Source organism: Atractosteus spatula, chromosome 5 (assembly GCF_055471065.1).
Source record: "Atractosteus spatula isolate fAtrSpa1 chromosome 5, fAtrSpa1.hap1, whole genome shotgun sequence".
In the NCBI taxonomy this organism is placed as follows: Eukaryota; Metazoa; Chordata; class Actinopteri; order Semionotiformes; family Lepisosteidae; genus Atractosteus; species Atractosteus spatula.
This window is the reverse complement of record NC_142710.1, coordinates 43,562,519-43,684,414: the sequence shown is the minus strand read 5'-3', so window position 1 is coordinate 43,684,414 and position 121,896 is coordinate 43,562,519. Positions and strand designations below refer to the sequence as shown.

Sequence of the window (121,896 nt, the reverse complement as noted above, 5' to 3'; positions counted from 1 at the left end):
TCCACAGTCCCTCACATCTTACATATACCGTAGCTCTGAACACGATCGTCACACATCCCTCCCCCCTTCAGTATGATCCAGTGAAACCTACTAACATCCCTTTCCTGCCCTTGTAAGAAGAGGAAAGAAGGAGAAGGAGGAGAGGAGCTTGATAAGAATTCCAGAGACCTGCCAAAAGCAACTAACAATTTTCCCGCAGTTCTCCAGGGCCAAGGAGAGAGAGAGAGGAGACCTCCAGAGATTCAGTGCTGTGGAAAGTACAACTACAATTGTTCCAGGGCCTATGACCTTTGCAGAGGAGGCTGACTGGGGCGGGAGGTTCATTTCCGACCATTGTTGAAGCTGTGAAACCTTATGGAGGAGGGGAGGGGTTTGAAGGAATGGGAGGAGGTACCCGGGATGGGGTGGGGGGAATTAAAGCACTTAAAGCAATGCCTGAAAAAAACAAACAGCATTCCTACGCAGAGACTAGTTTTGGCAGCTGGCTGAGCAGAGACGACATGGTTGGGAGGATACTCTTGCTCGTTCTGGGACCCCTTTTGGTGCACTCTGACCTCAGGGCTCGGGACCCTGGGATTGAAGATGAGCCCGATGAGGTCATGGGGAAGGGCACCTGGGATAACTTCCCCTCCACCAGGTTCGGACTGCACCATCACACCAGGACACATGGACACCACGCGAATACAGCTGGTCCCAGGGACCCCACAGCAGTGAGGGTGGACACAGCTCCTCCTACTGGAGAAACAGGGGGCACACACCATCCTGCTCGCATAGGGTGAGTTCTGAATTCCTGGGAGACACACGGCTAACACAAAGTCACAATATCACTGTGCGTTTAGATCATGAACGGCAGGGAAGCAAAAGAATTATTAGTACACTCCAAAAGAGAGGTTGGCTTACATGTTGAATAGCAAAAGAAAAAAAATAATCTTTTTGTAAATCTGTGTTTGTTACATACTGTTACATACATACATTACAGTGTATGCAGACACTTGTAATCTTTACTCCAAACTGAATCACTTTTAAATACATTTCAAAAACTTTAATTTGCACATGAGAAAGGTTTAATAAAATGTATTAAACTGAATTTACTGTTTAATAATTTTTCCAGTTTCACTGGAGCCAATAATATTGAGTATAGAGTGTATATATACAGTATAAAGTACAGATCACAAATGCGATACTGATACTGGTCACGATACTGATTTGATGTGTTTTAAATGCCTTTCTGAAAACAATATAGAATCATATATTTAGGGATACATTATAAAAGCTCTTTTGGCAGTTTTTTCAAAATCATCAAGTTCTAACAAGAAGATGGCCCCAAGAATACAGTACATTGTTTTTAAATATTTTAAATCCTTACTGTATCAGTTACATTTTTCTGAAGCTGAGGTGGTTGTCATGTACAGAACTAACCTTCTGGAAATCTGTGATCAGTGGGAATTCAGGGTTTTGAAAACTGTGATTAGCCTGAACATTTGCAATTATACATGTGTTCAGACTGCTGCTTGCGTCTCTGTGCACACAGGCCCTGGGAACCAGGGAATTTCCTTTCAGTGCTTCTGGTACTGTACACACAACATTCTCTATTCAGTTAAATAGGCATATGTTTCACTTTATGCAACAGTAATCAATTGTAAATTATTATAATCACCAGAACACTTCCTGTGTTCTTTCTGCTGTTGTCTTCAGTGATCACTTAAGGAGTGGTTATTTAAGGTTTGCAGTCTCTGTTAATGCATATAAATAAGTCTAATCTGCATGGCATCAAATCCATTTTTGTTGTAATACATCCTGGAGTGGCCTGAGTAAAACTACTACAATTATTTCTTTATCAGCAGTTGTACTTACAGTTTTTCCCGTGAAGTAAAGAGCTCAACATTCTTTTTGACTTGCCATTAATTTAATAGCTTACAGCCCTGCAACAGTCAAGAGTGCCTCAAGATGTGTGAAGCATTGTGTTTGGCCACTCTGTGTTAGACTGCTGGGCTGCAGTGTGTTTCAGTTTGAACTGATTGCCTCATGTACGTTCCCGTTTAGAGTGCCAGGCTGAAGTATGTTCAGGTTTAGAATATCAGCAGTGTCCGACAGGCCACAGGTATTGTGGTGTTACAGCTGGTGCAGTCACACTTGTGGGAAAACTGCTCCTACTGTGAAACTCAATTCAGTGACTCCTGTTCACTTTGAATGGGTCCCTCCAGTTAACTGGTCAAGAGCAGGCTGTAGGCAGCAAGGCTGTACTTCTATGTAAGGCACAAACTAGACTGACGTCAAGAGTCCAGTGTTCTCAGAATTATTTGCTTAGAAGACACTCTTACAAAAGGTAGCTTTGATAGCGTTAACGGATTAGTGGAGGATCTGATAAAAGCAGAATAACTACAGATAAAAGTCCGGGGTATTTGCATGTGAAAAAATTGAATGTGAATATAATTTGCGTGTGAATGTATGTCTTAGTGTCAGTATCAAATTTAGCACATTAAATAATTTAAATTTAACAGCAGGGTTGCTCAGAGTAACTGTCTCTTGTACTACGCACAACGTTCGCAAAACTAGTCATGGTCTTTTAACTTTTACCATATTTATCATTTCCGTACTGTACGGAAATACTGTAACTTACCGTACTGTAACTATATATAAAGCAGTTTAAATTTGCACAATTTTCACTACTATAACATTTTCAGATTGCATTTTTATTGACTTTGTAACATTTTTCAGATTGGTAAGACATTCGTTTCGTGATACATAAGACAGTATACAGTATGTGTACTATACAAATGGATAGTAAAGCTTCACACACTTAATTGAGTTTTGGGTTTTTGACAAAGCTAGTCATAACTCATATATAATGCAAGACACAGTTAATATCTTGCTGTGCACAAATACAGTATAGAACTACCGAAGTAAAGTGCTACACCAGGGCTTGGCCACGGAGATGCACGAAGGGCCGCTAGGGAAATCCGAGAGTGCTGCAGACTCAAGCCGACGAAGGGAGATTGTGAAGAGATAAGTCATGGAGAAGAGAGGGTGGTCCGGATACCCAGGACTGCCGCTGCACTGGTGCGGAAGGAGAAAACCGGGCTGGCGGGATCAGGACACAAGGAAATACTAGTGGGCTGGATCAGGAGATGGATAGCTGGAGCACAAATTTACAGGAATCCTTGGTGCGAGAAAACTACTTGAATAAGAAAGTACCAGGGCAATGGCGAGCAAGAGGTTAAATACCTGGCTGATCGCTGATCAGTTAGTTGCAAGCGGCAGAGAGACCCTGCCAAACCGGGCTCGGGTTGTGCCGGGCGGCTCGTAGTGCGAATGCTGTTGTCCCCCTGAAAACCGTCGCTTGCAATGGTCACAGACCGATGCGCTTAAAAATTGGCGCAACCCGAAAAATATTGATGAAATATTTATTTCATACACATTTGACTTTGACCAAACTCTTTTTTCGTTATATCAGGGTCCATTAACACGAGTGTTTACTGTACAATAGAATTCCATAGAATTACAAAAAAACATTTAAAAACAACCCCCAGCAGTATATCCAGGCAGTGTGGATACAACGTGGAGTGTATTTCCTGTGTCCAGTGGACAATTGCACAAACTGAATTACATCACCAGAGTTAGAATTAAAATCGATTAATGCATGTTGGTGTCATTAGCGTTGCTGATGAAGCCCAGAGCTTGCAGGTCACAAGCGTTTTGTTAGCTGAGGAGTGTTGAGGAGCCACCTGGAGGCAGGCAGAGACTGTTTTCATTGTTGCAGTAATTAATAATAATAATAATAATAATTCCTTACACTTACTGTATATAGTTCTTTATTGGACACTCCACTCAAAACGCTTTACAGGTAATGGGGACCCCCCTCCACCACCACCAATGTGCAGTCCCACCTGGATGATGCGACAGCAGCCAAAGTGCACCAGTACACTCACCACACATCAGCTATCAGTGGGGAGGAGAACAGAGTGATAACTCAATTCATAGATGGGGTTTATTTGGAGGCCATGATTGGTAAAGGCCAGAGGGAAATTTAACCAGTACACCAGGGTAATACTCTTTTCAATAAATGCCCTGGGATTTTAAATGACCACAGAGTGTGAGTATGGAGAGGGGGCAGCTACATGGAATGCTTGCATATAAAACTGAGAACTGGTGACGTTTCTTTACATATAGAGTAGTGGATGTATGGAACAAGCTGCTCAGCTATGTTGTTGAAGCTGACATGTTGGTTTCAAGAAACAACTGGATGACGGCCTGGAATCAATTAACTATTAAAATCTATTGTTTTATAAAACAGGATCTGTGGGCCACTTGATTTCCCTCTCATTTGTGATGTTTCTTATGTTCTGATGAAAGAAAGCAGACATACTGTAACAGGGGGAGTTTCACATCAGTTGCATGCAGCCATGGGGAGCTAGTGGACACTGACAGGCAGTGTGACACCCGACTCCTCTCTGACTAGTCATCAGAGACAGCAGCCAGCAGCAGTGCAATGATGTCATCTCCAGGAAGTCTGCTGCAGCCAGGGGCTGCTTTCAATTCTGAGAGCCCCTGAGTGAAACAGCAGCCCAGGGTACTGGGGACACTGCAGCCCTCCTGTCTCTCTGGAACAAGTGTGGGAAAGTATCCCAGGATACAGAATCTATCAGGGACTTCCTTCCTCATCCAAGTCAATCAAAACAAAGCTGGAGGTTGATCAGAAGAATGCATTGTATTTTGTGATCTCTGCTTCTCCCTCCTCTCTTGCAGGAAATACAGAAGCTGTTCACTGCCATTTGGACCCTAAGCTAACTGCTGGAAACTGTGGTTCAGATTCGTGAAACAACAATATACAGTATGTTAACATAACTCATTATGTTAATTTAACATACAGTATATGATAACAAATAGTATTTTATCTTGTGTCTTAGAGCAAAACCCTGTTCTGGCAGTCGTGCACACAGCTGGCAAACCAGGAGTCAAACTGCAGTACAATGAGAACTTATGTTCAGTCCTGTAGGGTCTTGCTGCTCTGCCCCAGTTTTATTCCTAAAGGAGGCCCAGCTTCTAAAACATGCCTTTGCTGCAACATGTGTTCGGACTCGGGTTTGAAGTGCCATCTCAGGCAATCCCCCAAGCATTAGAGCCCCCAGCCCCAGCCAAGATCATAACGGCTTACAAGCAGAGGAGTGCCTTGAATTGGGGCATCCAAAGACACCAAACATCCCCTTTACCCCAGACAGACAGCCTTCATCTACTATTGATAAAGTAATGACTGGACATTATCATTATTTGCCTAAGCAGTCAGTAGGACTGTGGTTCTCCTGAACACCTGATATATAAAGCTATAGCACAAAAGAACTCCTGCACAGCTGTCTTTTCTGTTGTGTATTAGTAATAGCATGTTAGAATGATCAACTTAAGTGGGTTACCATATGGTTAGCTAGAGGGGTATTTCTCTCCAGGAGTAGCAGTGTGAACCTTTACAGAAGTCCTGTCAGATGTCCTCACTTTATCTCTGCGTCTCTCCCCTCGGCCTCTGGTGACACACCCCAGAGTGCCTCTGAAAGTGTCAGTGCTGTCTATGGCCCCCATACGTCAACTCTCCCCTGGATGAGCGATGAGCGATACAGGAGCTCCCCTGAAGCGTGCTAACTCTCCCTCCCTCTGCTGTCTTAACAAGGTTTTCAATTAGGATCTTTCTTCCTTCATCTCTCATGCCTAAAACCAAAGCTAAAAGGCTTGCCTGCCTGAACGCTCTTTTCATTTTGTGTCTCCATGGCAACACTCAAGAGGAAAATGACCTTTTGCTTATTCCACTGATTTTGTTTTTCCTTTGAACTAGAAGACATGACAGTCAGTCTTGTTTAGCTTGGCTTTTGTGTGAAGATGCAAGGTCAGCTGGCCAAGGTCTCTGGAACAATGGGAACATCCATCTGTGAGCTTGTGTGATCTGACGTAATGTTCTGGAGCATGAGGAGGAAGTGTCAGCCCCACGCTGGCGAGAGCCTGCCTTGTACCCCTGGAAATCAGCAGTAATGGTCTTCACCAGTGGTGCATTCTTGTTTGAGCAAGAAACTTGAAACAATTAAACCGGCCAGTATAATGACATTACTGTGGCATCTTGTGGAAGGTAATGCTGGCTGCCTTAGCAGTCGTGGTGACCTCTCTGCTCATGTTCATATCCAGCTGAAAAGTTAGAGGCATGTGAGGCAAGCACCAAGAACTTCAGCACAGGATCTTTTTCACAGCTCATTATGCTGTACATTGACAGCAGGTTTTATTAGCTGGTTTTCTTTTAGTTTCTTTTTGATGAAATCTCAGGTGTAATGAGTTCATGCAGCAGTATTCCCTCTTTAGTGCCTGGGAGACAATGGTTCCACTGTCTGTCCCCAGATGTGGCAGAGTTCATGTTACAGAGTCAGTGTTGCACAGCTTCTTTAGGGGCCCTTACTTAATAAAGCTTTTATAGAGTGTTGCTCTGCCTCTGCACAAAAGACAGTTCCAGAAATGTTGCATAAGAAGTTCATTTTAAAGACCAATGTTATTACCATATGCCACACTGAAAAGGATACAACTTTATCTCATACATTAAACATCTGCTACTCATCTTCAAATCACTGACACAATTTGTTTTGATTAATGGAGCATTTGGATGGAGGCTTCGATGTGCAAGAATACTGTGTCCCAGACTGAGGCTGTGCGGAGATATGGAAAATCAAAGGCCCACTAAAGAGAGAAGATCTCCTGGATTTGCAGGAGGGCTCTAAGAGTGAAGCAGAATCCATAAAGCCCTCCCTCTCCAGTTGGGAAACAGAGCCAGTGCTCAGCACAGTCTCATGCTCTTAGCAAACAAGTAGAAATCCCTGGCAGCACCCGCTTCCCAACACACACCCCAGGCACTAGACCTCCCTGATCCGTACCTTGCTGGCTGGAGCAGAGTCACATCACTGGCCAACAGTGACAGGGATTTTCCAAGCAGCCACAGATCAGGAGACCAATGTTCCCACTGTTGTGATCGACCTTAGCCCACTGATCTACGGATAAAGGGAAAAATACACTTTTGAGTTAGTCCCTTTCCCAGGGAATCAACAATCCGCTGCTTAACAATAGCAACTTTGGCATTAGCAGCTTAAATGCCAATGTCCTCCCTTTCCCAAGTCAGGTGGAATAGCTCCTGGAGATGGTGCTGCAATATTCTTTTGAGGTTTCTAAAATGTCCCCTCGACATCTAATTTATTCAGTTGCTTGTGTCCGACCATATTTATTTCCTTTGTTGCACGTTGAATTGTTCCAGCTCTGACTCATTCATGCTGGGAATATTCCACTTAAACTCAGAGACCATGCTTTCTCAGTCTGTGTTCTTTGGGCTTCTGTTTTAGAATTAATTACGAAATCTTTACTTGAGTTACTGCTTTTAAACTCTTTTCTTATGGAATTACCATTTATTTTCAGATTTGCCTCTCTGGCATTTACTCCTTTTCCACTTGGGAGAGAACAAGACATGTGAGCATATTTGTCCAACACAACACCTGCAGAGCCAGGTCTCACTTGCGTTTGTGTCCTGTGGGCTCCTCACACAACTCGAACTCCGTGACGCTTGGATCTTACAGATCAACCTTTGTCCAAGTGAGCACTTATATAAAGTCACCCTTAGCTTTGTAAGAGGTCATTCGTGGAGAATAACAAGCAAATGAGATATGGTAGTCCCAGAGACAGTTGGAGATGTCCCCAGTGAAGGAATGTTATCACTGAAAAGGGTTTTGAAAAAAAATCTAAGTTTGTTTATCACATGGCTTAGAAACATTTTAGTTCTCAGCATTTTTGTTTATGTACTGATGTTTAAATGCTGCAGTCTGGGATCAGGGTTATTAATCCACTTGGCTTTGTCACTGTACCACTTGTGCACACATGATCATGATCATCTCAGACGGGCTACTGGAGGACACTGTGAGTCCTTCAGAACCTCCAGGATCATTAGTGTCGATTGGAGGACTGATGCAGATCCTACTGACAAAGCTGATAACTCTCCTGCACTTGGAGAGCCGTCATGTTCTATGGATTCTGGTTTAACCAAATGTACTTGCCAAACCTTGCCAGGCTGAGCTAATGGCAGAGATGAGACTCAAACCTGTGATGTCTGGAATACAGGGCTCAAAAATGCCTTGAACAAGGACTTTTACTGGTTTAGCTACTTGAGGAGGATTCAGCATCCCAGCAATCATGTGACTGTGACAGCCTTGTAATCAGGAGTAGCGTTAAACTGTTTTAATTGCATAAGCCAATAACAGAAATGTCACAGAAATCAAGAAATCCACTCTTGCATACAATTCATGATTCATCTGGGATCAAAACACCCTCTCCCTCTTTTCTTGATTAATCTTAAAGATGAGTGACTACAGGAATGATGTAGGGCGCATGCTGATTCCACTCGCTCGTGCTGTTGCAGGTGCGAGTACCTTCAGCTCAGCTCACAGCTGCAGGGCGGTGGAGTGTGGGAATTGGCTTTCAGCAGCTGTTAAAAGAACAGGGCAACAATGGTGCCTTTGGAACAAAGCAAATAACCCCTCTGAAACAGAAAGGCCTGGCAGGGAGAGCCGCATTGTGCATGGTGCCCTGGGAGCACTGTGAGAAGTGGGGGCAGGGAGAGCAGGTTTACTGGTACTGTTGGTTGTCTGGGAGGGGGGTCAACACTGCTGATTTCTCCAGTTTGAATGGTGAAATACCACAAGGACACAAGTGGGAACTACATTGAGAACTAAGACCAGGGGGCACTTACTGTAACAAGTCTGTAACAAGCTCCGTACCCAAGCTGTTGAAAACAACACCATGGCTTCTTTCAAGAAACAGCTGTATGTAATCCTGACAGTTGCCAGCAAACAAAAGAGTGTGCTGAGTGGAGCTATCCTGTCATTGATAACCTTTCTTGTGTTCATATGGTGTAGAGGGTGTTTGCTAGCTGCTGTATGAGAGTTTCTGTCAGTTGTTGGGAGGGAAAGCAAGTATTGTGTAATCCCTAGGATTCTTATTTGTGAAAATTAAAAAAAATATTGATCATCCTGTGCTTCTGCACTGCAATGGTGCAGGGAGATTGGTGGACTTGACACACTGTGCAACAGTTTTACATCCAGAGATCATTTTGCCCAATGTGCTAATGACATCCCTCTCCCATTGAGTTGAATGCAATATTGTAGAGCATGGCTTCCCACTGATCATCACAGCACACTGTCTTCAGCCCTGGTGTCCCACGTGGAGCAGACAAGCACACAGGGGAAGGGCTGTGGGGAGCGAGCTGAAGGAGATGCTTTTTATTGGCAGTGAAAATGCTCACATTCAGCCAGTGTTATTCACCAGCACTGGGGTACAAGTATCATTTGGTAAATCACTTGCCAATGAAACTTTTCCAGGTGTACTTAGCTCTTCATCCTACTGAGTGGCACTAAAGAAATTCTAGCAAATTAATTAGGATGCTGATTAGTCATAATTAATCAGTACACATACTTTTGTCTGCTGCTATTGATTACATTTTTTCCGAGTGTAATAATAAATGTTTCCACACTGTGGACTGAGCCTGTGTTGTGCCCTCAGGAACTGGTGTACCTTCGTGACCTGGCGCATGGTGACAGTGGCAGTGTCCTGCGGCACAGAGAAGTACACCATCAAAGCACAGAGTCCCTGTCCCATCAGCTCCCCTGGCTGCCAGCTGGTCATGTAAGTGTTTCTTTACACACACTGGTCATGTCTGACTCCACAGCAGCAGTCTCCCAATTCAAAGACAGGAAACAGTTTAATTGTCCTACTGTTCCTCTTGCAGGACAGTCTACATAACGCCCTGTATGATGCGTAGGGCCAGGACACAACTGTGTTGTTCTAATCCTTACTGTGAGTGGTATTGTGTTTCATTTTCATCTGTTTCCACGTCAAAGCTCTTCACTGTGCTCACTGTACATCACTTTCCTCACCACTATTATCCACCTTCTGACTGCCCTCCTCATCACTGCCCTCCTCCTCCTCACTGTCCTCTTCATTACTACACTCTTCGTCCTCCCTTCCTCCTCCTCACTGCCCCCTCTAGGGAGAGACAGGTCTGTGCAGCAGTGTTGACAGACAGGAACTGTGCGGTTCAGTGCCAGTTCAGCTGGATCGATGATGATACTGTCTGTGTGCTGCCAGGTACAAGCTGTCCACGAGGCCCTTGTACAAAGAGGAGCAGAAGGCTGTGTCTTTTCTGGAGTGGCGGTGCTGTCCAGGACATGGTGGGCATGAGTGTGAGGACACAGGTACAGCTCCGTCTCTCTCAGCAGCTTACCGTACAGCAGGGGACTGTCATCAAACATTAACATAGCACTTTATTTTGCAATGATCCAGCACTCGGACACCAGTGGTCTCCATCACTACCTGTAGTTCTTGTACGACTTATGCAACAAAATATTTTGTTCAGTTAAGTAATGGAAAACCAGGACATTATGTCTCACTTTAGGACATGCAAAAGCTGAAATTCCTGTTCTATAAAACTGTTCAGTGGCATTTGCATTGGTGTAAACTATTGTCAACCAGGGAGAGTCAGGTTCTACAATAAGTGATTTGTTGTTAATAATAATTCATTAATAATTGCTTACATTTATATAGCACTTTTCTGGACACTCCACTCAAAGCACTTTACAGCTAATGGGGACAGGTAATAGCCCAGAGTTTGCAGGTCACAAGTTTTTTGTTAGCTGAGGAGTGGTGAGGAGCTACTTGGGATTTTCAATGACCACAGAGACTCAGGACCTTGGTTTTATGTCTCATCCAAAGGACAGCAACTTTTTACAGTATAGTGTCCCTGTCCACTATACTGGGGCATTAGGACCCACACAGACTACAGGGTGAATGCCACCAGCTGGCCCCACTAACACCTTTTCCAGCAGCAACTGGCAGCCCACTGAAGCTAAGCAGATGGTAAAAACTAAGGTTGCTGCTGGAAGAGGTGTTAGTGGGGCCAGCAGGGCGTGCTCGCCCTGCAGTCTGTGTGAACAGGGACACTATACTGTAAAAAGGTGCTGTCCTTTACATGAGACGTAAAATCGAGGTCCTGACTTTCTGCAGTAATTAAAAACCTCAGGGCCTTGCTCTAAAAGAGTACGGGTGTTAGCCCAGTGTCCTGGCCACATTTTACCACAGGCTTTTACCAGTCATGGCTTCCTAATATCCCAAACCATGACCTGGCTTCATCCCTCTGTTCTCCTCCCCACTGATAGCTGGTGTGTGGTGAGTGTACTGGCGCACTATGGCTGCTGTTGCATCATCCAGGTGGGGCTACATATTGGTGGTGGTGGAGGGGATCCCCATTACTTGTAAAAGTGCTTTGAGTGGAGTGTCCAGAAAAGTGCTATTTAAGTGTAAGAAATTATTATTATTAATAATATTGTCAACACTGTCAACGTGGGCCTGCTCGCTCAGGAGCTTGGAGTCTATGGGCAGTCACTGATCACGACAAAATGGAAATTGGAGTAAATGTGACGACACAATGAGGGTATTTCCCTGCCAGACGTTTGTCTATAAATAACAGATTTCTATACTGTGTGGAAGACTTGCAGTCTGCAATGTTTTCTGTGACCATAAATAACTAGAGTTAGAGGTATATTGGGGGCTCTGTTCGACTCCATTGCTCTCTCTCTATTGCAGTTCCAGATGTCACTCATGCCTCACATCCCAGAGATCAGACGACAGGAAGCAAACTGCCGGACATTGATGATGCTCAAATCCCAGGTACTTCTGCTTGTTGAACTTTTTGTTTATCTCTGCAGGGCAGGGGTCAGCCAGCCCCCAGCCCTCCTTCCCACAAACGGAGGAAGTGCAGAGCCTGGGGGAAGGGCTTTGAGAAGACTGGCTGATTGTGCGAAGGCCCTATATATAGGGCAAAGGAAAGGGTGTGCAGCCTGTTCCCAGGGCTGCTATGGAGGCACAATGGGGCTGAAAGGAAGTGTCTGCCTGATGTACACATGCAGCCGCAACAGAAACTGACACGTGAGAGCTTCAGACACAACAGAAAGAACTGGGTGTTCCTCTATGTTGTAAAAAAACTTTAAAATAAAAGTGAAAGATTCTCAGGCAACGCAAAAATACATTCCCTGCATCTTGCTCCTCTTCCCATAGTGCTGCACTGTTATACTGAGCCACTGAACACAGTGCGCCAAACTACTGAACACACCAGTGTAGCACAAACACTGCTACTGAACACATCACAGCCCAGGGTTTGTGGCTACATTTCCCTTGTACCCTCATGTTTATCTACAGGTGTTCAGGAAGCGCCACAGATGACTGGGGATCCAAACTCTGAACAGAACGATGTTCAGCTTCCTATCACACAGCTGCAAGATGCGCACCGACCACAAAGAGAAAACAGCACTGCCATAGACTCCTCACACCACAACAAAACCGGTATGCCATCTGACAAATACATGTGCATCTGAAATCACATGCAGCAAAAATCTATTAATTTGAAGTTTTTAATCATTGTTTAATAACAAAAATTGTTATTATATGAACAGGTAAAGGTTTGTTCCATGCTGAAAGGTAAAGAAAATAAAGTTTTTGCAGTGGAGCCTTCTTCATGTGTGAGGGAGAAACGGAAAGTAGCATAGGAAAAGACATAGGAGAACAAAAGAAAACGAAATTTGCTTTCCACACTTTTCCTCCTTTTCTCCATGAGCTTAGTCAGTCATTCTCACCTGTTGTATGTCCATGATTCTGGACCCATGCTCATGTCCTTGCTGCTCCCCTTCTTACCTGCTCTGCCTTTTGTTCTCCTATGACTTAATTGCTACTTTCCCTCGCTCCCTCACACCAGAAAAAGGCTCCACGTCCGAAACTTTGTTTTCTTTCAGCATGGAATAAACCTTTACCTGTTCCTTTGCAGCCTACACATGCTGATGCAGCTACATACTTGAAGCGGTATATATTCTGTATAGCTCATTCTAGTGGTGTAGTATAAAAGAACAAATTAAACTTTCATGTAAGAGGTAAGTGTCATAGCAAACTGGATCCTGGCAACAAGCCCGGGGTAGAAGGAGCAAGTGCACCCTGGCCGGAGTGAATGGCAGGGCACCCATATGTTCACACTCATAGACAATTCTAAGAGGTGGGAGGAAACCGGAGCACCTGGAGGAATCCCAAGTGAACATGGAGCCCCAGCTCAGAATCAAACCAGTACCCTGAATTACAGAGCAGTTACAGCACTATCAGCTGTCTACTGTACATCCTGTAAGAATGATGTAAGCAAACATCACAACCCCAGATGTGCTGCTCCTGAGGAGCCTGCATCAGTGTGTCACAGGGTAAGATGTGCTTCACATCTCAGGAAATCCTTCCTTTCTCTCCTGGAAGAGCAGTTGGAAATATTATGACACAATCACCACAGTTCTGACACAGCAGCCCCTTTTGCAGCCTACATCAGGCTGCAGACGAACCAGCAGCTGCTGCTTAAAAAAGTCATTCTTCAGACATATTGCTGTATAAAAACTAAGCACTGCTGAAAATCCATTTTCCATTTCACTGTAGTCAAGATTAAATTGATCTAGCCTACAGCACTCCATCATCCTCGCTGTCTCGCAGAGCCATTCCTCTGGCTTTTTCTGAACTGGAAGTGCAAGACTCCGCCCAGATGTGAGACTGGTGCAGGTAACCCTCATGTGCACTACCATGTGGCCACACTCATGAGCTCATGTAGCCTGTCTGTGGAGCCGTGGCTGAAAACTGTCAGTCAACATCCCTGCACCACTGCTGTGTCCCTGGAGTGTCGGCCATAGCCACCATAAAAATGCAGCTGATTACACAAGCTTTCATCAAAGGCTAATGGTGTCTTGCACCACAGAGAAAACATGCCCACCAGGGGGCGAGAGAGCTGCTGTCCGAGATGGCGGCTTCTGCTGCAGTGGAGAGAAAGCAGAGAGCAAACGTCCCACAGCCAAGGGATCAAGTTACAGTCGGATTGCTTTCCTCTCTCCCCGAGCAGGGCAAGGAAAACCCAATGCTCCCTTATGGGAAGGAGCCAGGTCTCACAAGAGCAGCAACAACCCCCGGATGCAGTGGCATATCCAGCTATGAAATATGAATTGAACATGCATTGTGCCTCTGCTTAAAGGAGACAATGAAAAGAGGATGATGGAGGAAACCATATTCCCAATTAGATACGCAAACAGTTTTAGGATTAAAAGCTTTTTTGTGCTGAGTAACAGAGTATTGCCACATCTACCTGAGCACATACAGTATATTATCAGCAGTAAGTAAGATGGCCTACCCCCAGCTGCTCCAGCCAGCCCAGGAGTGTCAACAGATACTCAAAAGGTACTGTCCTTCTGTTCAACTAGAGACTCAACCCTGAAAACTGTTTCTGTTTGTGACTGAAACACGTTCGCTCTAAGCCTGTGGAGTGTAGCTCTCCCTTCCAGTGCCTACGGGTGTTCCTCCAGTATCTCCATCCCTCCCAGACTGGCCCGGGATGCTGCCCCTGCCCCAGCTGACGGCCCTGTTGATGGCACAGCTGCAGCCCATTCTGGACGGCTTCAACTCCAGCCTGCAGCGCCTCTCCCAGGACATGGCAGAGATGCGGCAGGAGAGAGGGGGGGCAGGCAGCTTCGAATCCAAGCTGGAGGAGAGCTTCAACCAGATCGACCAGCTGAGAGAGCAGCTGAGATCCAGCCAGGACATCCTGGAGCGGCAGCTGCACTCCCAGCAGGCCTTGCTGCACTACAACCTTACCACTATGAAGATGGACACTGACGGCAAGATCAAACGCAGCCAGAAGACATTGCAGGTGAGGGCAGATAAAACCCCCATACTTCCAGAATGAATTATTATCCATTGCTGACAAAGCATGCAATCTATTTTCTAGACGTAAAACAGACAAATTGAGATGTTAATGGAGAGGGGATAAAATGATTGTTATTGACAACAAACAAGATGAAGTGTGTAGAATTACAGTTCTGTCAACCAAAAACCTGTATACAGTATCTGTACATTCAAAACTGACATGGTTAATCCTACTGAAACAGAAATACAAAAGTGTAACCAAACTCTGCAAAACTATATCACCATATGTAAAGATGCTCATGAGGAGTCCTGTAATCCATAACACATGCAAAACAGATTACTAATGCAACACACTTTGAGGAGAAGAATCTAGGCTTGTCATTTAACAATCTTTAATTCACATTGATGAGAATTTCAGAAAAACCTGATAACTCAAGGTAAAGTGCACAAGTAGCCCAATGTGACGTTTCACATTTTACAATATCAAGCCTAACAGAGGCAAGTGTCCTGTACTCCTCACCATTAACATTGTTCATTTCTCTCTACACATCCAGACAGAAGATTTTTTTTTGTACTGCAAAACACATCGGGGCTGTTTGATTAAATTAACACAAAATGGCTATAGTTTCTCCACAAAGAAGAAAAACTGAAAACGCAAGAACGATTTAAAGTGTCTAAGACTTCTGAAGAGCTCCTTGAAAGACGTTGCATTTAGGTTGCTTCCTCTCCAATACTGATTTCAATTCAGGCCTTAAAGAGCACCTGATCAAAAAGCTGGTCTTGAGTTTTTTCAGATTTTTTTAATGAAAGTTACATTGTTAAAGATCTGAAATAAACATGTTTTAGTGAACTCATTTAGAACCTCAACGTTCAAATACATAACCATCTACTGTATATGGTTACAAGCTGCATCATGGCTTTCTTAGACCACTCACACTGTCGCTCTCAGGTAGGACAAAGACTGATCACACCTGCTTTCTTTGTGTTTCCTGAAAGGTCAACTTGCAGGCCCTCAACGCCTCCATTGCAGAGGTGAAGCGAGGGCAGGAGCCTGAGGGAAAGGAAGTGGAGCCTGATGTTTGGGAAGCCATCAGAGAGCTGAACCAGACAGTAGTCGAGAACACAGAGAAGGTCAGCAATCTCCAGGAGGACCAAGAGCTCTCTGAAGTCAACATGAAGGACCTCCAGAGGGGCTTCCGGAGTCTGAAAGACCAATTTGAAGAAACCATCAAAGACCTGAGGGTCATGTTCATGGAAACTGGCCTCATCGTGGCTGAAGCGAAGCAGGATGTGCTCAATCGCGTGAATGAGCTGGCCCAGAACTGCACTGAGTACGACAACCAGTTGGAAAGCCTGGAGAGCGACATCGACTACCTTTTTGTCCAGATTTACAAGAACACATCCCAGGGCTGTGACTGTGCCAGGCTGCAAACAGAGATCTCCACACTGGAACACAATTTAAAGCACATCACAAATCTGGCCAAGGAGAAAAATGTAGCTCTGGAAGAAGATGGGGAAATGCAGGAGGTCTGGAGGGCTAAGTGGAGCAGTTTGGTAGAGGACCTTCAACAGGGCCTGCAGCAAGTTCAACACTCTGTGGCCTTTGAGCAAGACAGAAGCAGGTCTCTGCTCCTTAACATCACCCAACTGCATGTGACCTTCCGGAAGATCCACCAGGAGCTCACCAGCCTGCAGGAGACAGACAATCAAAGGGTGAGTGAGATCAAACGCCTCTCCAGCTCCTTTGGGTCACTCTTGAAGGATGCAGTTAGACATACAGACGTTCTGAAGTTCCTCCTGGGGATGGAGGTCTTGGAGTTCATTAAAAAACCACCACAGGACACTGACAAGTACTCCTTTCCCGCTCTCCATGAAAAGCTGCGTGAAATGCAAGAGGAGATTCAGAGCCAGAACTTGAGTTTGTTAACTCTTAAGAAGATGTTAGAGAGCAAAGAGCAGGGAGACCCAGGTGCAGACACTGGAGCTGAACTGGCAGATCAGACAACCAGAGGCCTAGCAAGAAGGAGTGGGGACCACAGGCCAGCAGATCTCCCAGAGTCCCCTATGGGAGACCGGCCTGATGATTCTGGTAGTGACCCCTGGGCCCTGGAGAAGCTGGTACAAGTCCTGGGTGGCCGGGTCAGCACATTGGAGAAGCAGAAGTGCCTCTCTTGCTGCGACTGCACTGAAAATACTGCCCCCACTGGCAAGGTGGGAGAACTGCAGGAGGCTGTGGATTCACTTCGTGGGCACCTGAAGGATCATGTCCAGGTCTTCCACAGCATCTTTGGGAATACTGAGGGACTTGCTGCCTCCAACTCCACCCTGGACCTGGACAGGCTATGGGGGTTGGTGAAGAGGAAGGAGAAAAAGAGAAAGAGGGGGCGCCACCAGGAGAGAGAAGAAGAGGATCCACACAGGGGCCACAGAGGAGGCAGAGCCCCCTTGATCCGCAGCAAGAAGGATGCTGCCCTGGAACCCCCAGGTAACCTGCAGTTAGCCTAAAAACACTTTCAAATGTTTTTCTCATACAGCAACAGTCGCAAATCCCCAGTAGTAGTATAGAGGGCAATACATATTAAGTTAATATTAATGGCATAAAAGTGTATAAATTAGATTAATTTATGTTGATGTTGTCATTAGGGTTTACATTGAAATCTCACATCACTGTCTTTTTAAACACGGAATAGCCATATGTTGCACTGAAATTACCCTGATGCTTTAAAAGCCGACGCAAAACATTAGGCTTCCATGGTCATGAAACTTTCCTTTTGAACCCATTTTTAAGACAAAATCGCCCTCTGGTGGACAAGTTGATATCAACCAGGTTTATATTTCTTTTACTGCCAAAATACAAATCCTTTCAAGAGCATTTACATCACGATTTAATCTTTCTCTTCTCATTTTCACTTCAGATGCTCTCTTAACCTTCAAGTCAATTCTGAGATGAACATCTCTGAAATGTATCATTTAAAATTAACTGAGGCTACATAATCAGAAAAACAATTTACAAAAAAATGTGATGTTCCACGTTAGCCTTATTTTTAAATGGAAATATATGGGCATTCAAGCTAACGCATGAATGCAAGTGAATTAAGAACTAGCTGATTTTGCATAAAAGGGGTGCAGGTCATAGAAGCCACAAAGAGGTGTCCTCATCAGGGTTACACTAAAGCCATGATGAGACAGCACAAATCAGAGCAAACAGTATGCTAAACGCCAGCGGGAAACTTGATCAGGAAATGAAAGAACGTCAGGCTGCCAGTACCCAGTAAAGGAGTGTGCTCCCTCAAGAATAGTCCCCACACTGCCGGACTGATCCGGGGCAGTAGCAAAGAGGTCTGATTACCTAGAAATAAACTATACATTCAAAAACCTACCTTGTAAAGTGGCAGATGTGCCACAAGAAGGGCAGATCAATGTAGCACTGTACTCAACAGAGCAGCATTTCCACACCCCAGGGAAGCAACACTGCTAACCTGCACTTAGTCCTCAGCATCACACTGCTGGGATACGGGATTGTAGCCCCATGGTTCGGCGACATCCCCAGGCTCCCTGGTACCAGCAGGAGAGCAGCCTGTGCCGCATATGAGTGGGTTAAGATCGGTGCTGGCGGGTTTGTTCTAACTGTGCTCCTCTCCTCAGGGATCCTGCGGCCAGTGCCCGAGTCGCCTGTGATGTTCCTTGCTGGAACCCAGGATGGCACCAACCAGGCAGGCGCGGTGCTGTTCGAGAGGGTGGTGCTGAACCGTGGGCAGGCCTACTCCCCCAGGACAGGGGTGTTCCGGGCGTCCGCTGACGGGGTGTACCTCTTTGTGGTGACCATGGACTTCGGAGTGGGTGCTTCATTGGGTCACCTGAAGAAGGGGGATGTGGTTGTGGCCACCTTGCACCAGAACCAGAAGAGACCAGCTGGGCCCATGACCCGAGTGTGCCTTCTGGAGCTGGCCCTGGGAGAGCAGGTCAACTTTGAGCTCGTTCAGGGGTCTGTGGAGAACAACCACCAGGTGGACAACACGTTTGGGGGATTTCTTCTTTTTAGAACAACTTGACATGCTCGGCTAGTCAGGACTTGCACAGGACAGAAGCATCTGCAGAACACACTTTAATTCTGTGTTTAAACCAATCCAAGGATGCCCACCTAGCTCCAGAGTAACATTGTACAACAATAAGGGTATCTGCCAGAATGCATCCATTGCTGTGAACTGTATGGGGAGCAACTGTTATGCTAGAACTCTTCCATGAAGCTTTGTCAGTTCAACAAGGTATGAATTGGGAACTGTATCAGCATGTCTTGGCTACAAAGGAGCAAGCAGAGGTTAATTCCAGGCTGAAAAATAGGGAGAAGAAACATCTTTTAGTAGTGGAGCCATCTTCAGGTGCGTGAAGGCTTGAAGGTGTGAAGACCTGAAGATGACTCACCGAATATGTTGGTTCTTCCTGCTTTTCAGCCTGGAATGAATCTTTCCTTGTTCTTAAATTAAAAATCTGTTTAAACATTCTAAACATTTATCTTAAACTCAATCTCATTTATCAGATTTTATTTTGAAGGAGCAGAGATACTACTACAATGTTAAAATAGAAGCTTCCAGAGGTAGTCTTGGTTTGTCTTTTTTGTGTGAAATGCTCCCATAAGGCATTCACTCTTAATGTCCATCATCCACATCCTAACTGCTTTATCTAATTCAGGGTCACAGGGAAGCTGGAGCTTATCCCAGGAAGTTATGGGCACAAGGTGGGGTACAATGTAATTCAAAATCAATGTGATTTTTCTTTGTCACCATACAACCTACCAGAAATATTTATCACAAAACTGAAGAAACTACTATAAAGAATAGACAAAATCCTTTCCTTTATGCCAGACAATGCATTCTATCTACATTGTCCCATAAAAATATTCAAAACTTTGCTGTTCTGGCAGAGATTCCTGTACAAACTCTGCATTATGCCAAAATCCTTATCCATTTAACATATTGGGAGTTGCTTTTAGTCCAGTAAGTACACTGGGCTCCTGCAAAACAATCTATTTTCTTGTGCTTGAATAATTAATTGACTCCAAACTTTCAAATGTCTATTGTTAGGTAACTAGTATAAATGGAGAGATTTGTATGTGGTATAAAATGGCGAAAACATAATTGAATACACTCAGTCCCGCAGGCAGGGCTCATACTGTTTCGCATGCACTACCACTCCTTGGCAGAAGAGGGAGCTGTATACTTAACACTTACAGTTGCACAAGGTAAAGGCTTGCTTTGTCTAAACAAACAAATAAATAGAGATCTATAGCATTTTACATGTTGTGTGCTAATTCATATTTCCTTGGTAGGGAGGATTCCTGTTGCACAAGGACTCAGTTATTTCAGTGTGAAGAGTACAGTAAACAAGGCAGAATCTATTTCTGCACATCTGGGAATATTGCATCCTCCATCTATTGCTTCAGCTACCAGCTAAAGTTAAGAAGGCTTATCATTGAATGGATGAATACAAGCCTGCAGTTTGTTTTAATTTTCCAACTCCATCACTGAACAGTTGGAAAAGGAAATTATGGCTGCGAAATGACAATAGTAAAATGTTCATGAAGCTGAAATCTAGAATTTCTAAAATTGCTTACAATTGCACTGTGGATATTTGAGGTGTTACTCAAAAGGTGGTACTTGCAGCTTTACCCATATTTTTCCCCCATTTTAACTTGTCAATTGAACACAAAAATATATTTAACCTAAAAGCAAGTAGACTGAAATAAACAAAAACAAGACAATAGTGTTGTGTACTAAAATAAGGTTATTTACTTAAAAATTAATACATTGGACATAGTCTGTGTACAGAACATAGTTCTTCCAAAGTTTTCCTTGGTAAACTTGATAAGGCACCTTTTAAAACCAGATGCTTTACAAAATACACATAAGAGTTACATTTTAGAGGTTAATCTATATGGTTTTCTTGCATAATATAGGCAGACAGAAAATGGTTACTGCTCAGATGTACCGTACCCATCTTTCTATAACTATGTACAGATTTGCTAAATTAACTAAATACCTTTTTAGAGATATATTTACTTAACCAATTGACAAGGGTTTTGACAAACTGGATCTATAGCTTCCACAGAATTATAAGTCATTGGGACAGACAACAAAGGCTAGAGTGCATGTTTTTGGTTGTGATGGGTGAACACAAGCCTCAACCCACATTAGACCCGACATACAACACAGGGACTAAGTGGAATTACATCTAAAAGCTCAGTCTGACATCTCCACATTTTAAGGCATGATGCAAGCTTGAGGGTTTACATTTTCAGCCCATTTCTGAATTCCTTATTCAACTAGGACCATTATCCAAGAATGTTTTTTGATTTGTTAATCAGATCAGCCCCTAAAAAGCTCTGCCACACAAAACACTAATAAATGACACACAAACAAAAATTTCTGTGCAGACTCTTGGGCCTCTGTGTAGGTTGGAGAAATCAACCTGTACCCAAACTGTTTCTGGGAAAACAGTTTGTTCTGCAAATTTTGACTTGAGCGTATTTGTTGGTTTAGAACAGGGGTTTTCAACCTGTTGGGCATGCCTCCGCGGGGAGGAAGGTGCGGGCGCGAGATTAGAGACATTTAGGTGCAAACACGCAAGTAAAATTAAAAAGAATGAAACAACTGCAGTGAATATGTTGTTCTAGTGGTTAATAGCAATTAATTATCCATTCACTAGAGGGGAGTGTTGCATCTTATACCGTCTATTCTCATTGGCAAAGGCTACAGCACAATTGAGACTTCGCATTATACCACGATTACAAACTTCAAAATGGTCCAGTGGCTTAAAGTTAACAACAGCGGTGAACGTGAAACTGTTAAGGCGAATTAATAAAAGGCGCTGAAATGCATGTATACATAATGTCAATTATACTGTGTGAGTGAGTGTGACGAGATGTTTTGGGCTGGGGGGGCGCAAGTTTAAACTTAGACAAACGGTGGGGGGGTATGTCAAAAAGGTTGAAAACCCCTGGTTTAGAGTACATGGATGCAGAGGTTTGACAAAAACTTCACTCATTCATATGTCTTTTCTATTTCTGTTGTTAAACTGTACCAACCTCCTCTTTTCTTCACCAACAGCAAAGCACCCAGACCACTTTATTTCTAGCAGAAGCACCAGTTATAACAGACTGATAAAACAGTATAGTGCTCAGTAGGTCTTTTTCAGAACCAGTGTAGCTCCACTTTCAAAGACAAAAACAAAGAAAAAAATTACCTATCATAAAATATAGGTCTGCTGTTAGGGAGTGAGAGTTTAGTTGGTATTTTCTATTATGTTGGTTGAAATCGAACAACTTTGCTAGACATATCACCCTAGCAACACATCTGGCTGGTACAGGTGTGCAGGTGATTTCTCCACTTGACCCATCAATTACAATAGGCTAAGCACACATTGGCACAGGTTAACATCATAAGCATTGTTTCCAACATAGGTAGCATTAAAAAGCCTACACAGTCAGCTCAGGTCTGCACAAAGCATAATGTTAACTCTAGGTCAGAAAGGCTTTTCCGTTTCTGACCTGCACTGTATAGCTCTTCCCAAAGACCATTTCATCCTCTTTGGCTCCTTCACACACAACTACAGGGCTACTGTGAGAGAACATTGGTTGCAGAATAAAACAACCAATTTGTGCAATATTCCTTTCTTCTGCTAATACATTAACAATTGTGTATATTGGCAATTTTCTAATGCAGTGCTGTGGTGAACCCCACTTAATTCTTAAAATTCTCAACATGGAAATAGGCAATATGTTCAACTCAAATGTGTATGCTGTCTTTTTGACTCCTGTTGTTGTGCTTATTTTATGGTCTTGTAATTCAGATGTTTCAGGCTTGGGTGCCTTGGGATAGTGCCTAATCAGCACTAACTTACACTGAGCCGAGGATGGAGGGGGAAAAAACTGGTCAACTGTTCCAGGGCACAGAGCAGAAAGGGTGCCCCAGTATAGGCCAAAAACATAGAAATCAAAAAAGATTACTTGGCAACTGCGGTCAGTTAAAACATTACAAATGTAAGTAGTGCACTGATATCTCCAAAAACATTCTACAATGTATGCATCTTTAATGATGGACACCAGAAAAAGAAAAACCATGCAGAGGGACCCAAGCAACCATGCTGTAGTCTGGCTCCACCTCTATCAACAGGCTTTATCTAATGCAAGGGAAGAAGAATAGGCTTAACCTTCTTCACTCTTTATCAACTGTACTGAAGGACTTGAAAAATGTCTTTTGAGATGCCAATGAATGCCCTCTGTATCAGCAACAGTTTGGCATACCCTGGAAGGCAATAAGCTTATGGCAAAGCTTGTCAGCACAATGTACATCATTAAATCTTCATTATCAGTTATTATAATTCACACATTTTAAAAAACAAAACCTTACAGCATGTACTGTAACATAAAAGCAGATATGTTCTGACAAGGTATTAGAAATGAGTACTAATGTTCCACAGGTGGTGACAGCAGTACTGCTACAGGGAAGTATTCAGTGCTTTTACTGCCCTATTAACACTAGGCTGTTTAACTCCTACTCAAATATCACAATCAAATCTTCAGATCAATGTCCCAAATTGAAGAAGTGAACTTTAAAATATGCTGTTGGCACCGGTGGTGCTTGACAATTCACGGCTTCTCAATTTATAATGATGTACTGATGCAACATACTTCCACTGCACTGCAGGAAACTGGTACCACCTAATCTGGAAGCACTATTACAGAGGAACCCTGAAGCTGAAAAGCTGGTATAAATAATGATATTCAAAAACAGGTAATATGAATATTTGGTTTTGGTTTATAAACCATTTTAGTAACTAATTCCACTGGAAAACCAGTGCACACAAATTCTGTTTTACCCTCAATCTTGCAGGAATGTAGAGTAGATTTCTATACATGTTCTTTCATGGCAAAAAATAACTTGTTATTATAGTATTTACAGAAAATTTAATTTGTTTTAAATCTAATGAATAAATAAGGATAAGACTGCACTATATACTACTGGGACTAAAGTTTTATTCATGTTGACCAGTAATGCTACCTTCATATTGCACAAATATCACATGTACTTTTATGCCTCGTCATAATAAACAGACCCTCACACATCCCTAATTACATACATAATCCTATTGTGACTCACAGCATCAAATAATCCAAACTTAAATACTGTTCAATATATGGCTATTTGTTAAAAATAAATTTGACCCTCGGGAGAAAAATGTCTGTGGAAAAACCTAAGCCACTGCACTTTATCACACCCTGCAGTTATACATGACCTTTGTATAAATAACATCATGTGAACCTGGATGACTATCGGACGATTGTGAATACGTTGAAGCTATTCAACTAAAAGCAAGTGGAATAGTTAAAAAAATGGTGAAACCAAACCATGAAAACAAAAGGGAGAGTCCTGAGGAGTAAGCACAGAAGCGTCCATTCACCTTAACTTAGCAGGTCTAAACTGTTTCAGCACTACATTTAAATAAAATTTGTACATTGCAAAAAATGCGAGTTTTGGCTTTAATCCCTCTCCCCTACAATGTACATTGCTGTGCAAGTCTTAAAGAGTTGCAATAGAGTATGTTATGAATATCAACCGCTTATTAAACATTAATCAAAAATGTATACTAATCTGACAAATGACTTTTCATCATAGCCTGGGTGAGAAGAAACCAAGTTTGTGGTTTAGCAATCTTCACATTGCTGAGTATCTTCAAAGACTTCAGCACAGCGATGTATGCCTGCCCAAAACTACATCGGTACAACAAACAGGCATCAAATACTGTGAAAGGTAAAGACAAGTTTTAAAAATCCATTTGCCAGGTTAACATTAAAGTACAATTTAGAGGCTTTCTGCATGGACAGTTCTGATAACAAAGTGACAAAGATTTCAGGTAAATCACAGCATCATTTAAACAAAAGGCATTATTTCAAAACCAAAGCTGCTTTACCCTTTTCCATAGAAAAAGGCTGCTTTTCACCCAAAAAATAATAATTTCTCCAGCGATGGTCTGGGTTGCCAAAACTCACTGAAAAACAGCTGGACATCCTCAAGTATGTAGCATATAGTTAATCTTTATATAGGCACAGCATCCATAGTTTCATGGTTTATTTACATTTTAAATACAAACCAATTCCTGTAGCCTTCTTATATAATTACTTTGTATTTACTTAAAACATGTCAGAAATATATTTTTAAATGGCAGGAAAAAAAACTGTCCTGGCACAAACAAATTAGCTTGAGCGTAAACAGGTGAAAATATAAAACTGGCGGGGCAGCTCTCTGTAACTTGCGGCTTCCATCAAGCGGGCCTCATGGCGTTTCACTTTCTTCATGCCCATAACCTGCAGATTATGCACTGCCTTTGAAATAACACAGGGCTTTCACAGAAAGCACAATTCCCGGCAGTTCCTACCTATCCCCAGAGTGTCCGTAGTTGGAGAGCGAGAGGAGCCCATGAGGATTTCGACGTACCCTTTCAGCACTGGACTCTGTTACAGCCTGGGCCGACTCTGTTACAGCCTCATGGCTCTGGCAGGAGCTGCCTATCTGCAAGCAGTCTTTTTGTCCGAGTATTTCAGCAGCCTGTTCTGAGAAGGCAGTGGAATTGAAAACGATTGGTTTGGTGGGGTCGTCGATTTCTCTCCTGCCCCTCGCCTTTGCATGCCTTTAAGCCAGTCTCCCCTCTCCTTTTCTGAGGCAGGGCAATAATTCGTAACCGGAACAAGAAAGCTTATCGAGTCTTCTCTCTAATTAGCTTGCTTGGAAGAGGAGTCCTCATATTTTGATGTCCTGAGATTCCACCATTTTGGCAAGAGTCTTCTTAACTCGCAGCGCAGTGAGGCGGGAGGGGGGGTTGTGGGCCCAGCACTCGGACATCAGCTTCAACATTGCTCTCAAGCACTGAGGAGAGAATCAGTTTACAGCCAATCAGTCTTGATCCAGCTCAGGCTGATTCAATTTCACAAATTACAGTCACACTGAGATGACCTAATGTGCTCTGCTGTAGATAAAGGAAATGTTATTAAAATTATCTTTAAAAAATGAGGAATAAACAGTGTTCTTCCTCCCAGTTCTGTTGTTCACAGACTGAAATGCAGACAACTAGTATTTTTAACTATATGTGACCTGCTCTCCCCAAAATATAATGTTTAAGATTATGGTCCAGTTTCTTTATATGGCAATTGTCCCTGCCAATATCTGATTAACAGAGGATACTGTAATAAAGCAATGATTAAGAAAAACAAGCAACAATACCACCTGTAAAAATGAACAGATGAAACTGTAACATCTCTAATTCAAAACAGGCTGAAGTCAAGCTAAGCAAGGCAGAGAATGTACCTCGTCGCTGTTCCACCGGTTGGACACTACAGGCCGCAGGCACTTGACACACACCACCTCCCTCATGTCCTCGTAGGACGGATCAGCTGACACCATGTCATAGTAAGGCAGCTGGTACTCCTCCACAATACCTGCACAACAAAAAAATAGTTTGGCCTCAAGCAACGAGCAGTGAGGAAATGGACAGAAACTACTCCCAGTCAGAGCAGCAGTGCCTGGTGCCTGCACACTTACCTCCCGTGACACACCGCCGTGCCATTTCCCAGATGATCAGCCCGTAGCTGTAGATGTCTGCCATAATGTAGGACTGGAAGTGGTTCTTATTCAGGGTCTCATCCAGGACCTCTGGAGCCATGTATCGTTTTGTTCCAACCCGGGTGTTTAGAGGGATGTCCACCTCATTTGTGTCACTGCAGCAAGGAAAAGGAGGCCATCATACAGCACAAGCTATTTTTCTGCTGGTGTTTTCTGTTAATTCCTTAACCACACAGAAAACACTAGCATTTTTAAATGAGACTATTATTCTATTTAAAAAACACCACCACATTTCTGTAGACTGAATAAATACTCCAGACAAGGCTTTACAGACGCTAACACTGATCTTCAACCCTGGTGCTAGAGAGCCCCTGTCCAATTAGTTTTATACCACAGGTTACCCTTTTTGTTTAAATATCAGCAACACCTTTGAGCTACTGATGAATGCAGCAAGTAATTTGTTCAATTTGACAAAACAAAGCTCTGGGTTCCAACATACCTATTGAACTTAACAGCCAGACCCAGGTCAGCGATGCAGCAGGTGCCGTTCTTCTTCATGAGGATGTTCTTACTCTTGAGGTCTCTGTGAGCAATGGCAGGCTTGCCCTGTGTGCCACAGATCTCTGTGTGCAGGTGGCACAAACCACAGGCAGCAGAGTAGGCCAGCTTCAGGAGAGACTTGGTGTCCAGCGTGGTATATTTTAGGTAGTCATACAGAGAACCATTCTCATGGTAATCCGTAATCAGGAAAAGTTGGGTAAACGCCCCAGAGCCCTTAATGTCAGCAGCTATAAAACCTGAAGTAAAGGAAGATGAACAGACACTAAACACTAGGGAAAAATTGTGCTAACAGGATTTGATCCTGATCAAGAGTGTTCTGAATTAACATAGCACATAAGCTGAGCTCAGACTCGGCTCAAATTCTGATCTTTTTCTCAGGAAGGATAACAGGCCAATTTTGCAGTCTCAGAAGAAGCTACATTTTTAAGTCTTAGATTAATGGACAAGGGATCAGTTCCACTTTTATCACCTGCACCTTGCCCGAGTCAAATATTGCCATCTGCTGGTTTGAGTACAAAGCATTATTCTATTCACAATGGCTGGTGAAGAACTAAAAAATGTTTAGTGAGAACAGCTGATTCATTACAGCTGGTCTGAGTGAAAGAAAAAAATGCTAGCAACAAACTTTAAGGCTCAATACAACATTGTAAAGAAATAAAAATGTTATTTGCATAAGTGTTCATTCCTTCCACAGCTATTACTTTCAAGTCTGATTTTTTTTGTCCAGCTCATGTATCCAATAATATTTACCACTGTGAAGAAGCATCAAAGGGAAATAAATTAACCAACCTAAAATGTTTTCATGCCTCATGAGGACAGTCTGGTAGATCTCAGTCTCTCTGAACCAGCTGGCCTCCTCTCTGGAGAAGAACACCTTGACCGCTACCTTCTCCCCACGCCAGCGGCCCAGCCACACCTCCCCGTAGCGCCCCTTCCCGATCTGACGCGACATCTGGATCTGCTTGGCAATTGTGCGTTGCACCTACAAGGGGTCCAACATGTCTCAGCCACTGGCTTCCATACATATTAAAATTCACAATTCCATTCTCTTTTGAATTTATTTTTCCATTTTAAAAAACATTAAAAAAATTAAGCACTATCACACTATCATTAAACATGGTTGACCAAACTTGACAAATACATTAATCTTACCAATAGTGGCAGTCCTGAACCACTGCCAGAGCTCTGAGATTGGTCAATCAAATCCTTGAGAGACTCTCCCACAGGAATAAAGGCTTCATCTTGCTCCAGGTCTCTGTTGTAGCGCTGCCTCTCTGTCTGCCACTTGTACCTGATAGCCAAACACAAGCCAATAGCAAAAAATGACATTTCTGTCCTAAGTTGTTTGACAGAAGGGACAGCTTTTTTACTGATTAAGTTCAAGTTCACTAGCCTCACAACAGGCAATTTCTCACATTTCATTAGAAATGCATGTTGTATGACTGAAGCACTTATTTAAAAGTAAAGGACAAATGAAAGAATAAACAAGTCAAATCACTGTCAAAATACAAATAGTAAATCTCATTTCAAGTTTGTTTTTAAAAATGAACATGAAGAATTATCATGTTGTGTTTCTTAAATTAAACTTCAAGAGTGAACTTCAAGGAATCTTACCTGTAGTAGCAGATGATGGTAATTGCAATAAGAGCACAGCAGCACACCGTCACCGAAATTAAAAAGGCAAGCCAGTGTGTGCTGCCAAAGAAGGGGCCTGTGTAATAAGAAAATGGTCAGGGCTTTCTTATTCAAACAGGTTCATGTTACCTGTGCAATACCTTTGGTACTAATACAAAGTAACATTTTACATTAGGACTTTTTATGAGTGTGTTTTGGAAATAGCTATGACAAAACATGGTCTGAAGAAACACTGCTCTTCACCTTTATCAATGACAGGAGGCAAAGTTGGCTGCAGGTCTCGATTGCAGAAGTCAGTCCGGCAGCACTCAATAGTGCGTCTTGACTGAGCTCTTGGGGAATCCTGGAAAGGAAAAGAAAAGCCCTACTTTAAATTCCTGCATTACTCAAATTTTCATCAAGGCCATCTAGTTATTACAATGTGAAACACCTGTTCCAGGATAAAAGAAGCATTCTCCTTAAAAGTAACTAATAAGATTTTTATAGTTTTTAGCTTTGAAATGCCATATCAGACCTTTATATGTTTAATCTTCTACAGGTACGTTACCTTGCACTGGAAGTCTGAGCCTTCATACTTCATACAGCCAGAGGTCAGGATAGCCTCCCCGTGCTCATCCTCCTCTATGATGGCAAAACACTGGCCATTTGTCCTGCAATGCAAAAACCAACACTCACAACAAAGAAGCCCAAAAAATGATTTATTAGTTAACACCTGCTAATAAAACCTCCCAGAAAGGCAGTCAGCTGTGAGTAGAGCAGTGCCTGAGGCCCACGGTCCTGTATGGGTTGAGGACTCACTCGCAGGTGTTGTTCTTGGCATCCTCAGGACAGTGGCCTGAACAGTAGCAACTAAGGAAACGTGCTGCATCTTCAGGAGACACCGTTGACCCGTCCACTGCCTTCTTGGGATTGGAGCCAGGCTTGGCTCCTGTACCATGGAGCACATGGTCAGGATTGTGACCGCCTAGAGAGGAACAAGAACGGTGCTGAAATTAATGTTGAAACAAACCGCTCATTGAGAGATAAGTCTGGCACATACAGAGTATCAGAGCCTGAATGTAAACTCCCTTTGCCAGTGAAAAGCCCCAAGCAGAGCAAAAGAAAAAAAACTTACAACTATTCCTGGTGTCATAACAGGAAGAGCAGGTGGATCTTACTAGGAATTGGAAGATTGGTCATCTAAGAATGGTCTAGAAACACTGAAGCCATCTACAAGAAGGGTCAGAGCCGACTTTACTTCTTGAGGAGGCTCAGGTCCTTCAATGTATGTAGTAAGATGTTGTAAGATGTAGTAAAGTTGTGGCGAGCGCCATTTTCTACGCGGTGGTATGCTGGGGCTCTGAGATTAGAGCAGGGGATGCTAACAGGCTGAACAAACTCATCAGAAGAGCAAGCTCTGTCATTGGGTCTGACCTGGACCCCCTGGAGGCAGTGGCTGAGAGGAGAATGGTGTCCAAAGAGGACATAGAGCCCATCATGAACAACATCTCCCATCCTCTCTATGACATGCTTGTGAGAATGAAGAGCACATTGAGCAATAGGCTGATCCAACCACGGTGCGACAGGGAGCGCTACAGAAGGTTATTCTTGCCTTCTGGCATAAGACTGTACAACGCATCCACCTTGCATCTGGGCAGAGGCAACATTGACCTGCTTTTGGACTAAACAGTAAATTCTCTCCTACATCTGGCCTTTTCCCATTTACAACTGTTTTTGTGCAATATATGCCAGGGACTTGTGCAATATATGTATAATGTGCAATACAACTTTTTGTGTACTGTTCTGGTTTGTTCTTTGTATATTCTGGACAGCGAGTAACTCTTCTTAGTGCACTTCTCACAGACTGTATTGATTGTATTGTATGTATTGTATTATTGTATCATTTCGTTACACTGTGCTGTGTTGACTGTGTTAAGCTGCTGTTGCACTGCAATTTCCCTCACGGGATCAATAAAGCATCTATCTACAGCTATTAAGCTACTATAAGTTATGAAGTTTTTCTCAAAAATGAAAGAGTCAGTGTGAAAGTTTGAGGGGCAGCGATGTGTAATTTGCCCTCAGCATCCAACAAGGAATGATTCCTTAAGGAGCTCTTCCACTGATTGTGAGATCCCACATTTTAAACGAACAAACACTCAAGATTCTCAAGTTACTACCAAACATTCTTAAAGATCAAAGGACTGGTTCATTAAATTTGTGTTTTCTCCTGAAGAGATATCACAACGATTGTGGCAGTTAAGTGGGAAATATCAGAAAATTTAAGTTAACTGAGGACAGTTCAGTTACAGGCGATAACACTCCGTAGTTACAAGTAATAAAACATCATTTAAAGATGTCTACATAGTGCTACTTGATGACGTGAAATCAGAAGGCAATCAGTTTAGTGATAGCGATATTTTGACAGGCCAAAGATGGCAGCTCTGATTCCTTTGGAGTGTTGGAAGCCATTTTGATTTGAGCAGGCTGGGAGCACTGTGCCATAAAACAGCATTCCAGGCTGTAACAATAGCTTAAAAAGTACTGCTGGAGTTGGTAAAAAAAACTTGACAGTGAACATCATGCTGCTACAGGTTGGGAGCACAGACACCTGTCAAATGGCACTTCAAACAGGACTAACAGAATTAAAGCAAGCCAATAAATACTCCAAATTTGCCAGGGCTCTCAGAAACCAACTCCTTAAAAATGTACCACTGCATCTCAGGCCTTTGGGCTTCAAGAAATTACAGGTCAGTTCAACCCTGTAACTGAAACAAAGCCAATTCTGCCATAAATACATGACTCCTCAACAGTTTTTGAGGCTTCTTCAAAGCAGTTGTTCCTGAAGAGCTGGAAAGGTGGTAAATTGCCGAAGTTAAACCTCCAATATAAAAAGTGACTGAGGGTCACTAAATCTCTCTTTTCCTAGCGTTAATCCCACATCAGCGGGGTCCGCTTGTCGGCACACCAGTCTCCATTTGGTGGCTTGAACCAAATCTTTGAGCTGACGTTGCCATTAACTGCGACCGAGAAATACTCCAACCGGCGCATCGCTCCGCCTGCCGTCGGAGTGACTGAGGTCACTACATAAAGAACCAAATTGGAATAAAAAATTGCAGGACAGCCTCCCAAGATTGGGGCTAGACCTTAGTAATGTAGCTCACCCAACCAAATATTGAATGGAAAGGAATCTGAGATAAATGATGGCAAAGGTGTGGTGTCAGCTTCTTGGTTAAAATAACAGTAGGCACATTCTTTTGTTAAATTCAAGAAGAACCAATAGAACAATAAAATACAATTCTGCACAGAATAGCAGTCAGTAGTTCACATGCTATCTTTCTTTAATGGAGCACAAAACATGTGGCATTGGTTTAAAGTGAGTGTTCTAAAAGTGCAAATGCATTCAACAGAAGGATAAGTCAATACAAACAATAAGAAAACCTTTGCAGTTCATAGATGAGTGAAATGCACTGTAACTGTTGGTCTTGCGCATGTCTACATCAAACAAATGATTGCTTCTTTCTCCACGTACCAGACTAGCTAGGTGATAACTGGTCATCTACTGTAAGAATGGAAAAATAACAGCAAACCTTTCATGCAAAACTATTCTGTTTCAAAATATCCTGGTGAGGTCTTGAACGTTACTTAGCTTTTGGTTTCATACAACACACTCATTCCAAACAGTCTAGAATCATAGTTGCTCTCAACTGGTAGACTGACCCTTCAACACTATTTGCTATTTAGTTATTCTGTCTGGTAGGGTTTTTATCCAATAATCTTCGCTGCAACAGGCAGCTCAGTAATTTTATTATTCTGATCAAGACAACAATTAAGGTGCCAGCTGTATTAAAACACTGCAGCAAAGTGGAGTGGAAGATTTGTATGTTAAGTAGCCCTGTCACAGTCATCAAAGTTTTCTGTAAGTCACACCACACATGAGAGAAAGATATTGGGTTCAGTTATTCAGTACTGGATTTAGTACATTTTCTTACTGTTTTGTTTACAGCTGATATAAACTTAAGGACTAGCTGCACCTCATTCCTCAAAAATACTGTTCATCAGGGCCCTATATCAGCCTTAAAGATGATCACACAGATAAGAGCCTCCTGGAAGATCAGTGTTGTGCATGCAGAAAAATTGTTTGATTGCCTCCTTGTCCTTTGTTCATTCACTTTTATCGGTAGTGTCAATCAGAAAAAAAATCAGCTAGTGCATCCCTGCAATTCCATATGTGCAGAGAAAAGTACTATTGAACAACTTTATACCTTGTGTGACATTTAAATGCGTTAGAAAAACTGCAGCTAGTGATCAATTTTCATTTGGTTTTGTTTTGCCTTCTTATCACCTCAGACTTCAGAATGCACAAAAGTACAATTTCAGGTTTCCAGGGCTGCTTACACAAATACATGAAAAACTAGATACTATATTTTATTACAGTGCTTTGCGGCAAGGGTGGACTGATAATGTGAGAGCCTTGCTAGGGTTAGTCAGCACTTCTAAAATCTTTACTGTATATATAGGCTGGGAGGAGTTTAATTAAACTCATACTAAAAGCTGGATCATCTTGCTTTACTGTCAACAGTCCACACATCAGTCTCGACATTACAAAGTATGTGCCACCTTTAAAAATTCCTCTGAAGTCACCAATTGCTGTTATTATTTTTCTTCTAAATTACAGGCCTACCAGGAGCATTGAAAAAAAACACTCCAGTCCTAAACCAATGTAACCTGATCGCTCCGTCTCTCCCTCCCTCTCCTTCTGAGGGCAGCTATGCAGACAGGCCTGGAGCACAGCAGGCAGAGCACAATGTACCATGTGTTGTGCACGGCTGCAAGCACTTCCTCTGTTACACTGCGAGCCTTCCTTCGAGTTGAGACATGTCTGTTAAAGGCTAATCACAACCAAACCTACACTTTTAAAGTCTAGGCTACAAGACAATGCTTCACTTTTTTTTCAGGGACTACATTCCTGCCCCCAATCCTATTCCAAGCTAAGGCTTGTTTTTTGTATTTATGTCATCTAAAGGGGTCTTGAAACCACCTTTGTACAAATAATTAGAAAAATAACTATAAGGAAGAAGTATAAGAAGGACTGTGCGGCACAGCAATCTAATACATTATACTTTCCAGCTTCAGAAAATGTAAAACCTGGCACGGCTCTCAGGAGGAAGGGCCCAGTGACCGCCAGCACTGTCGGACAGTTCTATTACAGAACTAAAACCAGCCTCCGAATGTCCCATTTCCATCCACCATAGCCTACACTGAAAAGACAGCCACTTCTGATTCTGCTTTTGCATTCAGCTTGTACCTTGTCTAGACACCTAAACATGACCTGATTCTGGACTCTTTTCCCAAACCAATGAGTGCAGGTTGGATGGAAATGCATAACTGCTTTCATTAATGACATAAGAGGATGTTAACATTTAATCCATATTGTGGGAAAAGACGGGAGAAAAGGCACTCAACAGTATCTTTTTTTAACCAAATGCCATTAGTGATGATCTATCTGTAACAATTTTTATAAATTAGAAAGTCCACACAATATGTTCTGAGACAACCACACAATCCAAAGCATTCCTTAATGTACTGAAGAATTCCTCTCTTCCACTAGGGTGTTACAGCAAACCCTGCAGAGAAATGCCACAAGGCACAAATGAAAGACACTAAAGCTGAAATGCACAGAGCACAACAGGAAGAGTGGAAACAGGGAGAAGGGTCACTGGTCATCTTAAAGAGTCCATTCCTTCATAATGGGCAAAGAGTTGCCCATTACATCACCCTCATTTGTGCAGTTTCATCTTGAACACTGCAACAGGAACAAATGCACAACATGCCATTTGGACCAAGTGAACATAAAATCTAAGAGCGCAGGCCTTCTAGCTAATGGGGGGTGGCTGTTCACCATTTGGTCCTGAGATCAATTTCGACAGGGGACACGCCTGATTTTGCATGTTCTTCTCAAATTCACAAGAGTTTTTGCCAGGTTGGGTTTCCTACCACCTCTTAACAGACATGCTGGCCAGGTTAATCAGGGTCACTAAACTGTCTATCTTACAAAACGTACCTGGCAATGGACTGGCATCCAACCTAGAGTGTGAATTCTACAAATTGCCTTATCCTTCTTAACTAGGCTATGGGTTTCCACAACCCTTTCCAGGATTAATTGGCTTTCTGTTAACTGATGGGCATATATCTTAATAGCAGATTTATTACCTACATTTCAAGGCTTTCAATTGAAGTAGCAATATTTAACAGACAAAGTTCACAAAAGAGAGGTCATTGTGCTCATCTATCCCTTTTGGTTTATAGCAACTAATTAATGGATTTCATCCATTTGTAACTTGAAAGATGGCAGTACAGCTCCATGGTACCAACTTTAACAATATCACTGGGTAGTTTGTTTCCGACTCCAACAATCCTTTGTGTAAAATAGTGCCTACTGTTCTGTGTTAAATGCACCTCCAGTTTTCACTTGGTTGTCTTGACTACCCTAAATCAGGTCCCTTTGTGATCTCTATACAGGACATCTGTTTTGAAGGCTTTTAAATTCAAGCCCAAGGCCCTGTCCAGCAGATTGCAGTGTTCTACAACTATTACTCTATTACTGATTTGATATGTGGTCACACTGTTATTTCAATTTTGCCTTGTTAAAGCAAAAGGCACAAATGAATGCTAAAATGTGCAAAGGCACTAATCTTTTTGTATTAACAGAGTCTAAGATATTAATAGTTGCTGTTTAAAACTTTCATTTACTATATTTGTTATAGTACATTGTTTTGGTAACTTTTATGACCAAAATATTTAGATGATTTTCATGGTATCAAGCACAACAAATGTAATCCTTGTACTTTGTCAACAGTAGCAGCTTACTGGGATAAACTGTCTACAGTCAACCCAGGCTGCATGGAAGAACAGGTGGTCATGATGGCACGGGTGCCAATACCACACTGGGAGGAAGCAGGAGGAGATGCACTGCTCCCCATGGAAGAAGGTACTTCCGAGTATGGACTGTGGGCAGGAGCTAACAACACTCCTGTTGATCAGGTAGGTATTGGAAGCACCTTTGTTTTTACAATCCTGATCCTCAGCTATAGCTCCATCCACCAACTTAGCTCTCTCACTTACGCCACTGGCTTGAACCCAATTGATCGCATTCAAGAGAAAGTACACATAACACAAAATCATCAATTAAGAAATGAAATAGGCTTCCATTAAGAGCATTATAAGCTCCATCAAGGTCTTAACAGAACTGCTAGAGGGCACGATAGCAGACTAAGTGGTAGTAGGATGAGGACAGAAACTCTCAGCAGTGAAGTATTTGAAGTAAAGGGTGGGGAACTGAAACATGGGTCTGTCAGAGGATGTAATCAAAACGGCTATCTGCAACAGAAAGGCCTGTGGAAAATCTGTCCTGTGCCCAATGGTAACACCCTGAAAAACAAACAAGGGGACGACAGTCTCTTATCCAGCAGGATATCAAGTGAACCTCTGATGATGTGAACAGTATGCTTTGAACTCCATTATTCCCACCACAAAAAAACAGATAAAAGATTAGAGATGTTAAATTAACCTCTTTGGATATGGCCCATGCCTAATCCCAACTGTGGAAAAACAACTTAATTCCAATCCACTTGTGAAACTCTCATAGCAATTAACATCCATCCACTTTGCAGATTCAATATGTCAATTCTTTAAATTCAAGAATGTACAGTACAAATACATTCTAACCATACTCCACCAGTCTAAAGGTAAGGAAAAAGCACTTCAGGCATTCTTGAGATCTTGGACAAAACATTTTTTTTCCTTAATTTAGATTTTCTGGTTTAAGTAGGGCTGGGCGATAATTCGATAACGATAATTATCGTGATATAATTTTCCTCGATATAATTTTAACAAAAGTTCGATAAATGTTCGATATATATGTTTATGCTTTGCGCATGATATGCGTGTGTGTTGCAGCTAACGTGGTGGTGTTTACCCACACGGTGGTGGCTGACAGGACTGTAGTTAGAGTGGAGACACTGAAGCAAATGTAGTGCTGCCAACGACCAGCTCGAAGGACAATGACATCGTCGACAGAAAAGGTCATTCAACTTCGGTAATTTGGAGATATTTTGGCTTTTTATGATCAGACATAAAACAGAGCAGCGTGCACTGCAAACTGTGCCGCAGATCCGTGCCAGCAAAGACAGACAACACCATGAACCTATTTCACCATTTAAAACAACATCGCCTGTTAGAACACGCAGAAAGTAAAAAATTACAGTCACAAACTAGTGTTGTTAGTGGAAGGGGACCATCTATAAGCACCAGGCCAGTATTCAGTGCGACTACACAGCAGCAAACCATAGTAGCATCATTTTCGAGCACCATGCCTTACAACAAAAAAACGAAAAGACATGAAGACATCACAAATGCAGTTGCATATTGCATTGCAAAAGACATGCTTCCCATTAGCACTGTAGAAAATGAGGGATTCAAGAAGCTTATCAGAGTCCTTGACCCCAGATACGAGCTACCTCGTCATTTTGCACTGACTGCACTTCCTCGGCTGTATGCAGAGTGTAGGGAGATGGTAGAGCGGCATCTGCAAACGGTGCCATTCTTCGCCACTACTTCTGATATGATCCTTTAAAGCACTTTAAACTTTGCAGTCTGTCTGAGCCATCTTCTATGTGTGTTTTATCACACTGCAGTATTTAATTTTTCTATTAAGATATTTAGTTTGTAAATTTTACTCATGCATATTTTGACATAAAAAAAGACTTGAATACTCTCTACCTCAGATTTGTTTAATGTTTCTGCTGTTTGGCAAGTGTTTGTTGTGTTCTTAAAATAAAGAGTTGTTTAATTTACCAATTAACTGTCTGGTTTCTTCAACTTTCACTCAGGAGAAAAAATCTGCCTTTAAACTTGAAATAATGATTTGACATTTATCGTGATAATTATCGATATCGACTGATATGAACATTTTTATCGTGATAATGTTTTTGGCTATATCGCCCAGCCCTAGGTTTAAGCAGAATTTTATTACATGTTTTGACAGACTAGGGTCTTGGATATCAGACTTTATAAAGGAACAACCTCCTGTTTGAAAAATGCTTTTTAAATCCCTTTTTTGCAGTTGACCACTGAATTTTTGTCAACTCAGACACCGTAAAAAACATAGTATTTTAAAAGTTTCTTCTAAAGAGAATGAAGGCCTTAAATGTAACAATGTAAATGTGATCAAATGTCATAATATTTATAAAGGTTTATTTAAGAAAAAAAACAGCAAGAAATCATCCTGTGCCAATTTTTGCCAAAAGAAAAATAATGCAGACATACTTGAAATATGAAAAAAACATACTTCAGTTGTGAAAATGCAAGTTTTACATCAAAATAAAGTTATATTGCAGTGGTAAATGGCATTTTCTTGAAAATATTGAAAAAAGACCTCTGACGGAAGTGATTGTTTGATGAAGTTGAGAACAGATTTCAAAAAATGATTTATTTACTTCGTAGAACATTAAAAACTGTCCATTTGCTTAAACTAAATTTACCTAAATTAACAAAATTTCCAACTAAAACAAACCATTTAAGTTTCAGAATACATCTGAATTTTATTCATTACCAGGTAGTATGAGGGCTATCTTTTATTTACTGGGTCATAGGTGACTGACATGTTGCCCCCAAAATTTCCAGCAAAACAGAAACCATCACAAACAGAACTTGGTTTAACAAGAACTAGATTTTAATTTCAGAATATATCTGAATTTTCTTTATTGTCAGGTGATATGTTGTTTATTTTTTAATTACTGGGAAGTAGGCGACTGACGTGCCCCCTTAACATCTGGAGAAATTTTGTAAATTTCTCGTTCTGCTTATACGAGTGGGAGCTGCATTTCCTGTCATTTTTACCAAGATGTCACCAACTGGACAGATATACACGTCTTCTTTGCCATGTCTTGGTTGAAAATGGGCACTTGGACCATTGGGGTGTAAAAATTCTACTCCCACATCATGATGTTCAGAATCCACAGCAAGGACTTTGCACAGCCACCAATGGTCATCATACACCACTGCTATCCAGTCCCCACATCCAAGGTTATCAGCAGTTATTTCTGTTGATGTGCATTCAGGACCGGACCTATGTTCTTCTTCCATTTCTTGTGTTAATTGTGACAAAGGGCTCATGGTGGTTTCCACTGTGAATGTCCCTATGCATCTAAGTGGTGTGCCTCAGAGCTCAAAGAAAATATGCTTGGGCTAAAGCACTCACATGGCCTTGGCTCACTGCAAAAGCATGAAAGCTGCCTGTAACTCAGATCCACCAGGTTTTTCACATGAAAAGGGTCTGTCTTGTAGATGTCAAGGATTTCAGACCTGGTGAGAGTAGCCTGTCAAATGTCTCTATCTCTTTTCCTTCAGTGAGACACAGTTTGACATTATGCAAGCTTGCAGACACTTCTTTGTGGAAAATTCTTGCATCTGTGATATCATGGCCTCGGTATCTTCTGTCCTCTTCACTGTTACACCAATCCTATCTGCTGCCCCCTTACCATGTGAAGTTGGAAAAAAGTTCCATGATGCTCTTTTGAATCCCAGTTTGAAAGACACGTCGGACAGGAGATAAAAGTTCTTCTTGTTTTTATATTGTTTGCTAGGACCATCAGACCATCGGACCAAAAGTGCAAAAGTATCAACTAACGGATACTTCTCGCGGATCTCTTTCAGCACTGGTTCCATGTAGGCCCAAACTGCTTTTATTCATCCACAACAATAAATAAATGTTGTAAAAAAAGGTAAACAATTTTAGCTAAGATTCTTAGCTGATTTTAATAGCATATTACAATTAGTTGATAAAATTGTGCATAATCAACTCTGTCAGCCTTGATGTCAACACCGTTAAGGCGAAATATCTGAAGGAATTCACATTGTACGGAGTTCACAAAATTAATTTGTTTTTCTCAAAAGTAATCTACAGAGTAGCCATTTTGTTTTAGCCTATTTCTGAAAAGGTCTCTTCAAACTAATGAAATACAAACATTTTTAATACATGACATACTTAGTTTTTTTATCTAAAAGACAATGGAGTTGACATCTTATGTTTGTGACATTGCCATTTGAATTTTTTTTATTAAATTTATCAAAAAATAAAACCTACCAGACCATGAGGAGAAGTGTAACACAAAATAAGGGGCAGTGCATGCGTTCGCTTGTAGCAGCTCGATACATGCTCGACCTGTAGGAGTTAAGCATGAAGAGGTTCTAAAATTTCTAAAGTTCTAAAGTTTTGAAATGCATGAGTAACATTAAGATAATACTGAAGGATAGACACAAGTGTGCATTTGACAGATAACTACTCATATCGCCTCTAACTGCTCTGCAGTATTTTTAAGTGAACGTTTGAGCTAAAATACATCCAAAGTATGTATTTGACAGTTTTATCAGCAGACCATTCTTGCAATTAATGGTATGATGAATTGGTTAGCAGTGTAATGGGACTATACCAATTCACTATTAAGTCCAAATTAGGTGTCTATTTTGGCATCGAAAATAGAATACTAATGTTGTTTCATACAAGTTTAAAAGCATCGGAGTTGCTTTGAAGGATCCAACAAGATCTTCAGAACTTAATATTTTAAGTTCACAGTTTTTATTCTCATGGCACCTCACTCGATATTACGCTTGGGGCGATGTATTTACTCCAACCTCTGAAACCCATACGGGCGTGCACGTTCTTCTGGTACAGTATGTTATGTTAAAGTCCGCTGAATATTTAAAGGAAAGGTAAACCCTGCATGGTATTTTAAATACAATATTTCGGACGGATTTTGAATATTACGTTTTGCGTTGTGTTCATTGTGTTTTGCAATAAAATATTAACTTCAGAGTAACTCGCAAAACTACTGAACAATCTAAAAACAGGCTTATGAAATACTTAGAACTGTTACAAGCAACAAGTGAAAATGAGGTCTTGCAGGTTTTCTTTAGCTAAAGAAAAAGTCCTCATATGAAAGACCTTTGCAAATTGTTGTCATTTGAACGGGAATTTGCCGACTCTCTAGACAGTGCCGAGATTATCGCCGTATTCAATTCCAAGCCCCGACGCCGGCGTCTGGTCTAGAAGGCCAAAACATCATAACAGAGGTAGGCACTGATTGTTTCTTGTGTTTGTGTGTCCGCCGTGGCACAGTAGTGTTCAGCAGCCTAGGTAATTGTTGCTTAACCTGTGTGTGAGAGAGAGACAGTATATATATATATCAAGTTCCGCTAATTCTGCTGTTTGATTATACCGCTTGAGGATTGGATTGTAAATTGGAGGGGTGCCCCTATGCTGGCAGGATGGTCAGTTAGAGCCTGGGCCACCCACTTTTGCACTGGCCCACCCAAAAATCAATTCCTGGCTATGCCCCTGGTGTCGACACTGAAGTTGGGACACCATTTTTGAGAAACAGCATTTACAGAAAAAAAAACATTTCTATCAAATATGGCTAAATATAAACATTTCCATGTCCCTTCTATCAGTCTGTGCAGGTTTTTCATTTTCAAGAGATTTTTAAAATTTTTTACCATTTTGCAATTGTGAACCCTGGTCTAGGACAGGGCCATTTTAGGTTCTCCTTGATTATGAAATAAAACATAATACACCATAAAGTAGGATAAAGGAACATAGATGCATACAAAGGCATCTAAGTATTAATTTAAAACAGTTTATAACATTTATTAATACATTTTGTTGCCATTTTAGTAGACTATTGGTAGGACATGTTTTGCCCAAATTCTCAAGAATGCCTGACTTTATATAAATCCAGTATGCACCACTACACTTTTATTAAAAGAATAGCACAGAATAGAAGAAAAAATGAAACAAATGTATGCTTATTAGCACCTTTCAACATTATGCTTTTACATTTTTCTCACCACACCTCTCCAATACTAAGATGAACTGATGAAGAGGTTCTGGAACCAATATTTTAACTCAGTTTTTTAGGATAAACTCAGTTCCCACTCAGGAACTTGTGATGAAAATTCACTGTTACACTCGATGATGATTTTTACACTATCAACATTATAATTCTCAGGGACCCCCTTTTAAAAACTGAAAATACAAAATCACTTCCACAATTACAGAGAATGCTAAGGAAACAGTAATTTAAGTACTGGCACTGTAACAACTTTACACTTAACTGCACTTAATACCTAAACCTATCTTCAGTGTAATCTATCAATATACAAAGTATAGTAGTGGGTAATTTTATAAATGTTCAGCACAAGCTCAGGCTTTAAAATTAAGATTTTTGATATGGAACCCATGAATTTCACCTACAGTAACAACAGACAAACTGGAGAGTCTATTATGTCCACCCTCATACTTCACGTCCCTGTATAGTTTTAAGACCTTAAACTCTTTCTTCACAGGAATATGAGGAAGAGGAAAATACATTAGGCTCATCTATGACGTTGCTCTGGCAGACTGAACCATTAGCACTCAGGACAAGAATCAAAAACCCTGGAAATGATAGATGTAAAACAGCTCTGGGAATCCATGGCCAGGAAAGATATTATTCCTCTGCAGGCTGGCTCAAGGTCTTTGGAGACCACGAAAAGGCCTATACAGAAAAGGTTATAGAGGCATCTTGATTTGACAGATCCAGCAGCCTAACTTTCAATAACTGCCGAAAGGTTAACTAGCCCTTTTTGTAAAAGGTGTTCTTCTAATTTTGGATTAGAAGATAACAGATTATCTTTATGGATTTTCAGATGACAGAAGCACCACTATCTTTAAATGAAAGCATCAAACATTCCATCTTGAACAAAAACAATGCCTAAATAATAAATGAGACTGTCAACATTAAATTCAGGTTATAAAGCTACTCAGCCGAGCTGTATGCTGTTTTTTTGTGTGGCTACTTGTTTCCCCAAGGGAGTAGTTATCCTGGATGGGAGATTAATGCAGCACAGCGCCATCACAGCGTGGAAAGTCTAACGCAATGTGGACTGGAATGAGATCAAACACTGAAGCAGAAATATAAACCAAGGGCTTATGCCGATCTCTATTTCGATCTCTGATTTTCTCCTCCCTCTCCGTGAGGAAAAAAAGCTGCTGAGTGTTCTGAATATTCCAACAGGCATTTTTTTTTAGTACAAGAACAATAAAATCAATTTTAATAAACGGACATCAAAGACCTTCGTTTCAGGGTTGAGAAACCATCTCTTTTTCCATTCCTGAAAATTCAGTAAAAATTGTGATAGGATATAATCTTCTCTCTTTTCTTGGCTCCTTGACTTTTCCAGACCCTTTTCTAGAACTGGAATAAACATCAGCTCATTCATTCAGCAACACCGCACAGTCAATAGATGTCATTTTTGACAATCCTGAGACATGTTAAGATACAACAGCTTGCTATGGAGAACCAAAAGAAAGAAAAGAAAAATGTTGGGATAAAGGTAAGGTTGTAAGGTTGGGATAAAGCTACAATCAGATCTTAATGCTTAAGGCAAAATGACACCCAAGGCATTGAATGTAAAAACATAAGTGGGATAGATGCACATACATAAGCCATTAGCAGAAGTAGGAAGAAGGGAACCATGCATTTGAAATGAAGCTTCTAGGTATATTTTTAGATAATTTACAAGACGTAAGCAGGAAGTGTTCAAGCAACAGGATAGTGGGTGCGCATTTATGCATGTGGCTGAGAGCAAAAAGAATACCAACGATTAGCCAGAAGTCAAGTATGGGGTTTGATACTGTGTGTAGTTTTAAACAGCTAAATAAGGAATCTGTTCTAATACTTTAACTAGAAACAAACTTTGTTTATGAAAATAATGCAACATCCCTCAACTCTCCTCAATCGTGGTCTTTATTTTCAGTACTGATCATCTTCAATGACCAAGTTACTCCATGTAAATACTGCAAAAAGATACTGTAGGAAGATAAAAGTTTTTTTTTTTGGCTTGGAAAGCAGTGAGACTAGTAGTAGGCTGGGAATAGCTCTTGTCAAAGAGGCCATACACACATGTGTGCTTAATTCTGTATCCCGTCACTACGGAGTCTGAGGTCTGGCAGAACACTCGGTAATGAGCCTTTCCAACCCCGTTTCTCAATCTACCATCGGCAGCACACTGCACACTTAAAGGGCCAGCGTATCCTTTCTAAGCCCCTGATGCTGACAGTACCATCAGAGGCCTTGAACCAGTGTTCAGTCAAGGAGGGAGTATTAATACCCAATATGAACCCAAATGGTTGGAGACAGCAGGCAGTGGCATGACACCAAGTGCTAATTCACACCTTGAGAAACCCCTGCACAAACTGTACCAGCTGGCTCAGTTTTTTGTCTAGGAAAAGAAAAGCCTGGCAGGGATGAATAAGCAAAGTAGGGGATTCCATTGACCCATGAGCTACAATTTTTATTTTGCATTATTCCTCCACAAAGCCTGTTGTAAAGATGGAAGTCAGAAACATACTCGCCCAACATATGTGAAATCCTAAAAATTACAGGAAACTGATTGCCTTCAGTCAGTTGTCATATCTGAATGATCATAAAAGATTAATAGGAATAATCAGACAACTTATCAGCAAACTGTTGTTAAGGCTCAGAAGTTCTTGTACAAATTACATCAGTTCACTTTCAAGCTGGTCTCTACTTTTCTTAAAAGTACTGCAAGACTGATAGATTAAGAGACTACACAGCAGATAATTCAATTTAGAACACTAATGAAATTATTCCTCCCATCCGAGAGCTTGTATCAGGTTTGGTGATCACCATGATTGCAGCAAAACAACTGTAGATTTAAATTAATGTTTATCATAATTAATATTTATCATAACATTTTTCTCCTTGAGCTATTGTAGAAGGCTCATGATTGAATTTGCAAATCAAAAAGCCTCCCATTCAAAGACATCTGCACAGCAGGGTTGAAAATCTCTTAAGTTTGTGTAGTTTAGGACTGCAAGTGAATAACACGGATTTTAAAAATGTTCTTTCAATTCTATATCCTAAGAAAAGTAAAAACAACATTGACTCTAAACTACAAACTACTAAAGAAAATGTCCGTACTTGAGGGAAAACGAGGGGAATAGTAAAAAGAGAATTATCATCTTTTTTCCTAGCCTGTTCACAAGAGTGAATTTTTAACTGGGTCCGAGGTATCTCAGGTGCCAAACACTGTTGGAAAGCAGCAGGCAGTTATAAAACTACAGTGCGGCAGGCCTTTAAATATTTCTGTCCCACCCAGCTGCCTTCCAGAGCAGGATTCACACATCTGTCGGGCTATATATGCAATTACCAGCAAGTAAGATTTCCCATTGAGTTAAAATTTCCGGAGAACAATGAATGTTTGGAGTATTTTGTTCAGCAAGAACTCTCCAACAACATTATACAGGAAACAGTTAATGTGTCAAGGAATGCGGCGCACCGACAATCATCTCAACAGCTTCCTGTTGCTGGGTTTCCCGCAAGCACACTGGACACAGTAGTTTATGGCTGCAAGCAAAAGGCTGCTTTTAAATAGTTACAGCACGAGTCTTTACTGGGGCTTTGAGCTGTAAATGCAAAGAATCAGACCTTGTGAATTAAATCCGTCCAGCCTTAGATCTTGAGATTAAATACAGTTTAAAAAGTACATCCCTTAATTACTAAAAATAAAAAATTAAAGGAGTGGGACACCAGATATTTAACACTTAGAACATGCTCTGTTTTAACACCTGGACCAAAGAGAAATGCTGTTTGTGGTAATCACATGACAAATTGGTGTAGCTGTTCCATTTGTTAAACAACCTTTTACTTGCCCTTGTCTTCTTCTATGTTAAAATACATTTGCATAACAAGTTTCTATGTGATTTCCATGTGCAAGGGATGCAGTCTACATTCTCTTTCACATCCATATACATGTTCATTTTAAACAAAGTGCTTTGTAAAGATTTCATCATCTTTAAAAAAAAAAGGTCTTCACACAAAGATATGATATTTTTTTAAATGTAAACAGAACTTGGGGGCTCATACCTGTAACAATGACAAAAAGCTCAGTGGATGTCCTGTATTTCTGAAAGTGTTCTTATCAGTAATGTTTCATAATAAGAAACTGTTTTCCATTATGCTTCATCACCTGTAATCAATATTTGTGTTAAAGAGCACACTAAGCAGATAAGCTCTAGTCTTACCTTGCTGTACTTGGTTAAAACTGCACTCACCTCTCACAGCTTGACATTTACAAACTTTACAGACAGGGGAATGGCGTACTTCATTTAATGGCTGTGGGTTTGTAAACGGGCACTACAGTTCCTGCTAACATGAAACAGGCAAGAACTGGCCGTGATTCTACTTGTTAGAACTTTACAGTGTGACTTTCTTCAGCTATTCATGTCCGGATATGAAGGTTGAGTTCAAAGAGTATTCCTAGATCAAATGATACAACACTGCCAAGCACAGCATTAAAGAACGAAAACAAAGTACTTGCGACTCGGAAGTCCTCTTGACAATATACAAAATATTTTGCAGCTATCAATAGACATTAAGAAAAATGTTTTACAGAAAATCAGCATGAACTAAAACTGCTAAAACGGAACACTTTCCCAGTGTTACAAAAACATGCATGCAGCATGAAGCTGGATTCTGTGTGAAGTTTTACAAAGACAAAGCTACATACAGTACATCAGCTATGCAAATAAATGTCCCTTTAAGCTTAAGTGGCTCAAAGTTCATCCTCTTCCTTGTTTCTGTTGCATAAATCAACAGACGGATCTCCCCTTGATGGGATGCCGTTACATTATTTGAAATCCATCCTGAATAACACCATGACATACATACAGCTGAATGGACTGGACTAATCAGGGCAGTGTCGTGGTGGAGATCAAGGACACAGAAATGGACACATGGCTGAAACTACTATTCAACCCTGATCCCAAAATAATAAAGTTGTGGACGCGATGACATCTTAAAGGACTAGTTTAAGCTCCTGCTTTTGTATGAGTGTTTTTGCTAGCCTTATCAGTAACACACTAACAATTAAACCTGTGAACCAAAATGTATGGCAAGAGCTTGGTCAACAGCAGACAATCAGTACCAACAGACTTTTAAAACAAATGAAAAAATCAATGTTCTGCACACGATGTGAAATTGCCAACTGTATGTTTCACATTTTCGCACATGGTAACAAACCCTGCAACCACAAAGATGACACAGGGGGCACTGTGCCACTAAGAGCTGGGAGCCCCAGCTGACTAATCCTCCTCTACCCTCTGTGGCACTAAGTCAACTGTGTACTTGTGATACATGGTGAATTCTGGTCACACTCAAGTTACTGACACGACCCAGGCATCTACACTCCCAAATGAAAGAAGTCCTGCTGCTTGATAATACTCCTATCATCCACATTCTGAAGACAAAAGCTTGACTGCAGGGAACCGCAATGCTATTTTTACATGCTATTTCAGCATTATAAAGAACAGGCATTGATGAGTGTGTTTAAAATCAAATTGAAAGTAAAATGTACGCGGTAACATTTAAAACCTCCAGTTTACACCACAAAAGAGAATTTCCAGTTATGTGTAGCGCCATATTGCTGTCATTGTCTGCGATTCAGAACAAGACAACAAAACTTCTGGTGACATGAAGCGGCCCTATTACATTGTAAACAGGCATGCTCATGAATAAATCTATTTTAATCTGACAGAAATATTGCTCTTAGTAATAAAACCATATTTAATGAACATCTTAGTTCTTAAACATAATTATGATTAAAAGGATAGCATAAAAGCATTCAACATACTGACTTCAAGACAGTTTTGCAGACACTACTTGTTAACTCTGCATGCAAATGACGTTCGAACATTTACAGGGTAAAATGCCTGCTGCACAACCTGTACTTACTTGCTCATATATTGTGCCGAATCTCGTCGGCAAACTTGTACACTGTGGTGGTAAAGTGCCTTCTAATGATTTATAAATCACTCAGATATGTTGAAAGCACTGTACAATGCTGGGGTGCCGCAGTTTTATTAACTTTATTGCAAGAAAGGTGACAGTGGTCCTCCTCTTAAAGGGAATGAGAGGGTTTGTGCCATCTAACGGAGAACTGCGATCATCAGTCTTGTCGGCAAAGGCACTGAGCAGGAGAGGAGACCTTCCAAACTGAACATTTTTGGTGATGCCATGTAGTACCATAGAGATCTATAACAGGACCTCTGCTCTACCTAATTTATATTGATGATCTAGATTCTGAAATAGTTAGCATATTAGTCATAGAATAGAACAAAATATTAGGACGATTAACAAAAACTGAAGACGTAGCAAATGAAATTAGCTAAAATTCAGGACTGGCCAAATGCCTGGTAGATAACATTTATATCTTCTGGAAAACGTGGGGAAGTACAAATAATAGCAAACAATGTTAGGATATATAGTTAAAATCATATAATTTAAATCAAGAAATGTTAATCTAGTACTAGTAAATAGTACCAAGAAATGTAAGTTAAACCAGTCTAGTAAAATACAGATTTAGAAAAGTGTATACAATTTTGGTCTCTACATTAAAAAAAACTGCTGGTGTAGAATGGATTTGGAGGCTTAGAGGTGGCATCTCTGATGTTTACATATGTTGTATTTCTTGCTTCATCTGATTAATCTCTGAAGTGCACTCTAACATTTTGTTATGAAGTGGCTGGAATGAGAAGATGTACCTCCACTGAGCTGTAAGGACTTCAAGCAGAGTTTAATGTTCACTCCTGAAAAAACAGATTGCTTTCCCTGAGTGAAGAGGGGAGCTGCCCTAGAGGAGAATACCAAGTACCTTGGGGTCTTGTAAATAAAAGTAAGTGGGAGTATGAAGTTGACTGCTGGTGCTGGCAGTGCTGCAAAAGCACTATGTCAAGCAGTGGTCAGGAAGCAGGAGCTGAGTCCGTGAATGAAGCTCTCAGATCACAAATCTGTCCCCATTCGGACCTGTAGTCGAACTGTGGCCATTACCAAAAGGATAAAATCAAGTACAAAGCATTTTCCACTATCGTTTGTGAACCAAATACATGTTTTTTTTTCCCCTTATACTGAAATGTCAAATCTAAAGCCCTAGGATATATATTCTGCTTTCCTATTAGTGATGGCACAGGGAGAACTCAGCTGCCACTGGTCTTCAAAGGAACAAGTAAAGGTTTATTCCATGCTGAAAAGAGAAGAAAGTAAACAACGTTTCTGCTGTATACACCCAAAGAAGGCTCCACAGCTGAAACTTTGTTTTCTTTCTTCTCTTTTCAGCATGGAATAAACCTTTACTTGTTCCTTTGCAACCTAGGCGTGCTGACGCAGCTACTGTACCTACTTGAACTAATGCCACTGGTCTTGATAGTTCTTGTGCTGTCGAATACGGTACACCGAAAAACTAATCCACAGCACAGCTCTGCACAGTGATTTAAGGGTTTATTACAGAGCGGTTCCCTCTCCAATCCAAAAGAAGTCACAGGGCATATATGAATCAAATCCCTGCACTGAATCGGGGGACAGTGCCAAGTGACAGGGACAGGAAATTTAAGTCTGAAGGTGGTACTGGAAACTAAGTCCCCCTTTTGATTTGATAGTCAGAGCAGTTTTTCTTAGCAGACTGCCTACCATCAATTGGAGGCTGAGTGGAAAACTGTAATGGTCCAACTGTCACAAGACAGCACATGCACATAAAAATGCATGATTTTCCATAGCTCTTTCATGAAAGCAGAATGGTTATAGATCCTTCTGTAATTCCATCCATCTGAACAGACTTTCTGGGGAGAGGTCCTGCTCATGTCTATTTCATTCTGTTGTGACTCTTTCAATACATTTTCTAAAATTAAAGTTTGAATGAGAAAAGTGATCAAAAAGCCATAATTAGGTATATTTACAGTAAGGTGATTATAAAATTCCATGCACAGTGTCTCCTATTGCTACACTGTCCTTTAGCTTACAGTCATCAGAAAATAAAAAGTGTTCTGAGCTGAAAACAATAACAAAATTATGTGGCTACGTAAGAGGCCACAGAAGAATTTAAAGTTTTCAGTACTCAGCCTATGTTTTTGTTTTACAGAGGGAAGCAATAATATAGCAGTTAAAGACTGTTCAGCAATGATCAACTGATTAAAAAGCGCTTAATTCCCAAACATGTCATTATGTACAGAAGAATCAACCAAATATGGAAGGAAAGTACAATGTATACATGCATTTGCACAACAAACTCTAGTTAAAAGGCTCTGATAATATCCGCATGAAACACTAGTACACAGGTAAAACCAACTGTTTTCTTCATGGCATAATGCACAAACTTGAAAGAATTTCCAAGTTTAAGATCTTGCCCTTAATACTTGCTAACTTGGCACTGGTGATTCTTTTCCTCACAATTCTGCATAAACCCTTTAAGAAATGGTATTGGCTCCTTTAAAAGTAAACTGAATCCCAACAACTATACAAAATAAAAAACTGCATTTTAAATCTGCCATCACAAATATAAGAAAGTTTTTTTTATGTCAGGATATATATGTATTCATGTTTACAGTGATTTCACTCAAACCAAAGCCCATATGGGTTTAGAAAAGTTGAATGGTGACTAAACACTCCAGCCACCAGCTTTTATTTCAGCCCACTGAAAAATCTTAACTTGGAACAATAACATTCCTAACCATCAAACAAAACCTCAGAAAACAAGCATGATACTTTTATGATATTTTCAGTCAAGTTATTTGTGAAAATTCATCAACTAGAAAGATGCAATAGTCAGTAACTTGTACCAAGGTTTAAAGAACTTTGATCTGCAGTCTCCAGAGTTTCTACAGGATACCTTAAGCATTATTTTTAAATAACATCTGAAAATTCTGAAAAGGTTGCATCGATTTTATCCCCTTTGTTGAAATAATATCAAATAGCAAGGGCCACATTTTAGAAACCAATTAAATTGCATCAAAGCCAATTGGTACCACAGACAGCAACAGAGCAAAAGAGCCAGAAGTTGCATATAAGCCAGGCACACAAACTGAAACCTTCTTAAGACGGAAGGCCTAGGCTTGCTCTGGACAGGCCTACCTTCTGCCCTGAGGGCCAGGAAGAGACAGGCTCCCAACACCGTGATGTATCCTGGCAGCCTCGACATCGCGCTTGTGTCTATCTGGAGTCCAGGACCCTGTTGCTGCGAGGTTTTTGTAGGCAGTCTCCTCCTGATTCAGGGTGTGTGAGAGATGGAGGAAAAGGGATGGGGTGGGGGAAGGGGTGGGGGCAGATTTTAAAGTTTCCTTCTCACTGGTTATGTCTGTTGAGAGCACTGGAAGAAAAAATAAAAAATGAATACTTAGTGAGCTCCTCTGAAAATAAGCATAACCAAGTAAAATGGCACTTGCTACACAACAGTTAATCAAAATTGCACACCCTACAATTTTAACACATTGAGATGTACTCTATTGAGAGGTTTTTGCAGGTGCCACCTTGTGCCCGCTGTGGGTTTCTGATGAGGTCATTAGGTTACTGTACACTGAAGCCTGGGATGCTAAGGACAGCATGTCAAAGTTGTTTCACTGAATTCAGAATTTCTGGAGCATACGAGATTAGAAGGCACAAACAGCTAGATTTCAAGATACACTAACTGGATGGCCTCATTAAATCAGGAACAACATATAAAATTAAATGGATTAAAATAAACTAAGACTAAGGCACATGTTCAAAACATTCAGTTTAAAATATGCAAATTTAGTTAATTTCTTTCATAACATGAACATGACCAATCAGGCTCTCGAACATATACTCTCTTAAACATTTCGAAAGATTACACTTATTTTAAGATCTGTTTAGCAAGGACAATGTCATTTTAAGCATTTGTTTATGGAAGATCATATTGTACAACCCCTAAAGCTGGAAGTACTTTGTAAACTTGTATTGTCACTAAGGAGACTGTTTAGGACAGGTAAACTGTTATAGTCTCTATACTTCTGAACAAGATTAAACATTACTGCTTCAGCTATATGAAATGCAAACTTGTATCTTAATTGCCCTAACTACCTATCAAGATAAAGATTAAAGATGATTTTTTAGTTAAATAACAGAAAGGATATCATTCAAAATATTCTTAATTTAGTGAATGCTGTTTTAGGGGAGTTCTCAGTGTAATTCATTGTTCAAGGGTGCAACAGCAGCAGGATTGAGCCCACAACCTTCCAGTTACAAGAGAGAGCCTTAACCATTTCTCCACATTGCTTCACAAGAAACAGAAGTAATAAAATTAATTTTATGAATTAGGAAATTACACACCTTATTTAGGCTACATCTGTATATGCACAAGCTTACTATTAGCCCCTAAATGTCACTTAGGAATAAATGATTCCAGATATCAGGACCTACAAAACTTCTACAGTAGAGGTTGCATGGGTATAAAAAATGAGAACTGTATGTGACTTAGAACATTGTTCTTGATACTGATATTCTCACTTCAGAAAAACATAGCAGTCATGGATACAATAACTCACTGCGAAGTCTGCAGAAACCTACTTTTGCGCCACAATACTTTAAAAGGGGGTTTCGGAAAACAAGACCTACAAAACAAAAAGACTTTTTAATAGAAAGCTTAATTTCAATAATACTTAGAGAAAGGCCATACCTCTATTGTCTTCCAGTGAGAAGATAATAGCAGGCTGCTGCACTTCATTACAGCAAAGGGCAGAAGAAGGTTTATCTGAAGACGTAATCTTTGTGATGAATTAACTCATAATGAACGCAAGCATGTCAGTGGGCTGTTTTGCTCTGCCTTGCCTCGCCTCCCACCCCAGTGAGCTGAATTTCAGACCAAGCTTTTGAAATAATTTAATTGCAATCTTTTTGACAATGTAATTGGACAATTATGCCTAAATAATAATAAAGAATAATCTTGACTTTAAATCATCCAACAGGGTAAAGACAAAGCACTTCTGTTGACTGTGAAAGGCTGTTTGCTTTCCTTGCGTTTTCAGTTTTTGTGATGCCCATCTTTGGCCTCATGTTTTTCGCGGTCTCAACCCCCTGACCCCTGTCAGCCTGGCGCTATTCTTGAATGGCTAAACATGCCCGAATTATGTGCTCAAGGATGTTCCGCAATTACCAGTGTTGGCCTCTTCCAGCGTTAATAACTCGATGTGTCTGTTCGCTTGTAGCCCTGTGTGTTTCACTGCAATTAGTGCTCCGAGTGGCATTTTGAAGGGGGACAAATTAGTAGAGAAGCAGGCCGGTGTCTGTCGTTTTTGATTAGCAGAAGGGGGACAAAGAGCCCCGACCTGTGCCCTACTTTTCACACATCCGTGACTTTTGGGTAATGAGAGAACAAAGGAAATATCCTCAAGGCAAAGGGACAAGACAACTAAACAAGCACCCCTTCTTCAGGAGGGGGGTCTGTGGCCATGAATTGCTGTGCTGGAGGGGGTGCTGGCACCAGAGCTGACTGGTGTTTGGATGGGTCCAGATCCTGATGCCCTAGCTCAGTAGTTCTCAAACTTTTTGGACCAAGTACCACCCCTGATCAAACCAAAGCATCCAAGTACCACCTACAAGTCATCTTCTCATAGGAACCCCAGAAAATCTCAATGACCAACATGAGCGCACGTGGGTGCACTCACTCACATACACATATAATATTATAATAAACTTTATTTGATATAGAAAGGTGGCTTCTCAAAGCGCTTTAAAGAATTACAAAAGGAACAATAACAATTAAAAATAAACAATAAAAGCACCATTTCAGTGAGAGGGGTTAGCCTGTCTAGTCGAGCAAAGCAGATGTGAATTCATTGATCGAGCCTTGATACAATTTACAACAGTCTAACAGATTTTAAATCCTCAGGCATATTCTTGATGGCCAAGGCCTCGAGGTGGATGCTGCAGTGCGTCCACTTCATTTCTGGAGCAACCTCTCTGATTCGTGCAACTACCCAGCAGTGTCGGCTTGTCATCGCTCTAGCACTGTCTGTACAAACTCTGATGCATTTTATCCAGTCGATGCCACTCTCTTCGATAAATTCATTCAGAAGCTGAAATATGTGCTCTCCTGTAGTTCCTGTCGGTAGCGGCTAACAGAACAGAAAGTCCCCATGGGACGTATCCATCCTCATGGGACAACTCGTATCGAACGTAAACGTGTAAATTGGCCAATCAACGACATTTATAGACTCATCTCATTGCAGTGAAAAGCATCTGCTCATCTTAACACACTCTATCAGCGTACTTTTGACATCATCCACCATATCAATAATTCTATGAGTAACTGTCTTTCGGAGGGGGCAGCAGGTCGAGCTGTTCAGCAGCTTTTTCTCCACACATAATACGTGTCAGCTCTTTTGCCAACGGTAAACAAAGTTCTTCACAAGTAGTGTGGGGCTTACCTGCTTTAGCAATCCGCAAGCTTGCATTTTTCCCTGTTTCCATTTCAGGAGTTTGTCTCAGAAGTTAAAAAGTTTTTATTTCATGTGCATGGGAGTGAAATAGAGACACTCGGTGTATTTTTCTCAAATTAACCTAGAACAGTTCTTAAATATTTTTCTGTTATCTATTAAACTTTCCTGTGCTTACAAGATTGCTAGCGTTTGTAGCACGCATTTCTATGCTTTCCGGTGCTTACAACATTGGCATTGTTCCAAAATCACGCACATTCTCCTACCTCCCTATTTGCTGGAGATATTTTTTAAATACAACTGGTCACTTACGTTTGTAGCACTGCACTATACAATGGTATAGAATTACATTGTAGCTCTTGTGTGCACACAAGTATTAGCACGCACTATATCGTAGTACGTAGGCTGCATATTCGACAAATTAATTTTATTAAAATAGAAAATATGAAAACCCGTCCCAATTTTTCAGTGCACACAACAAAGTTCCGGGGTCATATGGCGTACCACCTGGCAGCACTCCAGTTGTGGTACAACCACAGTTTGAGAACCACTGCCCTAGATGGATGCCTAGCTCCTGCCGAGGAAAAAAGCAACACGTACTCTTGGACTGTCATGTACTTTACCTTTACACAGCAGACATGCACCGGAAAATCAGGCTTTTGTCTACCGACTCCTTACAAAATACCTTTTGACACAAAGACTGTCGTGCACATCACCACAAAAACAAAGCTACACTGGAGAAAATCAAACAGCATCTCTACAAAAAGAAAACAGCTTGAACATTAAAGAGCATTTCATACTTGGTATTGTATCTAAGCTTGTAAAAAATGGAAAAAAGAATACTGTGTTTAATTGTGACGTAATAAGGAAATGCCGTAATCCCTTCTACTGGACCTTCGCATATATAACTTCTGTGTTGCTCTGCAGCCAAGAGACTATAAAAAGGCTTGCAAATGATAAACTTGCCGGGTCACAAAAGCCAAAACTGGTTTAGATTCAGTCCAAATCTGACAACAATGGCAATCATGAAGAGCTCCCCTGGCCGAGATTTTCACTTCACTGTCTGCCCCTAGGCCAGGAAGCACTGAGGAGAAAGAATCCCAGATTCGCTGGCCAGGAGGCCCATAAAGACACTGACACTTCCATCTGTAAACAAGGACTTTCCCACACTACTGTAAAGCTAAGTAATGAAAACTGAGGGGGGCTGAGGTCACTTACTGCTACGGTGTGATGGGTTACATACTTAGAAAAGCACTGAAATCTGAAGGATAAAGCAGTCGTCAGATGAAAAAAAAAAAGAAATTAGCAGTGAAACAGAAGTGCCAGTAAATCCTTGCTTTCACATATTTAAGTTAAAATTGAGATGCAGCCACAGTTTACTCCATCATGAAATATATTTTTTTCCAATTAGCAATGTTATCCACATTTTTAAAACACCAACAGAAAAACAATTACATTTCCTTCCATTCCATTACATTTTTGACAGAGGCTATTCCTAGCCTTTCAGATTTGAAGTTTCAAATCCGAAACTGTTAAAAGACATTTCACATGAACTTCTGGCTTGCTAATGCTCATTTCAGTCATCATAACAGAACATCTAACGCACAAATAAGAACAAGTCTTGAAGTTTCAAACCAGACCACATGGCACTCAAAAGTGCAGTACTTTCTTCAAGTTAGCCAGCTCTCAGCAACAGCCAGGACACCCTCTCATATCTGAAATGTATCAAGGCCATAGCAACCTGAGCTCTGGCCCAGGGATGCCTGGGTGGCCAGCTGACCACAAAGCGGAAAAAATGAGGCTTAACATATCCTGCTCTGAGCAGCTCCAGCTCTAACACCTAACACTCTGCTGCTATAGGGGAATACATACCATCAGTTAAAAAAGAATAATCACATTAAAATCAAATGCCACAAAACTGCTCTCCCTTAAATATCTGGATACATACTCTTTTACATTAAGTAATTTAGAAAGAACAATAAGGAATGGGCAAACCCCAACAAAAAATGTACTCACAATAAGAAAACTTACTTCTTGAGTGAGAAAATACTAATATTTTGGCATACAATATTAGTCTTCTAGGAATAAGAGACTCAAGTCGTGACTGAACACTGCACAACAAAGGACCAACTAACTCAACTATTAGATAAATCAGACATCAGTAACTATCTGATCCTTCTTCTGGTTATAGCATACTATTCCAAATCAGTAAATTAGCCTTGTCCAGAACTGTTGCTCTACAGGGAGTGGAGTCTTTTCCATTATTAAATGTTATTTATAACATGTTATGTTATTATTAAATGTATTTATACACTAAAACTTCCTGATAATCAAAGTAGTTTTATTTTATCTTTTCATTGTAAAAAAACATTTATCATATGAAGTATAAGGGAATATTTTTAAAATATTCCATTGTTTATCCTCTATACAGAAGGAAACATTGACAATAGTGAAAAAAACTGAAACTGTTCAACAGTTATGAGCAAGTCCATGGGCCTTTTAAACTCAGCAGCACATCTCCAGCAGCACATCCCTCCCATTCCTCTGGCAGTCCTGGCCAGGCTCCCTTGCTTGTAAAGTGCAGCAGTGTGGTATGTCTCTCTCTCTTGGCCTCAATCCCTTGCCCCTCCTGGGGCCCCTCCTTGCAGGCAGCCCCCTCTCACTCGGCGCACTGCCTGACATGCCTTTCAAGGATTGGTAGACTGCAGAGCAGACTTTCTGGCTCCACTGCCATTGTTTGCTTGGCTGCTTTTCGCCTTGTCCCAGGCTAGATTAGCATAAGAATACTGAGCAGCACTGCACCCCTCCTCCTCACCATCACCATCCTCCTCCTCCTCCTCCCTGCAGCCCCCCAACCCTCCACCTCTCCCTCTCTGCAGCCACCCCCTCCAGCTTCCTCCTCTCCCTCTCTGCAGCTGCCCCCTCCTCCAGCCTCCTCCTCTCCCTCCCCGTAGCCGCCCTCTCCTCCAGCTTCCTCCTCTCCCTTCCCGCAGCCGCCCCCTCCTCCAGCTTCCTCCTCTCCCTCCCCGCAGCCGCCCTCTCCTCCAGCTTCCTCCTCTCCCTCCCTGTAGCCTCCTCCCTGCAGCCCCATCCTCCTCCTCTCCCCCTCCCCGTCCTCCTACTCTCCCCCTCCCTCCCCGCAGCCCCCTCCCCCTCCTCCTCTCCCTCCCTCCCCGCAGCCCCATCCTCCTACTCTCCCCGCAGTGCCCTCCCCCTCCTCCTCTCCCTCCCTTCCTGCAGCCCCCTCCTCCTCCTCTCCCCGCAGCCCCCTCCTCCTCCTTCTCCTCTCCTCCTCCCTCCCCACAGCCCCATCCTCCTACTCTCCCCGCAGCCCCCTCCCCCTCTCCCTCCCCACAGCCCCATCCTCCTACTCTCCCCGCAGCCCCCTCCTCCTCCTCTCCTCCCCGCAGCCCCCTCCTCCTCCTCCTCTCCCTCCCCACAGCCCCCTCCTCCTCTCCCTCCCTCCCCACAGCCCCCTCCTCCCCCTCCTCCTCCTCTCCCTCCCCACATCCCCCTCCTCCTCCTCTCCCCGCAGCCCCCTCCTCCTCCTCTCCCTCCCCGCAGCCGCCCCCTCCTCCAGCTTCCTCCTCTCCCTCCCCGCAGCCACCCCCTCCTCCAGCTTCCTCCTCTCCCTCCCCGTAGCCACCCCCTCCCCCTCCTCCTCCTCCCTCCCTCCCCCCAGCCCCCTCCTCCTCCCTCCCCCCAGTCCCCTCCTCCTCTCCCCTCCTCCTCCTCCTCCCTCCCCCCAGTCCCCTCCTCCTCCCTCCCCGCAACCCCCTCCTCCTCCTCTCCCCCTCCTCCTCTCCCTCCCCACAGCCCCCTCCTCCTCTCCCTCCCCGCAGCCCCCTCCTCCTCTCCCTCCCTACATCTCTCTGCTCTCCTTCACTGTACTCCCCCCATGCTCTGCTGCCTGCAGAACTCATGATAAAGAGGAAAAAGAAACCCTGGTACATTTAACTATCTCACAAATTAACCTACACCCAAAAAAAGCCTTGAAGACCAAGCTGTTACTCCAACAAAAAGCTTCTACCAGATCTGATGGAATTTTAAAAATGTATCTCCAGTTACAGTATCTTATGAAACAAATCCTAAGATTTTAATGGGTGGATAGGTATTACAATAGCAGTTATTTTTATAAAGCACTAAATGCCTATACCAGTTACATCAGCAATAAGAAATGTAGCACGTCAATATCTGCAAAACTTTACAGCTGCCAACATATACAGATTACAATTTCACACCATCATTATTTTGTTGGCAGTTTTTGGACTAATACTATAAAATGCTCAAAACGTCTGATGCATGTCAAGTGCATCAGATAGAGGGAGAGCAGCACATACAAAGTACACATGATCCTATGCACACAATTAACACTTTGAGATGCAAGACTACTGTCTTATAGCCAAGTGCACCTTTTTTTGAAATCTGTAAATCATCATTACAGACAACATTAAGGTGGATGACAACACAGCAATGACATTATTAAGTTAAGAGAAATATGGTTTGGATTATGACTGAATTCTTGGATTTAAAAGCAAAAGAAAATGTTTGATTTAGCATATGTCAATTCTGCAGTTCTGGAGGAGCTAATATATCTTGGCCTTTAACCAAGTGCATGCACAGACAAGGCCACCCAAGATTTATGGAAATTGTTTTTAGAGACTGCCAATTACCACTGTTAACTAATGGGGTCTTTTATAAATGGTAATCCCAGATAACAGATCATCTTTTCAATAGTCATTATTCAGTAACAATAATAGTCAATGTAAACATTTCTGCTTTGCATAAACGTTTTCCTAAGTGATACTTGAGACTGGCCTCCTTGAAGGTTGCTTAAGGTGGAATTCAGTATGACCTGCACCCATAACCATGATTTGCTTACAACTCTCATAAGTAATACAACAGTTTTTCAAGGAAACCGACAAAAAGAAAACAAGAAGATCCACCATTTAAAAACAACCAGCTGACTGGAATGCAATGAAGCAGTTCAAAGAGGCCTTCTTTCTCACAATGCTTCTAACCAAAATGTTCAGGGCTTTCAAGAAAATCAAAGGCTATAAAAGCAGCGATCCAATGGTTTAATGAAAAATATACAGAGGAAAAAAAGCACTTTAAAAAGAACAGGATCCAGTTAAAGGGAACTGCAGTACCAATATCTCTGACCGATTAATGAAATCTCAGGAAGAAAATAATTTCATTGACATTTCAGAAAAAAAATACCAATTTCAAATTAAGCACAAAATTGTGAACTTTGTGTAAGCACTATAAGTCAGCATGTTATTGCAAACAAACATTCGAGTACCCACAAATTTCGACACGATGCGGCCCCTTCCTGCTAACTAGTTACTGTAATGATTAATGTAGTGTGATGATCCACATGCATAATTAACAAGCAGGTAGTATTTGTCGGCAAAGCCATCTCGAAATTGAAGGCAATATTTCTATTGAATTAAAACAATGTCATAGGGCTGCACACATCACAGGAAGTTGTGTTGAATCTTTCTGAATCACAGAACATGGAGCTGCAAATACCTAGAAATGTAGTCTATTTTGTGATGTAAATTGGAGGTTTTACAAGTTACTGTGTACATTTTACTTTTATAGCAGTACAGTTACTTTTATAGTGCTGCAGTTCCCCTTTAAAGAAAAATAATGCAATGAACTGCAACCACAGCGATACTAGAAAGGCAAAAAAGGAATATTAGAAAGGTAGAGGGGAAAAAGTACTGCAATGGAAGGTGAAATATTAGTATAATAGCAAAAAATAGTAAAGGGTGCAATGTGTCAGATAGAAATGGTAAACATTTAAATGAAAGGCAAATATCAGATGTATTAAATACATATTTCAGTCAGGTATTTAACAAGAAAGAAATCAACAGGATTTGATCATTCTTAAACTTCCATATTAAGTAGCATTCAGATATAATAGGTATAATTAAACAAATCTCTAGGGATGGTATTCTACCAAACATACTTAAGAAAACATGATTGATAGACAATTAACATTAACATTGACTTATGCCCACAGACATGAGAATTCCTAAATTCATTATGGTGGCAAAATTAAGCCAAGTAATTTGAGAACAGCCATACCACTATAATTTAAAGGTTCTGAAAATAACTAGAACTAGAGGATCACATGTAAAGCAAACAATTCTAAGGCATAGAGGACAGCCAGCTAGGCTTTACATAAGAACACAAAAGGTTACATTTGACCCATCTACCAATGTCTTTTTCTGCTTAAAGGGGAACTGCAGTCCTGATTTCTCAGATTGATAAATAAATCTTGGTAACAACAAATTAATTGAGGGTATCGAAACATTTTCTGAATTCAGAATTCAGCACAAAGTCATGAACCTTGTGAAAGTACTGTACGGTCACCATTATCACAAACCGCTGGTCTCGCCATGGGCTAGTGCAAGAGTTCCCAAGAACTGCGACATGATGTAGCCCCTTCTTGCTCACTAGTCACTGTAATGACTAATTACTAATGTAATGAAACGTACAAACAAATAAGCACAGGTGCATTTCTGCACCAGACATTTCACGGCAGAAACGTTCCAATGGGATCTGCATGCAGAGTTAACACGTAGTATGTTTCAGCAAAACCGTCTCAAAGTAGTGAGCAATATTTCTATTGGACTAGAAGAGATATAGTCACAAGCCTGCTTGTTGACAATATAATAATGCCTTTTTTCATGTTACTGGAATTTTTGTTCCAGTTGATTTTAGTTATTGGTTGAGCCTGGAATCGCAGAATATGGTGCTGTGCATACCTGGAAATTGTGCCTATTTTGTGACATAAAATTTATACCTCCAATGAAAGTACATTTTATTTTCATTGTGGTTTGAAATGCACTTAATGCCGATTCCTTCTAACCCCAAAATATAAAACAGGTGTTCCTTCCTGCAGCTCCCATTTAACTGCAAACAGGTCTCGCATAACTAAATACACAGCAGCACTGGATACACACAGTGCATGTGACATGGTAGATTACCATTTTCAGAAGGCTCTTCATACTCGTAAAATGATCTTCAGATTGCAGACAGACATTCAAGGAAACATGTTTAAGAATTAGTAAGTGGATAGAAAAGAATACAGATAAGGGATGAATTTTCAAATTGGGCAGAGGTAATTATTCAAATATACCACAGTTAAAGTTAAATTTCATGTCTAAATTTCACAAACATCTGGCAGATGATATTATATGATGATATAACAAAAAAACTATAAGCCTAACTATATTGGGAGACCCTGAGCTTAAGGAAGCATCTTACGAGAAAGACGAGAGGCATTCATGTTGACATTTTTATCTTGTATACAATGTTGTAAAACAAAAAGGTAAAAAAGTGTGGAGCGCAATGCAGTAATAATGGTGTATGATTTTGGTCAGCACAAAACTGATATTGCAGCTGGTAAAAATGAGCAAGAAGAATGTACTATCTTCTGTTATATATTTAAGTCCATACACAACCTGACTCTGAACCCCTTTTTATGTGGTAATACCTGTCCTGGATAAGGCAGTGAATAGCTCAAGAGTGTGATGTTAAAAAGTTTAGAAGAAAATATAACACCAACCCCCACCAAATGAAAGGCAGTTCCACACGCAAAGCTTTTCATGAAAAACTGTTTGTGTGCTTTACCTGTAATCTCTCACCAACATCAAGTCTCACTTTCTTTTCTGGCTGGTAGCACCTTACACCCTACAGCAGATCATCACATCTTGATTTCCACTAATCTTTATATTTCTTGAGTAGGGATGCCATTTTACAACCTTCCATCTAATGTAATTGCCCAAAGTATTGCTTTGAATTATCTAATCTGGCTCCAGGGGCATATTCCTACCCAGATTTCTTCTCCAAATTAAAGCAAAATAAGTGGCAGACTGGGGAGATGATAATTATTGACGCTTGATATAACCTGTAATTACTCTATTCATTGCAAATAATTAGCTGATATTAAGGGTTTGATTGGAACAAATTTCTGGACCGTAACAGATTGCAATCAAATAAGACCAACCACAGGAAAAACTAACAGACTGGATGTCACACTGCATTTAAACAGCATCTATAAAAAAGAACCATTTTGCCAAGCTCCACAAATGAATTAGCAAGATGCACACTACAGTATTCGTTACCTTTAGAAAAGTAGCCATTGATATATATATATTTTTTATTTGCATGCATATATATTGAAATGTTGTTTTTCTTTACACGTGATGAAGTTCATTTTTTATTTTACATTAAATCTATTTCAATTACAGTAATGAAGTGTTTTCTGAGCATCTAATCTTGAATTAGATAACTTCTTTGCATGTTACTTTTGTTTTATACTTTAGCAGTATGGAAAATAGTTTAAATTTGTTATTTTTAAAACATGCTTTTATACATTAAAAAATGGACCTGCTATGATAGGAAAAACTTCTGCAGTATATGAAGAAAAAGAATAATACTGTTCACAAGTCCAAAAACATGACTTTAGAATGCATGTAAAACTCTGAAAGCACTCTTAACATCTTGCTTGTTTCTACCCCGAAGAACCAAAAGTTTACTTTATGAAATCTGGTACTGACAAGCAGCACAAGAGGAACGAAATGTATTTACACATCAGGGTTTAAACCTGAGGGAGACTGGAGACAATTTTTTTTATCTTTGCTAGCTCCAGAAGAATCCGTCAGGCACACTCAATGCAGAAAACATCAAACACACTGAGAATCCTAGTACAACAACTCAAGAAACACATAGTTGAGTCATCTGGACAAATAAAACAAACACAATGAATACAATGAGAAGACATTAAATTTGATTTTTGAAAGTGAAAAGTCATCAGAAAACTATTTCTCAGCTGTTCAAAATCTATTGTTACTGATCTAGATGACAAGGAAATGCCAGTGGGCACTAAACATTCTTCATAATCATTGTGCCCTGTGTCACTGCCTAAAAAGAACATTTTGTTGCAAAGAAATGAGGAATCAATTCTTTTCTGGGCTATCTGAATGTACTTCACAGTTAAAGGTAAATCAGCAATGACTGTGTTTACTACTAAATTTTACAGGTGAGTTTCAATGGAGTGGTCTTGAATGACACATTGAAGTTTCCAACTGAACTGATCACTTGATTTAATCTGTGAATGGTGCAGGGTCTTAATCACAAGGTAAGTGAAGTGCCCAGTCATTTAAATATACTGAAACAAAACTGAATCTTTCACTTAGTCCCTATGTTGAGTTTTACATGTTGTCTTTATACTGTAGCTACTTAACTGTTTTTAGATATTGAATTACAGGAATACAATTTCATAAAATGTATCCACATATTAAAAGAAAATCAGTTTATCAGAAGTGTACACATACCAAGTTTTTAACTTACTATTTGAATGTAATGAAGCATTTAGAAAGCATAAATGCTAAAAATTCACAAATGCCACCTAAAAGACAAGTGGAAAAAGTATAAATAAAATCACAACACTTGTGTTTTTATTAATATTTGTCCCAAAATCACAGGACATTTCTACTGATATGCTTGAAAACCTGCATGTGTTATTTTATGGTCAGTGAGATGGGATAGTTTATACCAATGCACAACATACTCTTTGTAAAAAGCATGGAAATGTGATTTTTCACTACATCCTTACTGATAAGGAACAAAAGGGTTTAGCAGATAAAGTTGCTAAAAGGCCATAAGCAACACCCAAAAGTTTTGTTTGATTTTAAAGTAATCTTGGGAAAACCTTAAATGGAACGTGACTCACATCTATCCTCCCAGTCTGTTTTTCCAACTTATCACAAACCCTGTTTTTGTTTCCTTGCAAACCGAGCTAGCTGGTGCCAGCTGCAGCCCAGCGCTGGCTGTCTCCCGTGAGCCCTGGCAGGCGTGATGCAAACATTTATTTTCCATTACCTGCTAGCACATTCCAGGGGGCCAGCTTGATAAACAGCTAAGGCTGTTATCTCCCAGCTCACAAGAGGCTTGGCCTCTCTCTCCTGAGACTGAACTTTTTACAATCACTGATCTTCAAAGGCCCAGTTTCCACCCCCGACAAGCAAAGGCAGGCACTCAACACCAGGCTGGGTCAGGAATCAAAGGTTTTTCTGGCCAGGCTGCAGTCTCCACTCTTTTCCGACCACAAGACAATACTCAGCACAAACACATCTAAAAAACCAAAGTAACTGTCATAATATCCTGCATTCATTCGTAGAATTACATCTGTTCCTTTCTTGCTCCTTCTTTACAACAGCATTCATCAATACAGCTTTTAGACTAATCTCATACCGGATTGAGCTACCAAACACACTGCATGATAAATCTGCAAAGTGAAGTTTAACCTGGTCAAAATACAGAAATCAGGAATAAGGTTCTTACAATAGTATTATATGTTACTCAACCATCCACAAAATAAGAGTGAACACAACCTACATGAATAACGCAACAAATAATTTCATTCAAAGCTACAATTCAAATGACCAGATCACCAGCAAACTTACTGTGTCATTGCACTAGATGGAGCCCACAGAATAAAATCCAAATGTTCTATTAGCAAGCAAAACTCTTCTTCAATAAACCAGAATGTGGAACAAATTCATTACAACAAATCCAGGAATAACAGCTCCGATCTTCACAAGTATTTTTTTGACCAGTAACAAGTAAGCACCACTGACAAGACAGGCTGGCACCAAAGGACGCTTCATTTCTGGAAGTGGTCCAAAGTTGTGAGGGGGTATGGACTTTCTATCAGTATTTATACACACAGCAATCTGGGACTATAACAGCCTTTTTAAAGCAAACCTGACAAATCCTTCATTTCATCCCCTTTCCTGACTTACAATGAAGTCAAAAACCATGTTAGCTTGGGACCCACACAGGTAAGGCAGTGTCTGAAGCTCCAGAACAGGGAGCCATAGCTTGAGCTTCCTGTTACACCTTATGCACCAGTCTACCAGGGGCCAAGGCCTCACAAGGTTCTTCTAAAGTAATTGAATCAGCTCCAGACTGGAGAGAAGCTTGGCTGGGGTTCACAGCTTCAGGACTGCCGAGAGAAAAGGAATGCTACTCATCCGAGGAAACCGGCCCAACGTGCAATTATTCACTGCGTTGTTGCGTCACACAGAACAATTAAAAATATCTCAAAGGCAATAATTAAGAAATTTTTAACTGCATGTTACAATGACATGCCATTATGAACCAAATGATCTAAACAGAAGATAAGCTAATAATGTCTTTTTGGAACAGAAAACTCCAAAGTCATTGTGGTGTACATACATAATTACACATTTTTCTCATTGCTTTGCTTTTCTGACATTAAGCCATTCCAGTACTTCAGTTAAGCCTAAGGTACGCTTCCTGGAAAAACACACGGTGAAGAAACAGACAGGTGTCACTATGACCTAATTCTCCTGCATACATTCACTCAGCAGGTCAGTTGCTGCCAGTGTTCTGCATTTTTCTATATTTCCATTTGTCTAGGTAAAGGCTTCTAAATAACTCCAAGGCAATGTATTTTTTTATAGCTTTTGAGTTTTAATTTGAAATTGGGTGTAATGATTTCATTTCTCTCTATATTTTTTTCCCCACTTTATTTCAGAGCAATTTATCGTGGGAACAATGCTGTGAAGCACATCAGCTTTGTCTGAAGTGAAGGCAGCTTGAAACAAGTATATAAGGCACAGTAGCAGCAGACCGATTTGAGCACAGAACCACTTGTGAGAAGGAAAAATGCTTTCAGCTACGTCACTGTGACTGAAACATTATTCAGTGAGTAATGTGGGGATCACCACCCCAGAAGATCAGAGCTAACGAGAATTCAACTTGAAGTGATGGGTGCCTTGAATCGAGTGTTCGAGCATGTCAAGTTGCAGTAGGGAGGCATGCTGCAGGAGACAAGTGCCATAGCCTGTGGAGACTTGGGTGCGGTAGTGGGAAAAGGGTTTAAAAGAAACAAACCTTCAAGGTGCACATATATCCCGGAGGTAACATTCAAGAAGACAATGATGTCAAAGCCTTACCCTCGCACAGCAGTCTGAGCATTACTCCAGAGCTCAGACTTCAAGGCTTACAGTGCTTAATGCCCAATCTAATGGTACAGCCTGCACCAGGGGGCATTCACAGTATTTTCATCTGCAACCAAGGCAGCTCTGGCCATTTATGCTAAATTTTAAACTATTACTAATGGAATTCCAATATCAATATAATTTTTTTTAATTTTAACAATCTAAACGTACATTTTAGAGGATGAAGCATTAAGGAAATTGCAGATAGATAAAGCAGATACAGTTAAATATTTATAATAATAATAATTGCTTACGCTTATTTAGCACTTTTCTGGACACTCTACTCAAAGCGCTTTACAGACAATGGGGACTCCCTTCCAACACCACCAATGTGCAGCCCCATCTGCTTACTCATTCAAACTACAATGGTAAGTAGAGCATTTTAAGACATACCTTGGGTGAGTTCAGGTCCCGAGATAAAAGCACCAGTTTTTGTCAAAAAACAGTGAAGCCTTTATTCACAAGTAAAAACAAAGTCTTTTCTAATGTGTTAATTAAAGTACAGGAATGTGTTTAGTCTAAGTTGAGAGCACAAGAAGTTTTAAAAAAATCCACAGTAAGATTTCACTCAGATTTTCCAAAGAATCTGAGGCACACTAAGATTTTGCCGAGTTCGGTTTGACCCAGTTTCACCCTCCCACCAAAGAGAAGAACCACGGTCAAGGGGCACTCTTATTATCGACAAATCTGCTCTAGGCCACACCAGTAAACAGAATAGTATTAATCAAAAAAAGATCACAAAACATGTGCTACTGGATTTTTAATTTATGAAGTGGGAGAGAAGGACAATGCACAACAACCTATCCCATAATATGGAGTTTTGTCAAAAGGCATATAAGGCTTAGGTTGACAAGATATTCTGATGATGCTACCCTCATATGCAGCTGTAGTGAGCAAAAGTAATGACTCTTTGACTGGCATACTGGAAAATTTCAGGACTGCCCACAGGCTAAGTTGTTTAACGTCTGGCACATCAACTCATTTCGTTCAGCATAACATCCTCTACAAACATATGGCTGTAATTTACTAAAATAGTCTCCCCTGCTCCCTTTGAAGGTTCTGCAAGTAAATATCTGCTAACTCTTGTCTGTGCTTCTTGAAAAAAATTAAGAAAACTTCCAAATTCTGAATGGGCAATACAAGAATACTGGTCTTATTGTTCTTCAAGACCTTAGAGAACAACTGTAACACTGAAGAACAATCATCATTTAAGGTCATGTATTTGATTTAAAACCTTTTTGTCCTTTTTTGGCATCTAAAAAATATATCAGAGCACCTAAAGGTTATTAATCAGCCTGAGCCAAAAGCTGAGAGCAGTCAAAAGATCTGAAGGAGAGCAATTAAGAGGGGAAACCTGCAGATTACACAAGTCTGTCTGTGGCACTGCTTGGGTTAAGGGTTAATCTTTGCTACAGGCAAAGCCAATCAGGGCCTGGTAATCATGCATCCCAAGAAAACTGTGGACCACAGACGCACAATGTCCTTCGGTCATGGCCCAGTACCATCACTCATCTAGGACTGTCATTTACATTAAGCTCACTAAGCTGACTGGTACTGCCCGAAACGTTCAAATGTGCAGTTCTGTAATGTCTTAATCTTGGTGCTCTTCAGGTCAGATAAAAAAAAGATACTCAAGCTGTTTTCAAGAAAGAAGCTGTTTTCGTGTTTTCAACTAACCTTACAAAATCAAGCAAACCTGAGTGCTGAGGAACAGGATCCGTTAGTCAGAATCACATACACCCGCTGTGGGTAACTGCAGATATCGAAGATCAAGTTGTAACTGAGGAAATCTCATGGAGACCATAAATACGCAAGCACGAACAGCAATTGATTCATTCATATAAGAAACATTTAAATTATAGGCTAAATAGTCATGAATGTTTGTGTGAGAAAAAGAAAAGTCACTTGTTCAAAAGAACTATAAGACTTAAACTGTCCTGCCATAATACGTAACAACACCCGTCACTTGATATTCCCTACAGCTTTCTCACAGTTTCTAAAAGCGAGACACTGAAAATGTGATGTCTTACCTCTGTCATGAATCCACAGTCACAAGACATAAATATAAACCAAGATTGTCAAGTATCATTCGTATCCGGTTGGGGTTAAATCCAATGGTAAACTGGAGCGCAAAGTCAACATTGCACAGATGACCTGAAGGACAGAAAAAAAAGAAATCAAAACAGAGGTCGATTTCTGAAAGAAAAGAGATTTCATTTACGTATCACTATTTAAGGCACCAACACACTACGATACCCCTGTTCCCAGTTTTAAATGTACTCAATTTCCTCTTGGTTTCCACTGGTGTCCTCTGACTAATGTTCCTGACTAATGCAATCAAGTATCCTTCTCAGTCTCCTTCTGCCACAACTAAAGAGATTCTATTCTTGTAAACTGTTAGTGCCATTCATCCCTAAAATGCACTTTTACCCTTTCCTGTAGTGATGCCACTGTACTCAGTGTATTAACCAAACAAGGTAACCAAAACTGAGCACAGAATTCACAAAGAGGTCTTACCATAACACTATAATTTTACAGTTTCTCATGACTTGTCCTACTTGTTTCACAATGTATTCCAGCATTCCATTACCCTTTGTTATAGCTACACCACCAAAATAAGACCAATGAGTTTACAAAAACATCATATCCTCTCAAATGCTGCTTCGTCAAGCTGAATGCCACCTATTTGGATTTTGCATTTAATACCTTGCCTATTTTAAAGTTCTTCCACCAAGAGTCTGCCCAGTTCTGAAGGTGTCTTAAGTCTTGTTGTAACCCCTTTGCTGCTTCTAAAATGTTGACTACCCGTCAGACCTGATTTTGCACCATCTACAAACCTGACAGGTTTGTTGACTACACCAGATTCTTATGTAAACATTCAGTTCTGTAAATCACAAATAGCAGTGGGACTCCACTAATTACTTCAGCTCAACTAACTGTTAAGGTAAAAATCTTTTAATCCAAATACACACATTATCTTGGATTCCGATAGCTTTCTATTTGAGATTTAACCTTTGATGTGGAACTTTAAATGCTTTATGGAGATCCAAGTACAACGTTATGGAAGGGGTCCTTAGTTATCATAGCCTGTTCAAATAAACCTGGTAGGCTTGTTAAACATGACCTACCCTTTCTAAATCTATGTTGGATATTCCTAATATTAGTATAAACAAAGATCAGAATTAGATTACCTTTTTATATAACTTTCCAGATGGACTGGCCTGTAATTAGCTAAATTATGTCCCTTTCTATGTATGGATTATAAAATCAACAATTTTCTAATTAGTATCATGAAATGGTCTTAAAAAGCCATCTACACTGTTTAAAGCTATATGTGTATAGATATAATCTCTTAAAAAATAAGTGGTATAATATCCGGTTAATATGAAGACCATCTACTTTCGATTACACTCCAGTAAATGTTGGGAGAGGACTTTTGAATCGAGCTGAGGTAGTAGCTTAATTATAAGGAGTGCAGTCTGCACTCTTAAGTAAAAACGAGAGATAAAAACTGAAATATTCAATACATCTGCTATTCTCTCCATCATCTACAATTAAATTGATGTCCTTTAAGCACTTCTTTTTTGGTCATAAGACTGAAAGACTTCCATTTTAATTCCCAATTTCACACACAGCCTTTTGGTTTGCGATTATAGTTCACTGCACTATTTAAGTGTCCACGGTCCCTTTTAATTGCATTGTAGAATGCTTTGTTCTTGAATTACATCAATTTGACCTATCAAAACATTTGGCCCATCCCTATCTAGGCTTAGATTTGGTAAAGCTTGCCACACGTTTCTTTCTCCTCTGTAGCATTAATCTACATGTAGATTGCCCTCAACTGCTTTTTCCATTATGCCTAGCTTTTCTGAACACCACTACTATTGTACTCATCTCCAACAGTTTCTACTAACCTAGCATCCTCTATAACTAGCACTGCATTTGGAACACCTACCAATACAGCATGGGTATTTCAGTACTGACATGCGCACATTGTTCCTTTTTACCCCCCTTTGCTGCCTGCAGAGCTCCCTTGGGGATTTCCCTTAAAGAAAGGCATAATTTTTGACTCAATCAAAACTTAACCTGACACCCAAAATAAAAACTTCCCATGCAACCCTGCTAGTACTGTAAATATAAATTTAGTTGGACAAAAGTGGAGGCCTCTTCATGAACAAGATGGTCAACCTGCACCTGCAACTCAAACCTGCACTCCAGATCTCTTTAGCTGCCCTCAAAGAAAAAGTGAAGCCTGGCTCAATACAAGACAGCTCAATGGGTTTACACACCAAATGTTATTCAAGCGTGGCATATCCTCTTAGTATGACGCCCAAGCTCTAGACGAGAGCCAAATTGTTTCTCACACTAGCATAAATCAACTTCTTAGAATTAGTCTCGACTATTAATCTACAAATCAAAGCAAAACTGGCTTCTCACTTAAAAAAAAGCATTTAAAGTCTGCTAAGTAGTGCATGACGAAAAGAAAAACACAGTACCCAAGCACCACTCTTCATTCCAAGGTCAAATTCCCCACTGTCTTCAGATCCATTAAAAAATCCCTGCTTTTCTCTTCTCCCTGCCACAAAGCAGCACAGCTGAGTTTAAACGAGGCTTACAAAGACCAAATCACTACAAGCACTGGCAACCTGACACGAGCTGGGATATCAGATGGCAGGACTGGAGTCACTGTGCAGCAGACAGACTGTCACCGAACCAAGCGCTAAATCTTCTACAGAAGAGCTGAAGGACTAACCCTGTGACCTCTACAAAGAAAGAGGATTATGCATCATCCTCAAACTTACTTGACTTGTAGAAGTCATTAGTAGGACCCTGTACCCCAACAGCATTTGCACTACATATAGAAAAATAATTCAAACTTCAGGTATGCATATATAAATCAAGATATCAAAAAACATCAAAACCATACCAAGTTGTCCACATTAAATTATTTTCATTACATTTTCCAATCATTCAGATTTAATGCACACAACTACAATAAATATTGCGTACAGTGGACCTGTGAACAGGACAGAGCTGCAGGGACTAGATTTCTCAGTTGCCACCTCAAAAACGAGGTGCACATACCCCAGTTTACAAGCTTTTTGCACTGGTGTAAATGGGGCTTTCACCAACACTGTGACCACATTGTTTACACTACTAATTATTAACAAATTTAGAACAAGAGATTACTTTGGGAGTCCATCTCAAATATAATTCTCCAGAGTAATACTGTCAAATGTCTATAGCAGTTTACAGTAATTCATATGCTTAATATGTTATCACTAAAGAACATTCACTAGTAAGTGATCCTTCTTTTACTTTATTCATACACACCAGACATTTTATTTCCATTTTAATGGACTGAATAACATCAACTGAAAAATTAGCACAAATTTGTTTTTTGTGCTCAGGACAATTATGCTGATGATACTCGATTCAGTTGTAAGAAATTCTGTTGAAAGGGCAGTGTGAGCATGCTCAATATCAATAAGTAAAGCTATTTACAAGTATGTGTGGACGTATAGTTTTCAACATAAATAGCCTTGCACAATGGTTTCAACCTAATTTTCATTCACATAACTATAACAGAAGGTAGCTATAATTACATGCATGAACATAAAGGTTCTTAATCTGGGGTGGGTCCAGATGTCCTTTCCGATGGTGTGAGATATGCCAGATTTGTTTAAAAGATAAGTAATCAAAAACACAAATTAAGCACACAGGCACTTAGCACAACTACTTTGTTCCATTAAACCTGTGTATTTATTAATATTATACATTTCTAACAATTACATATAATTGATTAATTTAACATACAAACAATAATTATTTTCAAATTTTTAAGGTAATTGTAGTGAAATTACCTCACTACAAAGTTGTGAGAATGTTTGTGTCACTTGAGAAGCCATTGATACAAGCATCCTATCAAGCTGCATATTTGTGTGTAAAAAGAACTCATAGAACTGCTGACAAATTAGTATAACCTTGTGCATTAAAAATGGAAAACGTAGTACTGGGACCGGATGCACAAAAAAAGCTTTAGCAGGTTTCCTTGTCAAATGACATGATCTATTCTGGAATTCATGAGATGAGCCAGGATATCTTGCAGAAAGTTACAGTCAAATATTCAGTTTGACAAGTCAACTGGTTAGATGGCTGCAGTTCACTGCTGGTGTTGTGTCGTACGTAAAAGAAGAATTTTTCTTCTGTAAACCATTACACTTAACTATGAAAGGAATCAATATGTTCAATCTTATCAAAGACTTCCTTCTGATGCATAAGGTAACACTAGACATGTTTGGATTAATGTGCACCAATGGTACTCCTGCCATGCTAGGACAAAATTCAGGATTTGGTACCTATGTGAAGAAAGAAGTACCTCATATCATGATCACACATTGCACGTTGCCACCATTATGCACTTGCTGCAAAGGCTTTGCCTACAAAATTGATGATCATTTTGTCCACTGCAGTGAATGCAGTAAACTTCATCAGAGAAGGTGCTCTAAACCAGTGGTTCTCAAAAGTTTTGGACCAAGTACCAACCCTGATCAAACCAAAGCATCCAAGCACCACCTACAAGTCATTCTCATAGGAACCACAGAAAATGTCAATGACCAACATGAGCGCGCGCGCACACACACACACACCATAAAAATAGCACCGAGCACTTAGTTAATTTGGATTGTACCGTCTTGTAGGCGTTTTCCGACACCTGCCAACGCTAGCAGTGCTGTCTGCGTCAGGGTCAGCAGAAGAGCTAGTGTCGGTGGCCGATAGGGTTGCCATACATCTGGATTTTCCCGGCCATGTCCTCTATTTTGATTATTATATCTGCATCTGGGAGGAATTTTCAAATATCCAGAATTGTCTGGGATTTTGACCCCATTATTTTTACTATGAAGAATAATTAATAAAAATTATAAAGCTAGTTAGAGAGAAAATTTGTTAACTTCTCTAGTTCACTTCCCTACGTTGTCGTTCCGTTTTCGTCCTGTATTTGTATGATTATGTCATGAGAGAGTGAAATCGGGCAACAATGCACTCAGTCTGTGCAGTGTAGAAGCATTCCCTGGAAGGCTCCCTGTTTTTTCTCATTTTCCTACCCTCAAACACAATGCCAAAGCGATACTGTAAATTCACAGCAGAACTAAAAAACTTTCCGTGTTTTTGAAGTGGCAGAGAAGACTGGGAAGCTGAATGTTTGGTGTGTAAGCCTGGTACTTTTATCTCCGTGGCAAAAAGGTGTACTTGACTTGCAAGCTCATGTTGACTCAGACAAACACAAAAAAGCAATTCGAGGAGAGTTCGTTAACGGAATTAACAGATTATTTTGTAAACTCTGGCAGCAAAACACAGGATACTGTTATTGCAGCAGAGGGGGACTCATGCATTTCACACAGTTAAACATCATCACACCATTGAACATAAAACATGGGATATTTTGAAAAGCCTCTCCATCCCGACCCCTTTCACAGATGAGGCAATAAGGAAAGATCCTCGGGGTGTCCTGTTTTACTGATGTTCAAATATGGTAACCCTAGTGGCCGATGTATAATCCTCCTCATTCTCAATGAGTGTGCGTATCGGAGCTGGCGTCGGTACTCTTGGCGTCTATTCCTTTCAGCCATGACATAATACTTGATTTTTGCGAGATTCATTCTCGATCACTTGTTCTATTGGAGAATGTGTATTCTACTCAAGTATTAGATATATATAGTTATGATATATCTTAAGAACTGACCTGCTTCAATGATTGGTGAGAAGGGGTGCGAGAGCGTATTTTGAGAACTAAAGGGGTGCAGGCTGCAGTAAAGGTTAAAAAAAACCACTGAGTTAAATTGTAACAGAGATCCTAAAAGTTCAGGAGTAAAAAAAACTTTCTAACATTAACGCCCCTATTCCATCATCCTTCATAATAGATATACCCAGTGGCAGTATACCCACAAAAAGCTTAGCATGTGCATCGACTTGGTTCTTATAATTTGATAATACTGATAAGTATTATCAAGTCCTGCCTATACTGGTCTATTAATATCACCCTAAAGCACCTATATAGCATATCACAACCAAAACAGACATTTAAAGAGCATTTTTCAGATGTCATCAACATACTGCAATGTTTGACATCCCTGTTTAAATGGTGTGATGCTTTTTTCCTGCATAACAGGCAGCAGATGGGGAATCCCTGGTAAAACAATTTTCAGCCATTTCAGAAGCAACGGTTTTCAAATATTCCTATACCATTTTCTCCACATAGCCATTTATTCTTCGTTATGAAAGATGTTCACCCAATAAAGGTTACAAGTAAGAATCAAAATAATTTAGAAAGAAAGCAGATTTGGGTTTAAGTATAATATGTGGTTAACTAGACCATGCAGAGAGAACAGCGAGCATTAGAATTTGCATTGGAGGGGAAAGAAGCTCCAGAAGACCATGCGGGAGATCCTCCTGATGCTGTGCAGGAGCTCAAGCCTGTGCCTGTTTCCATCCATCAGTTACAGAAATCAGTTTTAGGTGTCAGACATCAATGCTACATCAAGACGGGGACAACGATAAGTAAGTTTCGTTGCTTTTTTCTCCACAGTATCAAATTCAAATAAGAAGGTATGTTACTATACTGCTTTCCAGCCAAAGGGCTCTTAATGACTAACTACAGAAAAGTCCTACAGGGAAATGCAATCAAAATATTAAGAAAATGATTTCCATGTATGCCTTTATATCTTCAAAAGCCCCTGACAAGCTCATGCGGAAAAGAACATTTTTAAATAACCAGTTATTTTTCCTTTTTTGTACTTCTGAGACAACCCAAACACTAACACTGCTTATCTGTCCAGAGGCTTGTGGGGGGGGGGGGGGGGTAGTGGGGATGAAAACATCTTTGAAGGAACATCAGGGATACAAAGCACAAATAACACTAACAAGATACTTCATGGATACTACTCCGCAGAGCAGCTGATGAAGACCAGGGAGTGAATTAGACAGGCTCCTGTGCCAGAGAGCAGAGTCGCCAGCAGAATATTTAAAAGTCTAATCTGAAGGGGTACAAGAAGGTAACTTTCTGACCACACGTGAATACCTATCCCCTAGTATCAGTGCTGCAGTCTTGGAATGCCCGATCCCAGTACCACCAACAGGGGAAACCACTTGGGAGCCTGAAATCATTAGGTGCATGACACAGACAAAAACCCTGACCTCCAACTCCCAACAGAAGTGCGGTTGTCACATTTATTCAGTTACTATACTTGTTAAAAAAAATTCAATTTTGTTTCCAAATCAATGAGCCCTTCTTCGACTTGAATGAATTTCATTCAAATGAGGACATTCAGAATGTAATCAGAATGATTTATTTTTAATCAGCTTCAACATGAAAATGCTCAAACCACTGCAGGAATGATAAATCAGTGTAGTCTCTTACAGTTAGAACATTTACAATAGAACTTTCACTTAAGCGGGGGTGACTGCAGACTGACAACTCAGACACAAAGTACTTTTTGGAATTCCCTGATGGATTTCAATACACTTCACACCATTAGGAAGAGAAGCTGTGCTAAAAGTAAATGATTAAAACTTGAAATAACGCTTTTGTCTTTTACCGATGACAAATTGTGAAGAAATATCTTGCCAGACACTGGATCTTGCCCTGCTTACCTATTCATGATGGGAGGACAGAATATGAAACACTGGAGAATGGGAGAAGTAATTCAAAATCATTTCAGTCAACCATACATATGAACTGCCAAGAAGGTGAGTGCATGGTGGTCAACACACAGTGGTACAACAGACCGCTAAAGGTTTCTACCCCTCCGTCATCAGACAAATCGAATGTTTGAATGAGAACAGTATTTTGTACATCTAAACCAACATTGCGCAAAAAACTGGGCAATGCAAGTCAGGCAAAATGGGGAAAAGGAAAAGATGACGTACACTTCAGAGCCGTGAAACAGATAACCAGCACTGTTTACAAACAATCGGCTGTTTCTGAACATCCCTGCATGGATGGCTTCCACAGGAAGGCAGAGGTCACTCCAGGGAGCAGCATATAATTGCCACACTTTAACCACACTGTCTATTTTTACAAGCCTCTGTGTACACAGGAATATTTTTGGGATGCTTCTGTGATGGGATGCTGCAACTTTGCAGGGCAAATTTCCAAGCAGAGCATTAACTTGAGCCACACCAGTGCTACAAGGAAACAGGAAGATCTGCACCGGGCCAGAAGATTGAGGGCCAGCTCTAGCCCAACCAGACCACTAGAGCTGCCTTCGTGGCAGCACCATTCAGCCAAAACATATACCAAAGTTTCAGTTTGCATGAAACAACAAACGATCTTGAATCAAAACGTATTGTATCTTCAAAGAAATGTGCATTACAGCTTCCACATTACCCAAAAACATCAGCCTTGCAAGTTTGCTCAGGCACATCAGAGAGGTTCTGCAGGCACAAGTGTGCAGCTAACGCTTTCTGTAAGCCAATGTAGGATGAGTAACCAGTTTCATTTGTGAAATACACTTTGAAAGTCAGCTTGCCAACTGAAATGTCATTCCATTCTTTTACTTTTCGTATTGTTCCTTCATCTCCCTTTCAACTTGTAGGACTAAACAAAAAAATCCCTTTTGTATAAAACACCTTTCATGTCAAGTGACACAAAAAAGGTATACATTAAAAATATACCTGAATGTCACTACCAATTTGCAGCGGATATATCTGGGAATAAATTTCTTATTCCCAGACGATTCTGCATTTCCCCTACAGTCTGTCAAGACCACAGGCCCCAAGGGTTTGGAAGGATCCGAAAAGAAGTATCAGAAGCTTACAAAAAAATTGCAGAACCACTCATTGTTTCAACACTTCATTGCTTTATCTTCACAGACCTTACTCAATGCAGTTTAAACCCCTCTGGGGCACACGTCAATCTTAAAGTGGGTGTTTAGAATATGGCAGTATCTTCAAAACCAAATAAAAGGAAATGGAGAGCTAGAGCTTATCTACCAACTGTGCACAGTAATGCTTTATTAATCATTCCTTTTGTGGATAAAAATCATTTGGTTTGTATGGGTTTGGATAAGTCAGATTTTGTTGAAAAACTGATTTTCTTTCCAATTGTCAAAGTGCTGTATACAATTCATACAAAAGTACAAATATTACACAGAGTTGAGAATTTATACCATCACTATCTCAGCATAAATATACATTGCAAATATATATTAAAAAATGAAAATGGTTGTATTTTTAAAAATGGCACCCTTTCAGTGTCATTAACTTTGACAGATCGTGTTACAATTCCTAGTCCTAATCCAAAAATATAGACAGGTTCTGGGAAAACACAGCAGTTCAGGTTCCTTCCAGTTCACAGTGTGTGCAGGAAACGAAAGGCTTCAGTAATCTCCTGAAGAGGAAGGGTCTAGCCCATTTAAAGCCTTTGGTTATCTACAAAATTAAAAGGTACTTCGGCACTCTGAGGAAAACACACAAATACAGGAACTGCACACAAGACTTGTGTGCAAACTGCACAACAGTAAGCTGAACAAGCTCAAGTCTTCTTAAAATACTAGATAAGCCAACAAAAAGCAGTATAATACATTCTAGTTGAACTGATTTGACTTAGCTGCTTGGGAAGGGTGGGTTAAGACATGATACTATTAGACAAAAGAAAGCAGGGTCATTCATATATTAACAATACAGCACAGGGGAAAAAGTCAACTTAAAGCTTCATTTTAGGCATTAGGCTCATAGCCTAAGAACAAGACTACCAAAAGTTATCCAAGGTCTTTATCATTCTTGGTTTTGCAAAGAATTATGTCTGAAGACCATTTTATTCTTGAACCACCTATTATAAGGAAAGAATCATCAGAGAAGGTGTGCACATATACGCAGGTGGTTTACGAGCTGCAGCCAATTCCAATGGTTTTAGTAAAGCCAACAGAATAAGACAGAAGACAAAAACCTGCTGAAATTTGGTACAACCAATGCCATCAAAGACAAATAGTAGCCATCGATAACCTTCATCCTTATAGTTTTGAATTTCAGTTACTTCAACCCACAGTCCCTCCCTGTGTGGGAACATGCAGTGCCGAAACTAGCATCCCATCTCGACTAGCCTACATTGAGGTGCACCACAGCTGGACCGCCAGCACAGAGAGCCTGTGAATGGCACAACTGGAGGAGTCCCACGCAGGTCTGCGGAGGTACACTTGTGCACACCATGCTTGAGGTGTCCCAGTCGGTCTAGTTGGAAGTGTTCTTTTGTTACTTCTAATAACAGCAAGCAAAGTGAGAACTGAAATAGGGAGAGGAGTACAAACAAGAGCATTGCCCAAAGTCAAGGGTGGTGCCACTGCAGAGGCACCTGAAACATGAATATACTTGAAAGGATTTCTAAAATCACTTGCTATCCCTTAGAAAAAAGATTAATAGTTAAATCAATTGTCCACTGCCAGCCAGGGCCATAAGCTCCTTATGGAAGAGTTGCCTTATGTTTACAAATATAATGCTGTGGACAGAATCTTAATATATGTGGTATCCTCTCCAAGTTACATGATTGTTTTGGCAAGCATCACCACCTATTGGAAAAGCACCCTGAACAATCTTTGATACCAAACTGCTGCTTATCTGATCATTAAAGTGTGCTGTCTGTTTCCAAACCTTTTCTTTGGATTTCTTGTCCTATCTACATTTTAAGCTCTAATGAAATGTCATGAGGCCAAAGCTTGGTTTGCTATTCACCAATAAAGTATGTTTTTCCCCAGCAATGCCTGTTTTATTTAATGTGTAGAGCCTGTAATGTAAAAGCTTATAGAAGAGTTTACAAATGAGAGCATGCCATTCTGCCCACCTAACCCTGTTTAGATCTCTTACTTTTTTGCACAGAAAAAGAAATGAATCAATGTGATAAGGGTGATGCTGGTGAATAAGAAATAACTTCAAGCTAACAAAGCCATTACATCTATTTTTTAAGAACACCACAGCTAAACCCTCCTGACTGAGGCCACATGACTAAGTAAAAAGGCATGTGTCCTGAAGATACCTCATTATAAACACAATACAAAAATTCCTTAATGAGGCTTCCTTCCAATTACAACAATGTTGAAGTGTTAAAATCCATAAATGGCCTTAGATATACAAGAATTTGATGTACCTGGAATTTAACTGTGGAGACACAGATAGCATCTTTAGGTATATTTCAGCTGGACTGTCTGGCTGAGATGCTCCACAAAGTCACTAGTGGAAACAGGGTACAAGAAAAGAGGCCTGGGATTTTTTTATCCAAAGTCGCAGCATCCTGGGCTACATATGATCACAGTGCTTCCTCGGTTCTGAAGAAAACCAGCTTTCCACAGTTAACAAAGAACTCAGTTTAAGGCAATATTTGTTTGGGAAGTACACAAAGTATATTAGAAACAAAGATTCAAGAAGTAAACTAAAAGGTATAAAATCTGAATTTATAAGCAGGACTGCGTCCTTCCTCTGTGTGAAGAACAAGAACATCTGCAAAACATTACATAGCCAAGCACTTTCCACACAGGGCCTCAATGAGACAGGTCCCTGGGGTCCACAAGCCTGCACAAATGAAAAGAGGCTACAGTGCTGTGAATAACACACAATGATGTAATGTCGGGGTCTGGCCTTCAACAGTGAACCTCTTATAGGCACTCTAGAGCCAGAAAGCTATTTTCATTTCAGAGTCCGAGGACTTGCTGTTAACAGAACAAGCATCCCTTACAAATTAGCTCTTACATACTGCTGCACTAGAACTGCATCACACTTCAGCAATGAGCATTTAACCTTTATCCCCATTCTTATAATTCACAGTGTTCTGAGCAACAGTTACCAGATCTTAAGTGAAGTTCAGAAAGCCACCAGTCATGGCAGGTTTCATGAGCTCCTTTATGGTTCAATGACTTGGTTTGGTGTAACACTAAAATTCTAAATACAAGTGGTGAACTCCCAGAATGTCAGTGACTGCAGAATGACTTTGCTTCAGGAGGACAGAAGAGGATTATTTTGTAAAAGCTGCAGCTGGGATAAAGAAATCTGAATACCAAAGATCTAACTCCAATGAATGCCACAGCACTATATCTGAACTCTCAGATCTTTGATCGTTAATCTGATGCAGACTCAGAAAATTACATCTGTGAAAAACCGCTCCACACTTTAAAAAAAAATTACTGTCCTATTTCTGAGGATTTCCTTTATTTCATTCACAGTATGCTATAATCTTTCTGAGAAAGACAGAAAGCCAATTCATGTACACAAGAATGTGCTTTGGACAAATGGATGCTGTTGCTACATACTTACAAAAAAGAAAAAAAGGCTTAAGGAAGTTTGAAAAGTTTCAATTATTTAATTAGACCTTTTCAAGTGTTTCACTCCCCACCCCTTCATCTTGTTCCAAATCCTACATCAAGAAACATGCTACACAATCCAAGAATTCCCTGAATCAATGCAAGAAAAACATGGAAATTACACCAAACCCAATTCTTCTTTATTGTAGCTAGAAGTATGTATTCAAGGTAAAAAATACTTCTTTGTAAATACCACTGCACACAGAGCATACTATGATGTTGTTGAATGTAACATTTAGCTACAAAAGGTTTCATATCGCAGTGTAAAAGCACTTTTAGGTGAATCCAGTCTGGTTTCCTGCTGTCGTTAAAACATTCCACTGCAAAATCAGGACAAATATCACCTGTAGGCAGGTGAAGTTAGGAATCAGATTTTCATGTTACAGGAACCAAAGGGGAACAACCTGGTTTGAGAGGTTAAGAATCTAATAGTTTAAAACTCTGTCCTTACCAAACACACCACAAGTCATGAGTCATGAGTGAGAAATTTTCATCTTTTACTCTTTATAGATTTGTATATCCTACATTTAGGCAAGACTAAACCCAATTTAAGTGCGGTGAGCCTCTTTTAAATGATGCATCAGAAAAAGCATGGAGCAGAATATAATTAAAACAATGGAAAACAAACTCTACTAGCGCAAGTAGGCTTCTGCTGTCTTACTGCAGCCTTTCCTAGCAAGATACCCAACAACCCATGTGAGTGCCTCACATGCACACCTTGCTTTGCTCAGCAGGCAGAGATGGGCTGTATGGTGAGCACTGCTACAACACAGAAGTAATGCCAGCACTCATCACAAGTAATGTCTTGCATCACCATTTGCCCTTCCACTTCACTCCCAATTATAACAGATTACTGATTCCATCCAGATGAAGTAAAATGCACTATTTACAACTGTGTGGAAACAACATTTTTATAGCGTGTAACTTTTGGAGACAAAGGACCTGCCTGAATGCCATAACACCCTGCAACTCACAACTGGCAGCCCACTGAAACTCAGCAGGTGTGAGCCTGGTCAGTACCTGAATGGGAGACCTACTGGGAAAAATTAATGCTGCTGCTGGAAGAGGTTTCAGTGGGGCCAGCAGGGGCGCTCACCCTGCAGTCTATGTGGGTCCTAATAATCCAGTAAAGTGACGGGGAAACTATACCGTAAACAGATGCCACCCTTCAGATAAGACATAAAACCGAGGCCTGGCCCTGTGGTCATTAAAAGTCCCAGGGTGTTTCTCAAAAACAGTAGTGGTGTTACACCGGCCAAATTTCCCATTGGCCCTTACCAATCATGGCCTCCTAATAATCCCCATCTATGAACTGGCTTCTCATCACTCTGTTCTCCTCCCCACTGATAGCTGATGTGTGGTGAGCGTTCTGGCGCACTATGGCTACTGGCACATCATCCAGGTGGGGCTGCACACTGGTGGTGAAGGAGAGTCCCCATTACCTGTAAAGAGCTTTGAATGGAGTCTCCAGATAAGCGCTATATATGTGTAAGGAATTGTTTTGTTTATTATTATTAAATAATAAAGGACCTCCTTCCCATGAAATGTGCACCTTGCCATTAGTTTTCAGAACAAAGCAGCCTTTAAGAAACATTAGGAGGGTGAATGGCTCTACAGTTCTTTGAAAGACTACTACAAATAAGATTCATGACTGTTGCATTTCATCAGACACCACTGCATCCCAAGCACCACAACCAATACACAAACTAAGCCTAAGGAGGGTCAGACATCCTTCTCCCTATAGCCAGACGGACATCAATCAAAGCAAGTTTAAGCCAAACATTTAGAAATACTTTTTATTTTTATCCCAATAGCATTACTGGGATATGCATCTTCTGAATTCTAATTGGGGATCTATGTATTTTAAAACAACAAACTACAATAATAAAGTTCACCAGAATTAAGTTTGCCTTCATGATCAACATCTGTTGATATAAATTTATGATTTATTCAATTCATGAAAGGTGTATTGGTATGCACTCTGTAGAAAATGCAGACAGGGATTAAGATAATTACATAGAGTGGTGCTTGCAAGTCTCATGGCGTGGCATTAAAAAGCACATGGAAGACAGGCAGTTTGAGGCGGCACATTTTCACAGAAATGGAAAAAAAATTGTACAAGGCCATATCGTTTGTTCCTCTCATTGAACAGGCCTGTTTTGTTAAAGCCACTGGAAACCTTCAGCACGGAACTAAAAGCAATACAGCCATCACTGCACCACAGTCGAAATCACAAAGCACTGTATACAGGAACTCACAACAAATTGAGAAGGTGTACAAGGGCACAGTTTATTAACATTATCACTTTCATGAATTTTAACATCTAGAGAAAGAAAAGATTTTAAAAAGTGAGAATTTTCACTTTAAGCATCCAGTTCCTGTTCAAGTGCTGCAATCCAGCCAATTGTAAACATGCCATAACAGCAATGACGTCCCCAGGTCTTACACAGTTGATGACGGAGACGGATATATAACTCATATTTCATATTTTTTAAGAAAGTGCAGGAAATGTGATTTAGTCTCAGTAAACATGGTCCAATGTGCAAAAAACCAAAGTGTTATTAGCCAATTGTAATCACCCAACTTGGCTATTTAATATTAACATTTCAGTACATTTTTTCACTTAAATGTTTCTATGCCAGCACTAAAAAACTACAAACACTTATGTGGAATGCATACAGGGTTTTGGAATGTGGGCAGGCTAGATTTTTTCCAAGGGATTTTTCAGAATAGAAGTGAAATGGAAAAAGCTCACATTCTAAGCTTTGTCTCTCCACCCTCTTATAATCTTTATTTTATTAAAGATGTTGCAGCTCTTTGTATTTTGGGTTTTTGGGATATTAAGTGATTGTCTGCTGTGGTTAAGCTTAGAGGTAAACTAATACCAATTTTTCTCTGACGATACCGATATTTTCAAAATAAGGCAGTTAATAGCTGATACAATATTTCAGAAAGAATTATTATATAGCACCTTTCAATCCAGAATTTTGCATAAGTTCACATATAAAGCATAGCAAACACAAAACACTGTAATACCATGTATAAGTCTGAAATTAAAATGAGGAAATAGATTAAGAATTAAAGGTCATCGCAAAATGTTTGAAGGTGTGATTTAAAACCATTAACAAAGGCTGCGTGTTTGATATGATTGCGTAGGGTTTTCTGAAAGACGAGGGGCTCTCGCCGGAAAGGCTCAGTCCCACAACGCACAATGGGAAGCCCTTGGAACGCTGAGGAGCCTAGAGCCAGCGGAACCATGTGAGCAAACTGGGACGTGTGGGGATAGGAACTCTTGAAGGTGCACAGGGACAGCCTGTAGTGCCTGACAAGTCAACAAGAGCATTTTGAAATCTATCCTGGTAACCACTGCAGGTGTTTCAGCTCAGGACAAAAATGTTTTACTTAAATTTTTACTTAGTGGGCACTTTGGTAGCACAGTTCTGGATATACTGTAGTTTCTGAAGGAATGTCTGAATGATCTAGCTAACAAATCAGTGCAGTAGTCTTGAGGAGAAAGACAATGGGGCGGAGCGGTGGCTCTGTGGCTGGAAGGTTGCCGGTTCAAACCCCACGGCCGGCAGAGGAATCCTACTCCAATGGGCCCCTGAGCAAGGCCCTTAACCCCAACTGCTCCAGGGGCGCCGTACAATGGCTGTCCTGCGCTCTGACCCCAGGCTTCTCTCTCCCTGTCTGTGTGTCTCATGGAGAGCAAGCTGTGGTCTGCAAAAAGAAATTCCTAATGCAAGAAATTATAGAGGGCTAATAAAATGATCTTATCTTATACCATAGGTTTTCAGTGTTCTTCTAATACACCCAAACAGAAACAGAACAATCACAGTTAACTCATTTCTTTAGAAAACTAAACATTAGGATCAGAACGCAAAAGACGAATTTTCAGCACAAGAACAAAACGTCTGCATTTCTGTTGCATCAGGAACAATGCCATAGAAGAGCTTTACTTTGCTCACCTTCTGCTGTCTCTAAAAATTCAAAAATGACATTTCTGCAGTTGAGCTTGGAAACCACATAGTACCACATCCCCATTAACTTCAAATTTCGTTTCTGCACATGGTCTTTCTACTTTGAAAACTTAGTTTTCAAACAGGCTTTCAGTGATTATAGATTCTGAATATTATTGCACCAGTCATATCAGGCAAGATACAAAGTTTATTAATGCTTTTTCATCTAGCTAAAGCCTACCCCATCTAGCATCACATTCAAATGAGGTCTACAATGGAGTGCCTTCATACATGTTTAGCATCCAGTTATTGATGCAGTTGCTTATGGATAGAAAAAGGATACATTTAAAAAGAAATACTAGGTAACTTCCTAATGCAAAACTCCATTATGTGGCACACATAAATGGCAATATTAAAACCATATATATTAAAACTGCAGTAAAAGACATCCTTACTTAAAAATGACATATTGATGTGCATTAAGTGAAAAGTACAACAATCACTTGTAGTACACAAGATGTGTTATCTTTAAGCACAGACATCTCTCCAATGTTTTCCCTCTAAAACAAACAGAAAACCAGGCTCAATCAGCTCATGAAAGTTATTTATTTTTTATTTATTTCAAACTTATTATGAAAATCTTCTCTAACTGACAATGATACACAGACAATAGTGATTATAGTAGGTATTATAGTTATTATAATAGTTATAATGCTAATTACCAGTTTATGGATGATCCCATTAGTGACATTTTATCCAAAATTAAACCCAAACTCTTACACTCATTTATGCAAATTTAATAATTACTTTAATAATATGTTATAGTCTAAAGAGACCCATAAGTATTAATTTACTTTTTAAATCCACATTGCTAATTTGGGACATCACTAGCACCAGCTGTTTTGAAGCAGAATGATCTTTTTGATCTCATAATGGGTATGTTGCTGATTGTTAACTTGCATACTAAAACAAACAACTGCAGCTCCATATTTCTTCTGTGATGACAATGTAGATAAACTAAAAAAGCACTTAACTTGAGGGCAACATGCATAATATTATACTATTAATTATTATTCTATTATTGTATAATAATTTAATATTAAAGTACTGCAGATACAAAAATGCAACAGTTCCATAATCAGGAACTACTGTTTGATATTGTGAAGCATTTGCTTGGATGCAACATCAGTGACAGTTCCTGTAGGACTGAATATTTGTTCCAGTCAGTTATTAGTCAGGATTCAATAATAAGGGGAAAAACAGGACTCTGAAAATTTACATTTACAAAAATGCAATACAGACACATGGTTTCTATTCTACAATGCTCAATAGAAAAAGAAGTCTACTTTTTCCAGCACTTAACACATTTCAAATCAGACCAACAATGTCTAGATATCAGTACTCAAGAAGCGTTTTTTGCATTACATTTTGACACTATCCACAAAAAGAATGCAGTTGGAATGGCAGAATAAAATAAAATGCAAAGGGCAGCACTAAGCACTTGCAGACAGTTCTTTTAGAGATTACAATGACAAAAATCTTTTAAACTTTTCATTAAATGTGTGGGACTTTAAAAAACAGTTGGTCAGAACTGTAGTATTATCACTACAAAACAAACAACTTTGCTACTAACAGTACCATAGTAATGCATGCTAATGAGCCCCAATCATTCAGTCCTGATGCAAAATGAGTTCAAGTCATTCCGTTTAAGTTATTCTTGGGCTTACTATAGCCAAGAAATATAATATCAGTAATTAAGCCTATTTCTAATGACAGTGCACTCATCAATGATGACCCTTTATTAATGCCTGGTATTGCAGCCACAAATATGAGGCACTAAAGAAGCTGCATTTGTTCTTCTTCCAGTCCATCTCCTCACAGCCATTCTTGGACTATGGAATCAAACACATTCATTAAGTTCCTTCAGTGTCATAAGCCAATCAAACTGCTACACTAACCCAGTTTGTTCAGTTCAAGGGTTAGGTAGTATCTCTGTAAAACCAGCAAGTGTAAGCACAGCAGTCTGGTACATTTGCAAACAACTCTTCATCTCAAATAAACAACACACACGCACCTAGGAAAACTATACACACATGTTCCGGTACTCTTAAAAGTACTGCAGAATGCGAGTATGAGAATAAGTAAATTGGGGAGTTTCACATCACATACGAATGTAACTCACAGCTAGAAGCCATACTATTTGCCATGCACTAATCCAGTGGTTCTCAAACTTTTTGGACCAAGTACCACCCCTAATCCAACCAAAGCATCCAGGTACCACCTACAAGTCATCATCTCATAGGAACCCCAGAAATTCTTAATGACCAACATGAGCGCGAGTGCAAACACACTCACACATACATATAATAAATATTATAATAATAAACTTCGTAGCGCCTTTAAAGGTGGCTTCTCAAAGTGTTTTACAGAAAAAAAACCAGTTACAACAACAAATAAAAATAATAAAAAAGCACCATTTCAGTGAGAGTGGTGAGCCTGTTTAGTCGAGCAAAGCAGATGTGAATTAATTTTTCGAGCCTTGATACAATTCACAACAGAGTCTAACAGATTTTAAATCGTCAGGCATTTTCTTGTCGGCAAAGGTCTCGCGGTGGATGTTGCAATGCATCCATTCATTTCTGGAGCAACCTCTCTAATTCGTGCAACTATACCGTTATGTCGGCTTGTCATTGCTCTAGCACAGTCTGTACAAACTCCGACATTTTATCCAGTCAATGCCATTCTCTTCGATAAATTCATTCAGAAGCTGAAATATGTGCTCTTCTGTAGTTCCTGTTGGTAGCGGTTTACAGAACAGAAAGTCCTCACGGGACGTACCCTCAAACCCGTATCTAACGTAAACGAGCAAACTGGCCAAATCGACTACAGACTCATCTAATTACAGTGAAAAACATCTGCTTATCTTAACGCGCTCTATCAGCGTACTTTCGATATAATACTTAATTTCAATAATTCTATTAATGACTGTGAATTTCAGGGGGGGGCAGCAGGTCGAGCTGTTCTGCACCTTTTTCTCCACACCTAATAGTGTGGCTTACTTGCTTTAGCAATCCGCAAGTTTGCATTTTTCCGCGTTTCCGTTTTTATTTCCGTATTTAAGTTTTTATTTCATGCGCATGGGAGCGAAACACAGAGGCGCTCAGTGTATTTTTCTCAAATTAACTTAGAACAGTTCTTAAATATTTTTCTGTTATCTATCACGCTTTCCTGTGCTCACAAGATTACCAGCGTTCATAGCACGGATTTCTATGCATTCCTGTTTTTACAACTTTGGCATTGTTCCAAAATCACGCACACTCTCTTACCTCCCTATTTGCTGGAGATACAGTAGCTTTTTTTAAATACAATTGGTCACTCGCGTCCGTAGCACGCATTTCTATAGAGTGGTATAGAATTACACAGTATCTCTTCTGTCCACTGAAGTATTAGCGCGCGCTGTATTGTAGTACGTAGGCTGCGTATTCGACACATCTTAAAATACAAAATATGAAAACCCGTTCCGATTTTTCAGAGCACACAACACAGTTCCAGGGTCATTTGGCGTACCACCTGGCGGCACTCCGCGTACCACTGCAGGTACGCGTACCACAGTTTGAGAACCACTGCACGAATCCATCCTTTTTGCAATCATTTCATCCAATTCAGGCTCCGGCTCTCCTGTGACCCTATCCCAGCAAACAACGGGCGCAAGGCAGGATACACCCTGACAGTCACACACACACCAGGGCCAGTTTTCTCAGAAGACATTTGGGATGAGATAAGATCATTTTATTGGCCATACACAATTTCTTGTATTAAGAATTTTGTCTTTTCGCATACCCCAACTCGCTCTCCATGAGACACACAGACAGGGAGGCTTGGGATTAGAGCATAGGTCAGCCATTTATACAGCGCCCCTGGAGCAGATGGGGTTAAGGGCCTTGCTCAAGGGCCCAACGGAGTAGGATTCTTTTGCCGGCTGCGGGATACAAACCGGCAACCTTCCAGCAACAGGCACAGATCCTTAGCCACAGAGTCACTGCACTACCCCAGTATGATTTAACCTATCAGCATGTACAGAACCTACAAACTTCACACAGAGAACCCCAATGCTGCAAGGCAACATTGCAACCACTGTGCCACTGCGCTGTCTTTTATGCAAAGTGTCAATGATTAACAAAGGAAAAAAATATTTTCTTTGGAATATATTAGGTATAAATAATAAGAGAAAAATGTTCTTAGCAATATATGTATATAATTGAATAAAAATTAGAAGTTGCCTAATGCAGTGCTGTGTTGACAACCAGAGATATTACGGGTTGTGTAATAACTTTTTCAAAACATGCCAAGCCAGAACTAGGCCTACGCAAGTGTAGGCAGCAATACAAGCAGAGTTTAAAACTTGTGGACAACACGATAGCTCATTTGTAACCTTTACTGGAAAGGAAATCATATATGCAAACTTTTAGCTAAATAAGGTAACTACTAGTGACAGATCCCAGCCTGATTTCAAATTTTGCACAGCACCACATGCTAAAAAGGGTTTGAATAACTGATTATGTTGACAGTAGGTATGGTAATAAAATCCAGAAGTTTCTGACTTAACTCTTGATGGTTATTGACAACAATCCGTAGAGACCATGGGTTACATGGATGCTGAGAAAGATGGAGGACAGTCTGTTTAAACAAATACTGGGTTGAACTGTGGGAAATGTTACAGTTATTGCAAATTCCACTGTTCTTCATTGATAAACTAATGAAAACAAACCAATAAGCTCTGTGTAAATGACATATGTTCAAGTTCTGAACAATGTATTCATTTGTCTTTGAATATTTCTTGTAATAATGAACTGTGTGCATATTGAACACAATTTGCATTATATTCCTACTTTGTCCTGTTCCCATAATATTTACGTAAGACTATTGGAAATAATTAGGACATGGAAATATTTTTATTAGTTTTGTGCATTTAGAACAAATGTGACTACTCATGTGGAATGGATTAGTCAGTACAGATTCCAAATAAAACTTTTACATACTCATCTTACAAAGCTTAATTTCAGAGAACATGGTGTTCAATGCTGGCACAGGGGTAAACAACCACTAAACTAACAGGTTCCCCTGAACACTCCCTACCCCACAACTTTCTGCAGTGCCACAGGCATTAGCATCTTGTGTCTGACAATAGCACATAAAGACCCCAAGTAAATATGTGAAGCTTGCAGAAAGCATATTACACAGACAAGTGTAAGAGGGAAGCCTGCAAACACTGCTGGGTAAACCCGTAGCAAAGCGACCAGTGTACCAATGACAAACTAACAATACGGGTAACAAATACCAGACAGAAAGCACTGAACTAGAACAAAAAAACTAAGAGAAAGATTTAGGATCATACATTGACTCATCATTGTCTTCCTATAGGCACTACAAGGGAGCAATAAAAAAAACTTTACAATACATCTTCTGAAATACGGAATTCAAGTGAAATGAATGAGTAATGCACTAATGAGTAAAATGCACTAAACAGCATTCAAAACACTGGATTTACCCCCTTATTGCCACTACTTTACAAAAAGGACACCGATTCCCTGAAAAGATCAAGTTAAAGTAACTGAATATCTCCAGTACTGCAGAGCATCATACTGAGAATACACAAAAGTCCAAGAAATCAAGAAATGGCTGCATTAGTACCTTGCCTGCAAAAGCTACTAGAAATTAAACAAGAAAAATGAGACAAATGATTTCATCTGTGACTCATGTTTTCTAAATCAAAATGTAACTGTTAGGTATCAGCAGGTGAATACAAATCACTTTAGGATTTTCAGGGTATTTTTTCAGGGAATAGATATAGATATAGATGAGTGGAAAAAACCACCCTTTGACACCACAAATTTCTATATTAAACAGTGAAGATGACAGATGGTACAAAACAGAAGCTAAATTTAAAGTTTCATTTGATTCTAAGGGATATACATTAACAGGAGCAATTCCACTTTAGGAAATTTGCAGACCTATTTACCAATTCCAACAAAAGCCTTGTTATAGTTGTACTTGATGTTAGACACAAACACTAGAACTGAATGACTAAAAACAAATTGACCACCTCACAATTAACTTCACATATTGAACATAGCCCTGCCACCCACCCCCAGCCCCAGAAAACAACTGAACAAAAGATGGACCTATATGGCTGTTACCAGCAGGGCTGGGATTAATTTTTTCTTGGTCTGCTTGGCCCCATGCTCAAAAGAAGGAAGCAGTTAGAAAGCATGAATCTGTGTATGTACCAACTACCTTCTGCCCACACATCAAATTCAAAGAGCTTCACTGACATGGCTAATGAATTGTGATTTTGCCAAAGCACATACAGATCAAGGAAAAGGTATTCACTCCCTTTCAGATCTGAACGTTTGCATATTTTCACCACAAAATGTTATCAGAGCTTCATGTGGGTCCTAGCGATATACAAAGGGAGTGCCAGTGAACAAATAACACCCATGTGTGGTGCTAGTTTTATTTATTTCATAAACAGTTATACAACATCCAGTGTCCCTGCACGAAAATGTTAGTGCTCCTTAAATTCAGTAAGTGGTTGCACCACATTTAGCTGCAATAACTGAAACCAAATATTTCTGTAATTGGTGATAAGTCACCTGTGTAGATCAGTCATCACCTTGCTTTGTAGGAATTTTGGCCCATTCCTTCATGAGCTAATGCTTCAACTCTAACATTTAAGGGCTACCATGAACTGCTTGTTTCAGGTCTTGCCTCAACATTACTGTGGGTCTAGACTTTTTTTATAGTTTGTCGAATTACTAAAGCAGTGAAGCATCCCCAAATCATGACACTACCACCACTAAGCTTAACAGTTGGTAAGATGTTCTTCTTGTGAAATGCAGTTCTTTTTTTTCCCCCAAACACACATGGAGCCCAACAATTTCCACTTTTCACTCATCTATCCATAAAATATTCTTTCAGAAGTCTGGTGGATCACGCAGGAGCTTTCTGGAAAACATAAGATGCACCAGTCCATTTGTAATTAATAAATATTCACACATTGTTGGGGATTTCTATTATTTTGTCCACTCTGTATCGTTTGAGTGGGACATGACATGTCTCCGATTTTGTGAGGCAAGAAACCTCAGTGATGACTAGAGCACAGGTTTGCGAGTTTTATATAGAGCAGGACTGGCCCAAATCAGCCCTGATTCTTTGATAAAGTATTCACCCAACTGTCCCTAGTTATGGTGTTATTTGGTCACTCACCCTCTCTTTATACATCACTCAGACTCACTTGAAGCTCTGATAACACTGAGTGGTGAAGATATGCAAAAACTCAGAAAATCCTAAAGGGGGTGAATACTTTTTTCCTGGCACAGGACACTTAATGGAACATTTACAAGATAAAACATTTGAGACTTCTGAGACACTCATTTTCAATTCCTCAGGCTTCAGTGATGTTAAACAGGTATGTAGGAGAGGAATGTGACAGAATGACACTAGGTAGCATCTGCAACCTGGTGCAAAGAAGCATGGGTCACATGTACAGCTTGTATCACTTCCAACAGTGGCCACACTGCTTATATCACAGAAATTCATTCAATGTGGATAACTCAACCGCATAAATGTATTTGCTTTATACCTACAGTAGGTTTCCATGATGTTCAGCTCTGACGCATGTGCTTGTTAAGGTCAATTATGCCAAATATACTTCAAACAAGTCATTTTATACAATTATGCTATACCCAACTACCCCCAGACACCATAAACACTAATGCTACTCCATTGTTGGAAAATTTTGATGCATTACTCAGAATCAGTATCTCTACCAATTTGCGTCTGAGAGGAACAAAAAAGAGAAAACAAATCAATTCTTTTTAAACTTTACATTTCCATTGCACTAATGTCAGCTGAAATTAATGCTTTGCAACTACGTCTATTAAAATGCAAGGTATATACAGTTCAACAAAAGGAAAGGTTTATCCTTAACAGCACAATATTACTGCTACAGTAAAAGACTCAGCACAAGTAATGAGCAAAACTTGTTCTACTGTAATTGGTTGGTTGTAGGCTCTTAGGATTTTCTCATTCCTGAGGAACATGATTTTAATGTACACATTTTCCCCAAGTATAATAAAACCATAATGACAGAAGTTTTAAATTCAATCCTCAACCACAAGAACAGTCAATCTAATTTTGTCTATTGGATCCATTGTTTGGATGAAGATATTAAAAATGAATAAATGGACGGAGGTAGTAACATGCTGCTGCCAAATTTAAAGTTAAAATGCTTTCCACATCTTCAGGTATATTTGGAACAAAGCAATTCTAAGAGATTTACAGAATCAGAAAACAAAAATTTAAAAAATGGAAACACTTAAATATTTTCTATATTTGATCTTCAAAAAATGTGCACTCCATTACTAAATGTAGGAAATTAAATATTCCAGTTAAGTTTTATTCTTTTCTTACTACAAGGATTATAAAAGTATAATGAAATACTGCAGACTGCAGAAATTGTCATGATTTACTAGCATTAAAAATGACTCTCCAAACTATATAAAATTACAGAAAGACAATGCAAAGTCAATTTTTAAATCCTTACTTTAATAAGTCAGCATAAGTATATCTAATCCCAGTACAACCACACATTTTACCATACACACGAAACAAGATCAATGGAAATAAATCAATAATATTAAAGCTTACAACAACTACAGTGGTAAATCTGATATGGCACGCTTATTACACAGAACACATGGGCATGTGTTTTAAAACTTCTTATAAATTTGTCTATTTCAAATAAAAAAACATCAAAATAAACTGTCAGAGATGCATTAGACAATGGAACTACAACCTCCACCCCCCCCCCCACCCCCCCATCAGCACCCAAGTGACTGCAGATTTTCAGGAACAGTCTCTGCACAGAATAAGAACAGGTCGGTTTTATGCATTTTAGACTAAGAGTATGTTTTTTTCCTAAGGGGGGTTGGGTAGAGAGGCAGTGTATGGCTAGAGCTGTGATTGCACGTTCTCTAGCTCAGCCACAGTGTCTCCAGACTGGAGTACAGAGCAGACAGAAGACTGAAGACTGAAACCTGATCTTCACAGCTCTCCTCCCTCCCCCCTCCACCTCCTCTGCAGAAAGCCCCCAGCACCATTTAATCTCTTTACAAAAGTCTGAAACTGAACACACTGAAGGGCTTGCAGGACAAATGTCCACCATGAGGACAGAAAAGGGCACAAACCGAAAGTTGAGATGCTCCAAGGCTACATCAAGAATCTGGGAAAATCAGCTTCTTGCCCATCTCTTACCTTGTATTTCCTTATTACAGTTTATTAAGCAACTACCTGCATGTTGGTATTTGCTCTGACAGGCCATCCAAGGATTAATTTGCCTTTAGGGAGATCTAACAGCTCAGAGGAAAGAGAGGGAGCTCTAAGGCAACCTACAGCAGAACCAAGCTTTGCATTCTGTTCTATCTGCTGATAAGTACTGTACCTATAATAATTAAAAAGCACGAACAACAGAAAAGGTGACCATAGTGGTTTTCGAACAGCACATGTAACTAACATGCTCCACTAAGCTTTTCAGCAAAAACTAAAAACAGAAAGACAGCCATTATTCCTCTGATGAAGTGGAGAAAATAAATTTTCACAAAAGGTGTAATGAAGGACTACACTTCCAACTTTAAAGATCCAGCCCCTGTAAAGGAATGCTACAGTGCTCATCTCATTTTATTAGGCAGGAGTACTGTATCTGTTATAAAGTGTTATAAAGCACTGTTGTACAGAATAAGTCCTCCACATAGCTTTAGTGGTGCTGAATTAGCTAAAAGGCCACCTGATCCCGACAGCTTAGATTTTGCAATCATTCTTTGTTTATCCACAGAGTACTGAAAACGCTTTAATGATTGTAGCTATAAGTTACATAATACCTATGTTTTATATAATTAAACAGACTAAAGTTAACTGTTTTTAGTCTTTCATTATCACGCTTTCTTCTTTAATTTGTGACAGCCCATTATACCTCTCTGCAATATCACAGCTGGGTAATCCATTCCTTTTTCTGTGTGAAAATGGTTGTTAATTAATCTGTTCCACATTTTCTATTTAATTCCATCTAGTTTTATAGAATCATATATTCTTAAACCTTATCAATGCTGAATGTGAAGGAATTGACATTCCTTGGGGTTCACCCTCATCACAGAAAACTTCTGCAATTGAAAGACAAGGTAACCACAAAATGAAATTACTTAAAGCTCTGTGTAATATTTAAAGAAACTGTAGAGCACAACTTACCAGAATGTAAACCACTTGTTGCTCCAGAACACCACACATTAGTGGTATCCAAAGGTCAGGAATCAACATCTCTTGTTTCTTTTCTACAAGCTGCATACTTAAAGAATACTGAACAACTTAAAAGATGGCAAAGCTGTGCTTATTTATACAAAGGACCCTATGAGGACCCTATGAGTACACAGGTACAGTCATCTACACCACTGATGTCACATTTAAAAAACACGATGAGACTTCATGCAGCAAACAACCATTCTGCTTCGATTTATTTGCATACATCCAGATTTTATAAAGCCACACTTCTCACGACAACATTCCTGTCTTTCAAATTGCATTTCTCCTTCATGGCTTTTTGTTCAGCTTCAGTTTGAGCACTGACCAACCAACAGACACTGGCCTGGGTTTTCAAGAATGGCAAAGAAAAAATGGTTGGTTTCACAGCACTGCTACTGAGCTCCTCCAAAACAGAGACAAGAAGGGTGACAACTAGCATATCAACTGCTAACAGCAGAGCCAGTATTGGGGGTATTAGGAACAGGAAGTGGGAAGAATGCCCCAATGTGTGCTTTTAAAAACACAAGGGCAAATGGCTAAAGCAGCAGTAAAGCCAATTACTGTTAATTACTAAAAATGACACCTAGAATGCTGCTCAAGAGACAGGCACTTACAGACCACTGTCCACACACCACTACTATTGCACATTCACAGATTATGATGCTGGGTACAGAATCAGACCCCAGCAATTTCATTTGCAGAATGAGAGTATCACACAATTCCCTTATAAACTATTTCTGTCATCTTTAGTTTGATTAATTACACTATATAATTTTTTGAATGTTTTAATGTTCAAATACTTGACTGTAATAGTCTGTGTAGAACCCAGAAAAACAATAGTAAAATGTCTGAGGAAAAGGCATTAACTAACAAGGTTAGAATTTCTAAAGTTTTGAAATTATCTTCCACGTTTTAAAACCAAAATACTTGAAAAGTGCTAAAAAAGTTTAAAATATTTTATAATCATGGTGATCCTTTTTTTCCTGGCACAAGTTCCAATTGAAGGACTTTAGCACTAATTTAGTAAAAGCAAGAGAACACCTCACAAATTATCAAAGACTGATGCAGAGGGAAACGTGGCCTTAACACAGCCATATTGCTGCTAAAATGGTCAAGAACTGCATTTGCCATGAATGAAATTAGCATTGCATCATTGCTAAAATGCACAGATGACACCAAAATCTGCACAAATTAAGGTTAAAGGCTTGGAATCAGCAAGCATTTTGAAGAGTATGAATACGCTCCTGACTGGAAGGTCCCAGGTTCAATCCGAGGTAGAGTGAAGCGTTGTAGCTTGCTTGAATCCCCTCCAGACGGCTCCTAGGTCCACTCAGCCTGCTTTCCAAATGAGTACCGGGGGTTAATCCTTCCGGGGGTAATAGGCCAGCTGGGGCGTGGTGCTGACCGCATCACCTCCACCTCCAGTGTTGGATGGTCGAGAAAAATGGTGGCCCTTGCCCCCCATTCCCCATGGGCCTTTATTGCCTGAAAAGGGACCTATCTACAAAGTGTTTTATAGTACAGTACAGGTTCGAACCCCTCATATAACTCCCACCTCCTCTCCCAACATGCAGAAGAGTACCACTGAGTAACCAAGAGCTGCAAAGAACTGCACAGTTTTAGAGATGATGAGATGATGGAATCCTGCTCAGAGCACCATCAGAGGTCACACTTGTGTTCTACCAGTGACAACCCTCTCCACTGCAGAGGGCCACATGTCTTCTTCACGAGTAAACGTGCACTGGCAGAAGCTCTTCATAGGGTTTTATGCACCATTGCTGCTGCCTAGGAATGCTAAACAAATCTTGCATGTGCACTTGTGCAGCTCAGGGACTATGCCACCCTTCCGCAATCATTTTTAGTGACTTGTTTTAATCTTCATACAATTCTAGTGCTACTTTCACATCACCTCTGGACTGCTAAAGCAGCTGTTGAACAGCTCGATGCTCATGGTGATCCTTATTATATTTACCATATCATAAAACTGTGCGTGCTGAACAATTTGCATTGCTATTAATCTGACACAGGGCACAGTGCAGAATAATTGCCTCACTGCAAGGCAACCTGGGTTTTGCGGATACAAATTTTTTAACTGCACCTATGTCGGCACCACTCCCCAAATGTGAAAAACTACTTTATGTGCCTTAACTAAACCTGCACTGTTCTTTATCGATCTGACCTAATCCCAGATTTAGCTTCAATAGGTAGCAGATTAAATTCAAGTCATGTTTGAACTGGAGGCCTTAGCCTCCCCCACCACCTCCTATCATGTGTGGAACCTTTTGCACAGCACCTTTTTTTCCCCCTCTTCTAAGGCACTGTAATGCAGGTCAGGACCATTACTCACAGACATGGCAGCTCATACACTAATCACTGGGACACACCACGTAAATAATCAGGCACACGAATGACTAATCTGTAATAGAAGAATTTTTAAACGGAAGCTCATTTAAAAGCAATAAATATTCCAGACTATAATAAGCCATTAAAACTTATTTTTGTTGGAATACCTGAAGCAGGCCTCACCCGCGCCCTTCAACTGTCTTGCTCTGTGTTTCTGCTCCCAGATACTCGGCTGTGTTATTTCTGTAACGGAGAACCCAGAGTAAGCTGTGGAATGCACAGCTGTCTGGCATGTGTTTAATGTTAGTCTTTATATTCCATTTCTTGAAAAAAGGAAACTTTCTGCACCCCTTCCCCACTTTCTAGAGGCTTTCAAACCAGACATTTCCACATTCAGCATTTCCATCTGTTTTCTGACCTCCCTCCATTCTGCTGCTCTTTCGCTTCAGCTCAAGAAAAACAGCCCCCCACCACTAAATTAAAAGCAGCTTTGCTCTCCGATCACCAAGCATGGGCAGCTCCAACCAGACAGACACTCCAGCAAGCAAAGGCCTCCAAGACAAAATGCAGAACTGACATTTTGCCTAGAAAAATTCAAACTAATGGCAGGACTATCAAGCCGTGATTGTGAGTGCATGTCTGGAAGCAAAGTAGAATGCTACCTGGTTTAAAGGCAAATGTCAATGTTCTCCCTCCAACTGAACAAACCACTAATTTTCAGCAGAATTGTTTTTCCAGTAACCCAGACTTCTGCTTCGTTGTCCATTTGTTAAAATGTGAGGCTTTATTTGGGGTACACGAAAAGAACAGAAATCAAATCTTTTTAATTCTAACTGCAAATTTACACATATTGAAAATGTGTTAATACAGACATGATTTGACAAGAAACTGTCACCTAGTGTCATGTATTTAGAAATGTTAAATTGTACTTATAAGTACAATTACTGTAAACAGAACACACCTAATAAATAGCTTTAAACTGCAATTGGGTTTCAGTTAAAGTACCTCCAAAACCAGACTGCTCGAAGAGAAACTTTAGCTACAGTGGCCCCTTTGATGTATATCCTCATATTCACATAACAGGCATTTTAAAAACAAGGTCAGAAGCTTAATGAGTAAATAGTTAGAGAAAAACAGCTGAGACTACTTGCAAAACAGCTTCCGCAAACACTAAACCACCTGAAAATAAAAACACAGGGCTGTAAACACTGAGTATACATGATTTAACGGTATAAACCCCCCAACAAAACAAGACCGAAAGTAAAGGAGAGACGCTTTACAAACGATTGATAACGTGTTGCTTGATGAGGACGGTGCATAAAAAGCACCATGACTGAGCAGGCAGACAGAAACAGAGCAGGGCTATTCCACACGCTTTTCGCAACACACTCTGGGTGCCAGATGAAGAATCTAGGGAGATTTACCCTTCTGTTTTATGTTCACAGTAATTGTCTTGATCCTTATCAGTAAAATGTTTTTTTTAACGGGACGAACTATTCGCAAACTGGAGAGGTAACTTCAGAACGGCGCTGCTCAGGCAGGGGGTTGAGCCCCTGCCGCTGTGTCCGATCAGAGCTGTGTGCTCTCGCATGCGCATTCACACCGCACCTAGGATGTTTACAAGCAATCATGGAAAAAGACAACAATCTTCCTGTTGCACTTTTAAAACTACCTATGCAGTTCGCTCATGTGTATCGTAATTAAACTGTCTGCGGTCAACATACCCCCAGTCAGACACCTGTGGCCAGCAGTGCGGAGCACCGCCAGTCCAGTTTCCTCCAGGTGCCCCAGAAGGGCTCCCGAGTTGAAGGGTACTGCTCACAAGAACTGAACACCCAACCCACACACGCTCGGCCAGCTGCGCACCTGGATACAGATTATTACCTTGTAGTAATAATCATGACGCGCACGTAAGACATTGCTCCCTTACGACTGAGGTTCTCCGGAATAATCCTGGGGTCCGATAAGCAGCTTCAATAACCACCATGTTGAAATACATCAGAGATGTTGGACGCCTCAGTCCAAGAAGTTGTCCAAAACTTTCACGGAGTTGCAGCGCAGCTCGGCCCGGAAGGAGCCGGGACTGTGGGGTCTGGTGTGAACGCTTTGCGCCGCTCCAGCCTATTCAGACAGTCCGCTCTCCTCCATCTTTGGGCAGCCGCGCTCGCTGGGCCCCACAGGCCACGGGCGGCTGCTCCTCGGCTCCGGCCGGGCGCACGGCGCTCTCTCGCCACCTCGGCGCTCACCTCACGCTGGAGAGGCAGCGCAGCGTGCGGCCGTCATCTTGAGGAGCCGTGCGCACACAGTTCAGGAGTCATTTCGGGCTGATACATCGCTACGCTGGCGAGTTCCTTCGCTACGTACATCGTTTATTTCGTCCAGGTGCTTACACTAGCCTAACTTCAGTTTTAAAAAAAAAAATACAGCCCCAAACAAAAACATAGTGGGAACTATTTATAGAAGCCTGATCCATATTGCGTATCACTAGGTTACCGTGTTATTTCCAAACCCCATTACTGCCTCCGGAATGCGTTAAAATAAGAAGAATCATCTACAATTTAAGCCTTTTTTTCGTAAACAAGGACAAGCGGGAAGGCCAAAGTCGACTGCGGTTGGCCACAAAGCGCCCAGCCACTTTCCCAGAGGCGACTGTAGCGAAGTCAGGTATTTCTAACCATCCTCCACCGTGGACCGCAGCCACAACCCGAGCCCTCTCGGAGTGGCCGGGGACACCTCAGCCGACTCAACAGCAGCCAACTTTCCCCCGCCGCCGAGCAGCCACGGCGAGACGCGGGAATCAAGCTCACCTACCTGAAGAGGCGAGCCCAGCTGCTGCGCGGAACCAGCTCCTTTCGGCGTCGAGTGAAACTTCGCGTCTGTGATAATCTCGCGGCGCGGCGGCACGCGTCTCCCGTGCTGTCTCGGGGTTCTCTGTCCCTCGGTAGCTACGCAGCCCTCCCCCTCGCGCCGCCCGTCTCTCCCGGCGACGCATTCCTGCGCGAGCTCGCTCCCGGCCCAGCCCTCCAATCACTGCGCTCCAGACCTCGCGCCGCGCAGGGAACGCCGCCACCTGGTGAGAGACCTGCACAGGTCCTCTGAGGAAGCGGAGGGAAAGGGTCGAGTCTGCGGTGTAACAAATTGTGATTCATACACAAACTCAACCTTTCACACAAACTGAAGTCACACAAAAACATCAGTGATGACAAACCCATTTAAACTCGGGAGTGGCCAGAGGAGAGAGAATGGATTTTCTGCTTTGCCGTTTTCTATTTCATGTTGCAAATTAGACCTGTATGAAAATAACGTTTCTGTGCATTTTACCTTTTTTCTGCATGCTTTCTCTGATCTCAAAATGTTTTAATTACGTTACATAAGTATATATAATTGTCGATTTTTTTAAGGGTTATTGTATACATTTTCAGTTGCTACAGATGGAGATCACACAAATATGCGTTAAAAACGATGTGGCTAACTAGCCGATTCTCAGACAGAGATGAGAATGACACTGTATCCGAAACACTCACAATGAGCGATTTTTCCTCCTTAAGATGTCCAATCATTACATTTCAGGCAGCACTCCTGTCTGACAGCAGTTCTGAAACTCAGACATGAGTACCTGACTCATACTTTTACAGATCCCAGCTGACCTTATAAGAGCTGAGAGCAAACCTCCAGGACCATCCCACAGAACCACTGGTTTATCCATCCCTCCATTTTCTAACATCTTTATCCCGTACTGGGTCCCAGGGGAGTCGGGGCACATCCCAGAAAGCAATGGGCTCAAGACGGTATACACTGTGGACAGGACACCAGTCCATCACAGGGCACACACACACACTCACACTCACACTCACACTCACACACACACTCACACTCACACTCACACTCACACACACACACACACACTCACACTCACACTCACCCCAGGGCCAGTTTCTTACAGGAGCCAATTAAAGTGGAGGCTCATAGTCTGTCATGGAAAGTGTCACCGGCGTCCTGTCCATCCTGTTCCTTATCCACAACTTCTACTCCAAACTTTATAACTCTACGGAAGTGAAAAATGAAGAAATTCAGTATTTTACCTCAAATTTTACCTCTTCTGAGCAAAGAAGATGAGGAATGGCTAGGAGAGCTAAAGCATGCGATGGAAAACCTAAAGGAGGGGAAAGCTAACGAATTTCATTGCACCTGTTCGGATCTGCTCACACACTGGCTATGGCAACTGTATCAGTAAGCTTCAAGGTACACTAGGATTGTTGCCTGCCTCTCTAAGGGAAAGCACCATCTCTCTTGTGTAAGGAGAGAAAAATGACATTGAGAACTGGAGACCTCCCAGTCTGTTAGGCTTGGACACTAAGATCCTGTCCAAGACCCCTTTCCTTTACCTACAAATGGCAGAGGCATCACTAGTAGGGGAAGAACAGACTTGTGGGATACCAGAACACCTAATGAGCGACAACCTGGCCTTGTTGGGTGATGTCTGTCTGTACTCAGAAGACCTTTCCCTCCCCTTGTGCATTTAAGGGATAGATCTGGAAAAGGCATTTGACTGCTTAAACAAACAGCACCTAAAATCTGTATTAGAACAAATGAACTTTGGCCCCATTTTTAGATCATGGTTTAACCTGCTAGAAATAAAGAGAAGATAGAAACAGTAGAATCCTAGTGCATGGCTAAGTATCTTTTAAAGTCTCTTTTTTCTGCCCATTATCTCCTCTGATAATTTTACTATCTATGGAACCCATAACCTGTACTTTACGTCAGGATAGAGCCATTAAAGGATATCAGACTTGGACAATGAGTGGGGATGTAGAGTTCTTGTCTGGGAGCTGACTGTGGAAAAGGTGTCAACCATATTCCTAATCCAGTTTTTAAAACCACATACCCCAGGGCACCTTGTAGTAGTTCATTGTGTATGAGTGCATAGCCTTATATTACTGCATCTTAAATGAAAACTTCCCTGTAGTGTGTTCTCTGTATTACTGCCAATTAGAGCTAAAAGGTGAAAAGATTCTAACAGTGAACATTACAGAGACACTCCAATGACTGCTGGCTTTGTTATTGGTAGTAGGGGGATGTGCGAATGGAGATTTTGATTTACCCAATTTGTTCTCATTTTAAATATGGCACAATTCCATTCACAGACCCTCCAAAAATCCTCCAGGACACCTATATGTCACACAAAAATGAAAGATTTCTCAGAAAGAATCTTTATTTTTTTATTTCTTGCAGAAATTGTTCTGGAGTTTGTACTGGCTGTTGAAACATGACTTTCCCAGTTGTGCAGTGTATACGTTGCAGAAAATCAGGCTCAAGGACTTAAGAAAGTCATCCACAGTTGCTTCTGCAGATGGTAGTACAATACAGTGACAATATTGCATTATAACAGTTCCGCACTAAGGCTAAGATGTCTGGGACATAAGAACATCAAGGTTAGAGATAAGTGAGTCTATTTGGATCAGGTTTTCTTGCCGTCTCTTGTATTCACAACTGAAGAGATTCAGTTCTTTCTACCTGTTAGTCATCTTAAAATGTGTGTGGTGCTTCTTCTCTGGGCTGATGCCAGAGTGATTACATTTGAGCAGTAATAGCCCTGTATTGTATAATTTCAACACAACATCCCTTGATTTAAATTCTACACCTTTAACCATTTATCCTATTTTTTTCCTTTGTTATTGCTTCCCCATACTGTCTAGAAGATGTGAAGGGTGTGTCAACATAAACACTGAAATCATTTTCATTTTGTTTGAAGTAGCGTTTTCAATCTCGATCTTTACCTGGATTACAAGTGTAATGCACATGTCTGCATTAAATCTGGCATCTGCCAAGTTCTTGGCTGGTCCTGAATTCAGCCTAGATCGTCAGGAGCCACAGGGAGTATGTGGGATGTCAATGAGATAATGAGGACAAGATTCTTTGTATCCCAACTGGGCAGTCCTGGGCTCTACATAGTCATTTAGCCAGCTGAAATCAGAATCCTCTAATCACTTCTGGCTTCAGCATTAGTACAGTGAGGCTTGACCAAGGGCTCTATCTCTCCTCAGTCAGAGGGATGTTGGGTTTGTGTCAAATGTAACTCTTTGCACTTGGACAAGAAATTTTCAATTTCATCTTGTCTGACCACAAAAATCTTTGCCTCATGTTTGCAGTATCACTCAGGTGCTTTGTTGCAAAATCCATGTGACATTGGAGATGTTTTTTCAGTCCGTTACAAATCCATTTGTGTTGCAGGTGGGGTATTGTTGCCTCATGGACATTTTCTTTTATGTCAGCCACTGAATTATGTAACTCTTGATGATGCTGTTGGCTTCAAAGTTTCCTCCTTGCCTGAGAGTCTCTCACCAGATTCCTCCTTGCCAAGGCTGCTCAGTTCAGAGGTCAGTTTTTCTGATCTGGGAAGTGTCTTGTGGCCTTACACTTCTTAATGATTGACCTCTGCATGCTCACAGAGATATTAAGAGTCTTTGAAATGTTTTTATACTTCTCTTCCAATCTGTGCCTTTATACTACTTTGTTATGGAGTTGTTCTGCAACTTGCAGAGACAGGTATGTTTATTCTGAAATCATCTGAACCACTATTATTGCACACAGACAAAGGCCACTTAAACTAATTCAGTGACTGCTTAAGATATTTGAATGTCTAAATTAATTTTGGTTTCTACAGTAAAGGGTTTGAATATTTATGCAATCATGACTTTTACGTTGTTTTCCATATCATCTATTTAGCTGCTGTGTGGTGAGTGTACTTTGCGCACTATGGCTGCCATCGCATTATCCAGGTGGTGCTACACATTGGTGGTGGTGGATGCTACAGTAGCAATCTAAAAGGATTGTGTTCCTGTACCTGAAGGCTCATTTTGATGTGCAGTGCTACTCCTCTCTCTGTTCCATGTTTCCTCTCTCTCCAGATTGCTGTGTGTCCACTAGCACTGAACTTTACCAGCGCTCTCCATCAGTCCTGGCTCTGAGGATCCAGTTCCGTTCTGAAACATATGAACCACCACTACCACATAGACAGAGGTCACAATTCATTGTGAAGCTCATTAAGGTAATTTTGTGCAACTTAATTTAGGTTTGCAGCAGTAAAGGATTTGAATACTTATACAATCATGACTTTTCCATTTTCCTTTCATATTATCAATATACTTGTTTTTGTTTGTTGCATTGGATATGTGGAGTAGATTGTGTACTGTATGTAGCAAATAATAATTGCTACTTCAAAGTATCATAACTTCAAGCTTTAAAGGCAACAGAATGTGAAAACTGTGTGAGGCACTGTATTAGGAATTTAGTCTTTCAAAATTCTCTGAAATACAATGTGCAGTAAACAAAATCAGCCCACACTACTTTTAAATGTAAGAACATTAAGTAAAGTTTCAGGAAATAAGAGAATACTTGGGCTCTCTCAACAACAGTCAGACAGTCATTCTGAGCATTGTCTTCTGTCCATGTATAATATGCCTCTGAGACGAGAAGGTGTCTGGTCTGTCTTCGAGCTGTTCCCAGGACAGCATTGGGATATTTATTATTACTTTGGTTGATTCTGCCAACCTTTGATGTAGAGTTTGGTTCTGCAGGTGGTGCTCTGGGATTCTGGACATGAAGTCCAAGCCAGGTCTAATCAGCACAGAATATATTTACAGGTGCACAAAAACAAACAAGACTCTAAAAGGAAACTGAAAAAGTCCAGACAGTGCCAAATATTAAGAGTGACCGGGTTCAAAATGGGGAGAAAAATAACACCAACTGTTTTCCTTTATTCCATAGCCAACAGGCTTCCTTGAACTTAAGGTGAGAATAAGGGAAATGCCTCTTCCCTCTGAGGTCCAAAATAGAACCAAGCCCTGGATCATTTCCAACCTTTCATCTGTCTCAGGCAACAACTGTTAAAGGGTTAATAACCATTAAGCAAACACTAACTAATTATGTACAACATAAGGTGATAACATGCTAAAAAGAGAAGAAAGAAAACACAACGTTTCGGCCGTGGAGCCTTCTTCAGGTGTCCGAAACGTTGTCTTTTTTTTCTTCTCCTTTCAGCATGGAATAAACCTATTACTTGTTCCTTTGCAGCCTACGCATGCTGACGCAGCTACTGACCTGAACCATAAGGTGATACTCTGTATAAATACCTACATTTGCCTTTCCAGACTATATACTGTATTTATTAGTAATGTATTTGTTATAGTATGTACCTGCCTGTATGGAGAATCCTCTCTGAGCCTGCGGATGGCGCTATGGGAAAAGGCAGGTAGCTGGCCCAGTGGCCACCTAGGTGACTACTTAATTTTTCTGTGTCTGTGATTGGAGTGAAAGCACCCACTGCGAGGGTCCCCATCATACCTTCTCCAACCTTTCCAGTGATCAGATCACCTCTCAAGTGATTGATAATGACAGGTGTCAAGATAGACAGTCCTTCGCAAGACGCTCAACTGGTTCAAAAGCTCTGTAATGATTTCCAAGATGACTTGTCTCTCCAGGATCCAATTGATGGCTAACCTCTCCTACTCAATTACAGGGGAACAAGCCTCTTGGGCACCAACTGTTTTGCCCCTTCTCTCCTTCAACAGTAAAAGGGTGCAGTAAAGGCTGGGCTGTGCAGCACTGGGTTACTGCTGATAAGGATCTGTAGATTTAAAAAAGGACTCACAAACCTATTTACTGTGAGGCATTAAAAATGCAGCTGGGAAGAATGCATACGAGCATCTACAAACAAGGGTGTTTGGCTCATCTAGCCCATTTGGTTGTTAAGGGATGATTGATCTCATCCAAGAACGTGGCTGGGTAGGTTGTTCCAGACTCCCACAACCCTTTATGTAATGAAGTGCATTCTGTTCTCACTGCACTTTTCATTCATGCCCTCTTGTTCAGTGTTTCACTGTTCATTCTGATGCAGTCCAGGCTGACTCTGCCAATACCTTTGAGGATTCTGAATGTTTGTGTCCAGTCCCTTTGTCTCTTAGGCCCAGTAACACATCTGATTCTTCTTCATGCATCTGCTTGTTTTTCACTTTCCTATAAGATGGTAACCAAAATTGTACACAGTGTAAATAAGACCTTCTAGTGTGATACACAATTATAACATCCATCCATCCATCCATTTTCTAACTTCTTTATCCAATTCATGGTCCCAGGGGAGCTGGAGCCTACCTTCACAAGCAATGGGCACAAGATAGAATACACCCTGGTTGGGACCCCAGTCCATCACAAAGCACACCACACAAACACAGACACAAACGCTCACACCAGGGCCAATTTTGCCAGAAGCCAATTAACCATCCAGTATGTGTTTGCAGCACTTTCCTATCCCAGCAGCCCCAAGGCTGCAGGTACTAACTGGTGTTCCTTTAGTGCTAAATAAAAGACAGACTCATTTTTTTTTCCAGAACTGTTACTTTTTTACTGGAGACAAATCATTTCCACCCATGCATTCTTGTGTAACATGCGGATATTAAATACAGGAGCTTCCAGTTTACTACAGTGAGGAACAATGTTTCAAATAAAAACATACCAACAGTAAACTCTGAATGGTATTTCTGCTCTGGTGTCAAGAGTGAAACAATCAGAAAGAAGTGCTACTCAGCTTTCACAGTAAAAGTCCCTGCAGGCAAAGGGAAATGACAGAAACCTTTATCACAGTGAAAGACACACAGAGAATTAGAAAAGCTTTTACAATACAAAAGAACCAGCAGGTACATCAACGTCTTTGCTGACAGGCAGACAATAATTTTAAGTTTAACATCTTACTCATCAGTTCTATTTACAAGAGTAAATGTGTTGTTTTCCCCCACCAATAGATAGAAGGAAAAACCATCTACCACCCGTACAGTCATGAACTCTACTGCCATCACGTCATCCCTGTGCTGATAGTATTCCCTTTTCCCTTTAGCTCCTGCTTCCAAACCATTACTGTGGATCAAACTGCCGGACTGCCAGCCCACACAGGCAAAAGAATGGCCAAGTCGACAGCCAGACACAGTAGGATTGTGATTGTTGTGTTGTGATTATTTTGGCACGGCAAATTGCAGTATTGCACTATTGCAGAGCACTGTCCAAATAGTTACATCTTCACGAATAAGATGCATTATCCTTTGCTAACAATCACCTCACATTCCTTTAACTCCTGTAACTGGCTAGGGGTCTGACTTTTGTTGCCCTTATGCTGAGCTTTAAAAAGCATATATAATGTTATCAGAAGTCTGAAGAGGGTTTAACACTTGATCTTAACTTGGTCTTAACATGTGTAAAGCATCTACAATGGTATTTTAGTACTAGAGTTTTTTGTGAGTATGTTAAAATGTGGCAATTCCTGTAATATTTAAACATGGAGAATACAGAGCTCCTGTCCTAGTGAAACAAGAACACCAGCACACAAGGTAATTGTTCAGATGTCTCACAACCCCTCCCTGCCCAGGTACAGTATATATATCAGCATTCGGCATCAGTCCTTTCTACAATGCTGTGTCCGTGCCTGCTTTGTTCCGTGTGTGATGTTACTACCAAGGCATCACTGTTTGAAACAACAGAATTCAGTATTTTGTATGTAAAGCTAATTTGTAGGTATCTTTTCTCCATTCAAAACAAATAATAAAACCGTGCATCGTGAGATTCCCACCTCACAGCAAAACACCTCACTTATACAAAACATTACTAAATTACTATTTGAGATGCTAGATAAACTAGATAATAATAGTAATAAATAAAAAATTGAACATTCCTAATCTTTCCACACAGTCCATGCCAAAAAACAGTAAATGAACTCAAAAACATTATTAAAGAACACAATCACAATGCAAAGGCCATTTTTGGTAAATTATTGTGTTTAAAAAACAAACAAAAAAGATCCAATAAATTAAACTTAAGAGAGTGAAAATCACTGCATACCATGAGAACTGATGTTATCATGCTAACATCAGCACAGCAGCACACATCCCATATTGAACAGCTGCTGAACCATATCAATTTCAAACTTGAAATAATAACTTTAAATATAAGCAGTGTGTACAAATTGTGTAAACAGACACCTGAAGGACCAGAATAAAGTATGAAGAAAATTTTTAAAACAAAAGTTTTGAAAGGACCAGTCAAGCCCAAGAAACGAATCCAAAGTGGCCAGTTCTGTTTAAAATCCAGGGATGGAAAAGAAGAACATTGACAAGAGCACCAAGGCACAAGCATACACAAGGAGGAGAGACCCAGCAGCAGGGCAGAGACACACAGGAATAGGAGAGACCCAGCAGCAGGGCAGAGACACACAGGAATAGGAGAGACCCAGCAGCAGGGCAGAGACACACAGGAATAGGAGAGACCCAGCACCAGGGCAGAGACACACAGGAATAGGAGAGACCCAGCACCAGGGCAGATACACACAGGAATAGGAGAGACCCAGCACCAAGGCAGAGACACACAGGAATAGGAGAGACCCAGCACCAGGGCAGATACTCACAGGAATAGGAGAGACCCAGCACCAGGGCAGAGACACACAGGAATAGGAGAGACCCAGCACCAGGGCAGATACACACAGGAATAGGAGAGACCCAGCACCAGGGCAGATACATACAGGAATAGGAGAGACCCAGCACCAGGGCAGAGACACACAGGAATAGGAGAGACCCAGCAGCAGGGCAGAGACACACAGGAATATGAGAGACCCAGCACCAGGGCAGAGACACACAGGAATAGGAGAGACCCAGCACCAGGGCAGATACACACAGGAATAGGAGAGACCCAGCACCAGGGCAGAGACACACAGGAGGAGAGACCCAGCAGCAGGGCAGAGACACACAGGAATAGGAGAGACCCAGCAGCAGGGCAGAGACACACAGGAATAGGAGAGACCCAGCACCAGGGCAGAGACACACGGGAATAGGAGAGACCCAGCACCAGGGCAGAGACACACAGGAGGAGAGACACAGCAGCAGGGTAGAGACACACAGGAGTAGAGACCAAGCAGCAGGGCAGAGTATTTGCAAGGTGAGCAAAAGAGTGCAGCACAGCCTAGAGTCAGAGTGGCACTAAAAAATGACAAAGAGGATGACAGAGAGACTCAGGCAGCGCCGGTGGAATGAATGAACGAATGAAGCCAAGGACAGAGTGGCTGGATGGTCAGTTAGGAATGGAAAGTGAGCTGCAATTTAGCAATCACAAAAGCAAAGGAAGAGGAGACAGAAGATGGGAAAAGAGTGAGAGAGTCCCGAGTTCTCCCATGAGCCCACACGCACAGATTGACACAGAGCAGAGTGAGTGGAGGAAAAAACACCCAGGCACAAGAGAGTTTTCAGGCTGATGCAGGACAACGCCCACCAGTTGCCAAAGAATTGCCAACAGAATATAACTCGCTCTCTTCTCTGTTCTTCTGGGAATTCCGATCTTCCTAGTCTAATAAATATTCACAGTACAACACTACTGCCACTTGGAATCATGGAGCTCCAGATCCTGGGCTAATAAACTGGTCCTTCAGGTGCCAAGAGGTGCACAGCAGACAAACTAACCAGGCAAGAACTACAGATTCCTTAGGATCTATAGCCTCTTCCTGAAATAACGACCTCCAGCATACCTGTTGGATATTGGAGTGTAAATGCACATGTAAGTTGGCCATTAGAGTACCCCTTATACAAATCCTGAAACTAAAATGCATTTATCTTGATAAATGCATTCTAGTCTTTAAAAATTTAATTAATTGCACCGAGATAACACATTTTATCCCTTAGTGCCGATCAACAGAAATATGTTGAATAATTACAATTTTCTTTAAACTGAAAAATGATTATTTTGTATATTTTAAGAAAACCTATAAAAATTTTATGAGGGGCAAAACTAGGCCTTGAAGTGTAAACTATGTTAGCATTGCATTGTAATATACAGTGGAAAAGCTATTAGCTATTCTCTAGCGCTATTAACACCTTTATAATTCATTTTATAAAGAATATATAAAGAATTAGGGAAAATTGACTTTTTCATTGTACATGCTGTTTTAACACTCCATTGTTGTATTGAGAGCAGAAGGAGAGGAAATAAATTGAAATTGAAGTTGGAAAAACTGACTACCTAGGCTTTGCAGTGTTACAGTCCCCTGCTGCTATCTAGTGGAGTGAATTTACAGCATATAATTTATAACACTAATATTCCTGGAGAATGACCTGCGAATTTACTGAATGATTACTAAAATCAAGACTTTATTTTAAATTATAAGTTTAAATGTCGACCAAGAATCAGCAGGTTGGGTGCAGACCTGAGCTGATCAGTATGTTACTGTTACTGGGAATCATTCAGTAAGTGAAGAGAAAGACAGTGTGATGATGCTCTCTTCTTCTTCAGTTGCATTTCCAGAAGGCATCTTGACAGTGGCCGATTCTGTGCACTTTCAAGGCAGGTTCTGTCTGATATGGAAAATGTCTTTGAAAACCTGTATGCTATTTACTTACATAGATCTTATTTCTGACTTTTCTTTTTTCTTTTTTTGGGAAAAGATAAATACATCTCTTAATTTTCATAAGAATTCAAAAATGGTTAAATCTAAAATTTACCTTCTACCCCAGGCCTACTCAGGCCACCTAGTCCTCTCTGATTGCAATATTTTACTACATAACTAATCCTTAAATATTACAATGCATTCACATTCACGAATCTCACGCAACACAGAGACAGAATGTAAAACACATAAAATCTCGCTCTGCGTGTCTGCGTGTCTGCTCATGCTGACAGAGCACTGGCACAGCACGGCGTTTAGCAGCGGACAGGTACGTCGCGTTATAGAACAGAGGAGATGGAAACACTCTCCCGCAGGGCGCTGCCTGTTGCTCCAGGCACGCCTGGAAGACAGAGAGGTTCCTAATTCCTGTAGGACTCTGGGCTACCGGCAAGGGCAGGAACGAAGGGGAGGTGCTGGCTCTGGCGCAGCTTTGTGAACTTAACACTTGGCTACAGGGCCAATGAAAACGAGCCGCTGGAGACGTGGCCATTAATAAAAACTCTATCCAGGCACGGATGTCCAGATCACACTGTTCGGTCTTAAAGAACACAAGCTGAAGTGGACTCCACTGTGTCCTTGTGCTAGGAGCTGGACCCCCGTGGCTCCAGCTGTAGGATCTGACACATTTTTCACAGGACTGCCCTTTTGACTTTAAACAAAGAAAAATTGTAAAGTTACTCCTGTTCAGAATTAGGTCCCTCACTAAACACGCAAGCTTGTTTTTGGCACCTGCCATGAAAAAGCTGACCAAGCAGAACAGCAGGGACGGGCTCGTTCTTAAGGCCAGCTGCTTCCCTGAGCCCTCGCTCTCCCCTTCCTGCCCATCGCTTTCTGCCCCCTGCCCTGCAGATCCATGGAAAGTGGGAAGCTGTTCTCCTAAAGCACAGCACAGCTCAAAAATACACAGGACTCCTATGCAAAACCAAAAAACTATCAAAAGCAACACAAAATCTGTTTTTCTGAACAGCTTAAGATACTGTTTTAAGTTGCAGATGATATTTTCTACATACCGCACTCATGCAGCTACAGTAAGTATTCTTGAAAAAATACATGTGTGTGGTAGCACTTTAGTTCAAGGGTTGAAATTTGTATTTATTTAAAAATAATTTATGACCTATAGCATCTAACTACAGAATTAAAATTCAGCCATTATCTTAATAAGAACTTATCTCTATTTAGGACTAATTACAAGTGTATGAACATGTCATATTAGTCCCATTTCTAAACACTTTACTATATCTTGTACCTTGTTACTTGTTAAGTAACCATAAAATGTGATTTTCAACTCTAAAGTATAACCAAATTTCTGTTATAATTTTATATTTTTTATCTTTCTTATTAAATAAATACAGCATGTCAGTTGGCATATTAGCCTATGTTTTTCAATATATTATTTCTCTAGATTTTTACAGTGCACCACGATAATGTGCTGATATAAAAATGCTGTTTATATTGCAACTTTATGTGCTGCCAGTAAGGTCTAATACTAAATATCTAAAATAAAGTTTCTAAAACAAAATGAACAGTTTCTAAAACAATTAAAGGAAATTCCCCTTTGGTACCAGACTTCCAAGAAATGACCTTTAAGAGTTTACAAGGCAGAGCTCTTTTTTACATTTTTTGTCAGCTCTGGACCAAGATATTCTGACATTTTAAAAAGCCCTGGTGTGCAGAAGGCCTTGGACTCATGCTTTCAGCGTGATTCCCCATGTTGCTGATGAAAGTGTTCCAGTGAGCGTAAGGAGCTACAGTAGTTATGATTTCAATGTACCTCATACACAATAGGATACGACAATCTTGATCTTTCAAAGAGAAGGGTCATCGATGACCTTTAATTACAGTTTTTCTATGAGGAATGTCTGAACAAAGAGGGAGGTCTTCAACATTTTCCATCTGCCTAGGACAGTGTATCAAAATATCTTGGTCGTTTCACACTGAACTGTCATTCAAACAGCATTTCCTAAGCCGCTACCTTACACAGGGCGACCCCGTGATAATGTAAAGGAGCTGTGTAGTTACGGATTTGTTTCAGTAACAGTACCAAGACTTGTAGTTATCGTTTCCACGTCATTACGCAAATTTGTCAATTGTGGCGGTAAAGCCTACAAAGAATCTGATCATTTCAGCGGATCTCTCGGTAACAGTTGGCTTGTCGTGTATCTTGTTTCGTTCCAGTGGAATCTGGGAAGCGCGGCCCTGCCTGACCTCGAGTTTCCCAGAGATCCCCGGGGCAGCGCCCTACACGTTGATGGCATGGGCGTGCTTCTTGCACAGGGGCTTGTCCTTCTTGGAGTAGAAAGGCTGACCTTCCAGATTGATGTGGCACACCTGCAGGGTACAGTGAGGACACACAGTCTTGTTTAAATCCTCATTCCAAACCAAGCACTGCCCTGTCAATGTTATACACTAGTAGTTATTAAATCAAACTTTGTTCTTTTTTTTCCAAAGACAACAAAATATATAACGCAGAGAAAAATCACCTTTCCCCACCTTAAACAATCCCTTCTCATCCATCTCCCTCTTTGGAATTCCTCTCTGTCTTTCTAGCTAAAGGCCCCTAAAATCCAGTCACACAGCTGCAATGAGTCCCATGGAACAAGGCTCTGCTGTGTCAGCAGCAGCACTCCAGGCCTGCACTGTCCCCCACTGGGGCCATGAATCCCTGCAGTGGAGCTCCTGGTCCATATGATCAGGACAGGCTGGGCTCCAGCAATGCAAGGGGAGGGAATACAGAGGATCCCAGCTGATAGTGCTTTTGCCTGCTAGGTGCAGTTAGACTAGTTAGCCCGATCCAGTTTTTCCTCTGCCAGAGGCCCAGATTAGAAGGGATGTTCAAACACCTGATCAAAACCACCTCATTAACACCTGAAATAAAATATAATTATCTTGACAAAGGAGCTGTATGACCCAAAGACCTGCACTGAAAACAAGCAGAGACCCTAGTACTTCACTGCATGCTTGTAGTTTACAGCTAATTGTCCACAGAGGGCCTGTGCCCCCTGCTGGTCAGGAGGCTGTACCTACCGCACAGACGAAGCAGGTGTCATGCCAAGTGTGGCCCAGAGCTTCTATAAACTTGTCCCCAGCCTCCACAGGGAAGTCGCAGCCATGGCACTTGGTGCTGAAGAGAGCAATGTAATCTGGAGAGGGGCAGAGACACTGGTGAGGAGTGAGTAAAGGCTTATATAATAGAGCATACAAAATAAATACAGGCACATGTCTGTCACAGGCAGATGCTGCATTGACACAAATATTTTGTCACTTTTATTTCTGCCTAGGAAAGCCAATCGAGCTGACCCCAAAGACACAAACACCGTACCATCTATCCAGTTCAGGAAACACGAAAACCTCGTTCAGTACTGGATCCTATACTCATTTAATAACAACAACAATTATTATGCCCAAGTGGCTGCAGGCATTTTGGGAAGGAACTGGCAACTGCAGTTAGAAAGGATATACAGTTTGTCCTCCAAAAGTATTTAACTGCTAAGAAAAAAAATTGTAATGTTTGTTTTTACAGTTTGTATTTCTGATCACAGATAAATATAAACAAGAAGTAGAATTTAATATTCATATACTATTTTGGAGTATTTACATGCATGCATTTAATCATATTAGAATAAAAACTAATTTTATGTTCACCCCAGTGATTTAAAGTTACAATAAGGACGCTTCAGTGTTAAGGTCAGTATTTGGTTGCATGTCTGATTAGGGCAATAACTGCATTCTTTTGTGAACCCCTGAGCAAATCAATCAGTTTTGATGCTTTGCCAAGCCTTTGCTGAAGCCACTGTGAATTCTTGGGGTTCTTCTCCAGAGTGGACCACGCGTGCTCAGGTGGGCGGACAGCTGGAGACTGACTTGCGTTTTCCACTTTTTTCTCCTCCTTGGTTGCACTGGCTGTGTGTTTTGGGTTACTATCATGCTGTATGGGAAAGTGCAGCCCAATAAGTACTGTATGGAAACATTTCCTTATACACGAAAGAAGGATTACCTTTCACCCCTTATTCCAGAGGTTATTTCAGGTTTTCCTTGAGAACGTATCAACTGCAGATGTTTTTTGACAAACCAGTCTTGGCTGATTAACAATTATGTCTATGGCTTCTTTCTTCTTTACATACTCAGCAGATTGTTGATGGTGTTTTGCCCAATTTCTTTGTCATGGCTCTGATTGGGCAAATCTTTTTTTTCAGCTTGATAAATACCTGCTTTTCTACGACAGACATTTCTAAGATTTTCATTTTCACTTTCAACAAAGGACTTCAAACACTGAGGTCAAAGCAGGAAAGGATGATAGGATTGCTCAACAACTACATCCTGACCAGCAAGAAACTCCAGTAATTCAATTGCTCCATTTTGCTCCTTAAATTTAAGTGAATCACCTCTATGACTCATGAGAGTAGAACAAAACTTAGTCAAAACTCCATCATATTTAGCAAAAAAAAATTTAAAAAAATTTAAATTATTTATTCTTAAAATTTTTACATATTTAGTATTTAGTAAAAAAATATCATTATTAGATTTCACAGTGGTAACCTCAGTTTAGACTTCACTGTGTGTTTATCACCACAGCTCATGAACACAGTGTGGGCAGAGAGGCCTGTGAAGATGAAAATAAGGAAGAAGGCTTTTGCAAAAACCACTTGTTCTTATTTTTGACCAGAAATACCCAACAGCTAGCAGGGAAATGGGATTTGTAATTAATCCTCAAGCTGTTTATGTGATGCAAGCCTTGGCTGCTAGTGGCAATGTGTGGTTGCAGCTTGGACGTCCTGTCCTGAGAGATGGTACCTTTCTCACAGTAGGGCTCCCCATCCTCCATGTGAAACAGGCTGTTCCCAAAGGGCTTCCCACAGGCAGCACACACAAAACAGGTGGTGTGCCAGGTCTGCCGCAGGGCATGCATCACTTCCTGCCGGGAGAGAGCAGACAGTGGGCAAGGCAGTAATTAGGCACACGCAGAAACACTGAGCACTGAAGCCAGCAGGGAAGACAGAGGGGCTGAGACAGTACTGGACACCTCTCACTCCTCCCCTGTTCATGGACCTCAGGCTGTTTTTTATCTCAATTTTTAATCTCCCATTAGTGTAGTTACAGACAGTAACAGTGGAGTAGAAGGTGTTGTATTTCTTTTTGAAACCACTGCATTATGTAGTTAACTTTGGAACTGTTTTACACTTCAGAACTATTTTATACTTGAAAGACTTGTAACTGAAACCACTGAATTTTCTTGGATAAAAGCAACAAATACATAAACCGGCCATGCTGAGCAGCAATCAGGGCTCTAGACTAGTAACTGGAAGGCTGTGGGTTCAAATCCCAAGTGCGTCACTGCTGCTGTACGCTTAAGTAAAGTTCTCCACATAAAAAGCTGCTCCAGTGAAACACCCAGCTATATAAACTTAAGTCCCTTTGATAAAAAATGTCCGTTAAATAAGTCTGTAATTAAAAATAAAATAAAAAAACTAATACACAATACATAGTGTTCCACTCAATATTGAAAGCAGGGTTAGGATTGCCAGTCAGTGATGGAGGATTGTGGGAAGCGTCCCACCAGGACTCACCCCCATGACCTTGGTGTTGCAGCGCGCACAGGTGGGGGCGAAGAATTCCCCATAGCAGGACTCGCAGTACACATTATTCTGCTCCTCCACGAAGCACACGTCAGCCAGCGAGGTGTGGCAGTAGTGGCAGTTAAACTCCTCGGGGTGCCAGGATCGCCCCAGCGCCACCAGGAACGGACCCCTGGCAAGGCGACAGAGACAAGCTTTACCCATGCTGGTGCGTAGTAAGGAAATGAGTCTCGCTCTGCCTGCACCACTGCCTCTGCTTGGCTTACTGCCTTTACTTCGCGCTCTACTACTGGGGTGCTTTTGTCGCCTGATGCATGGCAAGAATTGATCTGTACCCTTGACACACAGTGCCGGAATGCAGTACCACATTTTGATTGTGTTTATTTTGCTGTAGATCCCTACAAACATCAGCTTTCTCCTTGGAGGATTTCTGTTCTCCTGGCCATGTGACACGCCGGCCTGTCGCCCTGTGTGCGAGCAGCATACACAGGCAGAGCTGTGTTTGTGCCTCAGGGCTTCCTTAGCAACGGGGACGAGCACGAGGATCGGTGCTGTCTATTGCCTTTACCTGATGATGCTGTTGCAGCACGCACACATGGGGGTCCGGCTGCCGGCGGGGAAGCGCTCAGCCCTCTGGGCGACTCCGCGGGCGGCGGAGGGGGCGGGGAAGGGCGCGGGAGAGAGGTTGAAGGCGGTACTGGGGGCGGCAGGAGAAGGGGCCTGCACAGGGTTGGGGATGTAGGCGGGTTGCACAGGGTTGGGGATGTAGGCAGGTTGCACAGGGTTGGGGATGTAGGCGGGGGCAGGGGGCGCTGCCTGTGGAAGGGGCTGGATGTGTTTAGTCACGGTGGTGGTGCTCTTCCCAGGAACAAACTTCTGTGCAAAAGAGTCATCTGTCACCCAGGGGGGGCGACTGGAGGGGCTAGGGGCAGCTGGAGCCTGGGAAGGAGCTGGAGCTGATGCAAAGACAGAAACAGAAAGGGGAAATTAAAATCGTTCTCTAATTGGGTCTCACAACAAAATGAGCTCTGGCCTGTGGGCTTGGGTACACAAGCCCACTGACTGGCACCTTTGTCTTTAATACCAGTGCAGCATGACATCCTCATCAGCTCTCTAACCTCCCTCCTGGGTGAACTCGTGAATCCTTGCATGGGAGATAAGTTTAAACAGACACACCTTTTGGACTGTCAGAATCTCCATCATTGTGCAATCTGGGTTCAAACAGTATGCAAAGAACTGCAGTAAAGACCTTGCACTGGCATAAGTTTCATCAGGTTAAGAAATGAGCTTGAAGGTAAAATAACCAGGTCTGGTTCTCCACTATGAGCAAATGAGCCCAGTGATTCATGTACTGTGGGATGGGCAGGATGACCACAGGAAGACTACAGTGCCATCTAGCTAGAATGGTTACTTAGCATGCTACCTCAGGAAGACGTACCTGGCGCAGACGGGTAGACAGAAGGCACAATGCTGGCAGTGCTGATGACCTTCGGCTTAGGGGGCCCCATGGGGATCTCAATAGAGCTCTGCTGCAAGCGAGGCTGGGAGTAGGGACTGCAGGAGAGAGGCACAGGGCTCTGTGACATCATCACAATCCAGGCTGTCGCTCATTACCAGGGAAGAAGTACAACAGCAAACCAAAGGATCACTGCATATCAATTACATATTAATAAATATGGGGAAATGAAATCACCATCAACTGCAGAGGCTTGAACTATGTAGCTTGCACTATGCAGAATTGCTTGTTTATTTCTGCAATTAACACCATTAAGCCAAACTACTAAGATTGATTACTCTACATAACAACAACAACAACATCACTTTATTAACCCTTTACAATTTCTTGCATTAGGAATTATCTTTTCGCATACCCCAGTTTGCTCTCCATGAGACACACAGACAGGGAGAGAGCCTGGGGTCAGAGCGAGGGTCTACCATTGTACGGCGCCCCTGGAGCAGTTGGGGTTAAGGGCCTTGCTCAGGAGCCCAAGGGAGTAGGATTCCTCTGCCGGCTACGGGATTTGAACCGGCAACCTTCTAGCCACAGGCGCAGATCCTTAGCCACAGAGCCACCGCTCCGCCCTACATGTCAAGAAACTCTAAAATAAATGATTACCAATCCTGCATGCATATCAAATAGATATGTATAATAAGCCCCAGAATGAGAGCTTTTCATAACAAAGTATTCCTATATTCTTTTTTGTAATAAAGTGTTCCTTGGGGTTGACCCCCACAGACGAAAAACAAACCTGGGTCACAGAAGTGCTTCACCACCATGTTCGTTCCCGAGTGAGGAAGAACAAGTCTTCCTCCCCTAGACTCTGTGCAAAGTTAGTGGGGTTTAATACAGCAGAGACCCACAAACGAAGCAGGCTGGGATGTAAGGCCAGTGTTAGAACAGAGAGTCTTAGGAGTGGAGAGGGCTGTCAACACTAGCCTACAGGACTGTAGGAGAGGGAGTAAGTGCCTATGGCCAGGCTGTTAAAAACAGTGGTTAGAGGAAGGGGAGAGAAGCATGGGAGTCACCCCAAGGCCACAGACTGCGCTGGAACAGAAGAAGAAAAACAGTGAAGGGGTTATTCAGAGGGTTACTATCCAGAGGGTTACAGGGGTACAGTCCAGATGTGCTGCCCATTGTTGTACCTGGAAGTGGAGGTTTTAGACTTGAAGCTGGAGGCAGAAGAGGACTGCATGTTGAAGCTATAAAGGGACAGAAAAGAAGGGGTTTTATGTGAGAACAGTTTACTTCTCAGTCTGGGGAGAGGCCTGGTCTTGAGTTCTGACCCGGAAGCTTGGGCTTGTGCTCACACTGTGCTGAGCTCCATACTGAGGACACAGGACTACTTCACAATCACCACTTACAAAGTTCCCATGGTACTACTGCAGTCTGCCATGCATTTAGTTTGCTTTTCCATTGTTTCCCCTGGCTATTATCACAATTTACCAGGCCTCTGTACATGCTACCATGCTTTGCCACAATTTCACTGATGTTTATCAAGGTATACCACAGTAAACCTACACAGGGGACAGGAAGGCAAGAGTCAGATTTCCATTCATTCTGAAAGCTGAAAGGAGAGGCTCTCATTCAAGATGGACCTTGGTTGGGTCCTGACTGGAGGTACTGGTCGGTTCCCTGCTTTCGTTCCATTCACTTCCAGACCCCAAACTGCAAGAAGCAGGTCATTATTTTTAAAATAGGGACTAAGGACTGTGGATGTGTGGATGTCTTATTACACCATATCTACAGTAAACTATTCCTCAGCCACTTCAGCCAACAGCAAGTTGTCTTTCTGAACTGAAATATTACCAGCTGAATATAAGCACTGTTGAAGGCATGCTGTCCAACTGAAGGAGCTCTAAGACTGAAATCCCACCAGTCTCCAAACTGTGCATTATATAACCTACAGATACACAATCCTCACACAAGTGCAGCTACAGAGGGTCAGGAGTTAATGACCTGAGAATGTGCGCACACCCAGATGGCTATCCCTAACTAATGCACATCATTATGAAAGTTTACTCTGCTTTTACCATGGTATACTATAGGAAACCTTTATTAGGGTTTCAGCCGTGTCCTACAGAAAGCCAGTGCCAGTGTGCCCTGTTAATGATGCCCCAGCCGCTACAGGCTGGTTTCTAATCAAAGCACTAGACTAGGGGCTGCTGCAGGGCAATCCAAGTGTACGCAGTTAAGGGGCGCCAGAGAACTGCTGAGTAACACCACTGTCATGCAGGTGCGGAGCTAAACCACGTCATGCCCTCCTCCGCCATTTTCATTACAAATTCATAACTCAGAAAATAATTCATCCATTTTCTTTCTCCATATTCATTTTTCACACACTGCAAGGGATGCTGTCACATTCAAACCCCAATTTCAGCACTTATATTGATTTACTCTGCCTTAAACTAAATTCCAGTAGATCTTAGGATGGTCCCAGCGGTCTAGAAGTAGTCTCCTGATGCCAGCGCCGAAGACTCACTGTGCTAGGCCCCAGGAGAGTGTCAGTCAGTCCTGTCTGGAAGCATGCAGAGCTGCTGTGGCGTGCAGACGGGCGCGGGTGAGCCTGGGATAGCAGCCTACCTGGGCCTGGGCCCACTCAGAGCCACCAGACATACACACTATCATGGTGAGGCATAAGACAGGGCACTGGAAGTAATGGAAGAGGGTTTTCAAAGCCTTTCTGCACCATAGCGAAATTTGCACTGGAGATTTAAAAACTAAAGTTGTATATCTAATTAAAGCCAGACTACTTGATTTTTTTCTCCTGCAGTAAAGTAAGTAAATTAGTTCTTAACATACAGTAGAAGTAAAAAATTACCTACAGGTACATGGAAAATACATACCAAGGCTTTTTTTTTTGCTGTTGTACTACATGAAATGGCAAAAGCTAAAGATGGCTAAATGGCTAAAGACTTAACTGGACTTTCTTAATAGTCATAGCAAAAAATACAAGGCTGCATGATTGCCTGAAGAGCAAATTTTCATTGATGTATCAATTCCATTTATTCATTTCTTTGGAAGTCAAAAAGGAGGAGAATCAACTGGGGACAGTTAATGTTCTCGCCTTGGTGGGATGGACTGAAGAGTTGAATGCTGTTAGTGGAGAATATCGTGAAAAATTCAAAGCACAACACCACTGTCCAACCTTCACAGCCTGCAGAGAACCAATGTTATGACTGCAGCACAGCTCAGCACACAGGCCAGTCACAGTTTATTTGAAGTACACTGGGCTTTGGGCGATATAAAAACCTATCCCCCTTTATAACACCATCACTGGTGGTGGAGCTGGTGGTCATGGTGGAGCATTGTGCACACCAATATATCAATCTTGTGCGGATTCCTACCCTGCATGTGCAGGAGCCACACAACAGCGCTGAAAATAAGGCAGTGTGAGCTCAAAGTACGGATTCCAAAGCCATCACTGTCCCTGTCCTGCCATGAGGAAAACTGACAGCAAAAAGGAGAGATAAACAGCACTTGTAAATCAAATCATTAGTGGAACACAACACGGTAGGAGACTGAAGCGTCACACAAACCACTGTTTTCACAAATGCCACACTCAGTATCAGGTAACGGAACAAAAATGCATCAGACACTGAACACAGCAGCATTACACTACAAGAGAAGTTGCTTCTTCTTCTCCCCAGCCATTCCTTAGCTCTTGCTCTTTATAATCTCATGTTAGGAAATAGCAGTGAGGACCCTATGCAGAAAACCAGGGCAATCTCCAAACGCGTAGTCGATAGAACAATCTGGGGTCTGAAAGCCGAAGATAAACAAGCCGGTGCAAAAGTACAAATAACCAGAAGCGGAGCCGGAAGCCGTGAGGAAGCCGAGAGTCAAAGCCAGAACGACAACTAAAGCACCAAAACCAAAACCAGGAGACGTAGTCGGAGAACAAACCAGGGTCAGAAAGCCAAAAACCAAGAAGTATTAACGACAATCGGAGTAGCTCTAGCCAGGAAAAACCCTAATACTGAGCACAGGGGAGAATGTGAAGCAGCATTAAATAGGCTGGGGAAAAGGGCTAATTGGGAACTGTGCTGGAATGCGAGGTGGAATGAGAAGTCCTCCGGGGGCGTGGTGTAACATGCCAGGAACACTGAAGGAGCTGTCCGCAATTTCTTTATTATTTGGTTGAGATAAGTGTAAGATGACCAGGGGAAGTGTCATCCAGGACAGGAATTTCAGGAACGATCTGCTCAATATACTCGACTTAGACCTGAGCAAGATGGCCGCCAAGAGAAACCAGCTGACCCGCAGATGGAAAGGGCTCAGTCCGAAAAACAACGAGACACAGGTGTGTCTCATCAGGAAACAAAATACATATGCCCTGGAAACAGTGAACCGGCGCGGAAGCCAGTAGGTTAATGTGTTTTGGAGGAGATAGTGGAATTAGGTTGGTGTTGGTA

At 41.1% G+C, this 121,896-nt stretch overlaps 3 protein-coding genes across 11 annotated transcripts in view; 1 reads left to right on the top strand and 2 right to left on the bottom strand.

Annotated features, from left to right (window-relative positions):
* The first annotated feature begins 458 nt into the window (after positions 1-458).
* mmrn2a (multimerin 2a) lies at positions 459-20,055 on the top strand. 2 transcript variants are annotated; one of them, XM_088916056.1, is made up of 8 exons: positions 459-775; positions 9,565-9,687; positions 10,150-10,256; positions 11,644-11,727; positions 12,256-12,399; positions 14,448-14,773; positions 15,766-17,254; positions 18,415-20,055. In XM_088916056.1, exons 1-8 carry the CDS (start codon positions 501-503, stop codon positions 18,819-18,821), a joined length of 2,955 nt encoding a protein of 984 aa, XP_088772182.1. In that variant the 5' UTR covers positions 459-500; the 3' UTR covers positions 18,822-20,055. The 2 variants fall into 2 exon arrangements, with proteins under 2 accessions (XP_088772182.1, XP_088772181.1); XM_088916055.1 differs by having other exon boundaries at positions 14,430-14,773.
* Positions 20,056-20,532: 477 nt separating this feature from the next.
* On the bottom strand, positions 20,533-99,912 carry bmpr1aa (bone morphogenetic protein receptor type 1Aa). Its single transcript, XM_088916058.1, has 13 exons — positions 99,751-99,912; positions 67,970-68,093; positions 50,576-50,810; positions 29,376-29,541; positions 29,125-29,227; positions 28,821-28,920; positions 28,557-28,653; positions 28,095-28,233; positions 27,732-27,924; positions 26,881-27,178; positions 26,361-26,536; positions 26,127-26,257; positions 20,533-25,688 (listed from the first exon to the last, which is right to left on the bottom strand). Exons 3-13 carry the CDS (start codon positions 50,640-50,642, stop codon positions 25,563-25,565), a joined length of 1,596 nt encoding a protein of 531 aa, XP_088772184.1. The 5' UTR covers positions 50,643-50,810; positions 67,970-68,093; positions 99,751-99,912; the 3' UTR covers positions 20,533-25,562.
* Positions 99,913-110,381: 10,469 nt separating this feature from the next.
* The window catches only part of LOC148835137 (LIM domain-binding protein 3-like), a 22,322-nt gene continuing 10,807 nt past the window's right edge, over positions 110,382-121,896 (bottom strand). For 6 of the 8 annotated variants that reach the window (XM_088916043.1, XM_088916048.1, XM_088916041.1 and 3 more), the window contains 7 exons: positions 118,627-118,683; positions 117,422-117,537; positions 116,552-116,939; positions 115,975-116,155; positions 115,202-115,322; positions 113,435-113,550; positions 110,382-112,738 (listed from right to left, as the gene is read on the bottom strand). In XM_088916043.1, the coding sequence (XP_088772169.1) occupies positions 112,649-112,738; positions 113,435-113,550; positions 115,202-115,322; positions 115,975-116,155; positions 116,552-116,939; positions 117,422-117,537; positions 118,627-118,676 (1,062 nt within the window). In that variant the 5' untranslated portion in view covers positions 118,677-118,683 and the 3' untranslated portion in view covers positions 110,382-112,648. Of the gene's footprint in view, positions 112,739-113,434; positions 113,551-115,201; positions 115,323-115,974; positions 116,156-116,551; positions 116,940-117,421; positions 117,538-117,854; positions 118,009-118,232; positions 118,369-118,626; positions 118,684-121,896 lie in introns of those variants that run through there. The other 2 variants (XM_088916047.1, XM_088916046.1) reach the window with 2 other exon arrangements.

Bases quoted from the DNA above. Each gene is read 5' to 3' on its own strand.
- mmrn2a (XM_088916055.1), top strand. From the start codon at position 501: ATGGTTGGGAGGATACTCTTGCTCGTTCTGGGACCCCTTTTGGTGCAC. The intron at 10,257-11,643 runs GTACAGCTCCGT...TCTCTATTGCAG, and splicing joins GCATGAGTGTGAGGACACAG to TTCCAGATGTCACTCATGCC. The intron at 11,728-12,255 runs GTACTTCTGCTT...GTTTATCTACAG, and splicing joins TGATGATGCTCAAATCCCAG to GTGTTCAGGAAGCGCCACAG.
- bmpr1aa (XM_088916058.1), bottom strand. From the start codon at position 50,642: ATGTCGAGGCTGCCAGGATACATCACGGTGTTGGGAGCCTGTCTCTTC. The intron at 28,921-29,124 runs GTAACGTACCTG...TTTCCTTTCCAG, and splicing joins GCTCAGACTTCCAGTGCAAG to GATTCCCCAAGAGCTCAGTC. The intron at 26,537-26,880 runs GTATGTTGGAAC...TCCTTGCTGCAG, and splicing joins CTGGCTGTTAAGTTCAATAG to TGACACAAATGAGGTGGACA.